Source organism: Gavia stellata, chromosome 9, assembly GCF_030936135.1.
Source record: "Gavia stellata isolate bGavSte3 chromosome 9, bGavSte3.hap2, whole genome shotgun sequence".
NCBI lineage: Eukaryota > Metazoa > Chordata > Aves > Gaviiformes > Gaviidae > Gavia > Gavia stellata.
In genome coordinates, this window is record NC_082602.1 from 29,434,255 (window position 1) to 29,564,925 (window position 130,671).

Below are 130,671 nucleotides of genomic sequence, written 5' to 3' on the forward strand. Positions count from 1 at the left end.
ACATAACCCAGAAGAGACGGATTGAGGACATAATGCCCTTGATTGAAAAAGGAGGCACCCAGGAAACCTTGTGGTATATGTATTTTTTTTAACTAGAACGAAAGTAATTTGGCATGCATGTCCCCTGAGCTGCTTCCTAAACCACAGCTGCATGAGGAATTATCTAGCTCTTAGCTGAAGTAACTCCTTAAAAAAATCCCCAACATGTAGGTCATTAAAGTGCTAATAAAAAATGTTGATGAATCTCTGAGCAGTGCTCTGATTATCTCTCTGTGGGGAATGAAGAACTCATTAACATGAGCTCCATGCCACTCCCTCCTCCTTTCTCAGAGTTTGGCATAAAGCAAGGAAACAAATGTTTGTGGTTTGGCCAAGTTTCTAATGAGTAGCTCAGCGAGGTCCACTGATTAGACACATGGCTTTACGGAGGGTGAAAAGACTGCAGTACTGTGTAAATCAGCGAAGTATTTCTGCCCAATCGAGTCCCCAAAAAAGGAAACGCTTTACCTGTTGTGTGGATTTTTTGCAATGTATTTAGCAGGAAATGTACAGAGAGAGGGTTTCATTGACATGGCAGACAGGGAGAAACGCTGTGAGGTCCAGAAAGTGTAACAGGGCCGGATGTACGTCTGAGGACCCACTCTCCAAAAATGCAATGCTGTGTTAGCTTACTATCAGTCTGGTTTCACTTGTTAAGTGGTTTTTTTTTAATGCTAAACTACAGTCTGACCCCAAAAGAACAGCCCCGGCTATTATCTGTCCTCCCTGCTCTAGATGTCATCTCTCCTACTCCACAGAAGGGTGTCTATACAGCAGCCCCCAGGCACTGCAGGAGCCCACGGGCAGGCAGCACAGGCAGAGATCTCCATTTGCTGCATCATCTGCAGCACAGAGACCTGCCTAACTAGAACTGGCCGAGGCCAGTGACTCTCCAGCAGCACCTGGCAGTTGTGTCAAAGGAGGGAACAAAACCTCCATAACTAATGGGAGAAGTGTCCCTCATGCAGAAAAGTTTCTTCTTGGTCCTGCTTGTAATCCATTTATGGCCTGAATCATAAGACTTGTCATCTGCATAATCTTTCCAGGACTAAAATAAAAGTCATCCACATGCCCAGGAGAAGAAAACTCACCCTACAATAAACACGAAAGGCATCTTTACATGCCTGAAAGTATTCTGCTGGGATAAGCAACTGCTGCCTCTGAAATTCAAATCTCAAGGTGTGTGATCAATGTCACGCAGCACCTTAGCACTCAAATCAACCTCCCAAGACATCGTCTGTCCCCTGATGTTGCAGATAATGCATCATATAATAACTTTAATAAACTTCATCTCAAAAGCAGCGAAATTTTTCCACTCCCAATACCCCCCCACAGAAAAGGTGGAATTTGATTGCTTTAATGGTTAACAACCCTCCTCTAATTTCCAGCTGAAATTTGTGCAAAGCCAGTTCATACCCAATTGCTTTTGTGCCAGCAACATCTCTAGCTAAGCAGTTGTCTGGACCAGAGCGCAGAAGTCCTGATCCACCGATTTCATTGCAGTTATCGCCCTCACTTTCAAAACCCTACCTAAAGTTGGTCATTTCTTGGCCTTTTCAGGTTGAAAGTTTATTAAAACATGATACAGCTCTAATTATTTTTAAAAGGAAATAAAAAAGAGGAGATGAACATGCAAGGAACAACCCTACTAATTCCATCAGTGTTATACTGAATAAATATGCAAATTGGAGAAAAGCAATTGCTTCAGCCTTCATAGTGTTCTCTGCATGTAGGTAGGTGCCTGTAAACACACTCACCCATATTCTTCCTGTGCCCAAGGTAAGTTTTAATTTCCCACAACCACCAGATAGCTAGAGGCCTTGTGTTAAATAACAGATGCTGTTACCACCTCATCCCATTATTACTGGCCAGTGCCTACAGGTTCCCACAGCACTGGTCCAGTCAGGTGGAGCCATCTCAGCGCTGCGTATAAATTTGCAAAGTTAAAACATGTTCTGCATCTTCTCCCTATCCAGATCAAATATCCCGTGGCCGGATAGTTTGGTTTCTCAAGCACTTTTTTCTCCTAAGACCTCTCTAGCTCCTGAGGGGCCCTGCTCGCCCTTCTGTGAGGGACGTGCGGCTCCCATACTGATGTGGTGGCAGGAGCCAGCGGGACTGTAGCCTCTTTGGTGACTCCATCAGAAGAGGGCCCCGGGCAGGCGGTGTCTTCACCCTGCCCTTGCTCCAGCCCTGCTCATTTCCGCACGACCACAGTCCCCGAGAGGCTCTTTAAAAGCGAGCAGTACGCAGAATTAAAAGGTTTTGTCCCCAAACCCACACAAAGTTAGTTGTGTGAGTAATTTTACACCTGTAAGCAATATTGCTGATTTCAAAGGGAACTTTTAAGCCTTTCAAGCATATTTTAGACAACTTCTGAGTTTTAGAATGAATTAAAAATATAATTAAAATACAGACTTTTTTGCATATAAAGGACAACTATCACCCAGTGCTTCTGTAACTTCAAACGGCTGGTCAGAACCGCTCAGACGTAAGCAAACCAGCCCCGAAACCAAGAAACCAGTAACTTTGGGTGGGGAACCAAGACAGAGATGATTTCAGCTGCAAAGCAGAACAATTACAGAAAGCCAAAAAAGAAAGGACAGCTTTTGCCAAAATGAGATTTGCATTTCGTGCAGCTTTTTTTAGCCAGGGCTGCTTTCGCCCCGTGGATGGCTCCTCCTCAGCAGCACAAGCCATCTGGAGAAGCCTTCTGCTGCCTTTCAGCCCTAAAGACTTTAAATTTCTCAAAATTCTATCCCAGAACAGGTCTTTTTTGGGGTTTTGGGTGGGTTTTTGTAGTCATTGTTCCCACACACACCACATTTTATTCCCCACCACCACCTCAGCTCTGCACCGGGCCCTGCAGAGTTCATCTCCTCATGTCAGACCCCGCCCGCCACGGCCTTTCAGAGATAAACGCTCCCCGGAGGATGCCTCGCCGGGGACGAGCGGCGTTGCCCACCCCGCACTGCAGGTAGAGCCGCGGCCGAGGCGCGGAGAGTTGGGCCGGGGACAACAATGGAGGGCGGCCGGAGCGGAGGACACGGGCGGCGCCGCCGGCCCTCGGCCAAGTTTGAAGCCGGGGGCGGCCGCCGCCCCTCCTCACCCTCCCCCGGCTTCAAACTTGGCCGAGGGGCAGCGAGGGAATGGCGGCGGGCGAGTCCCCGCTCGCTGCCAGATAGTGAGCCGCGGCGGGCGGGCGGGCGCGGGGGGAGGAGCCCAGGTGTCCCTTCCTGCCACATAGTGCGCCGCCCCTTTCCCCGCCCGCCCGCCGCGGTGGTGGTGGGGCTCCCGCCACCGGCGAGGAGGGATGGACTGAAGCACAAAGGCGCGGGCCCGCTGAGGTAACGCTCCTGCGGTGTGGGGAGAGGAGGAGGGGGGGGGATCCTCTCCTTTCCCGCCGAACGCGGGCGGTAACGGCTGTTGCGGGTCTGTGGCCGAACCGTTGCCGCCGTTGGGGAAGGCGGGGGCGGGAGGGGGGGCGCGGCTGGAGGCCTGGCGCGCTCCCCCCGTTCCCTCAGCCGCCTCACGGCTGCGAGGCTAGCGCGGGGCCGCGGCTGCCAGCGGGCTGAGGCGGGGGGGGGGACCGCGGTCGCCGTAGGGCTAAGGGGGAACTTCTCCGTGGGTGTGCGCCAGCTCCGGCCGACGGAGATGCTGCAGTGCTGTCTTTCTGCCTCAGCGCTGAGCTGAAAAGGACAGGGCTTTAAATAATGCGCCGCTGCTCGGGAACTCTGCTGATCAAATAAAAGCTTGAAAGTAATTATTGTCATTATGGACTGTCCTTGGTCCATCGCAAGGCTCCGGAGTCCCTACGAGCCTCAGAAAACTTCTTAAAATTTATATTCTGTAGTCTTTTTGTATGTTTAATCGCGCACGGCTCCACCTTTGCCGTCGATAATGGTGCGGGGAGCCCGGGAATGCGATTTCCAAGTGCGGGCACACGTATTCTGGTCACGGCAGCGCGTACCTACCGGCGCGACCGGCATCTGCCCTGCGCCGCTCGCTTCTGGGGCGTTCGCGGTGGTCACGCAGCGCCGTGTGTTGTTAACAGTTTGGGATTATTTTCATTATGTGTTTGTATCAGCGAGGACAAAATTCAAGATTGCTGCCTTGAACTTTAGGCTCCACAAATGAGGATTACGGTGGGCCTTTTGGGAGTTTCTTCCTCAGTTTTGGTCTCACCCCAAGACAATTTTCATCTCGCATTAAAAAGCTTATTTAGGAATTCAGAGCGCATTTATCAGTCGGTGTTCGTCCTGGACTTCAGGGCAGGCAGGCAGGGTCTGCGTGGCCGAATGATGCGATTTTTAGCAGGGAAGCCTTGGACTGGCTCTGTAAGAAGGATAGAGCATGCCTCAAAAGCAACAACTGCCGCAGCCAGTCATGGAGGTGGGTTGCTTCTGTCTTCTCAGCATCGTTATGTTACAGGCGGGTTGAGGCTGAATCTGCTTGTTTTCATTCACAGTTCCTGGACTCGGGTGTGGAGGGTAGTGATGTGATACCGAGCAGAGGAAAAATGTGTAGGTTTATGCCTCATCTGTGTGGTGCCACTATGTGGAGGAGCTAAGCTTTAAAACAAATAGATAAAATCAATGGCAATGAATGTCTGGGCAAAAAATAACTGGCTAAGGGTTATAAAAGCATGAATGTATGAAATTGCTGAATTATTAATTGTGTGGGAGAGGTTGTTGCTTAAATCAGTTTTGGTAGCAGAGGAATGAAGCTGATAATTGCGACCTCAGCCTTTAAGAAAGGTCTTTGGCGTGCCTGGGGCAACTTCAGGCTGTCTCACCTGCCTCCTGGTCCAGTTGCTGGTGACTAGAATCAAGCAGCGGTGTGGTGGATGTACGTCTGTGTGTGATCTGCTGGGAACGGGCAGTGGTGGCTTTGGGGGAGAGTGGCGTGAGCCAAATCAGTTCTGTGTGTGGCTGCTTTGGCAGCAGATCTGCTGTGAAAGGCTTGCTTTTGCCTCCCTGGCAGGGTTTGTCGGCACATCTCTTGTATCGGGGGGGGGTCTCTGGTCTGCACGGCCCGTCACGTAAGTGGCCTGGCTGGAAACGGCGTGTGAACTCCTTGTGGCAGCCTCCTTGGTGGCATACAGTACTTACAGGGAAAGAAGCTGTGAACTCTGGGAACGCCATGGGCTCTTTGGCTCTTATCAGACAAGCTCCTCAACAAGCTCCTTACGCCTTTGAGTAAGGAGCACATGTGCTCCTCAATGAAACAAAATTATAATTGTCTGATTAATAGTGTATAGCGGTTTTAACTTTAGAAATTTTCACATTAACACTTTTAGTGATACCCACATTATTTTTCAGAAGACATTATTGCTTGCATTTAGTTTTTGCTGGGAGAAGGTGAAGCCCTAAGCAGGGAGGAAAGGGTGGGCTATTTAGGGGCTGAGTGTTTAATGGTCGAGGTTAGTGCATGATGATGATGATGATTAAGCACGTCCTTAATTCTTGACCAATAGATGGAGTGCTGCTACGCTTTAGGATATCTGGGGATTTAATGGTCTCTTGGTTAAATCAGTCATTATCCTTGACTCTTGCCTGAGGATTGAGGCGGCTGACATTTTTATTTACAGAAATTATGACTTTAGGGTGGTGCAGTTAGGCTGTTGTGTACACCATGATCACCTAACCTGAAGAGGAGGTCCAGGTGGTGCCTCTCAGGCCAGAGACTTCACATTGCTTTTAGAAGGGGTGGACTTGAGCGATCTGGGTGAATGGGGATGTTTCATTGTCAGTCAGTGAGGTGTACTGCAGCTCTTCTGTTGACCCTTTGCTGGTTATGAAATGAGCATCGGTTGTTTGACAGGGCTGGATGAACCGAGCTGGGTTCAGTGTAACTCTGCTGGAACTGCCCCTGTTGCATGTGATGTTAGAGGTGACATTGCACGTGGGCCTGCCTGCTTTTGTTCAGCTCAACTTGTTACAGGACAAATGACCTGACATAAGACATTATTTGCTGTGAAAATCTTCAGAAATTAACATGTAAGAGACCAAAAATGACAAATATTTTAAGACAGGCCAGTGTTAGTTTGTTTCCTTTTGTAAGTGGAATGTTTTGCAGATCAGAAACTGAAATGAAAGAAGGCAGAAGGCTGCTAGTTTTTCCCTTGTTAAAATCATTGTTGCTAGTTAAAACAGCAACAAATGTCCTTGCCACACTGTGGATGGTGTTGGAATGATAATGCTTTAACAAAACAATTTTCATTTAGGAGAATAACTTGTGTGACTTTGAACTGGTACATAAAATTGCCTTTGCTAGATTTTTTTAAACTGGATAAAAATTTTTGGTTTTTTAAAAAATATCCTGTAACTATAGCAGCCATAGCAACCTCTGGCTATTATTTCCCCTGTAAATCAATTTTGCATTTTTGTAGCACTGCTGTTTCAAAAACTGAGTCAGTCATTGCTTTGGTATTGACTTAGAAGAATGCAATCTATATTACTTTGCTTCCCATTACATCACAGGCTTTTCTTCAAGCTATGTTTTGAAATGCTGGTTGCTGTATGAGAGATGGTGGTGTGGCTTCTGGTAGGGTTCTTGGGGGGGGGGGGGGTGGGCGGGATGGATAGTTGTCTTTTGTGTAGCCTTTTTTGGCAGATGAAGATGCATAAAAGCTACTTGACCCTTAGGGAACAAGCAGTAACTTACTGTGTGTTAACGTTAGATCTGTTTGCCACAGAGTCTACTCTGCTTCCTATATTAACTTTGAGTCACTTCGCATATGGGGAAACACTTGTTTTTTCTTCTGTATTCAAGATAACACAAGTCATTGCACATCATCGCAAATGAGATTTTGAGGGTTTTTTTTAAGACATCCTAGCAAGTACATGGCTGTTTTGTGGATAATTTGTCGTCTTGATTATTAGTTAAGACAAATCAATTTTAATAAATTTGGTTAGATAAGAAGGTATCTTTAGTTATGGCATGCTCTAGACTATGGGGGCGGGGGTGTCACTTCAGAATCATCAGTAAACTGGAAAATGTTTACTACTAAAAAGTTGAGATTTTCTTCAGATTCATTGAAAAGTTAGATAGTGAAAGAAGGCTTGAGAGCTTCAAACCTCGCTATGAGAATGATGGCTTCTAGTTGTTTATTTCCCCCCTAGATCTTCACAGTTTGGTAAATGTGATGTAGATACCTATTTAGTTAGGACTCTGGGAGCACATTAAATGTAGTATGTGTCTTATGGTAGTAATGTAAATTCTGCTTGACAAGGATGCAATCAGCTGGTACAAAGTGCTAATTAAGGAAATATTATAATAGCCTCATTCATTGTTGTAGTCTCAAACTCTTCTGGTCTTGGCTAGGAAGAAACTCTTGCCTTGTATTGTTTAATGTGTTTAAATCCTAGTGACATCAAAACAACAGGTAGTTTTCATGCGAGTTAGCAGGTTGAGGTGAAGATCAGTAAATTGCAAACTGGTGTGAGAGCTCCAGCTTGTTTTGTAGATTTTCATGTTGTGTTTTCTTGACCTGCAGCAGCTGACAGCTGGTAAATGCCTTTCCCTTTGTGCAGCCAGAACCTCCTGAAGTTACTTCTCCAGCTGAAGTACATGGCAATCTTGAATACTTTAGAGTTGATGGCAGCTTGCTGATGCTGTTACTGTCACTGTGCTGCCCTGAATGAGTACCTAGCACAGTGTTGGTGTTAATAGTAGCTAGCACTTCAGCCAAGGGCTAACTATCTGCTGTGTTGGCCAAAGTAAGAGGGTTCTGTTGAATTGCTTTGAAAATCTGTGCTTGTTATCTTAATCTATATCTGTAATAATTGGTCTCAAGTTTTTTTTATTGTTGCATGTATTTGATTATTACATGATGTGGGGTTTTTTGTAGAAGACAAGCATTCCTGTGTATGTCATCAATAGCAATTACACTAAATATGACATAGTTTAGAGGCCAGTTGGATCTGCATTTTGTATTTGCAGATGCACAGTAAATGTCAGTTGTGGAAGCAGGGTGCCTACCACCCAACCAAGCATTCCTGTGCATGTCCTTCTGGATGGTAAGTAGAGTGCAAAATAGAAAAGCTCACTTACTCGATAAAGCTTGCTTTACTTGTTCTAATACAGTAAAAACAAGAAATGAAAAATATAACTTGAAATATATATTTTTTCCATTCCAAATGTGGGCTTGCTTTTATTGAAGAAATGCTTTTTGACAGCTCTAGAAGTCTTGACAGAATGCTGTGGAAGCAATTTGGTACTGAAATTGTCCATGTGATTCAAATAAATCATTTCTAGATCAATGAAAATTATAAGTTGGCTGGGTTCAGAGGGATTGCTGATATTAACATACATTGTTTCATATAATCCAGTATCCCAGTACTTTCATAGCAACCTGTATGACATTTTAGTCTTTGTGGATTTATATACAAAAACCCCTCTATTTATGGAGAGCATCAGTAGGGCCACAAAGTCAAGTATATGAACACTGGGTAGTGCTTTCCAAAGAAAATATCCTGGATTTAAAAATGAAAATTTAACTATAGCATTGGAAAGTAAACTTATGAGCTCTTGTGTCAGGAAGAGCAGAAGTGCTTTGGCTCAGATGCTTCAGATCTAGCAGACATTTAGTGGAGGTAACCTTCAGCCTAATGTATGAAAAATGAGGTGAAATTGAAAATAGGATTCTGGGACGGAAACAGCAGACAATACTAGGCAGTGCATCCAGTTCTGTCTAGAACTGAATACAATGACACAAAAGTAGTGACCTCGCACGTACCTTGTGTTTTCCTGACTCAGATACACAACCATTTTTAGGAGTGCTAATGAATTGCTAATAATTTCTCCAGGCTTCTGGTTAATGCTAAAACAGGAGTAAAACACAATGTAAACCATCTGTCTTTTGATACACGAATTATTGCTCCACATCAGACAACCTACTGTATTTGCTGTGCATCCTAAACCACCAAACCCAAACCAAAAACTTAATTCTTATAACATAAAAACTTTATTTGGAGATTGCATGATAAAGTAGCCTGTGGAGGCTAAGATCAACTATTTTCTTATGATTGTTTTCAGCAGTATGATGGTGCTGAAATTTAGGGTGCAAGAAGCTGCGTATGAAATTAATGCCTGGCACTCCCATGTTAACTGAATACAACATTAGCCTTTCTGATGTAGTATTACTGCCATAATAAATGAATAACTAGTCAAATAGATATTTATGTTATCATGATTAAATTGTGATAGTGCCCACAACAAGCCCATCATCCTGTTTCAGATCTTGATTGCATATGAAGCATTGTACTAAATACCCAGATAAGGAGTAATTGTCTTTGTAATGTTCACAGTTAATCTGTACAATTTCTGGCTTTCAATGGCAGCTGTCTTTAAATGCCTATTTATCTAAAAGTATATGCAAAGGTGGCAAAACTCTTCTGGTGACTCAATTTTTTTTTTTGACCCAGCTGTCAGGGTAGGAAGCAGATGTTCATGGCCTTTAATTCATTTACTAAAGGGAAGCTGTTGTCTCTTAGGGCAAACCGTGTATTTTCACGCCAAAGGTTGTGTAATTTTCTTATTCCTAAAATTATTGAGGTTATAAAGAATCTGTGGGTATGTGTTGATTTTTTCTTTTTCCATTCCCATCGATGGACATAATACTGAATACAAATTAGATTTCTTACTGACGTGCTGATTGTTATGGATTGACTATCCAGAGCTATTTGTCTTTGACGTATAGCTGACTTGGCATTCAAAGGACATGTGCATGTTCTGTGTTAAATGGCTTAAAGACTGGAGTGACACAGTTGGAGAGCTTGGTGGATACCTCTGCATGTGCATGATTTGGAACAAAACACTCTATCTTCTAAGACAAAGTGTCCAAAGTAGATTGCTCAGTTAAATTTTCATAAATATTTTTATTGCAAAGATTTAATCCTGAGCAGCTGAGGAAGAAAAATGAAGTTGTGATATATGCTTTCATAATGGCTAGTGCAATGTTTTGTAAAGCAAAGTATGCCTGTAACCAGCGAAGCCCTCTTTGTATGTTTGGCTTGTTCCTTATCAAGCTGATCAAAATCATGGGTCTGGTATTGAGCAAAAAATAAGAAATGCGCAGAAGAACTTGCAAATACATTGAAATTTGTGGGGTTTTAAAATAAATAAAAAAAACAAAACCAGAAACCAAACCCTGTGGTCTGGCAGTCAGGTTCCTCCCTCCTTTTTTTACTCTGTTTCGAACTTTGTTTAAATAGTTTTGCAGCATGCAAAGAGATTGAATACATCTGTGTAGCGCTAGTATGAGTAAGTCTGTACTCAAAACCAGGTTAGTTTAAAAAAAAAAAAAAATCTTGACATGAATCCAGGTAGCTTCCTAGTTAAAACATATCAAATAACATAAAGCATGCAAACTCAAGACAACTCAGTTTAACTATATAAAACGTTTAAGCTGTAAAACATCAGGAGGGGTTTTTTTATAGGTGCCTGGATAATTTGCCCTTATGTGGCAGAGGGGCAGTGTGGGTTCCCTTTTTACATCAGATGTTTTCCTGTGAGTGAAGTACTTGGGGGGAAAAACTGAAATACTGCTTCCTCTTTATATGGTTGTTGCATACACGTTATGCTCTTTGTGTGTGTTTGCTCAAGCTTAGAAGTTTTTAAACAGCAGCACCCTAATTTTACGTGCCCTAAGACAACTCCTGGTTAAGGGCTAGATTTCAAAGACTGCTTAGTTCTTCTCAAGCACCGCACCATTCAAAATGGAAATTTTTGCTGTCTGGTCAGCATGAAATATTCTTTTTCTTGTCATTCCTAATGTGAGTGCTTTATTGCGTGTCAATGCTTCTAATCAAATTGAGTGACTTTTAATGTATTGCCAGGTGGGATCCTGTGTCCTTTAAAATATTTTAAGTCTGAAAGTCTTCAATTGCCTGGATCTCAAGACACTGTCTCTTCAGCGATGGATCCAAAGTGGCCAATGGAGACCATTAAGTGTGGTAGGATGGCTTTGATACCAGAGAAGTATCATCCAGAAAGGGCAGTCAATGCTTCAGTCCTACTCTTTGTGAAATCTTTGCCTTGTGAAGCAAAGCATTTGGCAATCTTCAAAGATTTCACAAACTCTCCTCACTTGGCAAACACGACACAACTTGGAGCAAAAGGGAGGGAGAGCTCTGAGTGGAGATGCAGGGGGTAGGCAAGGTGGGCAGGAGCCCAAGCTCACCCAGTGGTTCCAGTGCCAGCAGCTTTGGCTGCCTAGTCTTCTCCTATGGCTGGAAAAACAGACTGGCTAGCCCATATGTGTCTGCAGAGCAATGTGCATATGGGCAATCCTTTTCAAGAACCTCAGTTGCTATATGGCACTTGTCTCTAAGCTTGGGTCTGTGAACTGTTTCACAGGAGCCCACAAGACAGAACAAAGTATAATAGTCTTATTGTCCCAATACTTGTGTTAGAAGATCCTGTCTCTTCACTGGAAAAATTCTGTTTCCTTGTTGAAAAGGGTTGAAATCCTCCCCTTTAGGGGGGAAAAATAGCGAGGCATCTGGTTTTTTTGAATTTTTCACTTCCTTTCCTATTAATATTGGCTAGTATGTTGCATAAGACTTTACTGTATGTGCAATGTTGACTAAAAAGAATTAGCTAATGGTGGGAGTAAGAATAACAATGTCGTATTCATAACCTGGGTTAGCCTTTAACAAGAAAAAATAGCTTGAGGTATACCATGTAATACTAGTGTCTGGCTACTATCAAACATGCTGCAAATGTACAGTAACAGGTATTGTGGGCAGTAAATTTATCTTTGTAGTAGAAACCTGATGTTGTTTCTATTCCCAGGGGGTAAGTCGAATTACATTATTACTGAGGCTGCGCTAACAGAGCTTTGCTTATAGTATACATACAGACAAGACAGTTCTTCAGAGGGGTGACCTTTGCTGTGTTTTGGTTTCAGATTTCACAGGGACCTATTTCAAAGTTTTTAGCTTCAGTCCACACCCTGCTGGTAGTTGGCTATAAAACTCTTTGAAGAAAGTTTAAAAAAAGTCTGCCCTTTATTACTTTAATAAAGTTAGATAAAGGTCATTTGTTTACTCCTTTTGTAATACACACTGCTGCCACTGTTACTTGTCAATATAACTGATAGTTCAAAGATGAAATTAAAGCTACAAAATTACTGTGCAAATGCATAGTGTAAGTAATTCTTTTTTTATGACTCTTCTGTTTATTAGTTAACTTGAAGAATGTGTACTAGCATATATTTGTGCTGGGGAAACTATTATGATTGACATGGCATAATGCAGTGTACTCTCTCCAAGGTTATTCCACCCTCTCTCTAAAGTTTTTTTGGGTTACTCTCTGTCTCAAAACCAATTTAAAGAAACAAATTAAAGCCCTGTAGTCCTGTTTAAGAACCCAGTCAAATAAGAAGTCTGCATGTCACCGTTCCAATAAATATAATCACCTCTTTAATACAGTCACTCCCCTCTAGGACTCTGATTTCCGTCTGATTAAAATATTTGGTTTGTATGTTACAACCAAGCTAAAGGGGATATCCTGCTCTTACCTCCTGGCCATGTGGTCCTGCCCCATCCTCTCAGCGAGCAGCAGGGCTTACCCAAGAACTTACACAGTTCACTGAATTGCAGCAGAATACCTCCTCTTTCCCCCTGTCTGCATTAACTCTCTTTAATAAGTTGGATTAGCTCAAGAGGTGGTTGAGTGAGCACTAGGGTGGGTGCAAGGTGTCGAAGGCAGCAGTGAGAACCTGCGGGGAAAGGGTGGGAATAGAGAGATGGGGGACTGTCATTGCTGAGCTTTGGGTTGACTCCAGCCCCTTAATCCTTTGGTGGTGACAGCTCTGCAGTGTGCTACCTGCAGTGCTGGGAGGCAATGCGAAAATCTAAATGGAAGGTGTTCGTGACTTGAGCATTCTGCAAGGGCACTTGTTTGTGGTAAAGTAAGAATGAAAAAGCCATTTTTCTAGGCTTTGACATGAGATGTAGCTGCCACTAGGTTAGGAGGTTCCCCCTACCCTCCCGGTACTCTCAAAATCTGAGAGGGAAGGGTCATGTTTAAAGGGAGGCTCTGTGGGATAAATGCAACATTCTGGAGAAACTCTGCAGACTTTGAAATTATTTTGATTAAAATAATCTCAGCATGCTGGGCTGAGCTGCTCTTTGGCTCCCGTGTCACACACCCATATCGCAGCTCCGTGAGGCTGCCCATGAGTGACAGTCCTGGGTGGTGTGGAGGAGTCAGGTGCTTGGGGTTGCTTTCTAACAGCCTTCTTTCCTTGTCTCCAGAGCCTGCAGTATATGTGCACAGCACGAGACACACAACTAAATTTTCTATTGTAAAGTAAGATGGCTTTCACTGTTCAACAGTGTGTACCATTGCTCTTCTTATTTTTTGGTTCTAGTTCATAGTAATGTATAAGAAAAGGAGGTTAAATATTGAAATAGGAAAACTTCATTGTGTCAGGTAGACCACAGTGTCTGTATGTTCAGGAATGAACAGCACAAATTATTTCTTTGGCGAGAGGAAAGGATGGGGTAGCACTGGGTTCTAGTAATGAACTTATGCATATGTTTACAAGACAACTTTATGTGTATAAAGAAGTAATACTTACATTGAGGAAAACGTAGACAAATAAGTTGTTTAGCATAGCTCAGCCTGCTGCCCAAAATGTTGGGTAACTATAACTTGCAGTCTCTTACATGCCTTTGAAAATGGTATTGCCTGTCTTCTCCTTCCATCCAGGTTCTCATCGGTTATATCATGTGTAAGAAAACCTAGTGTTGCTACCAACAAATTTGGCAGAAGAATTGTTTTAGAAATGTAATGCTGAGTTTCCAACAGCAGAAAGCTGTTTGCTGTTTAAGTTGACTGAAATTGTTCCAGTTAGTCTCTGTGCAGGTGGTGAATGATACAAATTCACAGTGTGAATAGCTGTCCTGCAGATAGCACTTTACGGTCTTCAGTGCTGGGTCCTCCTAGCTTTTTCCTGGACCTCTCTCTTTTTCCTTTTTTCTCTTTTCCTAGCTGCAATGAAGCATCGTCTTCAGAAGTTTGTATTTTCTTTGTTTGATGTGATATGCAGTCTTCGGTGTAAATACTTAAGGAGTCTTATCAAAGTAATACTGGCTCAGTCAGAGTAAAGATGCTTTAGTTAAATAGAGTATGGCTGTGTTTAAAAATAACAGCTCTGGCTGTGTCAGCGCATTGGGCGACGGGATACTGACTTCAACAGAAAGAGCTTCTGAAAATTACTTTGCCTGTTGCACATATCACCACCCCCCTGCTGTGTGAACTTGTTTTTTTGTTGGTAGCGTTTTGGTGTTAGATGAACCAAAACAGAGCCCCTGAATTTTAAATGCGATTAGCCAAATGGATTCAGAGAGAGCTTGTTATACTGGGCACCTTTTAAATGCACAAACAGGAATAGCAGCACTTCTGCTCTTGTTCAGACTGTCAAAACAGTGGTATCTGGGGTTGGGTGCAAACACCGTCCTCATCTAAGCTCAGTAGTTTCGGGTTCTCAGCCCTTTGATTTCTGCAGGAAAAAGGTGGTGTGTGTACTTGCACATGTGTAGGCTGTTGCTTTGTCGTAATAGTAAAGTGTGTGGCGGAGCTCGTTAGTAATTCCCATGCAATTGTCTCATCTCACCCCAGCCCTGGTTCGGCTTTGACTTATGCTGCCTGAAGACTCGTTTCAAGCACTGGTATTCTTAAAAAGACTTGGTTAATGAGATACAGGCCATATGCAAAAAAAGGTAAAACTTTTCAAAAATACTATGTGTATCTGATGTTTATTCTGTTTATTACGGTTCTCATTCTGTGTGGGTTTTCTGTCCTTTTTTGTTTCTTGGCAAGGAAGGCAGTATTACATTCTTGTACCAAGAGGAAGGGTATTAAGCTTGCTCATAAAAAGAAGATTTATTATCAAATGTAGTTTTTCATTTTGTCCATTGGAAACTTTTTTAAACTCTAACCATACCCAGATTACTGGCTTCATTCATACAGTCGTTGTATCAAGTTTGGATGCTGTCCTTGTTAAATTATGGCTCCTGAGGGTTTTCTGTTACAGAGGTTTCTTCAGTCAGGGGAAATGAGGGTATAATAAAGAGGATCCAAGGACCGGACATAATGATTCTATATAACTGAAACAAACAATGCCAGATTTCGCTGATGTTGGATTTTCCATCAAATTTTTTTATTGGCATTTGTTCGTTTTGCTTTGAGCAGAGTTTAAAACTGAGGCAGCTTGAGTGCCTGAAGTAACTGAAAGATGATTTGGGCAATACTTTAATAGCTGTATCCTATCTTCATGCATTTATCCTGAATTCTGGTTTACTCAGGAAGTCTCCTTGATTCAAATGCCATTATAACAGTAAATTCAATGGGAGAACTCCAGATTCACTGAAAGGTCTATAACTGAAGCCAGCATAATAGACCTGGCTGTGCCTGAGGTTCCTGAAACCTTGTTCCAAGTGTTCAGCTCGTGCTTGGTGAGAAGCAGTGCTGCTTTCTGGCACGGTGATTACCTGACCTTCGCAGTGAATGATGCCTCTGACTTGCTGCAACTGTCTGCTAGCTGTTAATGGTATCTTTTGCCTTCTACTACAGTTATAAAATATTATCAATTGTAATATGCTAAAATAGGGATAGAATCATCACAACGTACTTCAGGATGCAAGCAAATTTGCTGAGAGATTCTATAAATAAATGACGGTGCCTCTCAGCCACAAATACAGTGTGAAGCAAGAAGGCAGAGTGTGCCAGTGGTTTTCCTCTCTTTCTGATACTGAACACTGCCGGGAGAGGAATGATGCTGAATCTGTTTTTCACTGCCTCTGCTATGCCAGAACATTAGCCTTTCAGGGTAGAGAGTGTGCAGTACTGCAATTTTCTGCAGATACTTCTCAAGGAGAGGGGAGGAAGAAAAAACATAGTAGTAGCTTTGACATTTACAAACTAATAGATACCACAGTAAAGCTGCTGAAGGCAAAACTGTAGCCATCCTTTTAATTCTTTTAGAATGTTTTGGGGATGTTTTTCCCCTCTTGTTATTCTCTAACTTTCGTGTCTTTGCGCATTTGTGAAATTAGGTGCAACAGGTGAATCATACCCAGTACACAAAACTGTTTCCTTTCCCCATCTATTTCTGCACATGCTCTTCAACGCCATTCTACTTCTTTATTCATAGAAATCTAGGAGAAACTTTCCTAATACTCTTTCTGTTATGCAGGTTCAACTGCATAACTTTAACTCCTTTTCTATTCTTATGTCTTTCCTATGCGTGTTAGAAACCACTCTCTGGTAAAAATGAAAGCCCTTACAGTGGCTAATCGTGTGGCACTTTGGAAGATGAAAACTGGATTCCTCATGGAACAAAAAGCTTTGTGATTTGAGATTAGCCCTTGCAGTGCATTAGCACTGTGCATTATGGTCAAATTTAATGAATGCAGCATTTTTAGTCTTTTTTTTTGTACCATAATATGCATGTGGTACAACAGAATTCTGTGTGATGAAAAAAGAAAGCTGACAGAGGGGGTGAAACTATATATTGCCCCAAGGATAAACTTTTGGAAATATTTCTGTGGATTACAGCAATGGGTATTACGTAAGAAAGTAAAGTTTGCCCTGAAGTGCCTAAATTATTAAAGCATTTGTAAAAGTAGTATTTGTCCAGAATCTGTCTAGAAATTTATTGAAATGTCCACTTCTGACCAGAGGCGAGATGAGTACGGATGCGTTGTAAAATCAGTCATTTACAGGAGCCCATGGATATAGAGGGTTGCAAGGTTGTGTAACCTGGTGTGAAAAACATAAATAATTTGAAGATATCAGCTGTAACATTTTATCTTGCAGTTGTGTGAAATTAAGTTTCCTGAGAGGTCTGAGTGAAAGTATTTAGTGTAAGAGGATCTGATCTTCCAGTTGTTTGTTCTTTGCAGTAAACTGAACTAGCAGAAACTTCACTGAAAGTGTGCAATTGTGCAGCTTTCTAATTAATTAGAGCACTCTCTTTAGTGCATTTGATAGATCGGGAGGGTTATAAAAGCAAAAAAGTAGAACTATCTTGATTGTTAGATGCAGTGATTTCCTTGTAGCGTCTCATGGGGGGGAGTTTGCACTGGACTTGGATCCAGTTACTGAGACTTTCTCTTGAGCCACAGCATCTTTCTTTGGCTTGGTCCGTAAGGGAGCAGAAAGGCAGGAGGTATTCACACCACTCAGCTCGGCCAGCTGAGGCTTTCCCCTTAATCACATTCCTGCTTTGAATTGCTTTTTGGAGAACTCTCTATGGATGCCGGAAGCCTTAAAACAAGGCAACCCCATCTCGAGCTTGGCTGGCTAATTAAGTAAGGTGCCCCAGTAGAGGAGCAAATAGCACACTTAAGTTGTTATGCCTGCATACGAATTCTTTGTACGGTGGGGCCTGGATCCGTGGGTCCTCTCGGCTCTGTGCAGATAACACCCAGGTGACAACTCTCTGTTTAGTTCTCAGCTCATTATTCAGATTGCTGTCATATATAAATATCCCATCTGCATACTGGCTTAACCTCTGGAAAGTGTTTGGCTGTGAGATTTTTTTTAAAACTTTTTAATACAAGCTGTGTAAAAGCTGCAGTATGTTATCTTTCTCCTTTTAAGATATTTTATCCCACACTGATGCGACTGGTGTTCACCCTTTCTGGGGACAATGAAACCCTTTGTGTGAAATAGTTGGCACCTAGTAAATGATTGAAGGTTTTGTCATTGATTTAGTAATGTGTCCAGAAACCATCTGTATGTTTTGCATTCTCAAGCAGTTCAATTTGTTTGTCTTCCTTCTTAAGAAAATAAACAAATGCACACACATCCTCATTTGTTTCTCCTATTCCCCATCCATAGGTAGGCTTCAGAATCAGTCAAATCAAAATGTTCTCAAATTAGGGTTTATTGTATGTTTGAAGAAAAAGCTTTGCTAAGAAGGCTTCTGTTACAAATAGTAGGTAAGTGCATCTACCCAGCAGGGTTCTTTTTAAGTGAGGCTGTAACATTTGAAGTTTGGAAGTAATTTTTAGGCACCATGTAGATAGACTACATGTGGGCAGCGCTGCTGACCTGCATCACCCACCCTAACCGAAATAGCTGGGAACACTTGGGTGAGAGCGTAGCTGGGCCTTGGTGCTCAGACGCTCCAGCAGCCCCTCTCGCTGCAAAAAGCAGAAACAAGTGCTTTGCTCACCTCTGGGCTCAGATTGCCTTGTTCATCCATCCTCACCAAAGTTTCCTCTCTGAACAAGCCATTAGGTCTAACCACACTTTAAATCAATCTGATTCCACTACTAAAGACAGTGTTTATACAGTGCTATTATATATATATATCTATATCTATATATATTTTTAATCCTGTTGAAAATTATGCCTAATTCAGATGTAACGGATGTTTGAAGTTTTTGTTAAAGGTCGCTTGGGACATTTTAAATAATTGTGAAAAAATCCAGTTGTCCAATCTTCCTGCCTCCAGAAGCAAATACAGTTACGTACCTGTTGATTAAAAATTGGCTGGTTGGGAGAGGGTTTTAAAATTGAAGCTCCATTCACATCATCTGACACTGTATTTCTTAGGTGAAAATAGGACTTTTCCCTGCTTTGATTTTTATTCTTCAACTTTTTCATCATTTCATATGGCCTTTTTAAGACCTTGCTTGGAAAGGATAATCTAGATTAATCAAATACCTGAGCTTTACCAATAAATGTAGGTGCTCATAAGTGGCAATGTCCTCTGAAAGAGTTACTTACCTTTACTTTTCAAAGGTCCAATCAAAAGATAATTTGGGGAAGGGAGTTGTTTTCTTTTCAGCTGTTGATTTTTAAGTGATGTCACTGGTAGTTAACTAACCTAGCTTCAAGTACTTTAATTCCTTCGATAAATACATTGCCAAGGCTATAACCTCAGTAATCATGATCCATTGGGGTTTTTTAGTAGTTTAATTTTATATGAGCATGAATATAGAGTGAGAGTAAAATGATTATATCTAGAGAGAATTTTTCTTAAACATGGGATTCTCTATTCATATGACTATGAACTTGCCTGATCTAGTTCAGGAGTGTGCTTGTTAAGAGGAATGTTCTTAAATGTTTCAATACCTGGATATCAAATATGGTGAAAATCTGGGTTTAGATGTGGAATGATGCAGTCAGTTTTTCTGTGCTGTTTCTATCCTGTTTTGAAAGGAGTTTGAGTTTTATTCAAACTTTCTTGAGGTAAGTTGATAGGATTTTATAAATCAGCAAGTATGAAAGAATCAAGTTCTTATTCAGACTTTACTAATTTTTAATTTAAAACTTACGTGTTATTTCTATTCACTTTGTTAATTGATCAGGGGTTTATCAGAGTTAAACTACCTTTTGTGTTCTAAGCAATGCTAGAGCACACCAATTATATCTTTATCATGTATTTGAGTTACCTTACTGAGAGCTCTATAAATTGGTAAGAGATTTTAAGCATGTTATTAGTGATCAAAAACTTGGGTATGTATCAGTGGTTTTTTTGTTACTCAAAACACTAAAAATAACTTAGTGTCTTAAATTTCTCCAGTCGTGTGAGCAGAGTTGTACTAACTATTTTTGTACTTTGAAAATCAAATTACAAGTCAGGTACAGTACTAGGTAAGCATTGTTTGTAGTAAAGAAGCTCAGTCTAGACTTGGTTCTAACCTGCAGTGTTGCCTTCTCACAGCTGGTATAGCAATGAGCTGCTACAAAGCAGTGTTTCCTCAGTAACATATTCAGCTTTTCTTTGATAAGGGTATGCTTGAATTATTTTTGTGGTGGATGTGTGAAAGGGGAAGGTGGGTAATTTTTTTTTTTAGTTCTAGGAAACATTTTTTGTGAGTTAGGAGACTTAGAGAAAACGTAGAAGACAAGTGAAATGATTATACATAGAGAGAATTTTTCCTTAAACATCGGGTTCAAAGTGTAGGCCACATCTGTAATCATGTTTTTAGAAATGAGTCCATATTAAATCGATTCTCTGCCAACAGCATCTGGTTGCACTTTATGTACGTGTTTTTCTTTCATAAAGAAAGCAAACCATATGACATAACCCCAGTCAGATAAAAAAGATTGTTTGTAATACTTTGTTTATTTATATAGCACCACAAGATGAAATACATCTTCATCTGAAAAACCTTACAGCAGATTACAAAGGTGAGCAGATGATATCTGCATTTCCAGGTGGCCGGTCCAGGGTACTGTGTAGTGTGGTTAATAAGCCCTGCTTAAAGGGTTATAAAATTAGTAGCTGAATTGCTAATCAAATGGGGGCTAATAATTCCAGGTGCCTTCATGGGTAGTGCCCCATATCCTGTAGCGGTCTTGCGATGCTGGTAGCACTCCTGAAGCATTGCATGGGGTCAGAAAGAGCAATACCGGGCAATGATAAACCTTCACAGACACGTTACCCTTTAGGACTGGTAGCAAACCCCTGGTACTGCCCACTGCAATGAGTAAAATTTGGGAGCAATGATTGCTTTTAATAAAATAGACTGCAGAGCAGTTGTTTGCATGAATTGTTCAGACTAATTTCAGCAGCTTGATCTTAATTATGCTCTTAGAAGTAGCTTCTTAGCTTACAAAACAAACTGTCTGTGGGGCTTGTGAAGAGGTCTAGCCCGGATTCACCCTTTGGGTTCAACTTGGGAAACAGCTGAAAGATAAGAATTGGAAATACCTTGCGATCATCAGAGGCATGATTTCCTGTGATGCCCTTGGAGCAGGAGGAGCTACGCAGTGGGGTTTCGGCTGTTGCAATTCTAAACAACAGATCTCTTCAGCACATGCCTACCAAGGTATTTAAGGGTGTCAGCCATGTCTTTCCCACATGAAAGTTGGGCCACCTGCAGCTGTGGAACAAGCTGTAGATGAAGCAGTGTTTAACCAAGCACGTACGGTACTGTACTCCTGATTTTGAGATATTTGGAAGGAGCAATTTCCATGTAGACCAGCAGACAGTTACTTCAGAAATAGCTTCTTGTGTCAAAAACTCGATGGGACCTTTTATTCCCTGCAAGACCTTGTGTGTCAGTGAGGGACATGCTGGGGAGGGAGGCAAATGTCATCTACTGCAGGGTTTATTTCTTCCCTTAACAGGCTTCGATCAAACGTCCACAAGGAAAGTACTTTTTGACAATTCGTACCTGGATAAAATATCCTTGTGTGGTTAACGGTCTCATCTGAGATCCAGGGTGTCTTTCACTTTGGATATTTTAATTGATTATTCATATATTAAAGTTGCTTAGAATATGCAGTATTCAACAAGTAATCCTCTCTTTGACTCTTTCCATTTCAACTGATTAGCTTATCTGTTGATAGCATAACTTTGGTTTTGACTCAGTCATGAGAATGGCAGTGGTTTAGAAAAGATTTTTGTTGCAATACCAGAACAAAATAGGAATTTAAATACTGTGGCTATTAGGCCTTTTAAAATGAGGCATACTATTTAACAGAGCTAAACATGACATAATTACTTAATGTAATTAACAGAATACCTATTACCTTTTTAGTTGCTAGGCTAAAAGGTTTTTAGCCAAGTACAAGCTTTCACTGTGCATGGTGACCCTTTAAAGGCTTTTGGGACTCTATCCAGCTGGCAGCTTGGCATTGCTGAACAGATGTGGCTGGTCTCTGGAGAGCTGATCTGTACTGCTAGCTTTATTAATTCCTGACATTCGTATTGATCTGTGGGTCCAAACAAAAGTAAAGTGTTGTGTGGAAGTGGCATAATGTGTAAGTTCCTGTTGGTCTCTTCCTGATATGTTCAGGATATATTTTGGTAGGTCTAATATTAGTCTTAGCAGCTCTTATTTGTTGTTTGTACATGTGCATGTTTTACTGTTTCTTGGCTTCGTGCTCTGTTCTTGGTGATTCATAGAGCATCAAAATGCACAGAAATCATGTTCTCAGCACTTTGGAAGACCTCTCCAGATAATTCTGAACACTGCTTGTTCACGGAAAGCAAGTGGGTGTGCTGGAGGAGCATTCAAGTTTCGTGAAAGTGCTCATGATTACTGAGGAACTGCTTTGCAGCTCTCTTGTGAGAAGAGAGTTCTTTGCTTCTTCCAAATATTATTTAATAATTAAAATCTTGAGGTTGGGAGGAAGTACATTTTCCTGTAATAGGGACAGATGGTGTTGAAAAAGCAATTGAAAATTTGTGCTGATGGACTGGAGTTTGATTTCTCCTGGAATCTAATTTATATCCACAAAAGGCAAGCCACAATAAATTGGGATTAATATGACAGTAAACTCAAATAATGAGTGACAGATTTTTCTCTTAGTTTGAGGAGAGTTCTGGTCAGATATTCTCTGTATGGGAAGACTTTGTGGGCCATCCATTAATGTATTATTATCAAAATACTAAATCGAAGATTTTTTTTTAATGCTTATCAAATTTAAGAGGAAACTTGAAATGATTTAGGAGTTTATGAATAAGAACAGTATGACCAGAACTTGGCATGTTGGAGACGCATATCACAGGCAGTTGCAGACGGTGTTCTGAAGGTTATCAGTGGAGGATGCCGGTGGGCTATGAATTTCCCTTTTCAACCACACTCTGGCACAAATAAACATGCTAATTACTGAACAAAGCCGCTGCACTAACACACATTACTGACCTTGTCCCAAGAAATGTACAGCACTAGCCAATTTCTGCTATAATATGGGGAAAACATTTATTTAAATACTTACTGAAAACAGATGTTTGGAAGGTTTTTGTGGGTATGTTAAAGTCTTTAAAAAAAAAAAAAAAAATCCTGAGCTGTAATTATAATAGCTGATTGTTTATACCTCTCCAATCCTTGGTCTCTGAGGCTGTGCTTTGATAATTTCTCCAAGGGAAGCACTTGCTAGTCAGAAAGTGGATTCAGATTGAGACCACCCAATAGTCACTGAATAGCAGTCATGGCAATATGTATGTTTTCATTTAGTATAAACATTTTTAACTTAATGACTTCCTGTTTCTAAGGATGAGAATAATCTTGCTTAAAAAAGGAGGAGGGGGAGTATTAAAACAGGAAACTTGAGTACATGACTGCACTTTGCTAGTAAGGGTATAAGTTGATGCAAACTTAGGAGAAAGTTCATGATATGTTATGATATTACAACTTGCAATTCCTAAGGTGTTTGCCAAGCAGTTATGGTCGGTTTTATACAAAGACCCAAACGTGGGCATTTTGCCGAACAGAAGTGGAACAAGCAACAAGAGCTTGTTGAATGGAACAGCAAATGAGGAAGGAGTGGATGGCTGGGAAGGCAGTGACGGGAGAATATGGATGGTGTGTTAAGTAGTGTCCTGACTTAATGAAATATTACACTGGATAGGATTTCTGTTTAACTAGGTAACAAGTCTCTGTTTGCATTTCCAAACCCAATCTGAATAGGCAAATATTACTATAAGAGTGTAAAAAGAAAAGCTTAGATAAAACCTCAAGATTAGACTTGAGTCATTAAAGCATTCAACAGTTGGACTCAAGTTGAAGATGTCAATTAATTCTATTCTAGTCTTGCTCTCTTTTCTAACTGAATTTGATGTACAAGTTCTCAGTGTGGTAGCGTTGTAGAAGCAGCATATAAAAGTGGCTATTTTGTTTCTTGAGTTTAGCCATTTTAGCAGTGGAAGCAAGTGAGTTGCAAAAATCAGTAACTGCTTGTGTAAATTGGCTGAGGTGCTCATGCTCAGGAAATCTTACACTTCTGTAGTACTGTTTTATTTTAGACTTGGACTTGGATTAATTCTGCTGGCCTTCAGCAGATACCTCGTGCAGTCTTGCATTACCACTTTATGTAGTGCTCTGATCAGCACATGTTTTCTTCCCTCTTTAAGTAATATTTATTGAAGGGATCAAAGTGTGTACAATAAATGCCTTTTTCTTGTTAGAAAGGCAGCAACTGAGAGATGAGGAGGGGTATGGCATGGTTTGATTTTAACTTTGCAAGAGCTGGGAAGGGGGAATCAAAACCAAATGAGATCTCATCCTTCCTCTCTTAAGAGAGGAACATATAAAACTAAATAACATGCTTTTTGCATAGCAGTAATTTACATTTGTAGTGTTCTAACTGTACACTTGAGTATCATTTCAACTTACGGTTTTGAAGGAGGAAAAACATCTCCTCCCAAAAGGGCTTTGCTAGAAGTATGCTGGAGGAGCTTGTGGAAGTGAGTCAGTTTGACTAAGTTGCAAATAATGTTCCATCTCAACTGAGAAAAAAGAAAAACCCTTGATTTCTGAAGGGTAAAGAAAGGTTAACTGGTCATGTTCTTATACCCTGATAACTTCTATTTTCGTGAAAGCTTGACCTGTGTATTGTGAAATGAAGTTTCTTCCAGAGTCGAAATGTAAGAATTTCCTTTTGCTTTTGATGGCAAAATAAGTTAAAGTAATTGAGCAATCTTCTGAAGCTTTGCATGGTCCAGGCATTCATCCCCAGTGGGGATTTGTCTTCTGGAAGTAAGTAAATTTGGATATTGTTCTTGTTTACATCTTCTGTAAACTGACTGTAACACTTACGTATAGTTTTAATGGTCCTGGGGTTTCTTTTACTTCTCTCCTTTGGAAGACTGGAATCCCTATGGTGAATGACAAACAAGGATTGCATCAGTAAACTTTGTTATGGTAGCTATTGCAGCAATATCTGACAGGATCTGTCTTTTGTCTCAATGTGGTGATCCAACCAGGCAAAACTGTGCAGCAGCAGTATTTTCATTGGACTGACCCCTAAAACTGTTCAAGTTATCTAGCATTTAAGAAGTTGTGCATTTATTTTCCTGTAGTTATTTTTATAGAATTTCTTCATACCTTGAATCTAGTATAATGTCAACATAAAATTTAATATCTTGTGTTTTACCTGTAAGTGGCAAAAGGTCTTAGAAAGCAAAGCCTGGGGGGTGGGGGGAAGCTAAGACTGTGCCATACAGCAAATAGACATTCTTGTTGCATTTATACCTGAAATAGCTACTGTCATCATGTAGCCACTGAAATTCTTTATTTGTTCTTTCCAACTAAATTTCTTGAGTTGTGGAACTGTCTCATTAAAAGCCTAATCTCACCTTAATAACATTGCCTTTAAATGTGTTTTAACACATGCTGAAATTTGGCTTTATAGCATGGGCAGTGGTATAAGGAATTTCTGCAGTACCAGGCACAAAGAGGACAGCAGTGGTTCCTGCTGCCTCCCTGGCATGGCTAACCTGGGCATTCTCATCTACTTCTACCTGTTCAGTTTTAGCCCTTACTTTCGTATGTTGATTTCTGCATGGTTTGGCTTGCTGTGTAAGAAAGTCATACTCTGAAATGAAGAAAATCCTACCTGCTAAACATGCCTGAAGTGCATGTTAGGGACTCATTTCCACAGCAGGCCTCAGGAGGTTAGTTACTTGCTGTGGGTGTGCCTTTCTTCATTTCTCCAAAGTGGTAAGTGACCCTCAGCACAGGAATTTTTGAGTACAGCCTTCCTTTATAGACATTCTGAATACAAAACCAATCATGCTTTGCTTGAATGACAATAATGGAGTAAACAGAGTATTGTTACTTCTAGTGTTTTTAGCAAGGCAATAAGTGGCAGTGTTCTTCTGTTGGGGAAACATGATTATTCATCTCTATGGGAATATCTTATAGGGTATGTTTTGTAAGGAAAGGCTTTGAAACTCAACAGGAAAAAAATGCTAAACATATGTATCCCACTTAATACAGGATGGTATCTTAAAGAAGCATGTTCTTGCCAAAGACGAGATCAAAGTTATTTGATGTTTCCCCATTGTGTTTACAGCTAAAACAATCATTCTGATTTGCATTCAGTGATGCATGTGACAGGCCATTATCTGGATTATTTAATGTGTATAATTAGGCATTTACTTTCTTTTCCTTTCAGAGTATCTGTGCAGGGGTTTAAAAATTTGAAGTAATAATGATCTGAGCACTTTCATAAGCATTTGCATAATTAATTTGGGAGGTTGGTCAGAAAGATTTATTTTGAAGCTTTTGTGCCTAAAATAGGTTCCATTGATTTATAGACAAAGATGGGTATTGACGTGTGTTCTGCAGTGGAATACCATAGTGAAATAATATCCTGGCCTGTGGTAACGTGTTCAGGGTTTCAGGCCTGGGCTGTTATCTCTGGGTTGCTGGCCTTCAGGCAAACACTTTTGGAGTAGGTTCTTAACAGTGATGTTTTGAGGTGCATTGGTATTTTCCTTTTGAAAAGTAGACAGCTGTGCAAAAAGAATTGTCCCTGCCCAAACCAGCGCAGCATGTATGCAAAACAAGGAGCGTTCTCTCTGGAGTTGAATGTAGCCTCACTCGAACACCTGTATTGAAACTGCTTTAGAAAGATTCTATTTTCAATTCGCAGTCCAGTTTTTATTGAATGTAAAGAAGACCTGGATTTATTTTGAAATGTGAATTTAAGGTAACTTTTTTCTTTAAAACCCTGTGTGTACACAGAGAGAAACTGTCTTGCTGTGTCATGAGAATGATGGATAACAAGACTTGTTTTGCCTCTTGCAGACACATACACACATGCAACCTCCATTGCTAAGCAGCGGGTTATGTGGCTGGTTGGTAGAAGGAATGTTTCATTTCCAAGTTTCAGAAGGGCACCATGTACTTCTGAAATGTTTTAAATTCTCCAAAGAATTCTGATTATTTTGGCCTGGAGGAACCAATCTTGTGGAGTTCCCTGGCATAGCTGCCCTTTGGGGCTGTCTGTGTCCTGAGCGTGATCCTTGCACGTGGGGTGCAACACAAGCAGGGGAGAGCATCTGAAGCAGCCCTGTGCCATCAGCCCCACTGGCGGGGAGGCTTGGGGAGACCCTCTCCGAAGTCCAGTACTCATTGTCACAGGAAAACCCACTTGGGGTTCATGGTGTGGAAACCCCTCCTGAAAATCAGCACCTTTTACCTGGCTCCATTTGAGTTCTTGGAAAGAGAGAAATGTTTGCTGCCTCACTAGTTAAAAATTTGTTTTCCCTCTGAAAGAGGAACTATGAGATGTGGGCAGTCAGATTTTTTAAAAAGTTATAGAAGAACTGTGGCACGCCTGAAAGAGCAGAATATATTAAATGCCAACTGTATTATAGGTTATACTTAAGCGTCTCTTCCTGCACTGTTGTTGAGAGGAGTAGCCTAGTACTGATGGTGAGCGGGTGCGCTTACACTTCTGTGCTCTCCCTCCTCGAATCAATGGGTGAGCCTTGCCAGTGAGGTTAAATTGCTAGTTCAGGATGCTCAAGACTCTATTCCTTAATCGGTTTGGAGGGATTTTGCTTCATGTGCCTTCTGCAGCTAATGCTGTGTTTGCTACAGAAACAGCACAAACCCAGAAATTTTGTTCCCTCAGATTCCTTAGAAACTAATTTCATACCATAGCTGCAGACTGAGAATCAAGTCACTTCACGTTCTCTCTGTTAGGAACATGTAAAATCAAATTGTTGCACACTAAGTGCAAATATATTGTTCACTTCTTTGCAGATTCTTCTCTTCTCTGCAGTGAATCTTCTCTTACTGATCATTTTCAAACTCAGATGCTCTAGAGAACAGAGCCCGTTAGGCTGTGATTGCTATTCCTTTGATTAAGCTGTGAGGAGTTGTCATTGCTGGAAGTAAAACTTATTTTTAGTAGCTTGCATGGAATGTTCAGCTTGTGTCTCAAGAAAAGGAAGTTCAGTTGCCTAATTGATTATTGTCCATGTCTTCACTTCTAAAAGAAAAAATACTACAAATTCTGGGGAAAATTTGAACAGCTTGAAATCACATAAAAGGGGGGTAAAGTCCTTGTTAGTGGAGGTATTGCTCAACTGGTAACAGATCTCCTGGGGTTTTGTTTCTGATAAATAATTTAGCAATGCTTCCCTAAAGCGGAGATGTGTTGCATCTTCACTGTGCTTCAGCTAATTTCAATGACAAACAGTGTTTATTCATACTGATGGTCCTTTGTGGGTTTTGGACATGAGGAGGAAAAAACCTGGGAAGGGATAATGTTGAATCAGTCTAGGAGCTGGCAACTATGAATGCAAGGAAGCAGAATGTTTGGTTTTATTAACGTTGCATTAAGTCCTCACTTTGTAGATGTGGAAGAGGTAAAGGTTGGCAGGGGAAGTGTTTCTGCCCTGGCTTTGTCCCTTAATTATGCTGGTTCAAGCATTTGTGTGGCCACAGAAATTTACGCAAAATTTTAAATATCTATTTTGCATTATTTTATGTGTGGTAGTATTTGGGGGAGTTATTTCAGTAGTTATTTTTCACGTGGGCATGTTCAATTATGTTTTTAATTCATTGTTACCTCTATATTGTGTATTTCCTGCTCTAATGAATTTACTGTGGTAGTGGTGGCGTGCAGCTTCCCGCACATCTGTAATTGAACTTCTACTCCTTGGTATTCCCGAAGAGCCGCTGAAGAGACAGAAGATACTTGATGTGATCATTAAAAATCATTACCTTCTGAAGGGTCACTTCTTCAAATTAAATTCAGAGGTTCAACTTGAAAATAAACAACAGCAGGTAGTTCTCTTTAAGCAATCATCCCTCTAGAAAGGTGTTTTTCTACTAGTACGTGTTTTCTAATTTATGTTACAGTATAGTTCTACACTGGCATTTTTCCCTTATCACAGGAATTAAATTAGCTCATTAAACTCAATTAATTTCTGAAATTAATCAGATGTTTGGGTCAAGCATCACAAAGCATCAGGAACCTTCAATTCCTAATTAAAAAGTTAGCTGCATGTCATGCATTGCTCATTGCTTTCATTAATTTTCTCTGTAACAAAGGGGCCAATCTGGCTTTCCTTTAAACTTGATGTAGATTTCTGGTGCATGTCAAGTGGAGCAGAGTCAAGCTGCAAAACAGCTTTTAATGATAAGCTATAGTTCACTACCTTTGATTGAAAGATAGTGTGCCTTGAAAAATAGGGTTATAAAATGCATTAAAAGGGAAGCATTATACAGCAGCTCAGATAAAACCTGATAAAAGTAGGCAGGTTTTAAGAACATGTGGTTGAAAGTAAAAGCCAGTTTGAGGTAGTCGCTTGTCTTCTGCAGTTTGCACTTTTTCTGCAAGTCTTCCTTGGCACATTTGTATCCACGGTGTTGGGAGAGGGGTCGCAGCACGGATATTTTGACGAAAAATGGAGGAACAGGGATGCAGCAGTCCTGCACTAGCAGTGAGCTACCGGGGGGAGGGATACCATCAAAACGGGTATGACTTTAAAAATAAATGTTTGTCTGCGTTCCTTTTAAAATTTGTCTCTGATCTTAGTTTGGCAATAGGTAATTTTATGTGCAAAACTGTCACTTTTACTGTCTAAATAAACACTTTGGTACAATTGCTACTGTCCTAATCTATCATACATGAACCTTTTTGCTGTTTGTAAGGGAGGGCTTCTGTGAAGAGAAGGTGAAAACTGAGGGGAAAGATAATAATTATTTTATATATAAAAAGGCAGCACTAGAAAATGGTAAACGAAGAAATTGTATGACCTCAGTAGAGCTCACAAGGAAGATTGTGTGAGCTCTCTAGAGGGCAGAGTAATTTTTTTGAGAAAATAAGAACTTAAAAAATAACTGCAGACAAGATGGGAAGATAGTAAGGGGATTTTCTTTGTCCATGAGCGAATTTAACTTTCTTCTTAGTAAAGTAAATACAGTCCAGATGGCTGGAAAGTACAAGATGCTCCCAGGGGTTAGGGTGGAGGTTGGATGAATTAAGCTTTGTAGAAGTCAAAAGTGAACAAGTGAGATAGAGTTTAAAAAAAAAAAAGTAGTTGGTTTCTATTCTTTCTCAGGTTTGGGGGCTGGATCAAGCCTTTCATAAGAGTGATTAATTTAAAGAACATGAAGAGGCAAAGTTTCTGTTTATAATATCAGTATTGTTCCTACTTTATTCTGATGAGAAACTGTTTTTCTTTCAGCAATGGAGTTGGTCAGTTTGTAAACAAATCGTAGTCTTAACTTCCAAATACAGCTTGTTTCAATAAATAAGGATTTTGGTACTTTGTAACTGAGGAAAAATATTTAAAGATCTGTATGTGCACTGATCATTATTAGTTTTGCAGCAATAGTGACGTCATGAGTCCAGCTATGGCTTTATCATGAGTCCAGCTATGGCTTTATCATGAGTCCAGCTATGGCTTTATCATGAGTCCAGCTATGGCTTTATCATGAGTCCAGCTATGGCTTTATCCATAAATTAATACTAGAAGAAAATAGTACTATACATTTGCAGTTTATGTTGTGAAGCTTCTTCGGATCATCTGTCATCAGGCTTGGAGATTCCTCGTGGGAGATTGTGCCGTGCCTTGATGCAACTGCACTGATTGCTTCAATCGCTGTTGGGACTGTGGGAAAAATCCTCTCCAGCCCCTCAAAACTTCAGCTTCAGGGCTTCCTTTGTATTTCCATTCTTCTCTTCTTGTTTTTGGGCATGGTATGAGGCAAGTTGGGACAGTCTTGTAAAGAGATGCAGAATGCCAGCATTACTGGAAATGCTCAGGAGTAGTGTTGCTGAAGTAGAATGGGAGTAACACTTCACAACTGAAAAACTGTGTGCTCGAGCAGGTGTAGAGGTGCTGTAGATTTGATGGCTTAGAAATAAAAACAACATAGTATTAAAGGAAAAGATGAAATTAGAAAGGAATCAGTGGCTGCTCAGGTGGTCGAAGCATCATGTTAGCAAGCATCGTTCCGGAATGATCATTTTTTAGGAGTGAAGTGGCAAAAGCAGTTTGCAAAAAAACATGCTGTGAAATGAAATGTAGTGTGAGAATGTGCTAGATCTTATTGTTACTTTACATGAAAAAGTAACAAAAGATTCCCTATGAAACTTGCCTTGCTTTTTATCCTTAGACAGACCACTATTGCTGTACCAGTACTAAACGGCCAATGTTTAAGTATATTTTTTACATGCAGGTCTAGTGAGAATGTCGTATCAAATGTACATACCAAAGTGAGTTGGGAAGTAGGTCTTGTTCCCTTGTGTGAGTGATGGAGCCCAAGGCAGCAGTTGTCTTGCTCCTTGAAGTGCCCATTACATTCTTGAAGCTTTGATGCTGTAGTGGGTGTCTTGGGTGGAGTAGGAGGTAGACGGTCTGCATACAGCACCAAGAAGTTGCTTCTGATCACAAATTTGAGGTGATTTAAAATATAAAAATATTCTCTTGTGAATGTCAGATTGAGACTAAAAAGGGCTAGATAGGTGCAGGGCTGTTTCCTAGTCATAAGCTAGTATATTTATGATTTATAGGAGGTTAGCCAACGCAATGCTTATGGGCAATTCTCGTACCAATAGCACTTGGCAATGGAAGAGGAGGAGTGGGCCAAAGATGAAGTGTTGTAAGTGCAGGGAATGGTGCTGAAAACTGAATGCAGAAGTAGCAGCCAAGCACAAAAGGAGGGAGCTGCAACAGGTGGAGGGTGGGATTTCTTACAGCCGTTAGCAGTCTTGGCATTTTTGAACAAGTATGTGTTGCTGAGGTTGGGATCCTGCAAACTGCTAGGTAGGAGTGGTTGGAGCGGATGGTTTCTGGTGAGAAGCTGAGAGCAACCTTTAAAATGTGGAGTGAGTATGATGTACTATTGGGTGAAATCTGATGACAGTAATGGGATTGTAGCAAAAGCTAATGAGTTGGAGTTGAATCTGAAAGACTGGTTGAAAATGGGAAAGAGATTTCTTCTCAGGGATAAGATGAAAGCAGGAAACCTGTGCTAACAGAAGGTGAGAAAGGAGTCATGCTGGGCTTTCACATTTAATTTTCTTTTTAAAAAACAAATGTAAGATAGATATAGATATATATATACACACACAGAGATATATATATAGATATATTTTTTTTAGTAGAGATTTAAAATCTGAAGGGTCTGAATACCAGAATATATGTGGAGCGCAGCAAAAAAAAAAATAGAGGGGGGGAAAAAAGATTAGGATGCAAGTTCAGGGGCATTAAATAGCAGCTGGAAAATGCTAGGTGGTTTTCTGTTCATAATTACCCAAACCTTGGACAGAGCTTGAAAATTGTTTTGCTTAAGTGTATTGTGTATAGCTTTTAACATATGCTTTTTCATTTTTCATAAATGAAGGCTGAAGGAGCACTGTCCACCTCCCCTTGATAGGCTTTTTGAAGCCACAGTTAGCACTTGTATTTTGTCTGGCTTGAAGTAGTGTCACTGAAAGAGATGCAATATATTAACAAATATCAATGAATACAGCTTGACTAATGCCAATCTCAGTAGGGACTTCCCCTCATTTTAAGGGGGCAAGGGGAGCAGAAGTATGTAATGCTTCCTGAGGCCAGTTTGGATGCCTGTTGCAGAACTGTACCCAGCATCTGGATCTTTTAGGCCATTCAGATGATTTCTGAAACTGCCATTTTCCCACTGCTTGAAATGTAGTTATGTGAAAATTTAATAATGCAGTATTTAAAATACCCTACCTGAAAATATTTTTACAGTCTTGCTGAGAAACAGTTAGTAATTAGCGTAGATACCAGACAGCAGATATATTCTTTACAACACTGAATTGTTGAGCATTGAACTCTTAGTAGTGCGATTTATCAGATGACAAAGTAAGTGTGAACTAGCATATTCATTTTCATATGTATTTATTTCAGCCAGAAGTCATAATTAAAGCTTTTCAGATATTCTTCAATAGCGTTGATTTGTAACAGTTTTCTAAAATCAATCTCTGCTTCCTTATCAACACCAAAGCTTCCACTGACTGTAGTGCCAATTCAACTTGAGTTTGAATGTTACATAGACTCTGCCCAGTAGTTTCTTGCCATTCTGAACATGCATTTTGGTGCATCGACTGTAGGGAAAAAATAAAAATGAACTGTGTATTTTAATGAAAACCAGCAAATAATTTCTTGCGTAGCTTGATATTACTATGTTCTAATTGTGGAAATATGTCGTGTGCTCTAACTACTGCCTTGCCTTACAGTCTGCAGGGTTTGGGTAGTTCTCTATAGCATCACCAGTAAGATTAAACTGAAAAGCTTTTGGTGCCTATTTTTCTCTAGGATGCTGACAGCAATAAAAAACAGTTTTTGAGTAGTCTTCTAAATCTCAGCACAGACTTCGGCATATCAGCTGATGTGGTTTTTTGGTTATCTAGTTAAGATAATAACTAGAAAATAGCTGTACTATTTGTAATTAAACTGAGCTGCTGCTTTGTATAATTTATGTTTAGATCTTCAGCATCATCTAAAAAGGAGGGGAGGGTTCATGTGTTCATAACTTCAGAAAAGTTGAATTCGCCAAGAGCAAGAGTGTGCTGTGATGGAAGGGTCAGCACTTTGAGAGTTCAGTGCTCATCTCTTTGAAACAACAGATCAAGACATGGAATAGTTCAAATAAAGCCTAGCTTGAAATTTTTAGCTTTCTGTTCAATAACTCCTGGTAAATAGTTTTGTATATGAAAATATTATGGGAGACTTGCAATGGCTATTTTATCATTTATCACCTTGAAAGATTGAAGTACAGTATAGACACGTTTCGTCTATGACTGTGACCTCTCCTCCCTGGTGCCACTGGGACAAGTTTGTTGTCAAAGCCTTGTGGCCCTGTTTGTCTGCACATGGCACACAAGATCCATATCCCATTCTCCTTTTTGAAGAGCATGGAGGATTTTTCCATGTTCCCCCCTAAAAGGGGAATTCCAAAATTTGAAATCTTATAATTGTAAGAGTGGTTTCCTTGACTACCCAGGTAATAATCGCTCTGCCATAGATTGTAAACACCCTCCCACACAAGCAGAGTCTTTTAATGTCTCTATCTGAAGTAAAGACATTTGTCTGTCTTCTCTACTGTCCAAAATTCTTGACTTGTTTGGCACACTAACTCCATAAAGCTTTGTCTTTCATGGGTTTTGTTTGTTTTGTTTTTTTCCTTCTGAAAACAATTTGGTCTCTTTGTAGCACATTTCAGTTTTGTTCTGTTTTTATGACTTGGTCCCCTTGCTTTCCTTCAGCTGCAATAGAGAGAATTAAGTACAGTTGTAGCCCTGATTAAAATCTTGGCTTAATTGAGTTGCAAATTTGCAATGACAGATATTTGTCAGGGTGCCGGTGATGAGTACCTTCTAGCATTCCTGGTGCCTTCCTGAATTCTGACAATACTCTGTGTTTTACTGTTGCTTATGTTCATTTCTTCTCTTTTTTTCTCTTTGCAGAATGAAGCTCTGCACGGGGTGTAAATTGCTTTCTCTATGACAGTGACTTGTTAATTAGCTGTCAAGAAAATTAAGTCCCTTTGTAAGGCCTGTCTTGCTTTTCCCTTGGGGTATCTCTGGTACTTGGTCTCCTCATACAGGGTCTGAAGGCTGGTAGAGTGTGAGTACTAAGAGTGCCATTGCCCATACTGATACACCAACATTTCCAGCTTCCTTTGGGGAATTCTTAGTGTCAGTTGGCATTACTCAAATAATAATCTGAAATGGAAAAGTTGTGGGTGAAATCTATTCATTACACTAACGTGGGGGATATTGTATAAGGTACAAGAGGTATACTACCACTAGTACTACTTTTTTTCTACCTGGCAAATTGAGTAACAACCCATGTTTTCATCCCAGTGCTCCTAGCTAGTGTTAACTGACTTACTGTCAGGGAATGCTGCAGGACTGAGTCTTGTTACTGATATACTAAGTCATCACTGGGGCTAAGGGTCTGTTTCTGGTTGACAGGGATGCTAACAGTATTTTGGGAAAATCCAACAAATAAGTAGAAATCACAGTAGAAAAATAAATTTTGATTAGGCAAAGATACTCAATTAAATATAAGTTCTTTCTCTCCCTAACCCTCAGGAAATATGTTCTTGTAAAGCCTCTCAGGTGCTGAGTTTTAGTAAAGATACCTTGTGGCCCTGGTATGACACTTCTGTATCCTATTATATCATCTACTTTGTATGCTGAGCACTGACAGTGGAAAAGATTGGAAACATGGTTAGATTGTCAGTTGTTTCCAATGAAGAAATCTCTGGTGGAACTGTTTGCATTCCTGTGGTCAGTGGTATAAGGAAATACCATGTTATGAAAAATTCCCAATTGTTTCCTTAAGGGCTCTTAGAGTTGCACAATCTTTTGATGGTTTTGTTTGTTAAAAAAAGAAACTAGTTACCAGCTCTTCAGTTTGGAACTCAAAATTCTCTTAAATATTTACTAGGGCTTTGCTTTATATACTTCTGGTTTGAATCCGAATCTTGAGTATATTTTCCTAATATACGCTGATCAGCCATTATAATACGAGTAGTTGAAGAAGACTATATTTTCATTCCAGGAGGTGTTTCTTTAGGATATCCCATTAGTTCCTAGACTATCCGTCATTGTGATAGCTCATAGTTTCTGGATACAGCTCTAAAGTGTTGCTTCTCTGAGCAGGGGAAAGCTAGCTCTAAAATAACAAAGCGGCTTTTGCACTTCAATTCTCAAGAAGAGAAATGGTACCTCTGACACATGGATCCTTTTGTCCTACAGGCTGAAACCTTCATTTAACATTTAATTTGTACTTGTATTTTCAATATCCTGTTAGGATTTGTGTAATATGTCTGATTTCTGACATATGCATTAATTCAGATGTATTCCAATTTTTTTTGAAGCCGCTCATATTCAATATTTGTCTTACTGCTGTCATATCTTCAGTTAAAATCTATCTCTCTTCCTAATTTACTCATCCAAGAATGTCTTTCAGTTATTTTTCCTGATCTGAGAGCTGGCTTTGAGTTGGTTGTCTACTGTGTGACTGTTATTCCTTTTCAGGTTTTCTTTTTTCCATTCTTGATATGGTCTGCATACATCGTTACTGGATGTATAATTTTATTTTGGCCATAGAGACATTTAACTAATGAATAAGAGCTGAGAATATGGCCTAAACAATGTGAAGTGCAGTGAAGACAGCTGCTGGCCAGTGCCTACAGTTTCTTGCCCGTACTCAAGGGATGGGTAGAGTGGGATGAAAAGACCCCAATGGATTAAGCAGAGTGAATTAGGTCATGGCACCAAATGTCATAGTAGTTTCACAATTGTTGAGAGGTTTTGTTGTTTTGTTTTTTTTAGAAATGACAACTTTAAATTGGGGAGGGAGAGCCAATTGTATGTGGTTCAACAAGGCCAAGTGCCGAGTCCTACGCTTGGGTCGCAACAACCCCAGGCAACGCTACAGGCTCGGGGATGAGTGGCTGGAAAGCTGCCCAGCAGAAAAGGACCTGGGGGTGTTGATTGACAGACGGCTGAATGTAAGCCAGCAGTGTGCCCAGGTGGCCAAGAAAGCCAACGGCATCCTGGCCTGTATCAGAAATAGTGTGGCCAGCGGGAGTAGGGAGGTGATCGTGCCCCTGTACTCGGCTCTGGTGAGGCCGCACCTCGAATCCTGTGTTCAGTTTTGGGTCCCTCACTACAAGAAGGACATTGAGGTGCTGGAGTGTGTCCAGAGAAGGGTGATGAAGCTGGTGAGGGGTCTGGAGCACAGGTCTTAGGAGGAGTGGCTGAGAGAGATGGGGTTGTTCAGCCTGGAGAAGAGGAGGCTGAGGGGAGACCTCATCGCTCTCTACAACTACCTGAAAGGAGGTTGCAGAGAGGTGGGTGTTGGTCTCTTCTCCCAAGTGACGAGCGACAGGACAAGAGGAAATGGCCTCAAGTTGCGCCAGGGGCGGTTTAGGCTGGATACTAGGAAAAAGTTCTTCACTGAAGGGGTTGTCTGACATTGGAACAGGCTGCCCAGGAAGGTGGTGGAGTCACCCTCACTGGAGGTGTTGAAGGAATGTGTGGACGTGGCACTGTGGGACATGGTTTAGTGGGCATGGTGGTGTTGGGTTGATGGTTGGACTTGATGATCTTACAGGTCTTTTCCAGCCTTACTGATTCTGTGATTCTCTATGATTTATTGGTGGACTTAGCAGTGTTAGGTAAATGGTTGGACTTGATGATCTTCGAGGTCTTTTCCAACCTAAACGATTCTATGATTCTATGAAGAGCTTCTGAAAGTGCATTGGGCAATACTAGGGAGAAGGGACATGAAGAAAGGGATTGTAGCAAAGAGCTTGTGACAAAAGGCAGAAAGAAACCCGCTCAAAAGCATATGATGTTTGGAGTGACATGGTTCCTGGCTTCAGGTGTTTCCCCTGCTGCCTCCTTTTGCTGAGAGCTGTAAGGTTTCCAACTTCTCCAGTGCCCAGAGGTGGGGACACAGCCAAGCAAGCTGGCCATTCTTTACCTGGGGCTATGCTGGTCCCCGTGGGAATGAGGGGTACTGTGCAGCTCTGGAGGGGGCTAATATAGTGTTAAACACCATCATAAATGGGCATCTCTGTGTTCTGCCAACCAGTGCTATTGGACCTAGAGCTGACAAAATTGGGGAGAATATTAAATTTTCATGTCTGAGAGTGATCTACTAATGCCCTCTAGAAACAGCAGCTGCTAGCCTGCAAGACAGGATCTCTTCTTGCGGGTGACAGCTATGCTTAAAATAACATATCAGGAACTTGCGTAGAAATAGCATTCCCTTATCTGTAGCAGTGTGAAGGAGATGAAAAATAAACCGTACTTAAGCCAAGAATAAACAGGCACGTTAAAGTGTTTAAATTCCTGACGCTGTGGAGGGCTCCTGCTCTAACATGACATTTTGATGCCAATATACTTCCTCTTTTCCTCAGTCACTGCCATTGCTTTGTGTGCTCTGCCAGGGAGCGGTTGGCAGGACAGGAAAATAAGCAAATATGGCCAAGGCCTACACAGATCACCTGGCCAGAGCCAATTCTGTTCCCTAAATCTGTATTCCCATCAGGTCTAAAAGCAGATGAAATAGTTTTGTGGCTGTTTACCTGTATTAATACTAAGTATAAGTACATTGTTCATTCCTCGATACAAACTTGCTGAAAATAATGTGGTATTTATGGTAACATTTATTTTTCAAGTGAACAATGAACTGACTTTCTGTAACAAAGTAATTCAAGTAAAATAGACGATTTGAGCACGCATGCAGTAACATCTTACTTTAACCATGGTTCTCTTGGAATTTCTGGGGTTTTGCTTCAGAGTATCTTGTGACAATAATGTCTCACATTAATTTTGTATAATTCTACTTGCCTTCTCTTTGTGCACATTGTTTTTTCAGAAGTCAATTCAGAAGCTGAAATTCATAGAGAACATTGAATAATCCAGCCTTTAGTGATGATAGGGAGTGGGATAGCCAGCCTGCTGAAATGTTGAAACTGGTGAAGTATTTGTAATCCAATATACTCAGAAGACCTAAACAGTAATGCTTTGAGGGTACCGTATTGAAGTCATGGAAGAGTTACAAGGAAAAGATGGTTGAAAGAGGCTGTTACAACCTGATTAATAAAAATGGGTTAACAGGTTGGTGAGAAGTACCTCCTGTGCCTGATGGTAGGCTGAGCTCAGTGTTTTCATGGTGCATAAAATGTCTAAATTGCAATGTATAGGTCTTAAAAAAGAAAATTTAGCATATGTTTTGTATGCTTGTATGAAATCAAGGAGTCTGGTCCCTGTCCCCCAGGAAGTCACTCCTCCAGGGAAAAGAAGTTGTTGAGGGAACAGGGAAGATGATGGAAATAGATTTGTCAGGTGTGATTGAAGGTAAATTGTGCTCAACGACTGAGAAGACAAAAGATGATAGAAGCAAACAATTGCTATTTAATTTACTCATTTTACTTCCATGTTAGAAGATGAAGGCAAGACGAAAACCCATATCTGCTCAGTGTTGGGAAGGGGTCAGAGCAAGGCAGTTGTTTCCTTATGAACTTTGCCCACCAGCAGTTATCAGCCTCCAAAGAGCGGTATTGTGTTCCTTTCCCAGCTCCCCACTGGACCAGAGCCTGCCCGCTCGGCAGCGTAGTGGCTGCTCTAGAGTTCAGCTTCTGCTGGGCTAGAGGAAGAATTGTGGATTGTGGCTGTTATGAGCTATTTTAAAAATGCAGCAGGGAGGCTGGATTTTACTTCCTAATTTGTAACCTGGTGTGCATGAGGCAAAACGGCAAAATTCCCAACTAGGCACTCTTAAATGAGACTTTCCTTTGAGATGTTTTTTGTATGAAAAATGCGTTATATGATAACAAAGTAAAATGTAATTCAATGAAATATTCTGGAAAAAAGTTCAAGAAACTAAATGTTGTGTTAATGCTTTCTTAAGTTTTAAGTGTATAGTATATTCCAGTAATATTGAAAAGCCTACCAGGAGTCAGTAATCTTTCTTCTGTTTTACAGGTCAACTGCATTACTAGAGCAAGGAGGGCTGTGGAAAAAATCAAGGTACCTAAAACATTTTACTGTCTGAATTCTTGGCTGTGTTCTTGCTCATCATTTTAGTGTAATGATTGTAAGGGAGAGGAGGGGAACTGAATCAGCAAACTACCACTTTAAAGTGGTTTTATTAAAAAGTACAGACAAAAAAACCCCACAATAACTTTAATCTCATTAATGTTGTGCAAAGCACTTTTGTGGGGTGAAATTGTACCTGAGCTTTGGTGTGTGTGCAAGAGTCTGAACAATACTGATAATAATTGCTCTAAATATGTAATGGAATTTCTTATGTGTAAGGATATCTAGGTTTCCTGCAAGTTCCAGCCACAGTGAGGTGGATGTTACCTATTCATTTGTACCACTTAGTACACTGACCAGCTGATGATAAGTATCATCAAAGATGAGTGAATGTGTTGCTTGCAGCTTTGACATTCATCACAGTAATTAGCAGACTTCAGCACATACTTAACCATTATGTGTACAGTTCCTAAAGATGTAAAAGGAGGAGTATGAAGACAGCAAAACCTGAGTAGTAGCCTATATTTTACACGTGAGGAACTGGTGTTTTTCATAACTTTTTCAGACACTTCAGACTATTATGTCTTACAAGTGTTACTGTGTTACTTACTAGCAAGCATATATTGTGTTGTGGTCTTCATTTGTATAGTAATAGGCAGCAAACATTCTTGCAGTGCAATCTCTTAGGGATTTTAGTGCTTAATCTCTTCTCTGAAGTATTTTTTTTTCTACCAGTATTTTCTACAGCTCCCCAGTCCTTGATTAAATAAGACAGAGTGTTACAACTTATGTTTTCATGCTTGTTATGTAATTAAAAAGACTATATGAAAATAATCCTGTTGCTAACATCTGGCTAGGATTCTCTTTGGGGAATTTTTTTGAGTTGGAGAAAGTTTTTCTCCTTTATTTGCTGTGAAATATTACCTGTGAAATGCTACACATACCTTGCAATTGCAACGCTATGAGGCAGAAACAAGGAAGGAGTCAAAACATTATCACTTTATCAAAATGTAAAGACAATGGCTTTTATTAATAAAAGCTTACTGCATATTTCTGTGCACTTCAAATTGAGTAGTGCTGAGCTGCCTTCTTCCACTAAGAGTGCATGAAGTTGTGAGTGATGATGTAGTGAACTCTGGAGCTTTCTGCCCTGTTGAGAAGTTAATGCTAAGTTTGCATATTTTTAGCTGTGCAGGTTCCTCATGCAACACGTGCAAAAGCAGTTTGCTATAGATAAGAGTACAGTTTATATAGAAGTAATCTCTCAAATTTCTTCTTTTAATCCATCTTTTAGAGACTGGTTATGTCAAGCATTTGTTTTACCTTTGTGATGGAGGAAAAAAATAATGGGTGTTTTCTTTTTGATTGGTGTCTTCAAAAGTGTGGAAATTTAAAAGAAAGTCCCTTGCAGTGCTGGTAAAAATAAAACATGTCTAGTTCTTGACTTGCTGGTGGATAATTATGCTTACATTACAGGCAATGCAGAACTTCTCAGGTTTATTAATTGAAAATACAGGAGAGAAATCCTGTCCCACAGCGAAACAGTGATATTGGCAGTGACCCATTCATCGATTAATGCCTTTCATTTCAAGAAACAGAATAATTTCTTAGTCTTCTGACTTTGCTTTAAGATCATTCAGGTGATCTCGTCCACCTTTAAATTGAGGTCTTCCGTCGTGCTTGGGGTGTTTAAAATGCAAGTTTGCCTGGGAACTTGGGAGACTATCAGCTGTACATGGGGCCCCAGCGTGGCTATGTACCCTTCGGTGCTGGACTGGCCTCTCCTGCAGGCTCCTGGTAAGATGAGAAGCTGGCAAAAAGCATAAAAAGGAATTAATGTGTGGCTGGAAAAAAGATACAAGGGAGTCTCAGACTCTTTATCTGGCGTCTCCAGTGCTGAAGGAGAGGTTTCTATCTCTTTGCCCAATTTAGACAAGAGATTTTACTCCAGACGTCTTTTTGCCCCTCACTGTGCGAAACCTGTCAGATTCTTTTCCTGACACTTTCTCCCCCGTCAGTCCCTCAGAAAGACTTCAAAAGAGATTTTTTCCCTATTGCAAAAGGAACCAGACATGGCCTTTCTTACTCACCCTGCATTTGAAGCATTGATAAGTAACATGTGGCTGGCTCCAAACTGCAGACTTTCCCAGCCATTTGAGAAAACACTGTTAATCGTTAAGTTTTAAAAAAACTATAGGATTGTTCTTCCTTTTTTGCAATTGCTCTTTTGTGTAATATATACCAAGAGTTTAGATTCTTTTCTGTCTGAAGCAGTCAGAATTCACTACTGTCTTTCTGATTAACGCATATTGAAAAGAAATGTCAAATTTTAAAAACTTTTCCATATGGGAAGGGTTTCTTTACTCATAATCTGTGTCACGCTGTTTAAGCTGTAACTTTTTTCTTTAATGCCTTTGGATCATCACTGTTTGGAACATTTATTTCAGGAGTGCCCTAGCAGAAAGAAAAATATTATTTTTAAAACTTGAGACTGAGTAAGAGGAGCCTGGAATGGAAATCCACTGTCTTGCATAATTGTTTAAACCTGCTACGTGGTTTGGCGAAGGTACGAACTGAGAGGTCTTTTCCATAAAATGTAGCTGAGGCTTCATCTTCAAAGACGGGGTATGCCCGAGGACAGTTTCTGATCCTTTTATTAAGAGTAGAGCTCACTTGAAAGGCAAGGCTGCAGATGAAGAATGTAACCTGGGGGTTTATGAGCTTATTCAATAACTCCAATCTGGTGCATCACATTATAACGATGGGAGAACATGGTAAAACGACTGCCTTTTTATTTCCTACTCTGTCTAAGGAACAGTCTAAAAGCAAATGGCACAAAAATACAGTAAGATGGAAGATGAAGATTAATCTAAATCTTTGTTCAAATCTATCACCTGAATTGATTTTTCTAAAAAAAAAAAAAAAAAAAACCCAACACCCCAAGCTCTCCCTGAAATACAGAGAGGCTGGCAGCATTACCACCAACCATTTAGTGTTGGCTCTTAGCTGTTGGGCAAACTGCGCTCCATTCAGCTTCTGTTGTTCCACGTGGTTCATGTCAGGAGGGCTCAGACCTTGAATTGTTAAAACATTCAAGGGACCTGTTGGGGCCATTTTCTGAAGCATCTCACAAAACTCTACTTTAAGAGCCAGCATGTTTGTAAAGTTGATTTTTTTTTTTAATGCTTTTTGAGAGTGGTGGGTAATGCCTTTCTCTGATATGAAGCACATTTCTATGCCCCAGCTAGCTTTATTTATTTTGCTAGAAATTAGACTGTTAAAATCCCCTTACACATAGTACTAAGGAAGAGGTTAAGGTAGGGCAGAGTAGGACAGTTACCAAAGGTTTTTTTTTGCATATTACCAATGTAGAGTTGACCAAAATTTTGGTCTCTACCCTACTTAGTGTCAGTCCTTAGTGACGCATTCCCCCCTGCACGCACACACATACACACATGGTATGGGGGCATATCTGTTTTGCAGGATGACTGTAGCAGCGATGGTGAAGGTCATGTAGGCTGCTGTAGTTTTGGTGCTTTTAAGCCCCTGGGCTTTCTAAGCTTAGAGAGAGGCTGGGTGTTATTTGTGGTACTATTTTAAGCATGCTCTTGATGCTTCCCGCCCCCCCCCCCCCCCCCCCCAACGCATCTTCCAACACTTCTGTCTATTTTACCATCATCAAGTGTATATCTCCATTTTCCTACCAGCCCTCACCCTTCAAGTCCAGCAAGGAGGAACTGGGATGAGCATTGGCTGGAAAACTGTTTAGGCGCACCTCTTCCTGTGCTTGAGCAAGGGAAACTATTTAATAAGTGTTTACTTCCAGATATATGGCATTTCATGCAAATGTGGAAAGCTTATATTCCATCAGTTACCAGCCATGATGGAACCATACTTTAGCATCTTAGAGGCCTGGGATCCTCTGGTTAAATGTACCTTTATTGTCCCCTCTGAGCCATATGGTCAGGGTGAACTTTCTTATTTTAGTCGGTTTTTTAATTGTGGACATTTAAGTTGCCCAGGTGGGACTCTTCAAATGTCAGTGACTCTAGATAATCCTGTCTGCATGAATGATGGAACAGAATATGTGATACAAGCATATTTCTGCCTTAAATGCCTGTTTCCAGTAAATATTCGTAAAAAGAAGTTGGTCTTGCAGTCTGTTAACAAAAACAAAATTAAACACATGGTTGGGTTCATGCACATTTCATGAAACCATGTAATCCGATCTGTTGTTCTCTACAGCAAATCAGTTTGAAGCTTTCTTTTGTTCCTAGCACGAGAAGTTTCAGTGCAGAAAAGTCTGAGTCTTTGACTTAATCTGCTCACTAAATATTTGTAGCTGCAGACGGTAATATTCATACTGTATCTGCACTCTGCGTTTTTCTCATTCAGATTGGAAAAAGATAACTACATTCATCGTGAAGATGACTGTATTTTTCTGGAGTCCTTCATTTGTTGGACTTTTTCTTTCCTGTTGAGGTGAAGAAACTTTCTGGAACTCAGTTCCTGTTTGCTTGGCTGGTGTCAACCCTGTCCTGTGCTGGATGTGACAACGGTGCTGTATCTACTCCACCTCTCCAGCTTTCCCTGTTGGTGGTAGTGCTCATGCTGAACTGAGCTGTTCACTGTGACCAGTTGCATCAAAGTGCTGGAGCTCTGCCCAGATACTCATAAACAAATGAAATACAATGTGGGATATATATTGTGCAAGCTAAAGTAATCAAAGAGAGTATTAAAAAAAGACAAAAGGAGATCCTGTTCAACATTTCTACAGTTGTTGCCTTTCTCCTGAAAAAGCACTTGCTTTGTGTGTAGCTCCTGTTGCTTTATTACATGTGTTAGTGTTGAGTGGTTATTGATTCTGTTTTGGTTTTAATTACTATTTTAAAAGCACCATGATTTTCAACATAGATTGTACAAAATAGAACCTGGTTCTTTGTATCCTCAGCACCAAGCTGATGATTGTCTTGTCTCGAAAGAGCCAAAACCAAAGCTTCTCTGGCATGATCAGGCTAAGCTTGAGCACTTGCACTGCTTCTCTCACTGTGATGGAAAGCTGGAGGAGGAGAGCTTGGTGGGTGAGTATGAGGAAGTTTTAAAATAGAACAGGAAAACATTACCCTGGGATACTTTCAGAATTGCTGCTACTTACATGATCCATAGCAGTAAGGAAGGGTTATCCAAATTCATGCAGCCTTTTAAAATGTGAGTAGAGCACTTGAAGTGAAGATCCTGCTTCCTCAGGCATGCTGCTGATCCTTGGGTTTGTGCAGAATTTCTGTAGATACTACTTCTGTTGTGGATTTAGGAAAAAGACATACAGGCTTTTCCAGTCAGCGTCTCTTTTGAAGGCATTATTTTCATTACGCTAAAATCCTGAATTGTTGGTGCTGCCCCTTTCTTCCCCCCTCCTCTGAGTGCTTGGAACGTGTTGAAGAGTGTTGGATTGCTCTTCGCCATTTTCCCTTTCCCTTTCCAATGCCCCTATCGTGGAAGCAGTTTGCTGGCAGCAGATAAGTTTCTATATCTCATTCCCTGCCAAATTCCTTGGTCTGTGTGATAAAGCAGTTTCATGCGAGGCAGGAGGAGGAAGAGGACAGCATTCATGTAAAGTCTCTGATTGCAGCAGGGGTCAGAGGACCTTGGCGGGCATCTCCAGAAGGAATTGTAGGGAGTGGGTGCTGCCAAGCATGGGAGAGAAGTGCTGGAGCTCTGGAATTCACCAAACAAAAAACTTGTCCTTTTTCAGCTGACATGAGCAGGCTGTTACAAGTTAGTAGTACAGATTGTATTATCAAAGCCTGTTAATTACGAATTAATAAAGAACAGCTCTGGAAAAAAGAGTTGATATAATTATTCAGTAGCTTGTGACGTGGTGATCAGATTTTCAGCTCTTTCTGTGTGATGCTGGAATTAAAGCTGAAAATGCTCATTCAAAATTGCAGACTGGCATATTTGAAAACAATGAACTTACAACTACAAGAGAACAGATCTAGCTTATAATTAAATATTGTTTTCAAAAGGCAAAATCATTCTATTTTGCTAGCAGTATAACTATTAACAAAATAGTTTTAAATGTGTCACCCACATTGTACTTAATTTTTTAAATTGCTCTTCAGCTTAGGAGTAAGTCTGTGCTTGATAGCTTAAAAATGCTGAATCTTTGTGAACATAAGAAAATGTAGGTAGATGTGTATCAGCTCATCACTGTGACTTTACAGTGGAGATTGTTGGGGTTTTTTATCCAACCTAGTCTTGTTTGGCTTTATTCATAAGCTGAGTGGAGTGAATGAAGAATAAGTGTTCAGAAATTGAACTTTTTCCAAAGTAGTTATAAGCCTTAAACCCCTCTTCTGCTCAATACTGATTTTAATAATTTCAATAGCAGCCTATGTTTTTAGGATTTTTTTCCCCCCTTCCCTTATTGAACTGTATTCAGTAATGATGACCTGCTTAGCAAATGTTGATATTTAGAAAGTCCATTTAATAAACATACAGCTTTTTTTTCCGTTCTGCTGAAGCTGGATTTACTACTTAAAAGTTCAGTTGTAATAATATGAGGGTTTCCTCTGCCTGCTAATGACCAGTGACTCGTCATAGAAAAGAATTTGTTAAATGTGGAACTACTTTTAAGATTTGGCTTGGTTGTGTACCTAGGCATGTCAGGTTAAAACAATGTCAGTCAAGTTATTTGCAGCTGACCCTCTCTTAATTCTGTTCCTTCTGAAGGGCTTACACTGTTAACTGAGCCTTTCCAATGCTACAATCTCTGCTGGTTATCAGTGTGGAGTGCTAGGAAACGTGGTTTGTGTTGTGTCATCTTTAGGCTGAAGAGAGTCTTGGTTGAACGGGTATGAGGGTAAAAAAAATCTTTAATGTAGCATAAGTGCAAGTCTGATTTCTTTATGCTCTGTCTGCATTCACGAACTGGTTTTGGTGGTGAACAGTTGCTGATATTGCCTGGTGTCTACACTTCAAAGTAGAGGAAGATACATAGGGTTTCACATCAGACGGATCAGTTTGAAGTTTGTCTGTACAGGTAATTGGAGTAACCTATGATTAGTTCTCTTAATTTTAAGTTCAGGTTATCCGTGTTTCTGGATTAACATTAGTGCAGCTACAGAAATCAGTGGCTGATCATAGCTGAAATAAAATCTGTTTATTCTCAGCTAACCGTCTTTAATAGTAGGAATGGCATTAGACCATTTATGTGGACATAGGCTGTAACTTAAGATTGAGTTAATTCTTCTAATAAGCTAAAGCAGTCAAGCCCTCAAATACTACAATTTAACAACAACAAAACAAAACCCTTTGTTTGCATTCTGTTTACAGTCTTTGAACATATTCCTTTAAAAAGAATAATCATGAAACACATGGTATTATGAAACATATTGTAATGCACAAGAGTTCCGATCCTGGCTGTAATACATTGAACAAATAGCCTTGATGTTTGGCGCAGTAACCTGCTACCGCGAAGGTATGGGAGGAGGTAACTTCATGAGTGTTTGCAGAGGAGAAAACCTGTTGATACCAGTCTCAAGCCTGTAGAAGGCAGTGACTTGAGAAAGCATCAGTGTCGCTCTCAGTACGTTGGCATATGGGGTCTGGGATAGCAAAGCTGGTTCTTACCAGGCTCCCAGTAAGAAGAATTTTGGACTATGGTTATGTTTGTATGGTTGAACTGAGAGTTCACTGGTAACATCTGAGCCAGGGAACTGAATGCTCCAGTTCCCATGCCAGCCTTCTGCCTTAGCTAGTCATAAAAGTGAGAATGCTTGTTACAGGGAAGCTGAAGCTTGCGACTAGTAAAGCCGCTCTTTAAAGACTGTGAATTAGAAGTTGGATAAAATATGTACCAACTATCAAAGACTTCCAACTTTTTTTTTTGTTGCTACTTTTCAAGAGGTAAGGAGTGTTTTATAGTAGAGTTAAGGAATCTCTTGGAAACAAGGAGACCTCTTTCAAAAGTTGAAGTTTTCTCCGAAGAAAATGGAAAGGAAAAAAAAACCCTCACAAATATTTTAAAGTATAATAAGTCTGGACAAAAGATATTCTAAGAAACAATTTGCTAAAGATATGAGAGCCTACAGTAAATAATTTAAATTGAATCTTTTCAAGCACATCAGAAATGGACAACCTTCCAGATAGACTGGAGAAGTGCTCAGCGAAGATAAGGTGCAGAATGAAAGCTAAATAATTTGTATCCAAGTTGACTTTCCTGAGAGATTTTAATGCAGGAACTTCACTCTGTAGGTGATATTTTTGGGAACTGGTCTCAAATTGAAATGTCAGTAGAAAAGATTTTTAGAACCAAAAAAAAAAAGAAAAAAGCAAATTGCCAGGCTAGATAACATTTGCCCAAGAGATCTTAGAACTGCATATGACAACACTGATCTGGCAACTGTGATCTGTTACTTAAAACTGCTGCAGGATCAGAGGCAGGAAAGCAGGCAAATGCAATTTCAATATATTAAAAGCATTCCAGAAATAGTCAGGGTACCACAGACCAGCAGGTCTGAACAGGCAAGTTGGTACGTTTCATTAGGAACAAAGACCACAGACTTGGTAAACGTGGGCATATATCATTTATCTTATGGTTTGAGAAAAGTGCACGTGTACATTTCAAATAGATTGTCTTTAGCCTTATGGTGGGACATGCAGTTAATTGGGTCTCTTCTTTTTCTTCCCCTTCAGCTTGCAGAATTGAAACTGCCAGTGGTGTCAAGTGCAAAAAACCAATAATTTGTTCTGTAATCATATAACTTTGTGGAAAATATATTTACTTAACAATCAGAAACAGTATACTATACTGCCGTGTAACTTTTTGTTAAATTATGTGGATGTCAAGAAATAATTAGATCATAAGAAATAGTGGACTGAAATTAACTGTATTGCATCAAGCACACTAGATGACCTGTATGTAGTCAAAATCTGTGACTGCCAACATACATTGATTTTTATATGTGAATGTTTGTTCAGTTTTGGTCAAGTTCTAACCACAAGATGTAGGTGAAGCTTAGTTTGTGGTGAACGTGGCATGGTTGGTAAGTAGACTCCTATGAAATTGGCCAAGTCTGAATTTTCTCCTGTCTTCATATGTGATTGGCACACATCAGACTGGATGCGTGTGACCTTTTTTACATTGCTGATAACACATAGCTCTTGGTAAGAGGATACAAAATGAGTAAGGTATAGTATCATCCTGGCATCAGATACAAGGGTTCAGGAAAAAAGATTGTTTGTACTAATAGTGGCTCCATGCCAGTTATTCCGTGGGTACAGCCTCTTTAAGGTGTCTTAACTTTGCATGTAGACAAAATACGTTATAAGTTTCTTCAGTGTAAAAAGTTTATGTTGGAATTAAACATCCTTTTTTCCTACTAGTTCATCATAAGTGTATGAATTCATGAACTGAAGGAGGAAATGGGCATTTTACAAACTTCAATTTTTCTGCAAAATAGGAAAATACCTGATTAAAAAATCTGTTTGATACACTTGTTTTGATGACGTCGCCCTTGAAGGAGTAAACAGTTGCACAAAGCAATAAGGCTGCGTGCTGTGAGGATTTTTTCAGCTACTTATCATCCTAAGCAGGAAGAACTTGTGTTTCACCAATTGTGTATAAAGTTGCTCATGACCTGAAAAGATAAGTAACTGTGGAAAAACCCCTTAATACTGACTTGTGTAAAAATTTTAATACCTTAATGATAGTGAAGTAGGTTTAAAGTGAAGCAGACTTACTAGACCAGCTGAAAGGCTTTCTCCTGCATCTGTCAGCTATATATCAATTTTGTACCAAGGAATCGTAAAATGAGGAAAGGTTACCAAAGAGGTCAGGTTTACTTCCATGGAAACATTTTCTTTGACCAAATCTGTCCTTCAGGCTTTGGGGAAACACACCGTAGATAAATTTACGCTATTCTTTTTAAAGTATAGAACACCAAGTTTGCACCCTTGTTATTTTGCACACGTTGTGTCATATGGGAGAAAGCACATGTTTGTAGGTGGGTACTAATAAACTTGCATGATTTAGAAAAGTATTAAAAAATCCTTTCATCTTCACCATAACTTACAATGTTGCATGTTTGCCATGAATCATGCCAATTCAACTCCAGATCACCTAAGACCATTTAAGATCACCCAGATCATCTAAGGAGGTGAGCTTAAATTAGCTTTTACCAAATACATTTCAGTGCAATACATTCAATAAATTTCACTGCAATAAACTCTGTATTGCAGTGAGTATAGCAAGGCAAGTGAGTAGCAGGCTGATGGATGTGAAGGGCTTCTTGTTGCTTTAGCTCAACTTTCAACATGGACTGTTAAAGGCTTTCCAGTATAAAGAAGTACTTTGCTTATTTACATGTCATGCTAACATTGAAATGTAAAGACTTTAGTACCATGTTGATGTCCAGAAGTGTGAGTTGTGTAATGTATTTGCTAACTTACTGGCTCATTTTTTTTCCTTGACAGCCATAATAAAATATAGAAGACAGCCTTTTGAGATATACATTAGCTTCAAGCATTTACTGGGAGTGAGAGGGAAAGCAGTATTGTTGCTTTAAAAATCTTTTATGGAACTTGTTAAACACCATTTCCTCTTAAACTTGTTTGCTTTGTAGTAGTCTCTGTGGACGTACATTTTCCTAATCAAGTAAATTAGTATTTCAATCACAGACCCAATAAAATTTAAATTTACTAGGTTTCACCCACTTCTCCCCACCTCACTTTTCCTCCTGCTCTACTCCTTGCATATTGACATTTTTTTATTTATATTTTTTTAAGGAATCAGACATGTATTTTCACTTAATGTTTGTTATGTTAGAAGCTCCTGCACTTGGTATTCTGAAAGCTTGTTTGTGCCTGGTGACATTTTCTCACAGCATATTTTAGTCTACACTCACACTACTATTGCTGGATCTTGGTATTTGCTTGGTACTGCTAGGTACTCATTTTATACTGTGTTGTATTGCTGTGCAGAAAATTAGTATGTAATATGGCTTGTTGACTGGAGCAATGTAAAAGACCTCTTTGCCTCTGAAGTTAGCGAGATGCATAGAAAAATATACTACCCGTCATGCTGTGTGAATTGCAAGAATTTTAATGAGTAGGCTCTTGTTTTTAAATCCACCATTTGCCATTTTTTTTCCCCCTTGGTATTTAGAATAGCTTAAGTGATCTCTTATATGTTTCCTCAGTCTTCCATGTAGCTTGCCAGTGTTTTAGAGCAGCATGCGTCTTGCATAACTTGAGATGTCTGCAATATGGATGTCTATTTGTGAATTATGTGCCTCTGTTGTAATCACTGTAAGTCTACAGTGCAGCCAATGAAGTCTAGAAAATGACTCACTTCATCCTAGAGAGAGACTTTAATTAGACAATGGTATATATCTAAAGTTAGGCAGAAAGAATTGCACTCTAGGACCTAATGAATTCATGAACACAAATGTTGAACATGAAGATGTTAAGTTTCAGTAGTTCATATATAATATGAATGATAAATGAAAACTATTACTTTAGGACTTAGGAATTTTTCTTTCAGCCGGGGAACTTTTAGACATTGAGCAACTTTATTCCTGATTCAAATTCCAGAGAGAGAAAAACTTAAATCATCCCAAGTGACTCACAAATTATTTAACGCTAAAGTATGAACTCTTCTTGCAAGTTCAGATGGGTGCTATTTATCCTTAACCATTATGTAATGTAAGTATTTCTAGGCACTGTCAAGCGTCTTCCATATTTCAGTAATCATTCTAATGTATGTGATACGTATTGCCTATTCATTCATGTGGGCACTTTCTCAGCATGAGTAAATGCAACTTCCTTGTGTTACGGCTGAATGTGAAAACTAGGGATTTTTCTAAACAACTTTTGCATTCTTTTAGTGTGAAATTCTTTGCTGTGTAGCAAATCTGAGAGCTGTGCACCCCTTAAAACCGCACTACTACTCACCTGTAAGTGTATTTTGGGATGTAAGTGGTATGCAGGCTTGGAGCCCTCTCTGCATCTGAATTTTAGCCTTAGTCACTTTAAATTTATCTCCAGCTTGAAGCAACATGCTTAAATTTAAGTGGTAAATCCTTAAGAGCGGGAGACTTGTGGTATTTATTTCTGGGGCACATCTTCCATGCTTAAAAGCAATGCATAGATCCTGGATAGGTTTGCTGCACAAGAAAGAATTTTGCTCTGGAGAAGAAAAAGTAAATAGAGAAGAGACTAGTCAGCGAACAGTTGTGTTTAGCCAGTTGGCATACATACACCTGCAAGATTCATTTGAATGATTTCTATTTGTAGTGCTCAGCTGAGTTTTACTGATGCAGTGAAGTTTACTCTGTTGGCACTTTTAACATTTATCAATATTTTTACAGCCTTCTATCAAAATATTGCTGAAAACTGAGCCTGAGAAACAATTTTGAAATCAGTAACTACTGCTTTAATACCCATTCTAATAAGTATGGGTGGGGTGAGAGTAATTTCTAACCTATGAAATTTCTTAAGGCAGCTACAGCATTGTCACCATCCCTTAGTTTGCTGAAGTATCTTTAGATTTTGAGGTAGGTCTGATAAAGCTTTTAATCCTTCTGGGATTTTTAGATTAAAAACTTCAGTGTTTTGCTGTTTAAGTATAGTTTTGCCTTATATTACCCAATATTTAGGATAAGTAATACATTAAGTAGTATATAAGTAAGATGATATTTGTATTGCAGCACTTCATGTGAAAAGAACTAACAGTCTCGGAGAGCTGGCCTATGTGCCTTGGAAGTCATGGGGTTGCTCAGTGCAACTGCTGCTGTGTGCCCTTCCTTCCACCTCCTTCCCCCCATGCCTTCTTCCCCAATGTAAAACTGGATTGATCACATACAGAAACTTTCTGTATATGTTTCTGATATGTGAGAAAGTCAGGTTTTGCTGTGGCAGACAGTAAGCAATGTAAGAAATCATGCCCCAATGGATTTGCCCAATGTTGAGCAACTAATAGTGAAATTACGGGAAGAATGATGAGTGCTCTTCTTGCTTTCAAGCAGCAGTGGAACTATTCCTGCAACAATATATTGAGATTACTTGCAGTCTAAAGTGTGCTATGCTTATGATTTTAAAAAATTGTGCTGCTTCTCTTTACCCATTACTGAGTCATTGGTTCCAAGGGAGTAAAAAGAGAAGTTATTTTAAGCCATTCGTACAAATTCATACTTTCCAGTCAACCACAGGATTTGGATTTACTTTCTTTGGGGAAACTGTAAATTACTGAAAGTCCTCTGCTTTTGTATTTTCCCAGTGATAACACTGCATGCTTGTGTAGGTGTTTCAGAGACAATACCAATCTTCCAGAAGCATAGGTCTAAACTTTAGAGATCCATATTTAAAAAAAATAATGTTTAAATATTTCATCAGTCTTGTTTGCTAAAAGAATATTGTTCTCACATTTGTTTCATTACTGTATGGACACAATATCAGAGTCTTATTTCTGCAGAATGTTTTTTCTTTCCACACACTGGGACACAAGTCTGTAGTTTTAGCAGACCCAATTTAGTCAGCAAAATACACAAGCCGGTACTTCAGCATGTGAAGGGAATAGCCCTTCGATAGTTACTTCTTACCTTAGGTACTGATCGTGAAAATTGTCAGGTGCAAATATTTTCTTATTACTGTTATCCTTCTGAATACCTGTACAGTTTGAGATATTGCCCCTGGTTGAGTGGTCCAGCAAATCAAAGGGGACTTGTTGTTACTAAAGATCAAAGGAGGTCTTTTTAATGGATAGTGTTGGAGCTGAAGAAAAAATGACAGTAATATATATTAGAAGAGTCCTGCTATGTGTGGCTTTACCCAGCAAAAAGGAATCCATATGGATAATTTGGAATTTTTAAATGGGGGCTGGCTTGGGTTAAGGGAGGAAAAAAATACATGTTGTTTTTGTTTTTTAAATATGTTCGAGGAAAAAAATGAGCTGTGCATGTAACCTGGTGAGTTTATTCCGGAGTGGGATGAAATTTCCAGGCGCTCGGCGGGGTGGGGTTTGTGGATGTTACTGATAGCATCCTCCTTTTATATACTCTGTGCCTTTCCTGAGATCCCAAGGGTGGCATGAGGCGATTGTATTCATAGGAAAGACTCTAAAGAGATTAATTCTGCCTTAAGTTCTGGAGCTTCAGGGATGTAAGCATTGGTAAGATTACTTATGAGTAAGTAATAATTACCAGTAAGTAGTTACCAATAAGTCTTACTTTGGTATGGATGGAGCCAAGTCTCCAGCATCTTCATTGTAAAAGGGGTGATCTGAGTAAAAGTTAACAGCTTTTGTGAAGTGCCCCCAGATCTACCTGTTTCACATCAGCCAATATAAAAACATCTTGGCAGACCTGATAGGCACATGGGTTTCTGAGACAGTCCCACCTTGTCTCTACCAGTAAGTGACAGTTTTGTCTGTCCTGCGTGCTGAGCCTGGCTTTGCCTGCAGTTCCCCATCCCCACCTCCTGCTACCCTCTCCCCTAGATAACTTTATCCTCATAACACAGATATGCAGCATGCTGGTCTGGATTTCATTTCTTCTTCTTCAGCTCTGTGCAATCTTGTGCGCATTCCTAACGCGTTACCAACAGCCCATGTCTCTGAAAGCGCGGTATCAGCTTTCAGTGGCAAAAGCTTGGAGAGGAAACAGGCCGGTTCCTCCGCGTGCAAACAGCTGGGCAGTTGTGGATGGAATTAATTGCTGATATACACTGGCTGTGTTTTTCTTCTCTTGTCATTTCCTTTGCAGCTGCGAAAGGCAAGTTTTTTAGGCTTTGAAAATAGTGCAGACTTCAGTGGTAGTGATGCGAAAGTACTGAAATATGTACGCTTACTAGGATTTGCATACAGAATAGAACCTCTCCTAAGCTGTAACAACCAGCGCTGTTGACATTGGTATTCAAATTCCAGTTGCACCTTCCATTTCTGACTTTGGATTTCCAGCTTGAAAAAATCTGTTAGGGGAGATTTGGCTTTCTGAAAGCAACAGTCAGTATTTCCTCAAAACAGGAGTCTGAAGTTGAGCGTTGAAAGTAACCCGTTCTGAAAAAGCTTGTCTTCCATCTATAGTCTTGGAGCTATTATATCAAATGGACTGATGCTGCTTTAGCCAAATGTGAAACAGTCAAGTTGCTGAAAGTCATGTTCCAGCCTAGCAGTTATGGGAAATTTATCACGGGGTTGGAAAATACGCATGTTATCAACAGACCTGCCTGTCTGTCTCGAGGCTTCACCCAGTCCATAACAATGCAAAAACAAACCACCCATCACAAATCAAAAAATGCTGTCAAAAGTAGGTTCTGAGCACTAATGGTGTCAGAAGCTGCAGCGTGCTGGGTTTAGTTGTAAAATCAGGGGAAAAATGTGTAGTATCTATTGTTGAAGACAATATTTTGTTAGCTTCCACCCTGTAAGTCCCACAGATATTTTTCCCCTTGTTTATTAAACTGTTCTAAATGCACTTTTGTTTTATGGAATTGTTACGCCTCTCTTCCTAGCAGGCTTATGCTGCCATGCAATTTACTCAGGGGAACATCTATAAGGTCTCTTGCCAAAATAACTCCGACTATCCTAGGGATTTTACTGATACACAGTAATTGCATACTGTATATTTATAAATAGTCTGATACATAGAATGGATTGTTTATTTAAACAAATGCTATAGAAAGTTTTTGTTGTTTTAAGACCTGGTCCTAATAACTAAATAAATGGAGTTGTACAAATATGCTGAAAATGTCCCCACCATTTTGTGTTGTCCAATTACTTCTACCACAAGATGAGTATTTCAAAGGTCCCACTGGAACCAGGACCATTATTTGTGGCAAGAAATACTGTGCAGAGTGAGGAAGGGCTGACAGACCAAGATCTCTAAAAAGTTATATTTTTTATATATATATATATATATATATAAAAACATTAAAAGTTACACAATTCTTGAAAGGAGCCAGACTTTCAGTCACAGCACCCGCATCAGCCACACTTTTGTAGAGACTGCTGCAGAGATCTGTGTGAAGTACTTGCAGCAAATACAAAGGAGTGCATCCTAGTTTTTTAGCCTTTCATGCAAGGGATTTCCGCTGCAAACTTGCATTTCTCATGGCTAATAGCATGCAAGGAGACACCAAACCAAACCTGGCTCACATGGCACGCAGGAAGTTCAGCTGTCTAACTCAATTGTAAATCTGAGCCAGAGAGTCAGTATGCTCAAACGTGGTTGTTACATCTCAGAATAAAGGCTGCGTCTTTCAAAGTTTTTATAGCTATACAAAAGTTAACTATTACGTAAGTTGTATGTTATACATATGTATATATGTGTGTCTATATATGCATGTTCATATTTTATTTTAAATATACATGTCTCATAGGCACTCTGTTCTGTATATGTCATGATGAGTACTTTTTTGGCAGGTAACAGAAGTTATGGAAACAATTAAAATTCCTGCTCAACATTGGATTACTTATTTGTTTGGAAGTGTGGGTGGTGTTTGGGGGGAGGGGGGAAAAAAGGCAGATCTGTACTTCAAAACCAAAGTGTAAAAGCTTTCTGGAGCGTTTATACCAGAAGGTCTTTTTGTCAATTTGTGTTTTGACAGAAATGTCTGAATATCAGGAGTACAGTTCTGGGTTTTGTACTCTGGTGTATCTTGTTAGTAAATATTTAAGAAATGATAGAGCTGCAGTTGTTTTTATGGCCAGTTAACCAACTGTGTCCATTTCAAGGCACTAAACAATGTATGAGAACAGTGCTCTTAACTGCCCCATAGTGCAAGTTGTTAAAGTTTAGAAGCTTGTTGCTTTCTGCGCTGGCTTCATGTTATTTCCTAATTCATTTTAAACTAGTGCCTGTCTGACTGAGAGATTAAAAGTGGCAGAAAACCCAACCAGTTTTTAAGAACTGATATAGCAGCTGGGCTATTTAATTTCATCCAACAGTGAGTATCTTGATCCAAAGAGTCTGCAGCTGCATTTGCCTATGGGTTACGTGACAGGTTGGTGGCATGATTTGCTTTGCAAACCTGTAAATGAGTTAGTGTTTGTGAATCTTCTAGCTGTGGTTTCTTTCTCCACCCTTTTCTCATGAATAAACTTGAAAAATATTTAGGTCAAGATTTCTCTGGACTCACCACATCTGATAATACCTTTTTCAACTATGGTCTTTGTATGTACTTCTGAAACAACTAAGAGGTGTGGTGCAATGTGCTTCCTGGGAGGGAGGAACACTATTAGTAAAGATTACTAATTCTGTGAGAAGAGTCAACTACACAAAATGCTAATACTGTAGCTGGGAGGAATCTGTGGCTTTATTTCTTAACTCCCTTGGGTTTTGCCAGACAGTGACTTAGAGCAGAGAAGTGTTCAGTCAGTTATGGTGAAACATTGAAAAGATTTTAATCTTCCTGACAACTACATATCTCAACATACTAATAGTTCAGTGTCTTAATCAACCACCTGACTTGCTGCCTGAAGTAATTACATGTAATTAATAAATATTTCAAATGGTTCTGCGTGTGACTTACAAACCTTAGTTGACTAATCGAATACATGATTTGGCAGTACTAAAGCTCGAGACATCGTTGCATGAACTTTATGTAAGAGTGGGTTCATTCAATAAAAAATAAAAGGAGCATTTAAAGAGCCTTTTATTCCTGTCATAAAGATGCTTTGTGCTATTGCTGTTGTGTATTTGACAGAATGGTTGGGGATGGATGCTGCAGAAAGTTGTCTTGTATTTTGATTGTCTTCTGTTTCAGACTTGCGTGATTTTTATCTTCAATGTCATGACATGACTGGTGAGTTACAATTTCTGTGCTTGAATGGGGTTTTCCAGTGTAGTCAGTATCCGCGTAATCCGTAAATAAGTTACTCCCTGTTTGCCTCAGTTGTTCTGCTTTTTTTTTTTTTTTTTTTGAGAAATATGTGATCTGATTTTACTTCCACTTAAGTTAAGGAGAACACCAGCCTCAACAGGACTGGGCTCTGGGCTTCGGGTATATGCTGGCAGCTAAAGTGAGCACAACCACATTGGGCACAGCTGATTCTGCTGTGGTACAGTACCATGATTTGCTCTACTGGCCTTTAAGGTTTTAATTTTAACTCTATGAAATAAATCAATTATGTATGGCTTTGTTTTGTGGGTAGATTTTTTTAACAGCTGGGCAGAAATAGGTAGGTAATTTTGATTTAATGTACAAGATACATTTTAACACGTGGGTCTAAAATGCAACACAGCACTCACTGATCACACAGTTACAGCAATTGTTGCACTGTAGTTCCCTATCTCAGTTTATTGTATCAAAGTAGTTAAACTTCTGTGAGTATATGTGCTAATGGACTTTCATCATGTGTATAAGTAGTAGCAGGCTAGATATTCTCCTGTATCAGTTGTTGCAGCAGGAGATAATAGTCTATTCTGATTTAAAGCTACGGAATAATACATGAAGCAGCCTTCATTAATGTGTACTGTAATAGCATTGAATGACTTGGAGTACATCAGATAGATTTCTTATGATAAACACATGACCAACTATTTTTAAGTTGCCTATGAAATTTAATTTTCTGATGTCCAAAAAAAAAAAAAAGGTGAAGTACCCAAGCATTTTTAAATACATAAACTTGAACTGAAAAGAAAAGATGAAAAAAAAACTTCTAACTTTTAGTAGGTTAATCATGCTTTCAACATCTGGAATTAAGGTTTTTCTTAAATGTAGTTTTGAGATGTGCAGTATTAATCTAAAAGTTTTGTGAGGGTATGCAGAGCTTAGCCCAGGAGTCAGATACTCAGCTCTGGCATCAGTTTTTTGTATGTTTCTACATTCTGGCACTCCACTCTGTTTCCTTGCTTCACTGAGCACTGAAAGGGACATAAATTGACAGAACTAGATTTTTCTGACTAGTGCAAGGGAAGCAGCCTGAAAGATAAACTTTAACCTATCATCCTGTCAACAAATGTGCATTGTTACAGGAGTAAGAATTTATATACCGTGGAGTCAAGAATAGTATGCAGGGACAATGCATTAAGATAAAAAAGAGAGTGCATATTTTAAGTTATGTTTTTCAGCCCAAAAATAGGAGCTAAGCATCCCACTATCTGATTTGCTTTTCCGTAATTTTGCCATAAGAAAAGTTCTGAATATTTTCGCTGGCCTAAAGTGAGGTAGTCCTAACTACAATAAAAATTTAACAAATTAATGGGAAAAGTATGAAAGAATTTGGACTGTCACTGTAGTTTTGGGATGGCGGTCTATACTGTGTCTTCAGCATGCCACAGTTCAGTTATGCAACCTTGGGAAATTTCTCTCCCAGTGAATGCACTCATCCTTTATTAAGGCTAATGGGAGTCATGTGTTCGTGTCAGTGGGAAAGCAGACCCTTACAAATCTTTCTGGTAGATTTGGTGGAAACAGAGCTCACGTTCATTATTGCTGTGTTCTGGGCAGTCGGATGTCTCATTAGCAGGACATTAATGATGTTCAGTGCACTTCTTTATTGGACAAGAGGATATGGTGAAAATATAAAATGAGTGACTTCTCGATCTTATCATTTCCTGTATTGTTGGATTAATTTGTCTGCTGTGTCCTTTCTCCCATACCAGTACTCAAACATTATTACCTGTAACCTGGTGGCTGTGATGCTGTGACACTGGGGGTGCTCCAGCCCTGATGTTGGGCCGCTCTGCCCTGAGCCCACGCCGGGGCTCCTCTCTCCCTGGAAACTTACTCGGTAGCAACCATTATATTTTCAATCCTTCTACAATTTAAGGCAGGGAGCAGATCATAAACATTGATCAGGTAGGAGCTAAATTTTAGCCATAGGACTGTCAACGTAGTATCTTTATAGCAATAGCCACGTGCAGAGGGAGTAAACATGGTTTTGCACAGATCCGTGGGGAAGGGCCTGTGGGTGGTGACAGGCGAAAGCTGTACCACCACTTTGCTGAGCAGATGTTCCTGTAAACTGCCTGCTAACAAAAACAAACCCACCATCTCCCCGCCGAGTCATGGGGCAGGCTGGCCCCCTGTGAAGCCGAGCCCTTGGCCAACATCCTGCGATGCACAGTGGGAATTCGATGCACAGTGGGAATTCGCTTCCCCTCAGGAAACTTCGGCTTTTGGTGTTTTATCTCACTGAGGCAACCGCAAGAGAACAATAGGCTATTAGAGCATTAGAACAACACAGGCTGCGACTGACCCCCTTATTAATTCATTGCACAGGCGAGGCTAAAAGGAGAGGTTGGCTCCCCTCAGAGCTAATTTGGCAGCCAGTGCTTGGGGGCCTGGGCTGGTGGTGGGTGTGAGGTGAGGGTGGCCATGAGGGAGCATGGAGGGCTTCCCCTTGGGGCTGCCCCTGTGAAAGGGACAGAAATAAACATAGAAACAGAGTGTTGGCAAAGTAAAAGTGTTTGGTTTGTTTGTTTTTTTTTTTCCTGGTACAAAATCTGTCTTCCTTCATTCTTCAGCTTTTAAGGCAAAACTATTACTTCGTTGAGTTGTGTTTCACTGTGACTGTAAGAAGGCTGGAAATGGCTGAATTGCAGGTGAAGTGTCCAGTCACAAGCAAAAAGGTGCTGGTCTCCCCAGTTCTACGTGGAACAGGACAGGCAGGATTTCATCTCCCATGCAGAGTCCACAGACCTGATTTTATCTTGAATGCAGACTTTGGAGCCATTGTCCTTCCTGAGACTGTGCACATCTGTAAGCAATTAGATAAATTATGCCATTGATATCTCAGAAATTAGAGTCAAACTTGCTGTAATAGGAATTTCTTGTTTCAGAGGAACAAGGATCTAGGGGAATGCTTTAACCTACAAACAAGGTACGCTCCAGCTATGTGTGCCATTAGTCTTAAAGGTGCACTTTAATTAGAAGCACTCTTATTTCAATGCTGGTCAAATATGTAGAGCTTGCAGAGTGGGCATACATTTTGAGGTAAGTCAGATGGGACGCAACATTCAGATGTTTGCCAGTAGCTCCTCCTTTGTAAAACAGAAACAAGTTTCTTAGGCCCTCAGCTTTCACTTGCATATATACCCTTAACAGCAGAAAAAATCAGCCCTCCTGATGACATTTCAGACTGTCTTCAGTAGAGTTTTCCTGCCTCTGTGGCTGGAGGAGGAGCCCATCCAGTACATGAGTTATTTGTAGATCAGCTGATCTTTCCATGATGAGAAACAGCAAGGTAATGAAACTAGTTTTCTCTTCTTGACTGGTGTACCTGTTGCATGCGTAGAATTTTATGTATATTTTTAATGTGTTTTTCTCAAAATATGTAACAATGAAGAATTGTGGCATTTCTTTTCTGGGTAGTTGTCTACTCATTATGTAAATGTATTCCCCAGTGCCCTGACTGGGAGCCTGCTGGAAGCCTCCCAGGCAGCACCCTCACTCCGCAGTTCTTGGGTTGCATCTGAGGGTCCAGCACCAGAGACTTTGCCATCAGTTTGATGGGGGCAAAATGGGTTCTCTGTGCGGGAAGAAATATTTAACAGTTACAATGTGCACCTTTCTTTTTTTAATGTGCACCTTTTTTTTAATCAGTTGAAGAAAAACAAGTGATGGCAGCAGCTGTGCCACGTGAGCGAGTGTGTCATGAGCCTGGTGGGCAAGGCATAGTGAAGGGCATTATTCCGCTGGGAGGTTGGCACTGGCCATGGCCCTCCAGAGTTGCCACAAAGGATTTTCTGTTCGACATCTAACGCAACAAGCACATTCATATGTTTGCAGAGGGTTTCCATGGAAACCGTGTAAACTGTGATGCTAGCAGGCAGAGGCAAAGGTTATACTATTGTAGAGGCCCTTTTGTGTTCTCTTTAAATGTTTCAGAGCAGCTATATTTCTGATAGCTGATTTTCTGATATATATTTCTGATTAACTGATACTCTGAGCCTATGTAACAATTTATTCAGATTTTTGTTTTGGTTTGGCTTTTCTTTATTTTGACTGAGCATTTGTCATGGTACTGAGGAGGTCAGATGAGCTGCAAGAACAACAATGAAAATGTGTTTTTTCTTTTTTTTTACATAGAATCACTTGAATATCATGATTTGAATTGATTTGTCTTTTTGTTAGTGATAATGATGCAACTGGAAATGGAAGAACAGGCCACAAAAGAAAAAAAATTAAAGCTATTCTTCCCCTGCTAGTACAGTTCCCAAGTCTGTTGAGTGCTTTTATTGCTCAGGTAGAACTAACTCTTTCAGGTCATCGTTCACTGGCACTGGGGGAATTTTGGATGCTCATCTCCTCTCAGAAGTATGAACCTATGCTATTTATAGATAGCAGTTTTAACACTGGCTAGCCTTTAGTATGCTTTGAGAGTTCATGCTGTTTTTAAATTTCTGCTAAAAATTTGAATTTCCAAAAATGTCTATTCCTTTGTTTGTTCATGTTTCTGGAAGTACTACCACTATGGGCACAAACACTACTTATTAAAAGAAAGAGAAGTATTGGCTCTTCTGTACAATTATCTGAGTTCCTATTTGACTGTCCGTGTATGCAAAATTGTGCTTGTTCATAGGTTCAACTAAATTATCGTGGGAGGTTTTTTTTGAATGACTGAACTGAGTTCTGTGCTCATGTCTGGGCTCATGCCACATGTCAGTGAGAGGTCCAGGTACCTGCTTGTTGTTCACCTGCTGCTCTATGAAAATGGAATCTTACCTGATCGCACTCTGCACATATTCACTCCTGCCACTTAACTTTTGAACCTATTGGTTACTTTAAGCCAAGCTTCGTACAAAGATAAAAAATAATTCTCTTACGCATTACAAAAGTTGATATCTGGTTAGAAGAGAAAGATGTAGGATTTTGCTGAGGTTGAACAGAGGTACAAGTTGCTCATTCCATCTGATCATAGGGCAATGACTAAAAAAAGTCCAGTGTAAGTGTACATAATTAATTGAACTTGTGATCAAGTTTGCAGAACCAAGAAATAATTTAAATTCTCAATTTTAAAGTGTTTTATACTTTGCTGCAAAAAGTACAAAAACCTCTTAGGTGTATAAGATGTTCCCATCTAATATAGACAAGTAACCTAAAGGCATTAATTGGATTTCCAAACAGCGTAGTTTCAAAAGCATTCTCAGTTGTGCTCTCACAATACACGAAGCAGCACTTAGTAATTACTTCTTGTGGATGTCCTATACAAGGATGAAACAGCTCACATGGAGTACTTACTGCTGTGGGCAATAGTTTCTAATAGAGAATGAAAAGGTGAAATGCACCATTAGCTCAGGATAGCTGTTGACTTACTTTTGGGCAGCTAGGCATGCTCGTAACCTGCTGTACCATGCCAGGAGGGGCCAGGAAGGGATGGATTTGTTTGTTTCCTTATTTATCTTTCTATCATGTTTTGTTATTTCGATATTGGATGTATAATTATTAAAAGCTTTGTATCCAGTGCCTCATTAATGTGACAGTTAAAAATAACTTCAAAAAAATAAACCAGTTGGAATAGCTCCATCATTTTAGTCTTCTAGAAACCACTAGTCTTCTAGTCCAATATCACCCAATTACAAACACCATTTTGAATATAACATGAAAATGAACACAGGCTAGACATAACTAAAACCTATCTTCAAGTTTCATATAGCTTAATTGTATAATTGCACTCTGTGAGAGACAGCAGTTGTGCATCAGGTAGGAGTGTTTTTCATTATGAATTCCAGCTTTCTGATTTTGAAGCCAAAAGTCTCAGGAAAAAGTCTGTTCATATAGCACAAAACTTTGCATGCTTTTCATCACTTCTTCCTGACTGCTTTGCAGTACAAACTCTGATCAGTTTTGATAATGTGTCACAGAGAGAGAACATAATACTGATGAGACAGGCAGAAATCAAAATCCCGTAGCAATTTGCCAGAGAATTAAAAAGAACAAAACAAAAAACCCACAGCAACCCACAAATGGCATCTTAAATGCTTGTTCTAATGCATACTGGAAGCATCACTCAATAATTAAGATAAAAAATAGAAATCCAGCTATCTCACTCCTCAAAATAATGCAATAAATTAGCAAGTTAGAACAATGCATCTTAAAGAGGGGAAAAAAAAAAAAAAAAATCTAAATACAGCCCAACTCTAAAAGCAGTATCTGCTGCTAGTCCTCCAGAAACCTGTGAGACCAGACTCCTGAGACCAGATTCATCCTGCAGATTCCTTTTTTTCCTTTTTGGATTAGGAAATGAGTTCCAAAAAAGATGTGGTTCATCCGTGTCCCCACTGTGGCTAATGCAGAGCTCTGGCCGCCCTGGGTCAGTGTCGTCCTCTGCAGCATTCCAGCATGTCTGTGGAATCTGTTGTGAATGAGCTTTTGGCAGGCGTCTAATCACCTATTATTCAGCACTTTATTAATCAGGTTTTGTGGTATTTTTCAGCATGTTCTTACATTAATACAGAGAACTTATTCCTTGAACAGTGTTTAGGTTTTTACAGATGTTTTAAAAAAAAAAAACAAAACGCACCCAATACGTAGTGAACAAGATAACTGAAAGCCATAGAAAAGACGTGATTTACTTTCACTCCTCAAGCAGATGTAATCTGTATAGCCTCAGACATTTTTTTTGTATCATCAGTAATTTTCTTATAGTATAAACTGAAATACCATGTTTACCTACGATGATTTCCATGAGTTACTCAAATATTCAAAAATAAGCATCACCAAAGCTCAGAACACAATGTCATTTCTACAGCAATTGTTAATTGATTTTTAAATTTTGCTTTTGATTCATAACAATATAATTGAGAGAAAAAATTACCCCTATATCTCTCTGCATTCAGACTCCAGTCCATGGGTAATGTCTGATGCTTGCTTACAATATAAACATAAACAGGTTTAACTGCAAACAGGCAGATAGCATTTTCAGGCCAGGTTTACAAACAAACTTTGGAAATTCAAATAGAACAACTTTCATGTTATTTTATGAATTTTTGTCATAATACATTATATTGAAATAGTTTTAGCTAAGAGACAGAGCCATCTAATATATTTGTTGGCTTCAGAATATTCTTGAAATTACAAACAAAAAAACAGTAGAAGTCAAAACTGGAAGAATTGTTTGGGGAAGGACTTGAGGGAGAGGCTTTCATGCTGCATGTGTGACTGATCAAAGGCTGCATGTGCCTTCGAAATTATAACCGAGGTCTTTGCAACTGGACTTCTGAGTCATGGATGCTGCAACTTATTCAAGTGCCTGGTTTCTTTGTCCTCTAAGAGAAACCATGAAGAAGCCTTTCTTCACTTGCGTGACAATGCTTTAGTAGAAAGTGTCTCTTGAAGCTGTCTATGGTGGATGGTGTTTGTTTGTGCCGCCTTGGCTGCTAGGTAGTTCTGTCCCTGGTACGTTGGACCAGCTCATGAAAATCTGCCAGTTTTATTCACGCTTCATGCAACTGCTTAGGACAAAAGAGAGGACAGTTTAAATCTTGAAGAAGTGTTCAATGTCAGGCTGGTTTTCCATTCTAGAAACAACCATCACAGATGTCCACAAGTCCCCAGGATTTTGTGTAGCATGCCAGGATGCATCCATGCCCTGTGATACTGGAGTAGTCTGTTGTGGAGTGTCTTATTTTATGCAGACTTTCAGTACTTACGAGTGATGACGGAGAAGGAGAATTATGGGATAAAAGTAGATAATTGCTTGCTTGCACTGGAAAATAATAGTAACCTAATTATGAAATATATAAATATTTTCTGCTTTTGACTTTTCAAAAAACTACTACTTCTACTGTGCTTAATGCTGACTCACCATACCCCTCACTGTGTGTCCTACCAAAGCTTTTGTTAGTAAATCTTCAGCACTCATTCAGGGATGTGCTGGCTACTGCTCTGGGCACATCTGCTTCTCTGTTCAGTGCTGTGGTTAAGTCCAAAAGGACCCTCTGACTTCATAGTGGCTTGCTTGAAAATCAGTGGAGTAATTTTCCATTCCTAAAGGTGTAGAAGACCTTTGAGTCTCTAAATTCAATTTGCTTTTCTAGTACCATGAGTAAAAGGTGGCAGAGACAAGAAGCAGGTCAAATGCAGGCCAAATCAATTGAGAATAATGTACATATTTATATAGGTTAGACTTTGACTGCAAATGTAACTTTTTGTATTTGCTCCGTAGGTAGCTGGTTGGGGTTTTATAATTATTTTGAAGCAAGCTGAAGACAGTATTAGCAATGAGGGTAAACACAGAAAAAGTGTTGCTGTACCACCATAAATCCTAGGGATTTTCCTGGGAAGGATAATTAAAGCAACATGCTTTGAACGCAGCTAATTAAGCAGCTGCCTTTTAAACTTTCAAGGAGGAGGGCCTGACTGCCCCCTGAACTTCCATGTGGCCCTTCTCTGTTCCATATCTTCCCATGTGGCCCTCCTCCCCCAAATTATTTTTAACCCTGATCTCTTTGTGTATCCAGTTTAGACCCTAGCTTCATGGAGAAGTGTGCTGGCACAGCTAGGGGATGGCATTTTGAGCGGTGGGGAGCTGAAACACATGAGTTGAGAGGGGCAGGATTGCCTCAAGCCAGCCAGGAAGACGTGAAAAACTGTAGCGTAAGGTGTGCTTAACTTAAGTCCTCTAAAGATTATAATTTTTTAATGTATTAGGCATGCAGCCATAACCTCAATCAAATCCTGCATGTTTGTTAACTTTTTTCAAGTTATGTTTTAACATACATTAACATTTATGTTTGCAAACGGACCAAGGAGGGGAAAAATTGTCCCATATGTTAAAGCAAAACTAATTCTGGCAATGGAGAAAAAGTAAGATCCTCTGGAGACTGAACAAGGTGAGAAAAGACACTGTGAGCATAAATTGTGAATAGCGATGTACAGGTTTTTGTCCCCTGTGCCATCCCATGGCTAATATAAACTGTTAAAGTCCTACTAGCAAGAGCCTTCCCTCTACACTTCAATTTGCAGCTTGCTGTTTTGGAGCATTTACTAGACTAAATGTGTAGGGTTTTTTCTGGAGGTGCCTAGGGTTTTTTCCATGCTTCTCATGGCCAATCAGTGGCAATGTGCCTGCTGCACAGTCAGGCCTGGGCTTGGCTGGCATCATCTGTCTCACACTTTCACTGATCCCTAAAATTACTATTTCTAAATTACAATTAAAAACCTTACGATAACCATAACCTTCCTACTATGCCTGTTCTTCATATGTGAAATCAGTATATGTAATTGTGGTTTTTTTATCTAAAACATTCTTAGGTTTTGACTATAACTATCATAAATCAGCTTTTTTGAAATGCTGGGTTTTTTTCTCTTTAATGTGAGAATACATGTACAGGTCAGTAAAATGTTAAAATTCCTTTTTTGAGAAGCTAGCCAATTTATTTTGACATGGTCAAGCTAATATTGGTGTATCAATGTGACTTGTGTTATTGCTTCTTATTTAAAATTTATGGTAGAGTGATTCAGAGATCCCAAGATGAACTGGGGGGAATCATGCAGGGTGTGGTGGATAATATAAATAAAGATATAATTTGTCCTGAAGACTTTATGATCGAAGGCCTGGCACAATTTCATCTTTTCTTCAAGTCTCTAGTTACAAATGTCCCTACAGAGATTAGCTGTTGGCTGCGTTTCCCCTCCCTCGCTTACGAGTTATGGAGGGCGTCGAGCTGCAATTCTGTATGGTCAATGCCTGGCAGTGGTCTTAAATGGGGTCTGCACTGAGCTGTCGGTGGTGGTAAAGGTCAGGGTCTGATGTGAAGAGGAGGAACTCCAGGGGTTTGGGCTATAAAAAGGTTTGGTCTGTGGGTTGCCATACCCGAGATTGGTTGTTCGTGTAAACATTTGTAAAATCCAGCAGTTGCTTCATGTCGATCATCTGGGTTGCCCACCGTCACAGCCTCTGACCCTCCAGCAAAACCCCGGAGGCAGCTGCTTTGGCCATGACATTTCTCAGGATGATCAAACTGCCATAAATCAAGAAGGCTTTTGATGTGCCCTGAGATCAATAGTTTTCCCTGCTATCTAATGTCACACATCGTACCAGTGACTGAGGAGGGCTCTTGAAGATTGCTAGGAGTAGCCCTCGTTATTCCAAAGGGTGCTTTCCAGATTGATGTGAATCGGTGGGATTTTTAGAAAATTATTTACATAACAAACTTGGTTCTTCTACTCCATAACCTTATGTAGGTCTGCATAAAGAGTGAAATTGTTTTCCCCGTACATCTGTGCAGTTCAGAGGAAGCCCAAGAAAAAAGTCACCAGAGGAAGTGGGAGGCTTCGCATTGCAAGAGAGGGAGAGGAAGAGTGTTGCAAAATGTAAGAGGTTTTGACTGCAATCAGCTTTTCCAGTTACGTGTTTTTTCTCACAGATAAGTTCTGAGTTTATGTTGTAGAGAAACACAGGTTTCATCTTTTTCAAAGGATTTAGGGAGATTTTTTCAGACATTGCTTGTGTATAAATGGGGGTTTGTGTTTGCGTACTTTCACAGCTTACTACGGATAAGTACTAATAGAATGTAATCTTTTAATTTGGCTCTCTGTTGTCTACTGACTCATGAAATATTTTTAGGTAATTTAGCCACAAGTAATTATGTAGATAAGCAGGGATAAGTCTTTAAAAAAAAAAAAAGCTTTTTATTGTCTTAAAGTTGCAGTATTTTGGAAAATACTACGTTTTTCATGACCAGCATCCCAGATATCTCTGAAACTCGATGAATTCAAAATACTGTCTTTTTTTTTTTTTTTCCTTGCCTCACTTGTGTTCTACTCTGTCTCTTTGTAGCATGAATAAGAGCTGGGTCATGAGAACCAAAAGTTGAAGCTGTGTTTTATCAGAATCGTTAAAACCAAAAAAGACAAGCAGTTATTCCTATTGAAAACAGATATTTATGTCTTATGTCTTCATTTCTGGTTTTAAAATAAAACTGAAATACACATTTGGGTTTAAAGCTCCCTGACATTATTTTGGGGGGTTCCCTGACTTAAGTAAGGTCAAACACAAATAATCTGATTTTTGCTCTGCAAGTATAGTTTACTTGTATCCCATACTGATGCTAACTCCGCAGGGTATCAGTTAGTATTGGGAATGGATAAAGACAAGACATTAATACCCATTAAGTGCTGAGATCACTGATGTATTCTTTGAAATATGTAAATATTGGCTAATAATATTTATGACTTTTGTTCTAAGCATCCGAAGGGGTTTGACACAGGTGGTTAAATGCTGTCATCTGTAAAAGAGGGGTAACAAAATAGGGTTAGCAAGAGCTGAAATGCACTGCCAGTCTGGGAGAGCCCATCAGGGCTGCGCTGACCCACAAGCCAGCTCTGCGAAGCAGGCTGTGCTGCTGGGAGCTGCTCCGGAGTGCCTGGACCTTCCTGTGGTCCCATGGCCTGCTGGCACGCTGGAGTTCTCCACGTGTTCATGTGCTGTCATCATCTAGAACTACTGTTTAGAGATTATTTTAATAGGTATGTTCTTAATATACTTCTAAAAGTGATTAAATTTGGATGCATAGTTCATTCTCTATAATGTCTAAGCTTTGAGGTGGCATTGGGAAAGCCAGAGCTTCTGTCTTCATTTGGGTTTGCCAAAAGAAACTACTTCCAGAGGAGACTTGATTGAATTCTTATAGGTCGAGCACTCCTGCTGCCCGTGAGCTGGCTGATGGTGGTCATGAGCAAATGCTGCGGCCAAAGCAGTGGTGCTGCTGCCATCACTGTGCTGGCTGGCTCCTCTGCCAGAGGTCTTCTGAATTCAGATGCTTCTTTGTAGAAGTCCTAAATGCTGTAAGGGAATACAGCTTCAGAAAGCTTGTGGCTTGAAAATCTGCAGCAATTCATGCTGCTGTGGTCCTCTACCAAATCCTATGGAGCAGTGGTGGTGGGAGGAGGTTTTCTGTGAGCAGCAGGTGAATTTTTACCCGGGAACAAAGTGGGAATGAGCAGAAGAATGTTAAAGGCGGGGAAGTAACTTCATTTCTGTCGTCATTTTTCATGCTTGTGCGAGAGCAGCTTTTTGCATATGAGAGGTTTTCTTTTCCCTGGCAGCTCCTGTAAGTCTCTTTAGCTTTCTGCTACAGTGAGGACACTCTTCCTAGACAGCAGTCTTGCCTTTGGATAGAAGCAGGTTATTTAAGCTCAGTGTTCAGATATCCTTGAGTGATCTCATATCCTGTGCATGAAATTTTAGTTTAATGCTGCTGTAGAAAAACAGCTTATACAGAGAGAAACTTACATTCTCATCATAGAATTAATCTTCACTGCGCTTTTTCGTGAACTTCAGTATAACATACAAGATGAAAGAAAAACAGAGGAAAAGTGGGTGTGAGGTAGGACTGCCACACTTCTCAAGTCTTAGTAAGTACAGAAACTTATTTACAGTTTAACAAATAATTTAATTTATTAGCTGTTCTGGTTTTACTTGTTTTATGGAGGTGATTTTTTTTAAATTGCCTTAGAAATAGTCCCCGTCCATGGACTCCATACTGTTTCATAGGACCACTCACCCTGTATCACCAAGCAGAGGTGACAACTATCGGCACTCTAAAGTGCAGCTTATTGTTGTTTCAAAATATACGCGTACACTTACATATGTAAATAAAACTTACATATCAGCAAAATATAACTCAGCTTTAAAACTGTTTCTGCTAAATTGCAGTGAATCAAGTGCTTGCTAAAAATAACAAATAAATAAAAGGAGGAAATGTAACTACTGAAAAGAATATTTTCTTTTAAAGGAACAAGTTTAGGGAAAGGGAAAAAACAAACCGATGTGGTATCTGTGGGTGAGCGACCTCCTTCTCTTAAAGCAAGGTTTTAGTGACACAATCTATTGTGTCTCTTTTAAAGTTACAAATTAATAGTTCATCTTCACTTCTATCATACTGTTACAGATACTGGTGTGGCAAACTGTGTTCAGCAGTAAGAGAGGATTTATAGTGAATAATCAACATGTGACATGAATCTCCCTTTTACCACTCTGACATTTCAGTGCTTTCTCATGCTTCTGCAGTGCAGCCACCCCTTTCCTGGTGTGACGCAGGAGTACCTGTGTGCATGATTTCACCAACAAACTCTGAATTCCTCCTCTGTTACTCTTCTGTAACCGGTTTGCTTGTGTGACCGGGTTGGTTCTGACTTGAATGTTTTGTGTAAAGAACAGTATAATCTCCAAATGTTCTTATTGTCTGCACAACCTTAACAAATTGCTGGTAAAACAAGAAAACATTATTTTATGGAGTGAAGCAAGGAATCCCCCATGCTGCTGACTGCTTAAGAGTCACGCAATACAGCAATGGAAACAGCCCAGTTACAGCCTTTCCTCAGCACAGGAGGTTCAATACTGGGCAAGATGGACCTTGGATCCGAACTGGAGGTTGTCCTTTTGAGACTGTTTTTGTCTTCTATCATCCCATTGCTGGATGATAGTAACTGAATAACTTGCTCATCGAGAGTTCTCTCCATCATTAAAAACTGTCATGCAGCAGGGAAGGAATACCAAAATGTGAATGATTAAAATAGTTTGGGTCTACAGGGTTAAGCATACAAGTTCATTTATGAGACTTAACACATGCAAATAGCATTTATGGCCATGTGGTAGAGCATATTGGATACATCAAACCATCATCCTAGGCTTGGGGGTTTTTTTCCCCCCACTGTTTGTGCTGCAAAATGTTGGCAAGCAGGCCTGCAAATGTGGAGGTGCAGACTGCACCTGCTACAGGCTGGGTGCATTGTAAGGAGCCTTCCTTAACAGAGGAAAAATATTCAAATCTTCAGTTAAAGGTAAAGGTATAGCCCTCATATTTTGAATGGCTGTCAGCAACCACTATGTTATCTTGATTTTGATAGTAAAGAGTATCTGGCTTAGTTCCAGGTTACACTGAGTAAAGTGTGAATTGCGCAACTCGAATATTTATGTTGACTTTAATATTGCAGTATATAATTGGGCAAAAATAATGCTTTAGATTTAACAGAGAAACACAAAAACAACGTTCAAATACACTCAAATTCTTATTTCTTAGGAAAAATATATACTGCCGCCACATAGTCTCTTTAATGTGGTGTCTGAAAGGAGGTGATTATTATTTCACTAGCTTACTCTGTTTAAAGCAGACTGACTTAAATTAAATATGCAGCACTGTATTAGAATATTTGATTTGTAACCAGTTTGGGCTGTAGTATGACAAATTGTTTATGCCTGCATTGCTACTGGAAGAAGCAGTATTAGACACACACGCCCCCCCCCCCCCCCCCCCCCCGTATCATCACTGTCTTTTGTTTCAGAACAAACATTTGTGTGGATATGCAGTTAACTGACTGGGGGTACTGATGCAGCTGAAAATAAATCCATTTTAAAAACCCAAAAGTTAAAAAAAAACCCTTAAACTCAGCCAAAGAGTAGTTTCTCCTACCCATTCCACCATCTGACCTTACAAACATCTGTGGGCACGAATCTGAAGAGGTGATACAGGCAGAAAGACTGAATGGCTGGAGAGAAGGTGTTGAGAGAAGGTGTGACTTCTTTATTTTTTTAATGTAAATACTACCTTGTGTCAATTTAAGGGTGTGGTTTGACAGTTTGACTTGAGTGCTAGTGTACAGAATCACTGTGTATTAGTAAAATCAATTAATATAATTTTGAACAAATGCTACATATCTGGTGTAGCAGAAGTATTTTCAGTTCCACAAATTGTGTTTAGAAAATGATCATGTCTGAACATATATCTTACTCATCTTACCAGCATGTAAGGTGAGACTGATAAATGAAACCCAAACCTGTTGTAACATTAAAAAAAAATAAAAAAAAACTGTCAATGCATTGTCAGATAATTATTCTCCTGATCAGGACATCAAATACCATTAAAAAATTAATTTAATTTTGAGGTGTTTATCCAAACAATTTTTTTGCCCTAGAACAGATGCGATTACTCAATTATGTCATTACTAAATTTTATAGGAGAGAGGATGGACAGTTGACTTTCTAATGCCAAAAGACTGCAATGGTGACCCTATTCTCAGTCCATATTCTCCTACATACTTTCCTGCCCCTCTTAACCATTCCCTCATATTCCTTAACTGTGTTTCTTTCTGCCAGCTTACTTCTGTAGCTGACAGTGTTGGCTACAGCCAAGGCTTTGATTCAGACTGGAACCTGCCTGTTTCATAGGGAGGCTGCAACTGAGATCAAGAGAACACCCAGTTTGCTTCCAACAAGTCTCCTGGCAGACAAGATACTGGAGGGGGGGAAGAAAGAGCAGATTGTTCCTTAAAAACAAGCAGGCAAGAACTAGCAAGAGCAGAATAACATAATGTGCTTCTTAAAAAAGAAATGCTCCGATGCAGTACAGTCTAGCTCGAGTGCTCAGACCTGAAGTCAGTCGTACCGGTTAACAATGCGGTGCAGACGCTGCTGGTTTGCAGTGATGGAAACTCTCAAACAGATGGATTGCACTGCATAGAGAAAATGGGAATGTCTGAAACCAGCCATAAAAAATCAGCATAAAAGGTAGGTTAATGATTCGTTGCTAGGTGATCTAATGATTTGATCCGTTTTCTGTTGCTCTGTTCTCCTTTTACAGTGGTATTTATTTTTATATACATTCTGTACATTATGAAAGATATAAATATATCAAGTCAGTGCTTTCTGGGGTGTTCTTTGGCAAGATAGATTTTTCTTCCATTTGGTCTCTTGCTTTTTTTTTTTCCTTCAGTACTCCTTGTTTCTCTGACCTCATTATTTTTGAGCTGCTTTTGTGATTTGGCATTGAATACAGTTATTCCAACAAAAGCAGCACAGCATGTTACTTAGACTTTACAAAGTGTCAGATGGGGATGCTTAGGACTTAATGTTGCAGCCTAAAATCAACAGTTCCAAGTTCCTGGAATAAATTGGAAGCTTTTGTTAAATAAAACTTACTTCTACGTGGAGAGATGCATTTCCTCCTGACAAAGACTGAATGCTCTACTTTCTCCCTGTAGCCCAGTTACAGGTATAAAATACGGAACAGATATGGAGGCCAAACCCATGAGCTATATAAGGCATCAAAGCATGGGAGGACACGACCTGTTTTCTTTTGTAGCAGTATCAGAGTTCAGTTCAGCATGAACCAGGAAGGCATAACTAGACAGGGGGAAGCAGAGTTAGATTAACAAGCTACTTTGTAGCAAGAGCTTTTGAGCTGCTTTGTTTCACTGGTCCTTAAAAGTACTTTCAGCAGCGATGGGGATTCTGTATAAAAAAAATTTTTACATGCTGACTTGCTCTTCTTAGTTTCGTTTGCCCCCCATTGGAGTGGTTAAACCATAGGTGGAAAAACTGCTCTGCTGTATACTTTGGATCTCTTTTTGGCATGACAGCATATGCATGTTAGGCCAAAATGTGGACTAAAATGCGTGTCTCAGCTGAGCAAGAGTGATGACTCTCACCAGGACAAAAATCAGATCCTAGTTTAGGTTTGATTTCTCTGTGTATGTTTGTCCTTTCTGACCAGCCTAGGTATAGTGTCTTGTTGCTATAGGGGCGTACGGTCTCTAATTTCCACCTGCGTCTCAGTCTCTAGAACCACTTACACTGATGCAGTATAGCATGCATAAGAAACATTAGCTAGTACGTGATCGCTCGCTTTCTGTAATTCATGAACATCACTGAAAGGGGTGGAAGCCAAAAGTAGCCTTGCAGCAAAGTTGATTTTTCTTTTAGGCAAAAGAATCTCACCAAAAAATGGGGAGCGGGTGAGAATCCTCTATCACAATTCATAGCTTTTGAGATCTGGATTTTCTGTAAATACTTACTTATATGTCGTTGCCAGTCCTGTGTGGAAAAGGAGGTACAGATTTTTAGATCCCCCAAAAGCTGAGCACATTTTTAACAAGTGTCCCTTTTTAAAAGAAAATCAATGCAAGCTACAAATAAATAATAAAAGAATGGCTGATTTGTTTGAAAATTTTCCAGCCGAACAGTAGGGGTTATATGAGAGTCAGCCTGGGCCCAACAGAGCAGGCATTGAACCAGACCTAATAAGAACAACTGCACCCAATACCCATATTATATTCAGTAACGGAGGGTTTTTTGTAGTACAAGGACTTTAATGTTGTAATCTTAATGGCTAGAGGTAACAAACCAGTCTGAAAGGAAAGAGGAAAAAATGAAGTCCAAAGCAATTAGAAAAATCTGTTCTGTGGATATTAGGTATTGCCAGCCACATTTGTGTCTTTTTACAGATGAATAGGCTTTTCTGTCACTGTAAGAATGGACTTGAACTAATTATGTCCTGTAAACCTATAATAATAACAATAAAAGTTTTTTGAAGTTCAGACATGCATGTAGTTGGTCCAGCCAACCAAGTGGATCAGCAGTTGAGCAAGTTTGCCATGCAGGGTTAGCGGGATTCAGGAGCATTTTAGGAAAAACAGTTGGATAAGGCAACTCCTGGGAAGAAGTAACTGAAGAGCAGGACTCGCAGCTGGTTGCTGATTCAAGCAAGGTTCTTGCCATCTGCGTTTGTAGACTGCTTTAAGTTACCAGCAAGTGGAGGAAGATGTCTGTTCTCATTCAGATGGAGGTATTTACCCTAACGCAGATGAAGAATGGTGTAGGTTGAGAGGTCTGGTCTTAAGCTCTTCATACCTTGTGGCATTTGGAGAGTGAGCTCATGGTCTTGTGTCTTCTTATGATGCTTTTTTCTTTTGCTTGCTAAACCCTGCCATTTTTTTTTTTGGGGGAGGGGGGCAGACAGGGACAGGAGACATAATACGTGGTTACATTTATAAAGGTATCTCCTCTAACCTGAACAGAGGGAGGCTGAGCTGCCATTGTATCACCAAACGCTGTCCCAAGAGGTTTATCCTTCTGCTTCAATGCTCCCAGCTGGAAAAAACAATAGTTCATTCCTTAGAAAAACTTAAGCTCCTTTTTATACTTCCACTAGATTTTTGCCAAACCCCCACTTCCTTGAAGCAAGCCCCTTGTCTTCTCCCCAGCATCCCCAGATTGATCACACATAGCAGGCTTCCCAGTGGTCAGTCAGCAAATGCTGAATGAACTCGGACTGCACCCGAGCAGCAAATGCAAAACTCACTGGTGTGCTTCCACAACCTCCATAACAAAGTCATCAGAGTTCATGGAGCTTGCTTCCAAGGACGTGAATTATATGTCCCCGAATATAGTACGTTCATCCAGTATGTCACGTACCTCCTGGAAGTTCTGTGCATGCAGCTGGATAATGTTGCATCCCAAAACTTGTTTTCTCCCTCAAAAAATAAAAAAGAGGCCATAAAGAACAAAAACAATTCCTGCCTGTAGTAAATCCCAAAATCATGATCTGTAATATATAAGAAAGTCATAGACATAGTTTTCTTGTACCTTATCTGCTAATGCTTTCCCTGCTCTGTAGGTGGTATCTGTCTTGTTTTCTGTCTGGGGTTTCGTATCTGGTAGCGGGGCTGCAGCACCTCAGGATTTCATCCTTGCGCTGTACCTTGCAGCGTGCCAGCAAAGCTGTTTGGGTGTCAGTGTGGGAAACTGGCCGAAAACCAATTTGCATCCTGCTGCCAGCCTGGTTCACGGCGTGGCTGTGCAGCAGAGGGTGCAGCACAAGGACCGAAAGGGCTTGTCGCAGGCAGGAGGAGGGCTTGGGTTGCTGAAGCTGATTTTAACAGGGATCTCCCCAAACATTTCATCTGCAAAATATGCAGTGTTGTAGTTGCAAGAGTTCAGATGCTCCACGTCAGTCACTGTTCACAGAATATCCCAAACGGTAGTTGCACTGACCCAAATGAGGGATGGGTGAGCTATGCCATGGAGCAAGGATGCTTTAAACCACTGATAACATAATGTCAAACCATGCTGTTTAATACCGCCCGACAACTTTCATTCCTTCGTGTTTGGCTTTTTTTCCTCTGAAGAGGTGAATTATTTACATACCAAATACATTTGCATGCAAATATTTTTATATTAAATATACTATTGAATGTAGATATTTGCATGTTAAAATGTAGTTTCATAATACACTATCTCATCCTACAAATCTTGCTTCTCTTTGTTCTTCAAACCTGAGAAAATGTCCCTCTTCAGTACCCATTTGAGGAACGGTGTTCCTGAGTGTGATTCTGAGCCTGATTCTTCGTATGAAAATCCAGGTGTCTGCTTTTCTGCTTTTGATCCAGTTCTGTTTGTGTTTACAAATGCTTATCAGGTTTTTTAAATGAAGTTTTAAGCATAGATTCCTACCAAGACATGAAAGGGGTTTTTTTTTTCCTATTATAATGAGCTTCATTTTTTTTCTAAAGTAATGAGTTCCAATGAGAATCTTTGCGTACAATTGCACACAAGAAGAGAAAAGCTAAAACTCAGCTATTTGCCATGGATGCAGCCGCAATCCTGTGCAACCCTACATACGACCTTTTCTGCAGTTCCCTCAGTGTCTCCGAGTTCCTCCTGAAAGCGCAGGCACTAGCCAGCGCTCTGCAGAGATCCCCTGTCAGTCTTCAAGCGGCCCAGCGCCTCATCTTTAAGCTGGGGTTATGAGAAGCTTTGGAAATGCTGTAACTGAGGAATGTCTTCCTTCGAGTTGGGAGATGAGCTCTGAGCAGCTGTTAAATAGAGGCCCCATCATCTTGGTGTGTTTGGTTGAACATGTCAGGAAGGAGAGGTATATAAAAAACATGGGGGGTGATGAGTGCAATGTAAAATGATACAGGAAAGTTTGTCGTAAAATATATTATGGGCATTTCAAATGTCATAATTCTTAATTGTGTGCTGTTGGGTTTTCATTTTAACTTGAATAAAAATGGTTATGCAGTATCAGAGAACTCATTAATGGTTTTTTAAATACTTTTCTAGATTTTTTTTCCTTAGTTTTCTGATTATGATAATTATTCACTTGTTCTCCTTTAATTTTAGATGTTGTTCTGCAGAGATGAAAAAGAGTATTATTTGTGTCCAGACTTGGAAGTTATATTCAATGCCCTCCTTTTAATTGTTAATCATTCTTCCCTCTTTTTAATTTGTTTCAGGTGAAGCCTACCATCCACAGTGTTGAAGCATGAGTACTGATGCCAGCCAGGTGGTAATCACTACTCCTCCCCCGGCCGCAATGCCTCACAAAGAGCGGTACTTTGATCGTATCAATGAGAACGACCCAGAGTATATCCGGGAGAGAAACATGTCTCCTGACCTCAGACAGGACTTCAATATGATGGAGCAAAGGAAGAGGGTCACTCAGATACTGCAGAGCCCTGTGAGTGGGGTTAAGGGGGGATGAGAATGAAAGTGTGTTATTTTCTGAGATTCCTGATGGACTTTTTGAGACTTAAAAAAAGAAATCTATGTCACAGCTAGCTAGAATAACTCTGGACCATCTTCTAAGAAGAGTTACTAAACAGATTATCCAGCATTTTGTTTGCATAGGGTTTTTTGTCTGTGAACAAGCAGCCTTTATTGTGTTGTTTTTGCTCCTGATGCTTTTATATTCTTATGCTTCGCTGCAGTATTACAAAAAGATCTGGCTGGCTGCAGGGTACTTAATTAAAACTTCGGGGCAGGGAAGAGAGTGAAGGAGTCACCGGTCAAATAGGAACAAATTAGGGCATTACGTGGTGTTCTGCTTTCTGGGTTTGAATATTAACCTATCATTTGCATCAGGAATACTTTAATTAACATTTTTAATTGGGTTGAGTTCATTTAAAATCTAGACTGTGTTCTTTTCATGTCCTTGGGGGTGATCATACCCATACTTGGCCATATTAGCACTCATATACTGGTTGTGTAAGTTCAGTACTTGTGTAGGCTACATATAAAACTATTAAATCTGTTGAACCATTCTCATATTAGTTTTAATTTATATTTTAATACATGCATTCTTTGGGTTTAACCTGATGAATACATTGGAAAGTAATACTGTTGCCTTGAGTATTTTGAAGCCATAGGGACTGAGTAAGGGCTGTGCAAGGGTGAGCCTTTGCGGGTGCTGGGGTGTAACGTGAGTAATGAGGACAGCAGGACTGGGAAGGGGTTAAGCAGCTTTACAGATCCTTCTCTCTTCAGTTCTTCTGTAAGTTGGGGTGCTTCTTCTGTAATTTTTTTGAAGCTTTTCCATATGTAATGAGATTGCAAACAGCTGTTAGTAATCACCCTATTATAGTCATCCATGAATAACAGGATTGTTTGCTAAAGTGTTGTCGTGGAGTGCCTCTTGGATCTGTGTGTTGCTCTGAGTATAATGTGAACCTGTTGACTAAGGAATTTATTACTTTCAAGTCAATTTGTGCAAGCTTGGTTTTGCAGCCAACCGCTTTTATAAAGAAAATACTCTAAGGAGGTATTGCATAACGCTTTAATCATGATAATTTTATGTTTAACACTCGATTGTAAAATGTGATCGTAGTTTGCTCCTTCCTGTTAAAATATTCACATTATAAATAGCCAGTACTCACAGCAAAGAGTAGATCTTTAGCCTAACAGATAAAAATAAGTTACAGAGATCTTGCTTGGGTTTGTATGTGTATTATTCTTTGGTCCTTTCGATGGCAGTATTGAATCTGATGAGCATAACTATTTCCTTAACATTTTGGGGGACCTTTTGCCAAGTCTGCCAAATGTAGTAAATGTCCCTTTGCCGCAGCCTCTGTGGTTTTTTTAATACATGCAGTGTCAGCATGCAGATTTTTAGGAAGGTGGATGGAGAGGGGCAACCCTTGAGTCTAGGTGACTGTTCTAACAGAAGGTTGGAGGACAAAGAGCCACTGGGCTGCTGTTAGCATTGTGCCACAAGAGAAGCTGATCCCAGCACTTTTTGGAAAGTGACTGTTTGGAGCTGCCAATAAGTTGCAAGTTTTTGTTGTGTGAGGGAACAGTTGTCCAAATAAGCCAGGGGCTTGCCGCCTGCTCGGCTTTTGGCATCTGTCAGGGAGAAACGGGAATGTGAGAGCTGAGTGTGACGATCAGGCACGAAGAGGAAGTGTCTGAGCTACCAGTTCACCTCACTTAAGTGTATCTCCTTTTATTGTCTCTTTTCTTGAAATAGAAAATTTAGCGGAACGCTGCTGTGATTTCTTGTGTGAGGAAATAAAAGCATTTTTGATACAATATCTGTGACTGAATGTCCATCAAACAAATTCATAACTGATTTGGCAATAGAAACTGCATTATTTCTTCCAGGTTCCAGCTGCAATGTGCCATAGTGTTCTTGACAGTCAGGACTGAAAACCATTACTTCGTCTCTTCCTGAATATAATATTTGTCGCAAAAGGGTCAGAAAGCATTTTTCCTGTTACTGGTCTGCGTAACACAGGTTCAGGATAGAATTAAGCAGTATTGTGTGTAATGTTTTTGTTCTATAGCTGCAGAATTACATTGCGTTAGAAGTTTGCATAGAGCTTTGTTGCTTCTCTGGTTTATTCCAGTCAACGAGGAAATAGTTTGAAGGTGTTTTGGAAGAGGAGGAAGAGAGGTTATCAGACACAAAGAAGAGCTTGCTCGCTGGTAAATCTTCACCCAGTCTTACATATATGCATTCATATCTTCACCCAGTCTTGATATATGCATTCAGATCAGAGAAATAGTCATTGACTCATCTTCTGGCAAGTGTTAGTAAATATGAGTGGTATGTAGCAAGGATAATACCTTTCGTAAAAATACACAAGCATGTATGGACTTCAGATGAGCTTGTCTGAACACGCACTTTCTCTGAGCAAAGAACTATGGTGTAAAATAAAAGGGTTAATCACTGTCATATACTAGGAAGCTTAGGTGCTGATTTAATCTGTTTTATTAACGAGCTTTTTTCTTTCTTTCAAGTAGGAAAATCTAAATCCTTTAGCAAGAAAATAAATTATAGAATATATTTCAGGAATCACGGTATATTTTGTGCAGTGCATGTTATTGTGAGGGCTACAGTCCTGACCAGACATCTTCAGACATCAAACTGCTGCATCTCTCTGATGTGCTGTTTGATGCACATATTGATGTGCAATCTGACTACTCCTCTCTGATGTGCAATTTCCCTTTCCTAAATTAAATAATTTAAAAGCTACTGAAAAGCTATTCCCATTACTTCTGATGTTTGCTCATGTCTTAGAGTCTGTTCATAACAAGTCTTAAACAAATTTTAGGAGTTTTATGACCACTGCCCATGAATAATGTCCTGACATTATCAATGAATTCTCAGACATGTTTGCTTAATACTGCATGTAACCTGTGAGCATTTTATGGCCTGGAGAATCTGATATGACCTGCATGTTTGAGGTTCTGTGTCTGTTAGAGTGGTGGAAAGAAATTAAGATCAGCTGGGTCTGAGCAGCCTGATAGCATCCAGAGGTACTGCTGGTCAACCTTTAAGATAAAGACATTTAAGTTTATTTCAGTAATGTCTGCAAGTTCAGAAGGTTCGGGTATTTTGTCATTATTTTTAAAGGAAAGGTACTACATTTATGCAGTGGACTAATGTTATTGCTTTACATCGGGTCCGAGATACTTGACCTACAGCATATCCAAAATTTGAAAAGATGGGGTGGGTTTTTTTAGGTTTTCCAACTTAACTCTGAAATTAAAAACAGTTTTGTTTTTATATGCTAAACAATCATATATTGCTTGTTACACAGAGTAACTACCTCTTTCAAAGAGTAAACGTTTATGTGCTGTGTCATCAAAACCCTTATTTCAGTTATGGCATGCAAGTCCTCCTGGCCTTCATTTCCTTCTGGCATTTCTCTGGTGTCCTCACCATGGCAACCAGAAGCTTCAAAAACACTTAAAAAAACCCCAAACAAAACAAAAACAATGGTTGTGCAGTTATGGTGTGTGAAGACTGAACAGTCAGTTCAGCATTGAGGAGCTGCATGAACATACAGAAGGGAGAAGAAACTCCCAGCAGCCCTCCCAGAGTTGCCAGGGAAGGTGTCGGCTGTTTCTGCGGGCAGGCAGCAGTGCCATGCTGCTTCCAGCAAAGTGAGACCATGTGAAATGATTATCTAACCAGCAGGAAAGCTAACTACAGGCTTTAGCTAACAGGACTGTGTGTGTAACCTGACGGGAAATTAGGATCACTGCTTAAACTGTGTTGAGTACCGCCTTACATCCACTTTATATCACTGTATTTGAAGAAAAGCTACAGGTCAGAGTGGAAATTGGAGAGGATGTGTTCTTATACATAAGATATACTATTATATGAGATATATTTCATTATTTTTACTGACGTAAGAAAAAGCCGGAGTAGTCAAATTTTCGTATAAATTGATGAGGTGAACAGCTGAAATATGTAAACATAATGCCCAGTTTATGTTTTGAATTTATCAGTGAAAGTTTCATGTGGCTTGTTGAGGCCCATTGAATGTGCACTTGCTATATTTACATATGAAACACACAGTTATTTGAAGCTTGGTTGGTTTTAAGTTGAGCAGTTTGCTGGCAGGATCTCATCATGCTTTGCTTTAATTTCATGTTGGGTAAAGAGAGCACCTACCAATCTATCGTGGCTCTCCAAGGCATTTGGGGCAATTCTGGGTCGGTCCTGCCATTACATGAGGGCACTGGTTCAGGTCTAGCCATCCAGGTTGCAAAACCAGGCTTTTTTTATGCTGAGATTAAAAATGTACTTCTCTCCCATGCCTCTCTTCCTTCTTGCCTCATACATGCCCACACCCCCCTGCCTCCCACACTGGCTGGTCTTGCCCAAAGAAGTGGGGAGATAACAGTCCAGCTTAGTAACTCCTCTTTTCAGAGGTCTGCCTCAGCTTGTAGCATGCAGACAGATTTTTCTCCTCAAAAAAGCAAACCCACCTACACTAGAATTTTTTTTTTTTTTTTCTGGCTATGTTATTTTCAAACCATCAGGACAGAGACGAAGGATGGTTTGATTTGGTTTTTTCCCCAGCTTTTGCAGTTGCTTAGCTTCCTTTATTTTGTATCGAGTGAACATGCGGTATTTTCGCACCACTCCCTTTTGGGGCATTTTATTTTCTTAAAATATCAAAGTCCTTTCAGTTCCTCACATGTTTCAGCTTCCACTGCTCTTTCCCCGCAAGTTCAAGAGCCTTTCAGTTCCTTCAGGAGAGTCACCCTTTGGCTGTCAAGGGCTCACCATCTTCTACAGCCCCTGGGGACCTCCTTGCTGAGCAGGCCTCTTGCATTGCAGCTCCCTCCTTTGGCTTCAGTCTTCTCTGACATCTTCCTGACTTCCTGCTGGGGAATAGCTTATTTAATCGCTTGCTTTCATCATACGACCAGTGCAGCATTTCGTTCACCAGGGGAGATGAGCTCAACCTGGCGCATCATTTAAGACATGACAGAAGATGTCCCTTAAAGATCCCCTCTGAGCCATGACAATATGCTGCTGAGCCTGGGGCAGACCAAGGGGCCGGGCAAGTTCAGCATTTTAAGTGATGGGGTATTTGTGCTTAGGGCAATGCTGCCTTAAATCAAGGCCATCTATTAGGTCTCTTTGAGAAACCAAGAAATTCCACTGCCTAACTTCCATTTCTATAGCTGCGATGGTGCAGGGTCAATTCATACCCTTGTCCTGCACCACAAGTTTAATTGTGAGTTTTGTGCTGTTCCTTGCTTCCTTACGTTCAAAATGAGTTACCTTTCACTCCTTTCTTATTTCCATATTGCTGCTTTCCATTTAGTTTGAACTGTGGTTTTCATTAGATATATATGCCAACAGTTTCCGAATCAAATTTTTTTTTTCCGTCTGTATTTCTAATCTTCCTGCTAGTTGTTAACTGCTTGGGTTTGGGTTTTTGTCATCTTGGGGGGTGTCTGCAGATCCTATTGTACTTTTTGCACCATGTTCTTTAGATAATTCAAATCACTAAACAATCACATCTGTCCTCCTTTGCCTGATGACTTTCCTGTGGTCCTATATGTATTTGAAGTTATTAATTGTAAGTAACACTCCAATCTGAATTAATTCCCTAGGTAAGTGAGAAGGAGATATAAAATAAAATGCATTGTAACAAAATCCACCATTTTTGTTTCTTTCACTAGTCTTGTAAATTCTGTCCAATAAAGGCATCAAATTGGTTTGGTGAGAGCTGGAAGAGGGCCTTCCATTGCAGTACAAGTATTGAATAACAATTAAAAGGACTTACTTAGCTGTATTCATTTTAAGTCCTTTTTTTTTTTTTTTTTTGCTGTTAATTAATCCGTTGGTTTAGTACACACTCTTAAGAGTGCCTGGAAAGTCGTGACTGACTTTCCTTCCTGGCTGCATCCAGAATGCCCTGCAAGAGCTCTGCCCATCGTCTGTCCTGGTGCATCACCACCATGCATGCTCCCACCCTCCCTACTCCTGTGCTTACTGAAAAAACAGTTAATTAAAAACAGAAATGTGTAAGACCCCTGACAAACTGAAATTTGATTTCTTCCAGCAATTTAAATTTCAGCAGTTATATTCCATCTAGCAGGATGCATAGTGTGACTTTACTCCACAAGAAAACACGAAGGAGGGACCCAGACCCCCCCATTCATGGCAGCAATTGTGTGAGGGTGGGGATTGCTGGCACTGGGACTTTGGGAGCTAGGTGTGCTGAAGATGGGCTTTGCAAAGGAGCTCAGTGCTTCAGGTTTTGCTTTAATCATAGGGTATCTCTAGGCTGCTTATTGCAGAAGTAAACATGCTGCTTTGGCTCACGGAGGGAAGCTAGTGTGTACCAGGTTAGACGAGCCAGAAAAACCGGCACAGGCTGAGCTCTGTATCGGACCAGCTTGCTGTCAATCGAGTTGCTGAATCCAGCCCAGATACTCACACGCTTCGCTGCAAGTGAAGAGATTATTATAACTTTACCTAATTGCCCATATTTAATACTGAGCCTATTTCTTTCTGTCTTAACACAGAAACCCCGTATTTTTATTTTTCATGGCGTTCACAAACACTTTTTGTGACTCTTATCTTCTCCCTGCCAGCCTTAACTCACTGGCGGTTTTTTTGTGGCCAACTCCACCCTTTTCCACTTAGGGCACCGGTTGTTTGTATCTAAACTCTGGTCTTGAAACAGCCTGTTACGAAGCTGTATCGGCTGTTTCGTTGAAGGTCTTCCTCTCTGCAGGCAGCTGTGTTTACAGCACAGGAGTTAAAATTTACTTCTCTTCGCTCTCAAGAACAAAATACCAGTTAAGTTTTGAAACTTTTCTTCAGCGGTGGTGATTTGGCTTAGAGACTCTTTGTGGGTGCATTTATATGTAGATAAGTTGAATTAAACCCTTTTTAAAAATGGATTTAAGATACATAAACTCTGATCAAAAATGGGCAAAAGTGAAAATGGGTGAAGGGGTTTCTTGCATTATTCTGCAGCTTTTAGGCTAACAGCAGTGCTGCTATTAAATGTAGGGACCTCACATATCTTTTCTAGCTACTTTCCTGTAGACTGACCTATCTAACTGTTTGGACCTTACTGTAATTAGTCCTGATGTGAGCACATGCTTTCTCCTCTTAAAAGTTTGCGATGGTGTGGAGTATTTGCAGATGACCTGTATGCCATTGTTTTCTCTATTTACAGGGAAAATTTTTTTCTTACTATTTTATTTCTACTTCTTTTGGGTGGATAGGTACTACATGGAGAAATCAATGGTCAACAAGCAAGAAACAGCATAGAAAGATAGTAAAAATAATTATGAGCCTGCATACTTCTTGACTTCCTCAGAGAGCTGCCTACCAAATGAAGAAATTAATACTAAAATTTTCTAGCAATGTTATTGTTCTGTGCTATATATAGATGCGTATGCATTTAGAATAGATTATTCTAGCAAGTTGGTTATTCTAGTTTTTCTGCTTATGTTGACTGAAAAATACCAGTTGTCAACTGGTACATGCAAATGTTGCTTTGACTCTTAAAAGCCCCAGTTTAAACTGTCAGCTCACACTTAGACTGTCCTGAAAGAAATTAGAAGCAAATGAGTCAGAACTGAGGCTTGTAACTTCACTCTTGAGTTCCAGAAAGCCCTTGCAGGTCTAAGTTGAAAGACTTCTGCATCTAAGCTGTTTGAGTTTATGATGTGTATTTGGATGATGATTGCAAATATTTCTGGAGAAGTAATTTTATGATGCTGGAAAGATGTTGACCTAATCATGCAACTAATGACTCTATCAAGAAAAGCTGTATCTGTTCTGCAGGCTGCAGTACCATGTAAGGCTGTCTAAGCTGGTGTAAAAGAGCTGGCTGGTGTGTTAGAAACAGTTTTAGGAATAGGCTGAGCTGCCCTGTGTATTTTTACTGGTGAGTTGTGGGGAAATTCATGTCTCAGTGCAAGGTGGTGAGTGGCATTCAGAAGGTGGGTGAGATGGAAGCAGAGTCACTGGGCACCGCCAGCTCAGGGCAGTCAAGTCAGCAGCTGGCAGGCTTGGCTATGGAGGGGATACTTTGGTTCATGGTGTAAGTGCAAAACTATGTTTTCCTCTGGCGTAACTTAGTGTAGTTCAGCTCACTGCACTTTTGAAGAGAACAACCTCAGCTGGCAGTAGTGGAAGTGGAGTTTGCAGCCTGCTGCATGCCAAGGTCAGGCTATATGCTTAGGTGACTGGCTTGCTGCCATGTGAATAAAAGCTCTACTTGGCATCCTCCTAGTTCTGCATCTTGTCTGAAATGTTGCTTTGCCTTCTTTTCCAATAGCTTTCATGGGCCCAGTTTTCATACCATGGGCTGTTTTGTTTTGGTTTTTTTTTTGCAAATTTTCAGCAGGATGCTTGAAGTGCTGTTCCAGCACAAACAAGGGGGGACACTGGTGCTTGGCTGGGCAGGTGAGCTCACTGAAGACAGAAGGATGCTTTTGCAAACAGGAAATGATTCACAGCTATGGTGGGGTGGGTTATCCAGGCAGCAGCCTTGTTGTAGCACCAGTGCAGGCACAGGCAGGTTGGCCAAGTCCAGAAGTGGTGCAGCTGTGTTGACAGGCCGACTGTGTTGATGGGCACCATTGGGCAGCCACGAGCGGCTGTGCTTCTCACTTTGGGACTCAGTACCTCACTGTAAAAATATCACTGTTCTTATTGTATCATGTCTAAAGTTTTAGTGTGTTAAAGAAAAAACAAACAAACAAAAAAACCCCACACCCCATGTACCCAAAGAGCTGTTTAAATCCCAAAGCTGAGACTTTCTCTTTATTGAGCAATTCTGAGCATACAGCTGAATAACATAATTTTTCATTCATCTTCCAGTACAGTTTTTCATTTGTCAGCATTTTCTTGTCATATACTACATCTGAAATTACTAGTGAACTTTCTGCTTGAAAAATATCTGCTTTATGCTGGAGCAGTGTGTTTGTCATCTTTTTGAAAAAAATCTCTCTCAAGCATGACTTTTACTTGGTCACCTGTGGACAGTTGCAATGTAATGCCATATATATGTTACAGTCTTGTGAATGAAAGCAAAACCAAACTGCTTGGACTCCAGGCTACAGTTAGGCTTTCAGAATCAGATTCCAAAATCTGAGCCCTGTGCAGTAGTGGCTTTACAGAAATAAGTGCTGTACAGTGAAAGCTCCAGTAAATACCATTCATTTAATGGCTAATATTTAAGGTAAATTGTTGTCCAGAAGAAGGTGATGCCATTCATATGAGCCCATTGGGAATTATCAGAAGTGGAAGAAGGTTGTGTTAGCACATGTGGGATGGCTGTCTAAGGATGTACAGATCCAAGTTTTAAAGGTCTGTAGCAGTGAACAAAAGGTATTGAAATACTCATAAATATGCATGGAGGAATGTGCATGAGTCATGTGCATGACACACTGAAGGCTGCAGTCTGCTAGAAAACGTTGTGCATTGGCATGTGGATAAACTGCATACTTTATTTTACGCACTTCATCCATATCCTCACCTCTGTTTTACAGCTCATCCCAAACCTTCATATTTGCTACTTGCCCTGGCTCTTGCCTATCTTCTGTTATTTCTGAAATTATTTTTAAGGAATGGTGCTTGTTCAGTTTAACAAAATTGTTGATACAACATTAAATCCTCATTTGTAGTAGCCTCAGCAAGTGTATAATATACTACTGTTAGCATCAGAGAGCTAAACTAAGCTCAGAAGAATAAAAATAGCATGATCAGAAAGCAGAAGAATTAAAAATACAATAAGAAATAAACCAAAAAATCTTTCTGTCAAAAATTGCCCGAAATACATTATACTACCTTTTTCTGTTATAGAAGTAACATTATCGTACAAGTTTAAAAAAAAGTCTGAATATGACTAATAAGAGTTTACTGTGAATGTTTTTGCAGATCCTTTTTATAGTCCTTGTTGAATTGAAGTGAGAGTGATTTAATATAATACAGATAACTGTTTTTCTCCTTCTCCTCCCAAGCAAATGCTTCCATAAATTTCGTGAATTCCATCTTCCACATGGCCCCTTGGAGACTACAAATGTGCAGTTTCCTTATATACAGATTGTAAACAAGAGTGAAAGAGCATTTCAGCCTTGCAGGGTGTGAAATGGTAGAGCTTTCTTGGAGGGGGCCTCTTTCAGGAATATTTGAGAAGTAGTTTAATATCTTGGAATGACAGAATTTGAAAACAAGTGTTAGTATAGCTTGTTGATGAACTATATTGGCCAGTCATTGTCTTTGCAATCTTAATAGATCCCAGTAACAGAAAGAGAAAATGCCATAAACTGTAGCCACATAGTGAACCATTAGCAGAAAAGCAAGCTGGTGCTGGGATGGCTGGTGCTTGAAAGTCGGTTTTATGTGTTTGGGGGATTTTTTTTGGGGGGGGGAAAGCCTTCTGTAATGTGAGGGATATGACGTGCAAAGAGCCAAGGAAGTAACTCTGTTGTTATTTTACACTTTATATGCTTTCAAGCAAGTTGGTAGAACATAAAGGTTGGACCTTGGCTCCTTTTTCTAGGCACTGTGAGCTGTTTGACCACCAAAATTCTTTCTTCCAGTTATGTGAAAAATCCTTATGTCCTCTACAGAGGATTGTGTAAATCACACACATCTGAATTTCATTCAAAACCACTTTGGTTGTAATGAGAGATGCTCAGATTCAGGTACTAACCAGCCTCGAGGACTTAAACCATGCTGTCATGGGTGATGCTGAATCATCTGTTTCCTGGTTTTTCAGATTATGATTTTCTGTGTATCCCCCTTGTTACTCTGAGGTATGGCAGCGCGTGTTAAAACACTCAGTGCTGCACTTCAATTTTCACTGAGAGTTGTGCTTTGAGTATGAAAGAAGCTACTTACTGCCTAGTGCTCTGCAAACAGGGCTCTGGGCCTCTCAAAATGAATGTCCCAAATTGCTGGAAGCATCTGACCTCGACCTCCTCGCTGCCATTCTGTGGAAATTGTGACACGGCCCTGCTTCACCTTAAAGTCATGTTTCGGGGATTGGTAAGGTAATACTTGTGAAGCACTTGGATTTACAGTAATTATCTGCCCAGAGAAAATCTTGTCAGATAATAATTGTCATCTCAACAGAGTATGAGGAACATACAAAAAAGGCACAGGGCCACATGCTGAGTCATGAGAAGAGGAAAAGTACTGAATTTCTTTTCTAGTGAAAACTAGCCACCGTGTGCCAAATGAGGCGTAGGCACAAGATGACTGTGGTACGCTTGAAGATTATTATCTGTGTGCAAGAGGGGCAAAGAAACATTCTCAGCATGTCTGACTTCCATCAGTCCAGGCTTGCGGCCCCATTCGGGTTCCAGTCTGGGGACGGTGCTCGTTATTTTGTCAGTAAGGGTGGCACCCACATTGCCAGTGGAACACACAGAGTCATGATGATGATGGCCATCCTCAGAGCTGAATCAGATTGAAGGGAATAGGTTTCACAGTCATCTGCTGATAGATGAAGGATGAAAGTCAGGATGTTTTCTCCAACCACTTGCTGTTTTCCAGAAATCCTTGTTTGCCTTTCTGGCAATTATATCCCCGTAATTACCTCCCATCAGTTTCACGTACAGGCTCCCAGTGCTGATACACTTCCCATACCTCCACTTCTTTTCTCCCAGTCCCAGTTAGGTTCCTTTCCTCACTTGATTCCCTGTTTCTTCTTTCCTTTTCCCCATCTGTTCCCTTCCTCTGCTGCATAGATCTTACCTACAACAGCCACCAAAGAGAAAAATCTGACTTTGCCCATGTATCTTAAGGCTAGCCAGAGGTTGTTCAGCTGTTTGGGGGATACTGCGTGCATAGTCTGGTCTGCACAGAGAGATCCGTGTAACAGATTGCTGTGTAGTCAGTCCATGTGAATTTTTAGAAGCTTACTTGTGGAAATCTGGCAAGTCTCAGGTACACACGATCCTCACAAAATTACTCTAAGGAAGAGCACAGGTGTCTGAAAACTTGGAAATTAAAGTGTAGTTAAGGATGCTCAGCTGTCCAACTGAGAGGCCATATCAAGTAGTCTTGAGGATGTTTTTTGGGCGGCCTGGTAGCACTCTCTCTCTTTTAGTCTGTTCATCAACAGTTTTGATTCTATGTCATGAGATTGGTGGATTTTACCCAACAAAGTGGGTGTTTTGGAGGACTGAATTAAAATTCAGTAAAGAAATTAGATTTGCCATACGGAACTATTTTTTAATTGAGAGCAAGTAGTCTGCTAAGGCAGGCAAACTGAAAGGAGCAATTACATATTGGGAATAGCCTGGAGTTATAACAGGAGTCAGCTGAATGGTAAAGACACCAAATGTCTTTCTGGAATGCAGCAGCAAACGTGTTTGCAGTACACCTCAGCTCGTGTTGTATACAGCTTTGCGTACTGCTTGTTCAGGCAAAAGCTGGAAGATGCTACCAAGAAATAATGAGAGGGTTAGAAAATATAACCTCTAAAGAAAGTTTGAGGGAACAGAATTTACTTAATCTAGAAGTGTCAAGACTGAAGTAGTCTTAAGACAGGCATTTGTTGTAGATAGTGGTTAATCTGTCTATCATCTAGAAGGAACAGGCTTTGTCCACAGTGCATATTATATTAAATTTGATACTGTGAAAACCTTTTTCATGAGTTTATCTCTTGGGGTTGCGGACATTCTATACAGGAGAAGAGGGAAGGGTTTTTTTGCTTTGGGAGAAGGAAAGAAATAGAGAGGAGATGACATCCCAGTGTTCCTTCTAGTTTTTGCATGTCTGTGATACTACTTGAGCATAGATGAGCTCCAGTGTTCCAGCTGTTTATAACTATCTAATTTGGATGGATTTTCAGAGAGATTATAGAATTAAAAAATATCCAGCACTAAAAGCAACACGTCCTGATTGAATTTCAAGTACCTCTTCCAAAATATGGAGAACTCTTTAATTATTGATAAAAATGGTTTTTGTTATCATTTACAAAAACACATTTTATCTTGTTTTGTTCTGGGAAATAGCTAACCCTTTGTGACCAAGCTCCTTCCTCCCGCCCCGCAAATTGCCAATACTTAGCATACAAAGTTTAGGTCAGATGGTTAAAGTTTGGCAAAGTTATAAGCGGCTAAAAACAAGGTCTAAGGGGAAGTGTCGTGTAACATTAATAACAGGCAAAGCTACCAGCCCCACCTATAATAATCTTATTTCTATCAAAGCCAGGTTTCCTTGATGATTCTCAAATGTTTCTACAGGCTTTTAGAGAAGATCTGGAATGCCTTATTCAAGAACAGATGAAGAAGGGCAATAACCCCACTGGACTGCTTGCATTACAGCAGATTGCTGAATACATTACAGCAAGCTCTTTTGCAGGTTTTTCCTCATCTTCACTCAGTAAGTGAATTATGCATATAATTGCACTCTTTCTCTTCCTTTTTTTATTGTCACCAGAGCTTAGCAATGCTGGGATCTCCTCTTTCTTTGAATAAAAAGTTCTGTCAGGGCTTGCTTCAGCTGTGAAGTAGTACAGATGGTGGCCTTAACTTTCTTTTTTAGACTTCTTTCTCTCAAATTCTTTGATCTGTATAATGATATCCAAAATGTTTGGGGTCCTCACACTCAGTTATTCTAGAATTTGCTAATACAAGTTTAACTGAGATATGGGGTGCAGCATTTTGTTCCCTTACATGGGTTTAACATGAGCATAAATTGAGATTGTTTATTTTTCTACTCTTGCATATAAATTATTACTAAAAAAAAAAGGGGGGGGGTCAGGGGGAATAGCCTGGCAAACTGAGTTGTTACACAAACAGCTCCCACAGTTAAAAACAGCTTGTAGTATGCACTCTAGTTGTAAAGATGTCACTAGGATCTTTCAGTTAACACCCAAGTTCTTCTTTCCAAGTCGTGAAGCACTGAAACATTAAAGTCGATGTAAGTTCTGTGGGTGGACATCATATGGGAGCTTACAAGCCTGAAGTACAGTGGCAGCTGTCAGCACTCAGCATCTTTTGAGAATTGGTCCCAAAATGGGTCTTCAGAGTTCATTTAACAAAACAAGTGAAAGAGAACAACAGGGAGCTCAAATAATCTTATCTCCATGTCTCTGGCTGGTTAGCGAGACTGCAGGTCCAACTGCTGTCTCTTCTGCATTTGCCCAGGGACTCGGGCAGGGTGACTAATCTCAAAGTGCATACTCTTTTTGTTGAAAACTAAAATGACTTTTACCTCTTCTGGTCTTAACTTTCCCTGTAGGCAAAGGCTGTAGCTCTCAAAGGGGTATCATGCATTCATGAAGGGGGAAAGTGTATGTTTGTGTAGTCACAAGTCAAAGAGATAAATTGATTTTTGTGCTTTCTCTGTTAAGAGGTCATCTTTTCTGTCTAGCGGTTTGAGAACACTTGCACTAATCCTAGTTTCTTCATTAGGACTGAATTAAAGTGCTCAGACTGAGACATCTCTTCAGATTAGTTACATTGGTGTCAGAAATCCAGCAGGAATGTGTTCTGTAATTTTCGAAGTAACGTGTAAAAATACTTTATTAGTGGCAAGTGTCTTAAAGTGCAGTTTGAGTCCTATATAGGAACTTGAATCAGGAGAGAGCTCAAAATCCAAGTGGTACTTCAAAGGAGACCTGTATTTCACCTGTCGTGTTTGGAAAAGAGATGAAGACATGAAGAGAGATGAAGACTTAAATTCTGTGTATGGTTCCTACTGTCTTAAAGTAACAGAGGTTTCAGTAAAGACCTTAGAAATCCCAGCAGTGCAGTTCCAGTCTAATAATTGCTGGTACTGCTATGCTAACAATTTAAATACACTGTTTCTGAAAGATCATGGCATAGCTAGAAATTATTTAATTGTCCAACTGTCCATCATCTTTTTTTTACCTGTTTTTCAGGCCATGGAGTGATTACGCCCATCAATGATCTACCTGGGATAGATACCTCCTCATTTGTTAAGGGAGAAAAACTTACTCGTTGCAAGTTAGCCAGTTTATATAGATTGGCTGACTTGTTTGGGTGGGCACATTTGCCAAATGCCTATATCACAGTAAGTATTTTAGAGAATAAAAATTTTTATTTGGAATCTTACCTATTCATTCAAATTAATTTTCCCCCTGAAAAATATGCATTCAAAAATAGATCAGTAATCCTTTTTCTTCCTCCTTTGCAGGTAAGAGTAAGCAAAGAACATGACCATATTCTAATTATTCCAAGAGGTCTGTCCTTTTCTGAAGCTTCAGCTTCTAATTTGGTACGTGATTCACTTGCTGTAATAACCAGCAAGGTTCAACCTGTTTTCTAAAGACTTTTGTGGCTGCTAAAATGGACTTCTAAACTATAATCATGTTGTTATTTGGTTTTTAATGTTTACCCACCAGATGAAAAGCTGATTAACTATTTAGATACTAGCATCCTTTGTCCTCAGCATTTCTTTTTGGGTTTCTGTAGCTTTGTCTTCAGCTCCAGTGTGGAGCAGCAAAGTTTTGTTTTCCTGTCTGATGAAGCTCATCAACAGTGTAACAGCAACCTTTTGTAACCTGACAAGATGGTAATACTTACGAAATGAGTCTGTGGGAGTAGTGTTAGTAGAATCAGCTCTTATCATTGTAAGTGGGGTAATAAAGTTGAATAATATTCCCCAGGCCCAACAAAGGAGCTGGGTGAAGTTACAGATTGGCATTTAGGCAATGGTAGCTGCTAAATCACGCATCTTTTGGTGCAGAACCTGCCATATGTTCTTCATGTCAGCACTTATCTGTAAAGAAACTACCTCCAGTTGGAAGGGGTAGCAGATCGAGATGGATAGCATTACACCAGCAAACACAGAACCAAAATACAAACATGACAACAAGACCTGATATGACACTACTGTTGTTTTTTGTTGATCCTGGAATTATTATTTTAATGTTCCCATGAAATTGAAAATTCCCTATGCATTTAATTTTCTTATTGCAAATTTCTCAGAGGCTAAATTTTCTTCATATTTAAAATGTAGGAAATGTTAACGACATTCATTTTTGAAAGTCAGAAACAAGGAAAGGTCAGCTAGACTAAAGAGGAATATATGTTGTATCAGGGTCTTATCTTTACTTCTTCCATGGCTGGACTTCCAACAACTGCCAAGGACTTGGACAGCAGAATGGTTTATTGACACACAGATTCACGGCTGCTCTCCTACATTTTTTCGTGCTCTGAGTCCCAAATATGTGGGGGGAAATCTGGTACCAAGTAAGAAAGGGAGGGTAGTTTGTAGATAATGGCAGTTGTTGCAAACTTTTTGAATATTGTTCTTTTGTTTGACTTTTCCAGGTTAAAGTAAACATCCTAGGAGATGTAGTTGACCAGGGAAGTACGACTCTAAGTATTGACAATGCAGGATTCAGTCCACATGTGGCCATCTACTCCACACGCCCTGATGTCAGATGTGTAATACACATACATACCCCTGCAACAGCAGCTGTAAGTCTTCCTTCTAGCATAAAGAGTAAAAGAAAACAGGTTTACCTTATGAACTTAGATTCACATTTAAGAATCTGAATCACTGTTCACACCAGTTTATTTTTGTTTTTAACATCGACTCTAAACTGGTAAAGAAAGGTGTGAGGTTATCAAATAAGCAGAGAAAGAAGGCTGGGCCACCACAGTGAAACGGATAGGAATAAACACAGGCTTCATTTATAGAACCTTAGACCATATAACATGCTGTATACATCATCATTTGCATTATGCAACTCCATTTTTAAGTGGCTTAATTAGTGGTTATGTTCAGTTTGGATTTACCTCACTATTAAAAAGTCGTAGTTAACATGTTAAGTTCAAAATGGTGTGTATAACAATGATAAAAATGTAAGGAGACTTGAAAGAATTGGTTTGAGATAGACAAATTAATATTATTTTATATTTATATAAATGCATATATATGCATTCCTTGACTACAGACAAAAAAAGGAATGGGTAACTTCTTTTATACTAGCATTTGAAGTTACAAATGTAAAGTTAAAAGTAGGAAAAAACATTAAGTAGGTTTATGCTGAGAATTAAACATGGATCAAATTCAGAAAAATTAACTTAGTTGGGATAATTTGTCTTTTCCTGTAATGAATCTGTCTCTCGGTTGGATAGCAGCAGCTCTGTCACCCTATTGTAAATGAGACTGGGGGGGGGGGGGAAGGTATTGTTTCTAAGCTTTCACTATGGAGAGTTTGTCTCTCTTCTAGCAAAGATACAAAGTACATCCTGCTAAGGCTTGGGTGGTTGAGATGTGGGTTTTAAGAGTTTTGTTTTTTCCTAATTATCAGTAGTTCATTTTCTTGAAACAGGTTTCATCTATGAAGTGTGGCATCCTTCCTATATCACAAGAGGCTCTGATTCTGGGAGATGTTGCTTATTACAACTACCAGGGATCTCTTGATGAACAGGAAGAGAGAATTCAGCTTCAGAAAGTTCTTGGACCCAGTTGCAAGGTATTCAAGCTCATTCACGCTCTTCATAAACAATTTTCATGTACTGCGCCAGTTTCTACCATTTAACATTAGTGTCTTCATTTACTAGGTATTAGTCTTGAGAAACCATGGTGTGGTAGCACTAGGAGAGACACTGGAAGAAGCATTCCACTATATTTTCAATGTGCAACTGGCCTGTGAAACACAGGTGAGAGAGAATTTCTCTGTATTTAATTTCAAACACTTATGCTGCTGAGTTATAGATGATCTTCCCATCAGGGATGTTTTCTGTAATACTACAAAACATTTGGGGTTGTGGAATCCAGTAATCATATGCCAGGTCAAAGTCAGAGAAATTGGAATAATCAGGAAAGCATAGAAGGAACAGCACAAATACTGTATCACTCTTCCTAGAATGAGTATTGGTGTTGTTACACTCTGAAGGGTACAGGTTTTGTTCCGTGCTGTGGAGACTGAGCTTCATGCAGGGAATCTGCTGGATAATAGATTCAGTGGTACTCTCTGCATGTGGAAGTGTGACTTAAACGAGCTGGATGTCAGAGATCTTATCAAAGCTGAATGTTGTGACAAGGAAAGAAGCTTTTCCCTATGATCACAAAGATTTGTAAAACCAAATAAACAAAAGGTCTTTGGAGCAATGGTAGAGGTAGCGTATTTAAAAATAACTTGAGTCCCCAAATCAGTTGTTTCTGTTTTGTCTAACTTTAACTACCTAGTTAGGTATATAGGTATTATCTATAATCTGTGGAGAGAGACCACTGAAAGTGTCCTCACCTTCCATAACTCTTAAGCCCATGCCCAGAAACTTCCTCACTTTGCTCTTACTTGTTCTCCAGTGATCCTGTCCTCCCAAGTAGGCATTTGGAGATGCAAATGGCAGTCTCCCAAGTAGGCATTTGGAGATGCAAATGGCAATCTCCCACTCCTTCCTTTCCTCCCTTGCCCTGCCATTCATTTTGAGTTCGATCACTCATTTGTTTTGAAACTGATATAAAAGTGAAAAATTTTTTAGTCTTGTGATGCAGAAAGACCTTTTTAAGGTACTCTGAAAGCTAGTGTTTGAGTCTACTCCTTTTAAAATGCAATTATTAGCAGATATTGTCATCCTTTCCATACAAATCACTTGCTATATATTTTAATACATTTTTGCACAGTAGAAAACTAGTCTGAGAAATAACTGCAGCATGTGTTTAAGTATGTTTCTCCTGTGAATTCAGAAAAGCAGAGAATCCAAAAGCCTTTCCACAAATGAAATACGCTCATTGATGTCTCTAGGTTCATGCGTTAGCTGGAGCAGGGGGGATAGACAATCTCCTACTACTGGATCTGCAGAAGTTCAAGCCTTCCACACACGCTGTAGCAGCAACTGGAGGAGGTGGAGTTAATATGGCTTCACAACAAAAATGGAAAGTTGGGGAGCAAGAATTTGAAGCGCTCATGCGCATGCTGGACAACCTGGTGAGAGCACGTTGATGGCATTGTCCATATAGTCTCTGTAACCTTTTGAGTGTAGGATTAGCTTCTGTAAAGCAAACAGGGGGTTTTTTGTTGCTTTTGTGAGTTTGAAAACGAAGGAGTAACTTTTCTTGTATATGAAATCTCTTCTGCTTGGTCTAGTTTTAACATGTCACTGTATCTGACGGTAGTATTCTGTCTTGATAAGAATTTATAATGTTTTGAACTTAAGTTTTGTCCAACCCATCTCACAAACATATTTGCTCGTTATAGTAGCTTAACTGTACAAATATCTTTTGATCATCACCTAGTAAATAGACATAGCAGATTCCCTCTGTATTTTGTTATTAACTCTAATATTAGGAAATAAGCTGGTAATTTATGATTTGTTTGAAATGTCCATTTACTGCAGTATGAATTCTGAAACAGCCTTTAATACAGAGTGAGGAATGGGGGAGTGTCATGAACTAGGATGTGCCGTTGCGCAAGACAAATTAATGTCCTCATGAAGGCTACCTAGGTCAGAATCTGAGCAGGGGGTCATTTGGTGGTCATGCGTTCACAAAGGTGGGAGGAAGGTCAAGTGTCAGTGGGGTCCTGTCCAGCTGCTACTGTACTGTATTTTAAATGGGTCTCTTGAATGTTAATAGTATGAACAAATGATGGACGACACCACTAGCCCATTCTCTGAAGAGCTCAGTGGACCTGTTTAATGCATATAGGGCAGCACAAAACTTCCATGACTTCTTTGGATACCTTTTTCTGATTTTTTAAATTTTTATTATTTTTATTTTTTAAAAACAATTTTTTTCTTTTTTTTCTTTTCCTCCTCCATAGGGATACAGAACTGGCTATGCCTATAGGCAACCATTAGTCAGAGAAAAACCCAGACATAAGAGTGATGTTGAGATCCCAGCCACTGTGACTGCCTTTTCCTTTGAAGATGATACAATCCCGCTTTCCCCCCTGAAATTCCTGGCACAGAGGCAACAGAGAGAAAAGACAAGATGGCTGAACTCTCCAAACACATACTTGAAAGTTAATGTGCCTGAGGAGTCCTGGAATGGGGAAACCAGTCCCAGGACTAAGATCACGGTAGGTACACATTTTAGGCAGTCACTTAGTTTTTGCACTACTTGAGAGAAAGTAAATTATGCACACTTTATATGAGGAAATCTTAGCAAATTATTAGCAAATAAGTTTATCAAGCAAACAAAAATAGGCTTTGGGTAGACAATGACATTCGCACTAAAGGCCCCCTCTGTTTGGGGAAGGGGGGTTTAACTGTTTGGAAGAGTAACAGTTTATGATAAAATTTAACAATCATTTCCCTTTTGTTACTAGCTCTTCTGATTCCTGAAGTAGAAAACAGTTTTTCTACCATACCTTTTCGTGCTATTAATTATCCACCAAACATAGTAAGGTTTTAAATCATGCATGGGTTGTTCTCTTCTCTACGTGAGGGAGACAGAAGCTCTAATTCATCGCTAACTGTCCCTTTCCTGGTTGTGAGCCTGCTGAAAACAGACTTCGAAGAGTCTGTTCATGCTACTACTTATGACGGTCAAGATTTTTTTTCCTCCTTCTTCGGCTCGCCAAGATACTTCGACTGTGTTTCCAGCCTGGAGAGAGGTGGCTCTCATGGGACTACAAAGCATGTTGTTTGCTAATCAGGCTAGTCCCAGTTGCATAGTACAACTGTAAAAGCATCAGCTCCTCCTGCTGGCAGGCCAGCGAGTTTCTAAATGCCCTTAGCAACTGATTTAAAACCCTGCTGATAAAGGAAAAAAAACTACAGTCAAAATGTGTGGTTAGCAGAGGTGGAAGTTGATTGCATGAACAAGGGTTCTGGAGCTGGTAGATCTATGTGCCAGTTACTAGGAAGCGTCATCCTTTCTAAATATGACTTCATTAGTACACAGTTAGTAGTGCATTTTTTAGGAATATATTTCCATGTTTACAAAAAGTACTGTTGATGATACATGTTCAAGGCAACTTAAATCCTCTTGGGCAAACACACAGACTTGTAAGTAGATGGAATTATTTAGTGGGTGTCATGTGGAATTGAGAATAAAGTCAGAAAGTCCATTCTTTACATCTCTTCTTTAACAGTAAGTCAACACTGACAATTGTTCATCCCCATCATACTGGGGTTTTTAGCTTCTTTTTTATTTTTTTCTTTAAGTGGATGAAAGCTGATGACTCCTCCAAGACAAGTGGAGGAACACCAATCAAAATTGAAGATCCAAACCAATTTGTTCCTCTAAACACGAACCCAAGTGAAGTGTTGGAAAAGAGAAATAAGGTAAAAGAAGTATAATGAAATTAAAATTGTAACATTTCCAAATAAAATTATATGTTCAAGTAATGATTCAACACAGCAGTAAAATAACATTTGAAAATGTTCTTACTTTACTAAGAAGTTTCTTACATTGTATGTGATTTCTGGCGCTAAAAAGCATGTATTTAAATGTATGATATACATGAAGTCTGTAGATACATATGCAGTGTGTGTGTATATATATATATAAAAGTTTTGAATGCAATAGTTTGATGAAGGATGAGTATTAACTCTGGAAATGATAGATTGGAAATGGTAATCCCTGCTATTTAGCATTATATTTAGTGGATAATTAAGTGTCAACCTGAACCAAATTGCTGTGCGTCATCTACAGCATGATTCAATCTCAGACTGTAATCTCACTCTGTTCTGTATTAATTCTCCTAGCATTTATTAAGCTGGAGTCTCTATGGTCCAGTTTGCTTCCTAATGGAAGGAAAAAAAGAAAATGAGATATTATTGTTGGACCTCTCTGTGAACACAAACGTCTGACTGCTTTTCCCTTCCAGCATATAAGATGCTGACTGTCAGACTGACCAAATACTTCACCCTAGGCATAACTATATTAACAGATATTCAGGACACTTTCCATTTGATTACATATTTTTTTCTTTCTTGGAAAGCACCATATCAGTATCCGTGGGGACTGAACTGGAGTCAGAAGGAGCAACTCCCTTCCTTAGAACTGGGAAGGCACCCTCTAATCATCTAGAGATTAATAATACAGGTCCTAGACAATGATTTTTAAATTCATGTGTGTCACTGTCTCATTAGATAGTTTATTCCTATTTTTCTGCAGTAGAATTTTTTCTTCTATGATCTGTATTTATATCTGATCTCTCAATCTCTTAAGCACTGACCACATGAAGCTAGGGTTGTTGATTTGGGGAAAATAGTGAGCTATTCACAGAAGGAAAAACTTTACCCACCTTTGTGACCATAGAGATCTCTCCAATAGCTTAACACAGGCCATTTATGGGATGCAGAGGACAGGTTCAGAGACATGCTATTTCTTGGAGCTTATTTCTAAATACTGTCTTGCATGAAGTGCAGGAGCTGGGACTAGGGTCGATATTTGGGAGTACTTTTGAAGGCTAAACAACACATGAAGTGCATTCAGAGGTGGAAGGAAAGATCTTAATTTTTAGGTGCAGCAGCATACAGCTTGATCCTCCAGCCATTCACTGCTGCCTGTGTTACTGGCTTTGAAAAGCTGGTGGACATAGGATTTGTTAAAGAGAAATATCTGTTTCTAACCCAGTTTTTTTTCTCTGTATAGATAAGGGAGCAAAACCGATATGATCTAAAGACAGCAGGACCACAGTCTCAGCTACTCGCTGGGATTGTTGTGGATAAAAAGCCAAGTCCAGTGAGTAGGACATAATTCATTGATTTACAAATATTTGGATTATTTGGCTGCTTGTCTTTCAAACATCAGTTTGGGCCATTTTATTTATAAATACTTTGTTAGAACTGATTATTTTCATGCCAAATTTTGGATGTGTGATACATTTTATTCATGTTTCATTTCAGAGGTGTATAAAATATTAGTTTCAAATGGAGGTATGAATGGTAACTTTGTCTGCCACTAAAATTAATGAAGTAGCACCCCTGTCTAAGACCATTTAAGCTAAAGAATGATGAACTTTGCAATGCATGGTGCCAAAAATAATCTTTTCATCAGCCTGTGAAACTGCTGCTAAAGGAAATGATTGAGGCCCAGCAATAACTTGAGTTTAAAAGGTGGGATGGGACTGTGTAGAAGGTAGCTTTCATTAGAAACAGGCTTCTTATTGGGAGGGAGGCTTTCCATCCAGTTTCTTATCTGTCCACACTAATCTTTCCTTGAATAGAATATACTTACTTCCAAACAGTACAGATATCCCTAATAAGGTTATATAACAAACTGAATTGTAATTGGAATTCTATAGTTCTAAGAGTTTCCCACCATCCATGGGTTAGTACATCTATTTCCTCATTTTGGTTTCCAATATTCTTTTGAGATAACACTGAGTTTGCTTATTTATTTCAGGCAAAAAAGAATATTTTCCAAATGAGTTTTCTTTCAACATGAGAATAATTTTAATTTTGTCGTTGTAAGATTCATCTCAGAAGAGCTCTTCCAGTTAGATTCCTAAACCGAAGCATGAGCACAGTAACTTCCCTACAAAAAAAAAAAATCCCAGAAATTGGGGAATTTGCAGAAAATATGGGAAACCTTATTTTTGAATCCCTTTTGTTAAAGGACTTTCACTTCTCTGAAGAGTGTATTAGTCCCTGAAGTGTAAGCTGTTGAGGCAGGTTTCTACCCTGAAGCTGTCCCCCTTGATACAAAAGAAAAAACAAAAAAACCCAACAAACTCAAATAATGATTGTGCTGCTGTAAAAGGATGGTGATTTACAGCTTAGTAATCAGTGCTTCATTACTATGTGAATGCCTATTAAATGGGGTAATTTTTGTCTGGATGCATCTGTGTTTTTCTGTATTCCCTGCCAATCTGGTGTCACCAAACTTTGGCCAAAAAAGTGACATTGACCATGCACATCTTGCTTGTTTCTTTTTTTAACTGTTAGATTTTTCTGGTTTTCACTCTTCCAGCCAATGCAATTTGAAGATGATGAGCACGCACCGCCAGCACCACCCAACCCATTCAGCCATCTCACAGAAAAGGAACTGGAAGAGTACAAGAAAACAATTGAGCGCAAGCAGCAAGGGTTAGAAGGTCAGTGGTGCATTTAAAAATGTTGTAGTTCACCTTTTAATAATGATTTAATTTTTAGTTTGAACATATCTACTGTAAAAAATGTATACATGTTAAATTATTAGCATATACTGTTGGCAACTACTTTAGAACTAATCATTCCTTGAGACGGTAGAATTTTTTGTAAATTTTTTTTTTTCTTTATTTTGGTTAGTGCTACAATTAAAGCAATGAAAGGTTTGCATGGAAATGGGGTTGACAAAAACACACTTTAACATAATGACTTTTTTTGTCAGAATCATAGAAAAACTTAGGTTGGAAGAGCCCGTGAAGGTCATCTTAGTCCAACCTCCTCCTCAAAGTTGATAACAAAGTTAGATCAAGTTGCTCAGGTCTGTACCCAGCTGAGCAGAAGTTTACTGAGATGTTTGGTCTTGGCTTCTTTAATTTTTCTTCTATTCTCTCAATGCGCAAGTCTCATCTACTGTCACTTTTTACATCTTCTTCCAATACTACTATTCCCTAGGGAATTACTAATTCAGGGTCAATTTGATTATTTTTTTTTAACAATAACACTTACTATGCATTCTTCTTCACTAATATTGGGTAATAAAACAACTTTGCTATATATCACATTCAGGGCATAGCATAATAGCTTACTATAACAGCAAACTGTGTGACTTATGGCTAGATGAAACCATGGGGCATGCTACTTGGAATGCAACCCTGCCACCCTTTTTAATGCTTTCTACTAAAGAACTAACATACAATGATTTTTAGCAGATAAAACGTGTAAATCCATAATTCTGTAGAGTTTTAACCATGTATTGTAACTTCTTGATGTTGTCAGCATGAGCAACGCAATGCTAGCGGAGCTGTAAATCTTGTAGCACTAGAACTGACATTCTTGCTTGATTTTTTCACTTTTGCATGGCTGCTAATTCAAATCTTGTCCTGCAGATGCTGAACAGGAATTATTCTCAGATGACGGTTCATCTGTGTCACAAATTCAGTCACAAACTCAATCCCCGCAAAATGTCCCAGAAAAATTAGAAGGTATTCCATGCAATTTCTGTGTGATGCCAATGGCTCGGATATCCTGAGTCATCCACTCTTCTACTGCATTCTTACACTTGTGTGAAGTCAACTGAGCCAAAAAGAGCCCTCTTTTACCAAGTCTGGGTGGGACTCTGTCTAGAAAACCGTTTTTCCCAATTTTTTCTAATAAGTAATTTTCACAAACAGAAAACAACGCAGGGCATACTGAAACTTAGATATTAACAAGGTGGAGGAAATAGATACTGTATTTTTATTTTACTGAAAGTGTTAAGATTAGGTTTTTTGCCGAAGAGTTTTCCAGTAGAGTCTAAGAAGGCGTTTTGAAAGGCTAGTTCTCCAAAGACTTCAGTTATGGAATGGCTGCGTTTTCATAAATTGGTCTCTTGCAGAAAAGCATAATTCTGAGTGTGCTTGAGACTGTATATGTGTATGCTGCGTAGACTGTATTTGTATATACTGTATACAGCTTGAGCTGTATGTATACCTGGCAGAGATAAGGTTAGCTTTTTCAGCCCATTTTTCTTTAATGACATTTTTCACAATATTGTCTGCTTACGAGTGTAGATAAAGGGGGGGAAAAAAACCTACATCTAAGCGCTTCGGGTTTCATTCATTGGATCACAGTTCAGACTCACAGACTTTGTTTCAATACTGTTTTTTTGCAGGATAGTGTACATAAATAATTGCAAAATTGTCTCTTCTTTCAGAAAATCATGAAGATCTCTATACTGAGAATGCTAACCTAATATCTGTGGAGTTGCCAGTTGTGGTGAATGGCAAGGAAGATGCGCATGACGTGGAAGATGATCTCACCAAGAGGGTCAGTCAGTTAACCACTAGTACTGTGGAGAGTGTAGAGATTACGATTAAAAGCTCTGAAAAGATAGAAGAGACCCTGTCCCCTGAAGGGTCACCTTCTAAATCCCCATCAAAGAAGAAGAAGAAATTCCGCACCCCATCTTTTCTGAAAAAGAGTAAAAAGAAGGAGAAAGTAGAAGCGTAAGTGCAGTTCTGTTGTGAGGAGACATTGCACATTTTAAACGTTTAAGTTGACCATTAACAGCGTAGTGTTAGGGGTGTGCGGTAACTGGACTTTTAACATAAACAAAAAGGAACTGGAAGAGGTTTTGCTTTAAAAAAAAAACAAAAACAACCAACCAAACAAAAAAAAAAACCCTTTCATGTTAATTGAAAATTAATTCATCTCTCACTTAACCATGTCCAAAATTGCTGTGAGGGTTGGAAACATTCATTAGTTTCATGTAGAACTACACTGGCGGGTGCTTAATTACCATCAGAGCAAGATCAAATACCATCACAGTATGCAGCAGCAAGTTCTGTTTGGAGTATTTTGCAGAGCTTAAACTTTTCAGTACAGTTAAAGTCTGTATTAAAGTTACTGTTGAGTGATCATAGGACTTTTTAAAACTGCTGTCTCATTTGGTAACCAGATCATACATTTTTGTATTGTGATTTTGACCATATATTTTATGTTTCTGTACCCCTGTTTGAGTGGGTACATATTAACAGCACACCTTTAAATCTTTTTTTAAAGTTAGATCATATAGAAATATTATACACTGGCACATAATATTAGGGGAAAAACTGTGTAAGAGAAATTTTATTTGGAATTATACAAAATGTCTAAAGAATTCCATTCTTCAATAACTTTTTCTGCCAAATATTTCATTTTAGTGAAATATAATTTTTGAAGACTTCTTTTTTTATTCTATCAGTTGGGGGGGAAAACCCTTATTTTTCAAGAAGGGGGATTTTATACACTTAACATTGATAATTTAGTTTAACTGGCAAAACAAAAAGAAGATTTTATATGTTCAAATGTTTGTATACCATTCAGTATAAAGGTATTATAAGCATGTGAACCAAGCATTTAATAGTAGAGTGTATTTAAGAATGCTTGGGTTAGAGTATACTTAAATATAATTCAGGAATCCAGGGACTTAGAAATCAAAAGATAAAAGTATATAAAATTGAACTGGATTCATGTTTAAAAATTACTTGTGGGGTTTTTTTTCTCTCGTGGTATTGCTAATGAATGAAGAAAAATAATCTCTTAACATAACCAAATGAAGGAAACAAAACTGTTAAAAGGGAAAGTGAAATAGTAAGAAAAGAGGAGGAGACAAAGAAAGTAAAAGTCTGGTGATTATTTTTTTTAAATATATGATATGGATTGTGGGATATTTTTATTAAATCAGCAAAGTGACATTTCCATATTAGATGTTTGAAATAATTTGTATGGATTCATACAGAGTGCAACACTTTGGTTTTTTCTTCACTTTCATTTGAATTGTAAAAGGGTCTCATGAATCTGTGTTGTCCTTTGGATGAACCCAGAGCAAATCAGAGCCTAGTGCCATGGGTAAGGGTGGTACTGCCACTTACTCATTTTTACTGATATTGTCATTTTAGTACTTTTACTGTATTGTAAATACAAACTAAACATAGAAATTAACATAGGGTTTTCTTCACTGTGTCAAATTGTCTGTAAATCAGTCATCGCGATAGGAAGTACATTTTAAAGATCCATGTGATTCCCAAATTGCCGGTTGAAATATTATACAATATATAATTGTTAGATATGGCTGGAGAGTGGTTTGGCATGCAAAAATGTTGATTATAGCATGTTTGGGGGCTGGTTAGCTTTGACCGTGTAAGTGTGATAATGCAATGTTGGAATGGATCCTGGAAACAATTTTTCTAGCTATCACTAAATACTGGAATCAGTGTTTTTAATCATAGTGGAAACTTTCAGTTGCTTACTTTGTTTTTGGTTTTTTTTATGTTCTACATTATTTGTGTTGTATTACAACATATGTAGAAACAGTAACCTGTGAACTACGCTTTTCATAACTTTTTTAAAAATATATCTAAATGAATGCAATGTGCATAAATATTTTTTAAAATGCAACCGTGAACTATTTGCACCTTTTGCTAATGCCTCTATTTACTTGCTTTGGCATAAAGAATGAGCCAGCCAACTCTTGTGTCCTGTGGAAAATATATAAATGTTATCTGAAATTGCTCATAGATGTAATGCTAATTAATGTTAAATCACAAATAAACAGTATTTTAAATAGATGGATTTTGTGTAGCAGCCTTTTGTTTATACAGTGCTTTTACATCTCTTGCTTGTAGAAAAGATGTTTTGATTATGCCCGTAACTTCTCAAGAATTTGTTCTGAAGATGGCTTCTTGCTTGTGCTTCTTCTGAAAGCTATGCAAGAAAATCATCTGATCTTATTAGAGAACAGTTGTTTTCTCTGTCACAGATCCTGAAGATGAAAGAGGACAGGCCTGTGGTAAAATATACGGCATTGTCAGGCTGTTGTTTTGAAACCTCGGCTGAGTTTGTGCTGGAAGCTTTCCTCTCCCAGGGCATGCTACCCCATCTTCTCGGTCTGTGTCTTCTGCTCTGCAGCAAGGGTTTAGGTATGATGGCCTGAGACATGGGACTCGGGTGGTTTAAGTGCTGTGTAAGTACAGAGCAGGGAAATAGCTTGTGGAAATTACCATTTTTTAATTTTCATTAATGAGAACAAATGTGTTTTTTGTAGGGAAGGCTTTTAATGCAAAGTTATTTGAAGACATCTGTATCATGCCCTGCTAGCATATGGTATACCTCGGAGTCTCTGAGCCCACAGAAGTTGCAGTGTTATGTTTTTATAGCTATATCAATTCTGTGAGATGCCTTTAAGGACTTCAACAAATGTTTATTTTCAGTCTCCTTCCACAAATCAGCCTTTTGTTTCTGTTTACAAGAAAATAAAAATCCAGCCTTCCAAGTCCGGTGACAGTTTTGTGAACTCAGTCCCCATGTGGGAGGATAATTTTGGTTCAGCATTTTACTTGAATCTTGATTAAGATTTATTTAATTTTCTTACTGTCCTTTGTCTCCAGGACCATCTACAGTCTGCTTAGTGTTCCAGTAACATGAAAGTAGACACTATATCAACGTGGAGGAGCTTACACAGTAAGGCTAAGTGCATCTATAGTTTTCTCCTTTGAACTCTTCTTTATTCCCAAGAGTGTACGAACCACAGCAGACCCTTCATGTTCACTTAGAGCTTACTCTTTCACAGTGTTACAAGAAGGATCTGAGATTCTGTAAGCCAAAGCATGGAAATAAAGTAGATGTTAGTAACAGGCGTAATATACATTAAGGCTTAAATCTTGGGAATTAGGAGCCCTTGGAAAAACAAGGTTCAAAATGGATCACTGACACAATAGGAAATAATTATTACCATTAGTATGCTTAACCCAAGAAAGAGCAATACAGAGGAGAAGCAGTGTATGCTATGAGGAATTGCATGCAAGCTACCGCCTAAGAACCTTATAAAGGAAAACAAAGGATTTTCAAAGTTGTGCATCTTTCTACCCGACTTTTGTCTGTGTATAGCAATACTGAAATCTACATTGTGATCCGGATGATCACCTGCCGACTTATTTTACAGACTTTCACCTGTTTTGGAGATGAGTGTTACATAGCAAAATAGATTTTGCTTGATTTGCAAAAATTTCAGAATGATCTATACTTTAGATCAGGCTTTAGATGCTGCAAGGACAAGGGGTAATGTCACGGTGAAGGCTGTAATAGGCCATTTTGACTAATATTTCCCTGCCTTGCCAGTTGGGTTACTGTACACTGCAGAGCACGTAGCATAAGTTTCCGTTTTCTCTACTCAGTAGTTGAGCATTTTCTATCTTCTGGATGTCCAGTTTGTAAAACTGCTGAGTTTTCACTGTTTCAGCCTGTGGGAACTTCTCAAATACGATGTACTGCTAAGTAGCCAAGGACAGGGAGAAAGGGCCACTGTGTCGCAGACTCGGCACGCGGGTCTAATGGAAACTTCTGACGTGAGCGCTGGTGTTGCTCCTCTCCCTTCCAGCAAACTGGTGGGGAAATGCATCCCCTCGCCCATGGGTTTGCTGTGTGGGTTGGTGTTTATTCTTTCTGAGATCCAGTATGTTAAATGAGGTGGAGGTCTCATTGAGAAGCACTAATTAGAAACTGCCTGGCGATGCACGTGCAGGCAGATGGAGCGCAGTCAGCCTGCCTGTGGGCATTGCCATGTGCATGGCTCAAATGGCGTGAGCAGCCTGGCGAGGAAGGCTTGGAAGGGCATTTGGTGGAGATGGGCGCTTCTGACATTTTAGCTGTCACAGAGCCTGTATAAACTCCTATTTTTAGAGACTTGCAGATCGGCCAAACTCCAAACTTGCCCAGACTCTTAGAGGAATAGTAGAAAGCCCATCCCTAATATAAAGGTTGCTCAGCCCTTTGCCACAATTTCTAATCTCGGTTGCAAAGCCAGCAGTAATTTAGGTTTCTAAGAGAAAAGATTGCCAGACTGTAATGTGGAGAAACTTGTATTTTTCTACAGCCTTGTTCTTTGGTAGTGTTCGATTACATTAGCTTTACATTTTGTGCGTGCCGGCAGTACATGCAAACACACCCTAGCAGTTTTCACTTGGACCAGCACATGGTGTGGAAAGTTTCAGTCAAGTATGACCAACTGGTAAGCAAAGAAAACAAAGCCTGATGATGAAAACTGGAGGACAAGCAAGAGTTCACACTGAAATTGTGGTTGAGAGTCCCAAAGTCAAACACAGCCTTTGAAAGGTGAACATTCAAGCGGCCTTTAGATGGCATCAGACTTTCACATTTGCTGCCTTTGTTCCCTGCAGTCGGAAAGCCATTAACAAAGACCTTTCAAAGAAAGTATTTTGGTGGAGATTTTGTGGGCTTTATTCCAGTTCCAGCGCAGCGAGATGAAAGCAGACATCTGGCTGTTGGTCTCATTTTTTTCTATTGATTCATTTCAAAATTCAGCAACGGAGAGGGCTTTGTCCGGGAGGCAAGACTCCTCTGCTCTGCTTGATCCTCTCGCGCTTTCGCAACTAGCTAAGAATATTTTTTTTTTTTCACTTGTAAACTCACTCCACTGAGCAGAAGAATATCCTTGTATTCAATATTTTTTCTCCAGCAACCTTACCCACAGGCAAGGGGGCTCTCAGCATTTCTGGATGGTTGGGGCAGAAGTGACAGGAGTCCCTGTTGGAAGGTGTGCAGGGGGGACAGGGCTGAGAAGCAACAGGGCTTCAGGTGTCTTTGGGGTCAGGGCAGAGCCTTGCTGATCTCCCCCTCGGGTGAGCTGGGGGTATGTGAATGGAGAGCCAGGAGTCGTGGCAGCTGTGGCTCTAGCAAGGTCTATGGCGAAGGAAGATATTTTAAAATATTAGAAAAACCTGCTGCTTTGGAAATTCAACCATGCCAGTTTGGGGGGTTGTACTAAATTTTCGTCTTTAAAAGGGAATGGCGTGCTTTGCCACTGCCAACCCATTTGCGTCTCCTTGCTCTTCAGCAGAAAATTCTGCCAAAGGCACACTTTGGCATCTTGGTCTCGGTCCCAGTCTCTGACCTGTGCATTGTTGGAGGCTGAGGGCAAGGTCTCGGGAAGCATCGCTGCATACTCGCCCTCTTCTTACACTTTTCTCCCAGTGTTGTCTTTTTGGCTCTGTGGAAATGGGATATTGGGCAAGTTGGACCTTTGTTCTGATTTGTTACAGTTGTTTTTCTGTATTAGTCGAACTTGGGAAGGGAGGGTCTTAGCTGTTTGTGCTATTAACTGTTGTGCATGGAAAATTGGGGCGGCGGGAGATGAGGGGGAGCAGTGGATGGAGAGAGAGAGAGAGAGATAGTGGTCAAAGGGACAGATGCCCTGAGTTCTCTCCCAAGAAAAAAGGCACGTTTGACTTTTTAAAAAGTGGCAAGTGTTGTCAGTGTGTTACTTACTTAGGATCTGCCTATAAATGAAGCACATAAAGGAAAAATGACGGCTGGAGGCATTTGCAACACGTATTTAGCAGAACTTCCTTTTTGGTCTGTCTTGCCTGACTTTTCTAGTTTCTCCTTCCTATCCCTGGTCAACATTTGTACTGGATCAAACTCGGAGAGAGAAAACCAAAGGCTCAAGCTCACATGAGACAGATGCAGATGTTTTCCCTGATAGGATCTTATGCTTAGGTGTGATGTTAGTGCGTCCATATCATGCAGGTCCTCAGCTTTAGCCTTTAAATCAAGCTGTGCCATGCCACAGACCTAGTGCCATGGGCCGAACAGGGAAAACACACAGTGTTACCCTGGCAGAGTCTCAGGTTGCATTTCATACAGGGTCTGACCACGCAACGGGGTGAGTGCACGGGGTCACTGTCACAGCCTGTGAAGACGCGTGGCCCGGAGGTGGTGCACGCTCGCCGGCATCAGCGGGCGCAGGCACCACGGAGGTACAGGCGCCGTTCGTCCCGTGTGTAGCTCTCCTCCTCTCTCTCCTGCCAAAGCTCTGACCATCGCAGGGGAGTGTTGCTCCAGGGGTCCAGCCCAGGTGAGCGGAGGCCATGCCCCTCTTGGCATTGCATCTGTTTGGCCACCCCGGAGGGCGGCCAAGGCCCGCGTGTGCCCAAAGGGGCTTCGGCAGCTGCCGCTCAGCTCTGTCTGAAGCCAATACCACTCCTCACCATGCGTGTCTCTTTGCTGCCAGCAGCTCCCGGCTGTTGTTTTATTTTAGGGTTAGTTCTATTAAATGAAGAGGGAGAGAAAAAGTTTGGCAGGCAGCAAACATGGGGCTGAGGTTCACTGCCCGCCCTGCTGCCTGTGGCCCACCCTGCTCCGCCAGCTGTGCCAGGCTGCCCAGACTCCAGGAAACACATGTCAACTCTAAGGGCATCCCCACGGTTCAGAGGAATGGAAACGGGGGCCAAATCCTGCTGCCGGTGGCAGTGGGGCACCCGCCTGGCTGCACGGCTCTCCCAACACCAATGCTGCAGGGCTGCTATCTGCTGTTTGATTTTTTTTTTTTTTTTTTGTCCTCCTGTCTGTATCAGAAACAGTGTGGCCAGCAGGACCAGGGAGGTGATCGTGCCCCTGTACTGGGCACTGGTGAGGCTGAACCTCGAATACTGTGTTCAGTTTTGGGCCCCTCACTACAAGAAGGACACTGAGGTGCTGGAGTGTGTCCAGAGAAGGGCGACGGAGCTGGTGAGGGGTCTGGAGCACAAGTCTGATGAGGAGCGGCTGAGGGAACTGGGGTTGTTCAACCTGGAGAAGAGGAGGCTGAGGGGAGACCTCATCGCTCTCTACAACTACCTGAAAGGGGGTTGCAGAGAGGTGGGTGTTGGTCTCTTCTCCCAAGTGACGAGTGATAGGACAAGAGGAAATGGCCTCAAGTTGCGCCAGGGGAGATTCAGACTGGATATTAGGAAAAATTTCTTTACTGAGAGAGTGGTAACACAGTGGAATAGACTGCCCAGGGAGGTGGTGGAGTCACCCTCCCTGGAGGTATTCAAGGAGCGTGTGGATGTGGCATTGTGGGACGTGGCTTGATGGGCATGGTGCTGTGTGGTGTGGTTTTTTATGTGGTGTGTTTGCGTTTTTTTGTTGTTTTGGTTTGGTTTGGTTTGGGTTTTTTTTGTAATGGTTGGACTTGATGATCTTACAGGTCTTTTCCAACCTTAGTGATTCTGTGATTCTGTCTTCTCCAACCAAAGTAGTTAAGTGAAAAACGCCTTGTCCTTTATAGTTGTGCGAGAACGGCTGCGTATCAACAATGCCAAAGGGGGGAAAAAAATAAATTAAGGGCTGAACTGGCTGCTGGCATGCACACAAAAGCTTCCCACCGCAGTTGTGTGGGGCCGGCAGTGCGGTGCTTCCCCCCGCAATGGTCTCTTCAGACTGACTCCACTTCATTTTTTCATCATTAAGATGCTGCTGAAGTGTTGGGGGCGGGGGGGGTGTCTGATTCAAATGCTGGCATTGCAGTCAAGGGCTGGTGCTCAGGGCCGGATCCTGAACATCCTCCGCCAGCCCACCGAAGGCAGAGTGTGTGCACCACGGAGCTGAGAGCTGGGCTGAGCTCAGGCTTTACCGGGTGGTGAAGTTGTTCTTTCAGCCTCATTTTTTAGGAGCTCCAGCCTACACTTGCATTTAAATTTCACCATGGAAATGGCTGTGGTCTGCGCTGAGCAAGGTTTTGCCAAACTCCCGGGGGAGCTTTTGTTTTGGAGGGCTTTGGGACTGGGGAAAGCAGACGTGTCAGCTTCAACTGCACACGCCAACAATGAGCGCCGTGCCTGGAAATATTTGCTGTAACTGGCGCATGACTGCCATCACCGTGCGGGGAGGGGGATGTCCCCTCCCGGCTTTCTGTCCTTGTTTCCCCATGTTTGGAGGGAGAGTTCTGTGTCAGTCCCAGGTGGGATGCCAGAGGGATGGCGGGGAGCAACTGATTTGAGAGGTTTTGTCCCAGCTGTGCCAGAGCTGCTGACCCCTCGCCTCCCCTGGCCAGAGGAGTCAAGGGCCACTGAAGGCCCTTCCCAGGGCTCCCCACCTCTCCAGAGTGATACCCAGTATCCATTGGTGCCGAAGGAACCCGCACCTTTCTGTCTTGCCTGCTTCAACGTCATAATTTTCAGGCACCTTTTGTTTCGCTTTTGCAGTGATAGCTTGGTACAACTGCATGTTCTGGACACTGCTGTACCTTTCGCAAATTTTTAATTTGCAAATGTTATTTGCAAAGACAAAACTTGTGCTCTGGGTTATCAGGACGGCGAGTAGTTAAACTCCGTAAGGAATAACTGAAATGCTCTGGGGCAGCAGCGTTGTCCTGGGCACGGCTCTGAGCGGGAGCCTTCTCCTTCCCTGCAGACACTGCTGGCTGGTGCTGGTTTTGACCTTTGGGATGTCAGCTGCTGGCTGCTCTCTGACCTCCTCCTCATCAGGCACGGCACTCATCCCTCTCCTCCCAAAGGTACAGAAAGTTCAAACATTGCCTAAAATGAGGTGCTTGAATTAACGGCCTGATTTTTCTCAAAGGGCTGAGAACGCTCACGGATGCCAGGAGAGTTGGAGAAGAACAAGTTGCTTGTTCAGCCCTCGGCTTGATGTATCAAGAGCCCCTGAGCTGCAGGGGGAAAAGCAGCCCCCAAAACCCAGCAGCGTGGTGACTGCCTCTCGCACTGGATGACCTCGCGGGGATTGAGTTTCCCAGGGAACATCCCGACAGCCAAGCCCTTTCCATCTTCTCCGTGCCCCTGTGGGGATGGGGAAGGGGAGGTGGCTGCAGATGGCTGGTTTTCTGTCTCCAGGGTGTTGAGAGCAGCTAACTGATTATTAATGAACATGCCTTCATGTTAAGGGTCTCTGAGTGTTAACGGCAGTGCAGGGACCTGCCCCTGCGTGTCTCGCAAGCCGGTGCTTGGCACGATGGTGCTAAGGCTTGGGGATGCTTCGAGTCCCCGTGCCGACGGCCACATGGTGTGATAAAGCAGCTGGTGGGACATCACCTCCTTCCTTCTCCTTCTGCCATAACAGCTGAATAACAGAGGTTCTGCAGACTTTCAAAACTTCATTAAACTCGTATAAACTCAGTCCCAAGCTGTGCCTCTCTGTGAACGTAGCTTGCTTTTAAAACACTTCTTATAAAGAAATCTAGCTCTAACCTGAGGCGGTGGGAAGGACTTGCCTTGCCGCTGCGCCGTTGCCTGCATGTCAGAGGCCGTTGCCATGCCCATCCGTGTGCTGAGGTGCTGTCTGCCTGCAGGCTCCTTCAGCATGAAACCCCGCTCCCTTGGACACCAAAGTCCAAACACCAAACTTGAGTAAGGAGAAACTGCAGCCAGTGCCTTGAGAAAATTGGAAAACAAATGCATTTAATATGCGCAGTTGTGCGTGCATCAGCCACACAAGCAATTGCACGGTATCTCCCCCTCAGCACGACCAGGCGCAAGGACTGATTCTTCCCTTTCCCACATCAAAGCCTCCAGCCTGAAGACCGGATGGGTCATGAAATGGAGGACATTTGCCTTTCCACTCCTTGTGCACCACCTGCCAGGTGTTTGGGATGGAAAAGGGAAGGCAGTAGCAGTAGGTAAGCCTTTTTCAGGCTTGGTTATCTGACAGCGTCTCCAGGATCTACAGTACAAGCGACCCATGCAGAGGGATCTGTGGGCCGAGGAGGAGCCCAGCCGAGCAGGGAGGATAAACGCAGCCCGGACTCTGCCTTATCACCTGGGTGGGGGGTGCGGACGTGTTCCCAGGCAGGCACTGTGCTGGGGCCTCAGAGATGCTCCAGAGGACCAAAGCCTCATTGTTTCCTGAGTTATGATGTCTTCACTGGACGCCAAAAATGGCCTACAGAAGATGGTGTGAATACGCTGCAGCAGCTGCGGTTTATACACAGTGCTTTGCCCTTGGATGTCAGACACTCCCAACCCCAGTTCTTCTTTAGATGGATGGACAAAACGGAGAAGTTAGCTGTCGAATCCACTCAGCAGAAGGGGAACGTGGGGCAATAACTCCCTTCCCCAAATATCAACTACCAATTTCTTATTCCAGCGACTTTAAACATGCTTCCCTCTCTAGCGGGTAGTAGCAAAGGGTTGTCAGTACTTACTCTGTCCATATGGCTAGACAGCTCTCTCAAACAGCAATACCTATAATTACATATATTTTGTATATTTGTATATACATATTACACATGCTAATTGTATCTACAGAGGCATTAAATCATTTACCCTGCTTGGCTTCAGTTCTATTTTAAAGTTGGTAAGAGTCAACATTCAACCAGCATTACGAATACGCTGCATAAATAATTAGCGTTTATTCAGATTTATTCAACAGTGTTTACATCTAATAAGTAATCGCATCCATTTAAGCATTGATCTCCTGGCTGGCGTGACACCTAAATGCGATCGTTCACCTGCAGCTGGAGCAGCTGGTCCTTCCTGGATTTATTTAATGGGGCCAACTTCACAAATGACCTGGAAGAGGCACACTGGGCAGACTTCGCTCTGCCACGGTCCGTGTAATGGGAGAATATTCGGTTATCGGAGCAATTTTTCTTATAACCAGATGGTTTGTGCTGACTTCCTCCATTTGGCTTGATTTCTGCCTCTCCAGTTGCTTCATGGTACTAGAGATGCCCCAAATGCCTTCTCGGGGCGAGGATGAAGGTGCTGTATGTCAGTGTTAGCTGGACCGTCCTCCCAGCACCCTCGTGCCTGCCGGTCTGGTGAGGATGCTTGCGGTACCAGCCACTCGCTGGGGCCTGCTGAGCCTTTTATGAACACTTCAGGAAAGAACAGTTCCCCTCCCCTCATTTAAAATGAGCTTTGTGTGAACAGGAGTGACAAGGGGAAATATTCTTGATGATTTTCTTATGTTGGGCATTTTAGGCTTAAAAGCAAGGTACATGTGCAAAAGCCTTCGCTTTTCCTTTCAGCCTCTTCCTCCGATTTAACCCGCGTGGGTGCTGGTGTGAACACCACGACGTGCACACCATCGCGTGCTGCACAGGGTAGTCAGAGGCACCAAATTTGGCTGGAGAGATCGGTGTGTTTTACACAGGGGATCAGCACCTTTATCTATGTGAAAATAATCTCATCTGAACCTTCGCCCCACGGAGGGTCTGTTTGAGCAGGTCCAAGGCTCCGCTGGAGGGGTCCAAGCTCCCAGATGGCTCCACCATCCCACCTGAACCCCACATCAACATAGCACGACTCACTGAGACTCATCATGCACCACCAGTGCCCTTTTGGGGTGGATTTTGGCAAGCCACACATGTTGTTTTACTCCCCTGCGAGATCAGGATTTGGCCTTTAAACCCGGTGCACCCCGGGTGCTGGCCCCCAGCGCAGGGGGGTGCTGCTGCCCAAAGCAGGGTGACCCCAAAATATGGTCCCTGCTCTCATTTAGATCTAATCAAGGCTGTCAATAGCGCTCATTTACTGGACACTCAGAAAAAAACATTTACTTGGAGAAACTGATACTACGAGAAAGAACCAAAGTGGTGTCTGGGTGAATGGAAAAATGGTGCTGCACTCCCTCGGCGTCCGTATAAATGCCATCTGCACCGCATGCAAAGCAGCACCTGCCCCTGACAGCCCTAGACACCCAGCGGAGGGTGTTAAAGAAATGCATGATACTTACGCAACGCAAAGGTGCGCCAGGCCTGCGGAGGGCACAGGCTTACACAGTCTGTCTCCATGGGTCAATGAATTAGGTGGCTCTTTGCAGTGGCAAGATCATGAAATGCCATTACTTTTTAACACGAACTTGTGATCTGGACCATCTTTACTGCTTTGACTTTTGTTCCTGATGAAATGAAAGGATGCTGTGAGAGGCAGCTCCGAGCCCTCCTGCCGCTCAGCTGGGCAGAGAACTGATGCTGCTCACTGGCAGCCTCTCCGTGCCCAAGTAGGTGCTTGAAGGAGAGGCTGCAAATTATCCCTGCGTGATAATCCTGGCTCCGGCAATCTTTGAGAGAGGAAAAGTGGTTCTTACAGTAATTAAATAACTTTGAACAGAAGTCTGAGGTCTGCGATAGAGCTGGCAGGGATGGCTGAGCCTCGTACACCGTGCAGTTGCTGCCCGGGCACTGTGTGAGCGTGGTGCGGTCCTGAATGCCGCAGGCTGCGGAGGGACGGCCAGAGAAGCGTTAGGGCAGGAGTCGCTGTGCCCAGGTCCCATCACCATCATCTCTTGGCTGATACGGACTCCAAAGCCAAAGCTTAGCCGCTGCAGGAGGAGCACTGGACACGCTGTCTTCCTTTCTGAACTGCTCTGGGGCACAGGCTGGTGGAGGCAGTGAGAACTAACCCATTTTTAGGTGGGTTTTAAGAGGGCAAATTCTTCAGATCAGTGGGTCAGCTTTTCCCTGCCAGACGAACCACAAAGGCCGCTCTGCCTGTCCCAACACCCAAGTTTATGTAGCCCACAAATGGCTTAATATCTGGAAAATTTAGATTAAAAGAGGGTTATTCCCATAAGGAGAAAGAAGGTGGTCTGGTATGTGCAGAGCACTCCCCCGTGTCAGCTTGTCCCCAGCATATGGATTAAATAGCTTTTGCTGTGTGAAGCCAGCAAGGCTCTTCAAGGGACGCACACATGTATGTGCCATTTTTGACAGCTGCCTCTAATTTGATAGGTGTGATTACGAATTTTGGGGTTAGACATTGTAACTCCCCCAGTCCTAAAGGAATGACAGCACCTCTCAGCTCCCGTGTTAACCAAAGTGCTGCCAGGGCTGTAGCCAGGGGCTGGGACGGCCACTCCTGCGCTCCAGCTCCAGCGGCTGGGAAGGATGCTCCGACCCACCGGCCGGCTGCCTTGCCGGGGAGCCGGGATCCAGAGCCGGCGTACCGCAATGCCCAGTGCTGCACCTGCCTGGCAACGGGGATAACGTCAAGTTCCTGATGGCTCCTTCCATCCCGTTGCTCTTCCGTTGGCGCGGTGTCTATCCTCTGTCTCTGTGAGTTACCTTGCTGGTCTCGTAACGCTGCAGGCAGCTGCAATCATCAGAGAGAGCGTTTAATGTGGATAGGAAAAACGGGAGTGTGGGGTTATGGGGGTGGGTGTATACACGTCTATGTGGATATCTGTATGTATGCATTGAAGCTTCTAAAGTTCTCAGCAAAACCATCTCTGTCGTTTCCATTTTTCATTTCATCTTTTCCAGGATTGCTGTCTTCCTCAGCCATCTCTGCTGGGGGAAAAAATGTGCAAATGTAATTTAAAAAAAAAGAAAGAACATTTTTAAAGCAAGGAGAGTCTGTAGAAGAATTTACCTGTTACGTAGATTTAATTTTTGTATGTGTATAAAATTGCCCTGGGCAGCAGGAAGCTGCAGTCACAAACTTTCTTTCCTTCGGCCTCGCTCTGCAGAGCCCGTACCCGTCCACTCGGCTTTACTGACGTGGCCTTAAACACCTGGTTAACTGATTTGCCGGGTTTCAGCCATGCCCCTCTTGTCCCTAAAGCCCAGACCGCCGCCCTTCAGAGGGCACTTGAACCCTTGAGCAGGTCCGACCCTGCACGCCAGCCCGTGTCCCCGGGGGGCCGGGGCAGAGGGCTCGGGTCCGCGCCTGCCGTGGTGTCTGTGCGAGGGCTGAGCAGCACAGAGGGGGACAGGGAGGGACAACCCCAGCTTAAATAGTGGTGGACGGTGCTTTTCCAAAAATGTTTCTATTGAAAAAGATATTGATGTTCCTTCTGACTAGGGAGGAGAGGGTAAGCCAGGACTGAGATGATCATCAAATTCATTCATCGGACCTTGATGGGGTACTCTTTCATTTACCACCCACTGTGGCTTAAAATTTGCACAGGAGAGCATGCTGCGATCCGGGGTGGCGGGCCACGAATCCTGGCCTTCTTTTAAAATATTGTAGAGGATGGGTGGAGAGATGAAGGGCCCCTTGGCCAGGAGCACAACGAACAGGAGCTGCTCTGGCAATGCTGCCAAACCTCTGCCCGCTCCTGCCTCTGCTCCTGCGCTTGGAAAACAGCACCGGGCTGCGACTTGCCAGTGGCCGTGGCTCACCTGTACACTCCCTGTACACACGAGAAAAATCATTAGAAATGAGGATGCGCAGTATGTTACAAACTGCTCCCGGACACCCCATGAGCAGGGGCAGGGTTGGCTGCACATCGCCTGCTCTGAAACATGCCTAGGGCTGCTGCTGCATGGGAACAGGGGGATGTACCCCCAAACCTGCCCACCGATGGGTGCTGCATCCCACCCCAGGAAGGAAACATGCACCGTGGGTGCTGTGCAGCTCTTTGCCATTGCCAACGCAGAGCTTTTGGCATAGTGGCGCTTTGGAGGAAGGCAGCAAGCATCCCACGCCCGCCCGCTGAGGGTACGGCTCTGGACAGGCAGCGGAGCCGCATCCTGGAGACCTGCTGGATCCCACGGGCTGAGTGCTTGGCTGGGGCTCCCCGGCAAGCCTGTCCCAGAGTGCCGGCGGCAGACAGACCCAGACTCCTTTTCCAGTTCTGGGTGGGATAAAAACCACCCACCCCATTGTTCACAGGCCTCCTCTAGAAGTTTATAAATAAACCCCATTTCCCTGCTGGCTTTGTGTTTTTCCATTTTGACGCACCCTTGATTTCCTCCTGTTCCAGGGAGCTTCAAACAAATGTCCCTTTTTTTTTTGTTCTTGTTTGTTTGCTTCCTCCCAGCTTGTGTCCAAACAGGCGTCGGTGGCATGCCCTGTGCCCAGGCACACCCGGGGTGCTGGGTACCAGGTGCCAGGATGCCGGGCGCCACGACAGGGTTATCTGACATTTTCCCATAAATTACCCCATGTTGTAGGTGTGGATGTTAATGTGCAACTTGGTGACGAAGCAGCCGGCTTCATCGCTTGCGTGTGGCATGTTAGCGATGGGAGGAGGATGCTGAGCGGTCCAGAGATGGGATGCGGGAGCCCTGTGCCATCCCAAACAAGTCTTCCCTCTGCAGGGGTGAGGCAGAGCAATCGGGATCCTGCGGACCCACGCACAAAGCACCCCGGGAGACCCTGCTGCGCAGGCAGGATCACACACCTACCATCCTAAAAATACAGTGGGTGTCCAAAACCTGGTGATTCTCCAATTAATTTTAATGGCAATACTTAATTTCTGAGCATTTTAGAGCTCACTGCATGCTGTAAATTTGCAGTCCTTTAAAAGCAGCTCTGACTAACAGCATAGTTTGTGTAAATATTTAAGGAACACTGAAATCCACCCATGATCTCTGTAACCACCCTTCTCTGTGTATCGATATTGGGGATTGCCTGTTTCTATCTTTTTTAATAGTATATGGCTGTATTAGACACGGTCATAAACACAGGTCTGTGCCCTGGGCCAGTACAAGGAAGGGCGTGTTTTGCTTTTTCAGCACTGGCTTTGCAAGGGCAGGCTAATTTTTAACTCTTTCCTTCTCATTTATTTATAGCATCTGGGTGAAATCTCTCTCCCCCAGCTGGAGCCCGGGGTGTGAGGGGATACGGGGAGGGCAGAAATGCTCCGAGTGTCACAGTGCTGCAGAGCCAGGATGAGAAGTTATGGCTGCAGGATGAAGCTTCCCCTTTTTTGTTCCTTTTTTACCTGCTTCTGCTGAAGCCAAGGTCCCAAAAACCACCAAGGGCCCATGTCAGTGTTATGGCTCCTAAGTGAAAGACCTGTTGAGCTTTTAATCTCCAGCTGGGCAGTTCCCAAACGAGAGTGAAGTTGCCATCTCCCATATATGTGCTCACACCGCTAAGGTTAAAAAATAGCAAAGAGAGAAATCTTAAAATATCTTTACACCTGAAATTCTGGAAAAAGAAAAGAAAGCCCAAGAAAAGGGATGTGCTGAGCTGTAACAACACGTGGTCAGCCCCTGAGCTGACACACACCAGCCCAGCCCTGGTGACACTGGGGGCACTTACGGCTTCACCCCGGCTCGCCGCAGCACTAGCGGGTGTCTCCTGTTATTTGACATTTTCCTTCCTCCTCCCAAAGGCCGAGACATCCGTTGCTTCGCATCCCACCCATGTCTGGAACCACCAGTTCCAAAGGGGAGCAGCATCAGAGGCCAAAGTTTCCCCGCTCCGCTGCCTTTGTGTGCAGACCGGGTTTATCTGTATTGTTTGACCAGCGCTGGCAAATTACACCCTGCCTAATGCGTCGTTAGGGAGAGGCAATTAAATACCAACCCAACGAGTATTGCGGCCAACGTGACTGGGGAGAAACAGCTGCAATCTGCATGGCAGCTGGGAGAGATGGGTGGAAAATATTAACCTTTTTATTTATGTCTTTGCTCTAACCTCCGCTGTGTCTGGCTGCCCGGCTGGGTGAAACCTGGGCAGGGCAGGGCTTGGCAGGGAGCGGGCAGGGATGGCGCCTGGATCCAGTGAGTTTTCACTGGTTTGGCCTCAGCCCCAACGGCTGGCGATGCCCACCCTGCGCGGTGCCGGGTCGGCTCACCGGCGGCTGCCGGACTCTTTGCTCTCGCCCTGCAGCCCCCAACTCTGCCTTTCCCCAGCTGCTTCCCGGCCACTGTATCCCCCGTACGACTTAGTGCTTCAGCTCGGTTGCCCAGCAAATCAACCCTGGTTTTCTATGGCGTCTTCTTCAGTGCCCGTGTGCCCCAGCTCCTGGCACCGAGCTTGTGCCGGTGCCGTCCCACCGCCAGCCTCCCATGCCATCCCCAGGCAGGATTTGCTGTCCCCATCCTGCTTCACCTGCCACAACCTGCAGCACGTTCATGTCTCCCTCCCTCAGCCTCCAACACCAAGTCACCCCAAGTGTTCTGAAGACAACGAATCCTGTTGCTAATCCTGGGCACCCCAATAAATCTCTTTTTCTCTATTCCCTGGAGGCTGCGAGCGCTCTGAGGGATGGGACCGTCTCGCTGCGGGCTGGAGTATTTTCTCAATGTTAGACAAATAAATGCGGGTAGGTTTGAACCAGGATCTCTGGGATCAGCTTCCTGCAGGTGCCGAGAGCATTTCTGGGTGGATATAGAGGGATACCTTTGCAAACAGCATCTTTAAGTACTGCCGAAGTGATGCTCGTGGCAAAGCAGTCTGGCAGCTGGAGCAGGCGATGGGAAAATTGGTGTCGGAGTCTCATCGCAGCCATGGATTTAAACTGGCTGGCACAGACCAAGTCATCTGCCACCAAGTTCAGCAGTCTGAAAAACAGAGCAAAAAGTTTGTACTCCTCTCTGTCGCCTGCTTTCTGAGAGTCAACACTTGCAGGTTTGTACAGTGTTTTGCAAGCCCTGAACGAAGGGTGGCCGTGGGAGTGCCCGGGAGGGGAAATACCCAACGCAGGGCAGCGAGTCAATAACAGAGAGCAAACGTGCTCCTGCTGAAGGTGCTGCCTGGCCAGCCCTGCCAGGGACCCACAGTCACTTGCTCCTGTCCTGCACATTGGGTTGGAGGCAGCCGGGACATTGCAAGGCATTTTATTTGGTTTTACTTTGCAAGCAGTTTGCTCTCTAGGGGATCCTGCGGCATCTGGGGTTCTGGGGGAAACAACAGTCAGAGGATGGGGAAAGGGTTAAAAGTCCAATGAAAAGGTCACACTGATTTTTTTCCTTTACAACCAGCGATTTTTCTAGGCCAAGCAATGCAACGGATCAAATCTCTTCTTCAGACAGCGCCACGTGAGAAGTTGTTAGTGGAACCAGAGCAGGTGAGGATTAGCAGATGAGCTGCCAAGCGGGTAACGCGCTGGCCAAGGGATGCGGAGGGGCTGGGGGTGTCACCCCCCTGCGCTCGGTGGAGCCTGGACCCGCACAAAAGGGGAGTCAGGAGCGGCAGCGGCGGCATTTCCTGCGATATGGTGGGTGTAAGACGCAGGGATCTCAGTTGATTGGAAAGAATCAGAAGCCATCCGCGGGGCATGCCTGGGGGCGGCAAACCGGGAGCGGAGATGCCGTGACTTGCCAGCGGTGCGGGTGCAATGGTCAGCCATGTCTGGGGCGAAGGCAGGGATGCCGGGCGGAATCAGCTGGGGAGGATGCACGATCCTCCTCCTTAGTTACAGTGAGTGGGAGAAGCCCCAGGGAAATACTGGGGAGAGAGAATAGCTTTTAAACTGCAGATAATATTGGCACACGAACAAATGGGTATTAACTGGTGGGGGCTGCCGGGAGGCTGGGAAATTTGTGACGGGGATTACGTGACGTGGCTGCTCAGAATAGCAGGAGTTGGCCTAAATGATCCAGCAGATCCCCTCCGGTTTCACCCTCCCCTTACGACACCAGGTACTCTGAGTAGCAGCCGGGCCCGTCTATTTGTATTTGAATATTACGATGTCAAGCAAGTAAAGATAAACAAAACTGCATCCGAACGCTGCTGTGTTTTTTCTGTTCTTGGGATGTGCCAAGAAACCCCCCTGCCTCAGCTCCTGGGCTGAAAACCTGCCTGCCAGTGCCCCGCCGAGGCGCAGCGAGCCGTGCCGCAGGCCACGGAGGTGTTGGAGGGAGACACTGGTGAGAAATGAAAGAAATCATTCTGCAACCTTAATTACACTGGGAGACTCACCAGTTGTCTCCCACACTGACCCGGCAGAGGCGGTGGCTGGTGGCACCGGCTGCTCCCGAGGTTCCTCCCGAAGCACAGCTCCTCCCAAAAGCGCTGTCACCTCCAAGCCGTGTGCTCCCTGACCCAGCTGGTCCCCGTCATTGCTGGCACCGTGGCTGGGGGATGCTTTCCCCCCCCACCGGGGCCTGGCAGTAGGCCCAAGAGCGGTGTCCTTGTGTGCCCCCAGCCCCCAAAACCACCGCAGCAGCCTGTGCCCATCAGGCTCCTGCAGTCTTTCCCTGGGCACTGACCCCTTCTCCCGGCTGCAGGCAAGCAACAACACCAGCTCTGGGCATGACCCTTTTAGCACACGACATTTTTTCTAAAATCTAATTAATTTTTAAAATTAAACCTCTATCTATCCTTTTATTCAGAATAACCAGGGAGCCCCTTTGAAGGGCAGCAGGTAATTTTTCACCATTGTTTCATTGCTGCCATTACTGGAGTCAAGTATTGGCTGTGCCCTGATGGATTTCCCCACCTTAACCCCAACCCCAGCTATTGCAAAGCCCAATTTAGCCACAAAATCTGAGGGAACTAACTTGTCTGTGCATATGCCGGGATCTCCTCTTTGTACAGACCGTGCAATAAGTCCAAGCTCTGAAAGCTTTGGCAAAGCAGAAGTAAGGTATCGCTGAAGGGACGGCCCTGGGGAGGGTGAAACCGAGCCCCCACCCCTCCAAACCCCTGTGCATCAGTTCCGCGTGCTCCGTCCTCTTGCGGAAGAATGGCTGGAAACCTCCCAGGACATTTCTCCTCGTAAAGCCTCTGCCTTTCTCTTCCTCTATGCTTTATTTTCTGCGGCCAGCTTGCTGAGACGCGAGACCTGGGGGTGTGAAAGGGGAAAATGAGGCACCTGAGCAGCTGAAATTTGTGCATGGTCCCAGGGATGTGTGGTTTCATAGCTGTCAGTGCCTCAGGAAGCCCGTCCTGGGTTAACGCATCAAAACACAGCGGTATCAGGTTATTTGCTATGATATCAGTTGAAAGACCAGCTGTGGGGAGGACACAAGGTATCTGAAAGTGAGAAGAGGCTCAAACTACCATCCATTGGGAGGTGTGGGTCCCTCTTTCCATGCTCTTCCCCCAGTGCATCCTGCAGGGCTTATCCTAATGGCCCCTCGGCCCCGGCCCAGAAAGCACAAATCTCAATGATGTGTTGGATGTCACAGATAGGGAGTTTAACATAAAAACCCAAAGCCAGAGCGTGCAAAATTGCACACTGCAAATATTACAAGTTCTTCCTGACTGGAGCAATGTCAAATGACCTTCTCTTTATCTGCCGGCCTAGACTGGAGGATCAGTCAGTGTATTCCTAGGAGTGGTATAAAGTTTTCAGTTCAGCAGCCGGAGAACCAGATCCTCCTCTTGGCCCATTTCACCAGGGACACGTGTCCATCCTCCCACCCGCCTCGGCAGATCCCATCCACCCCTTATGGAGCCACCCAGACTCGTCGGGAATATTCAGCAGTGAATCCACCCACCAAGAGATGTGCTTTTTTCTGCTGGCACAACGCAATTTTACACCATATGTGTGCTTTCCCTTAAGGGTGGGCAAGACAAAATTCTTTATTATTTTTATATCAGTACTGCGTAGCAACTACTGTGAAAGGCCAAGCACGAACGGCAAAGAACCAGTAAGAGCCAAGAAAAGCTTGTGCCAGCTCACAGCCTCCGAGACAGAAAACTTACAATTGCAAAGATGGAGAGTGGGGAGGGCGATTAGGACGGTGGGGGGGAAATTAAAGAATGCTTATTGTGAAAGGAGAGATCATAGCTCACGTTTGCTTAATGAATGCTGGAGGAGATCGGGAGGCACCACACAGGTAGCTTGTAAGGAGGGGTTTCAAAGGAAATGAAGTAGAAGCTTTAGAGGTACTAGAAGGATGAAACTGTAGATAATAGCAGCATAAATGGATCTGAGATAAACAGAATGGCTGGGCAAGAGAGGAGCAGGCAAGAGGGAACATCAACACCATTTCTAGCTTAGTTATTTCTAGCACACACCAAAGACGACCATCAAACGACAGATCACAAAGGTGATGCACTCTCCCCACTGCCTGCCGTGCCTGCTGCAGCGTCGGGCAGCGTGAGATCCACCCAGCGAAACCGCGGCGCTTCCCCGAGCCCCAGCAAAGAGCCGTCAGGACCGCTCATGAGCCTAAGGAACAACCCGATGGGAAAGGGCTGCTGGAGCAGGCACCCGAAACACTGGCAGGTGCTATTCTCCCGGGGCACCTCTAAGTCATTCTGGTCTCTTGTTTAAATTTAGGGAGCAACTGGGGAAGTGAAAGGTCATCGTAACGATGGCTTCGTAACAGAGGGCTGGATGTATCCCCCCACTCCGGGTCTGGCCAAGTGAGACTCAGGCTCTGACAGAATCTCTAAGGAGAGACACAACCCTTGGCTGCAAACATCTACCTGCCTCACAGAAGGATGTGTGACCCTGCTGCAAATCCCGGTCCCGCGCCATGCCTCGGGACCGGGGACAACAGGCAGCAATAGTGGGTGGCAGCCAAGGGCCTGGCGGGAGAGCCTGTAGCCAGTGCTGGGGAGAGTTAGGTTTATTAATTACTGAGTAGTAAAGGATGCTCAGGAGCAGAGATACTCACAGGCCATCAAAACATTGCCCACAAAACTTTCCGGCTGAATCCTTGCAAAACCCGTGGGTTGAATTGGAAACTTTCATCTAAAAGTTTGAAACAAATCAGATTAATGTCATAGAGGAAAGGAAAATAGCAACATTCCTCCTCTTCTGCCCTTCCTCTTCAAAATGAGGATAGGTGTTTGATGGTCCATGAGGTTACCTGTGCTTTGAAAAAGTGAAAAAAATAGTCTGATTGGAACATGAAGAAACACATCTTCTTTAAAGCTCTCCTCAAGGCTTTTTTCTTGCCATGAGCCTTTCTCCTTTTTCCTTTGAACAAGGAAAAAATTTGATCAGTAACGCTGGATTCTTCCCCATAAATAACCCACCAAGGGAGTGAGTGTCATCAGGAAAGAGGGAGAGCTGGGAAGTGTCCGAGAGCTGTCTGGGTCCCTGACATCTGGAGAAACTCTGGTGCTTTGACGGACCATTACACCCACCCCCGAGGGCTCGGCAGCTGTTTCATGGATGTGCTGCGGGCACACAGGGGACAGAGGCTGGCGGGGAAGCCCAGTGCTGGCAACCACTTCTTCCCTGACCTCCTAAATCCCAAACCTGTTGGCAGGCAGACCCCAAGGCTGGCTTTGGCTACCCTATAGAGACCACACTTTGGACCTGTGATGATGGAGAAGACTTTCAGCGGTGGTCTTAGCAGAATCATGAATTGTCTCCAACAAGGATGGGAAACTGAAAAGATGAAATACAAGATTCTGCTGACCTCTGTGCATCGCTCTGTGCTGACAGATTTCTGTACCCCAATTAAATCATGCCTGGGCGCCCGGGTGAGGAGCCGGGCACCTCCTGTGCTCGCTGTTGGGCTGGTGCCACTTGGCAGACCACAAATAGTGATGCTAAGTAACACACCTCCTGGGATGGAGCTCACGTTCAAAGCAAGCCCCTACGACCTGACACACCACTGAGTGCCAAGTCCAGGGGCTGATTTTTTTGCAAACCAGGTTGCAAATGAAAAAATGAGCACCTGGATATTTGGAAGTGAAAAGGCTGCTATCAAAGTGGGAAAAGAAATGCTGAAAAGCAAAATGCTCTTCCTCATAGCCATGCTTCTTAGGAGGGATGGAGACTTTCTGCTTCCCTGCTGCAACCCACAGAGTCTCCTAGTGAAGGTGGTGGTGCGGGAAGATCCCAACACGCACACAGCAGATGCTGGGGCACTACTGGGCATCCCTCATGGGCACCCAAAGGGGCTGCGAGGGCTAACAGTGCCCACCAGTGCTGCTGGAATAACCATCCTCGTAGCAGCAGCAGTGGCAGCTTCTTGGCTCCGGCCTGAGCTCATAAAATTCCCAGGTCCAACAGTAAAGTCAAGCCTTTAGGAGTCACCTAGGATCCGTCAGAAATCTGCTCCCCCTCCAGGGCACAACTGCTCCAGACCAGCTCTAGCCCATTGCCACAACAACAACTGTGTCCATAAAATACAAAAAAAAAGATGTGATAGCCCTCCAAACAATTTTTTAATATCTTGATATCACTCTTGTGCAGTGAGAAATGCCTGCCCTTGGCAGATGGGCAGTGCAATTATCGCTTGGAAAACAGGTTCGTCCTTCCAAAAGGGCAGCAGCAGACTTTTAAAGGCAGGTGAAATTTTATAGAAGTATTACAATGGGATTAGCTGGAAAGGAGAGAGAGCAGGTGCCTCCAGGAGCCTTTGCAGACCAAAATCCAGAGTTGTCCTGGCCCCCACCCTCTCAAACCCTCTCCAAACCCTGCCAGGTCTGCCCAGGGGGTGATTTACACTGGTGCTGCCACTGGAACAAACTGAACAGGTAACACCTGCAGTGTGGGGAAATAGCTGCTGTGAGTGTGTGATACCACCAGAACAATGTCAAAATACACCCACCAAAGGGGACTCACCATTCGTGCTCAGAGCGGTGGGTGTGTTTTCCACTGTTCGGCCCAACAAGGGCACGACACGCACGAGATACCCACCACAGAGCGGAGTGGGATGCTCACTCTCTAATCCAGGGGTTTCTCGTGGCAACTCACACCGCCGGGCAGCTTTGCACCTAAACCCACACCTTCCTGTGCTATGGAGCGCTGTAAAACCGCACTCCGGCAATCTTACCTCTTACCCAGCCCCATCCCAAAAGGATGGGGTGGATATTTTTCCCACTTCCACGAGTGTGAATTTGGCAGCAGCACTGCGGGCACCCGACCTCTGGGCCCCCGGTGCCACGCTCCCCGGGCCACGCTTGGTACGTGCCATGCCGTACTAAGGGCAGCATGCGGCCACAGGCTGCTGATAAAGGTCCAGGGATCTCCCACATGGTGAGCAGTGCTTTGGCGACGTGCCCGGGCAGCGGCGGCCGTGCCGACGGCGTGGGCAGTGGGGCTGTGACAGTGCCTCGCCCCAGCTCACCCCATCTCCTCCTCCCATGGGCCCGCGGGGCTGCACTCGGTCCCTCCACTTTTGTCTGAGAAGCAACTCCACCATCGCCTTGCAGAGAAAAAAATTGACAATAAGACTTTAGGGTGAGCACAAAGGTTAAACAAACTAAAAGGGAAGGCGAATGAAGAGAGCACGCCCTTAACTGGCTGTATTTAGAAGGCTGCCACGGATGAAGGTGCTGGACCACGGCTGCTGGATGTGCGGAGCTGGCGATACTGCAAAACATCCTCCCTTATAGCTCCTTCTGTGTTGTGTCTCCCATCTGTTCATGTGCTTTCCCCTGCCCACCCCTTTTTTGCAATATACACCCCCCCCCCAGCCCATATCCCCTAGAAACACCATTTCTCCTGAGCCACTTCTCTTGGAAATGCTGCCTTTGGACCATTCCCTTGGAAATGCTGGTATCTCCCTACTCCATTCCCTAACAAATGCCGTAACCCTCCGCTGTCCCAGGAGCAGACAGGACAGGCAAGTGCCCGTGCACCTTCTGGCATCACCGGCGGGCAAGAACCTGAGCTGTGCCTTGCCCTGGGCTGTCTCTGAGTACAAACCTCATGGGACAAGGACCGTCCTCATGGGACAAGGACCATCCCCATGGGAGCTGTCTAGGCGCAGCCTCCAACACTTCTCCACCAAGGACCCAGCCATGCACAGGCTGCCAGGATTCAGATGGGAGCTGTGATTTGGGGCTGCTACAGCAAAGCATGAGGACAGCCAGGCCAATTCCGTGTCTTGCCACTGGTGGACAAGGACGGACACCAAGAGAAAAAATATTAGAAGAAACGGAGCATCAAAGGCTCAGGGGCATGGTCCCCTCCATGACAGGAGCTCTGGGGCTGGTAGCTGGGGCTCAAAGCTGGGTCAGACCCACCACGGTTCCCAGGGGCGTCTGGGACATCCTGCAGCCTGGCCAGCCATGGCAAAGCTGCTTGAACCCTTCCAGGGCAAGCTGTTTGGGGAGACTTATAATTCAGATCACTTTCCTCTGTGGAAGTAACTTTAAAGAAAAAAAATCTCAGAATTAAGCTGAACGGAAGGGAATCAAAATTACGATTATTCTGGATTTGAACCCTGGGGATGTCACACTGGGAAAAGCAGTACCCACCACCGATGGCTGAATCAGCACCAATTCATACAAAGCATTTAAAAAATCCCAGAAGGGCTGCACAGGTGCATGAGGAGGATCAAGAAATGCAGTAGGTAACAGAGGATGCTGCCATTAGGCACGGGATCTACAGTATGAACTCCAGATGACCATGCACATCCTCATTTTCTGGGAGAGGGGCCGAGATTTTTAAATCATGTGATTTTTAAGCAATCTGATACTGTCTGACTCTGCTGCCTTTGATGTGTTTACAGTAATGACTTCTGGTACTTGAAGCTAAGGTCACGGAAAGCCTTCTCCCTGTTGGTGAGCAGGCAGAAAGATGGCCTCAGCACTACGCCGAGCTGGGCAGCCACATGTGCCCAGGTTTCCAGCAGATGCAACCAGGGCTGGTTAGAGCAGAGTCGCATCCCCGGCTCGGTCCCTGCACAATTAGAAAGCCAGAGACTTTCTGCATGGTGTTTTAATGGGAGTGTTTGCTGGTGCACACTTGTAAAGCGGGAATCGTGTCTTATCTCAGCTAGTTAGTGGTTAATAAAAGCCAAGTACATTTTGAGACCTTTGCTTGCCTGGAGGTACTTTATGGCTCAGCCCGGCTCCCACCTCCACCCCCTGCTCCAGTCAGCCCCTGCTCTTCCAGCTGAAATCCTGCTCTTGCGGATGGCCCAACGCCTGCAGGTGCTGAGCACAACCCAGCCCGGCAGCAGTGTGCCGTCCCGCTCCGCTCCTGGCACACCGGGCTCTCACCTCTGCCTTCCCCATTCTTCTCCAGGCCATGTCTAAATCCAGCAGATGCTTTGTCCCCCCCCCCGCTTCCTAATTTTCCAGGGACTTGCCATCTCCAGGCACTGCCGGTCCATCCTGTGCCATCCATCAGCCCATTTGGGTGGTAGTAGGGGCACACTGCTAAACAAGTCGTCGCATCTTTGGTGCAGCAGCAGCCACGTGGAGCTGCCGGCGCGGAGGTGCCATGCCGCCATGGGAGAGGCTGGGCTGAGCCATCTGGAGAACCGGCCCAGCTCCAGCACGTGCCCTGGGAAGGGTGTGTGACCGACAAAATCCTGCAGCCATGCTTCCCAAAAATAGCCTGCTGGCCCCCAGCAATTGGGAGCCGGAGGGACTTCATTGCACGCGCTGCCGTCTGGGGCATCGTCCCCTCTCAGATGATTCAGGTCCCCATGACGCTGTGGGCTCCACATACCAATTAACACTTACTAATACGGCATCTTTTAAACGCCACCGTGACCTCTCTTCTCGCCTTACCTCCAGCCAGTGCTGGCCCCTGCGAGGCCGGTGAGCCCGGCAAGGGCCGCGGAGCCCCACGGCAGCCGGGCATTAGCAGGTCCCCGCGCCCCAACACATCTCTGGGGCTATGCTTCACCCCGGCCGCTCCCGCAAATCTCCTCAGCAGACCCAGACCAACCTGACCGGCCGAGCAGGAGCAGGATTTCGTGCTGCCAGCGTAGCACCGCGGCTCAGGTGTTGCCGCCGTGGGTGGAAGCGGAGCCGGGAGGCTGTCAGCGGGCACCTGCTGCCAGCCCAGTGCCAGCGGGGTCCCCTCCTGCTGTCCTGTCCCCTCAAAACTCACGGACCTGAGATCACAGATGGTTTGTGGAAGCGCAAAGGCTTGCCCTCCTCCTCCTCCTTTTCCTCCTTCTCAGTCCAGGTCAGGTTCTGCGCTCTCTCCCTGGGGCGCAGGTGCTCTTTCTCCACCTGCCTGGCTGCAAAACAAGGGGAAAATAAGGATATGCCCCAGCCATGGTGTGCCGGGCCCTGACCGTGGGTCTGCAGGGATGGGCAGGGCGGGTGGGGGAGGCTGGTGCATCCCCTGCCTGCTCTCCAGCTTTGATTTGCTTTGGAAAAAATTCATTTATTCATTGCTTTTGGAGTCTGAACACAGAGAGGGCTTTCTGGGGGCACTGCTCAAAAAAGGAGGAGTAATCTGATATTAAACCGCTGGTGCGTCGTGCAGGGGGGGTCCGTTGGGGTTAGGGGCCGTTCCTCAGTGCTGGCCCCCATTGCCCGCGGGGCTGGGCGTAGCGGAGGTCCCCC

At 41.9% G+C, this 130,671-nt stretch overlaps 1 protein-coding gene across 2 annotated transcripts; it reads left to right on the forward strand.

The window, feature by feature from the left end:
- Positions 1 to 3,338: 3,338 nt before the first annotated feature.
- On the forward strand, positions 3,339 to 105,651 carry ADD3 (adducin 3). Of its 2 annotated transcripts, XM_059821015.1 has the most exons (16): positions 3,339 to 3,386; positions 39,250 to 39,294; positions 77,266 to 77,489; positions 90,782 to 90,920; positions 92,425 to 92,576; positions 92,700 to 92,780; positions 93,839 to 93,988; positions 94,849 to 94,992; positions 95,081 to 95,179; positions 96,268 to 96,450; positions 97,285 to 97,542; positions 98,633 to 98,752; positions 100,068 to 100,157; positions 101,388 to 101,511; positions 102,451 to 102,546; positions 103,257 to 105,651. In XM_059821015.1, exons 3-16 carry the CDS (start codon positions 77,295 to 77,297, stop codon positions 103,550 to 103,552), a joined length of 2,127 nt encoding a protein of 708 aa, XP_059676998.1. In that variant the 5' UTR covers positions 3,339 to 3,386; positions 39,250 to 39,294; positions 77,266 to 77,294; the 3' UTR covers positions 103,553 to 105,651. The 2 variants fall into 2 exon arrangements, with proteins under 2 accessions (XP_059676998.1, XP_059676999.1); XM_059821016.1 differs by lacking the exon at positions 102,451 to 102,546.
- The last annotated feature ends 25,020 nt before the right edge of the window (positions 105,652 to 130,671 follow it).

Coding starts and splice junctions, on each gene's coding strand:
- ADD3 (XM_059821015.1), top strand. CDS start 77,295: ATGAGTACTGATGCCAGCCAGGTGGTAATCACTACTCCTCCCCCGGCC. Junction 94,993..95,080: donor TTCTTGGACCCAGTTGCAAG/GTATTCAAGCTC, acceptor TTCATTTACTAG/GTATTAGTCTTGAGAAACCA. Junction 96,451..97,284: donor TGCGCATGCTGGACAACCTG/GTGAGAGCACGT, acceptor CCTCCTCCATAG/GGATACAGAACTGGCTATGC.